The 144,179-nt window shown below is 31.8% G+C and overlaps 9 protein-coding genes and 1 long non-coding RNA gene across 13 annotated transcripts in view; 2 read left to right on the top strand and 8 right to left on the bottom strand.

Annotated features, from left to right (window-relative positions):
- The window catches only part of LOC114416554 (cyclic dof factor 3-like), a 3,211-nt gene extending 287 nt beyond the window's left edge, over positions 1 to 2,924 (bottom strand). Inside the window, exons 1-2 of the mRNA XM_028381459.1 lie at positions 2,456 to 2,924; positions 1 to 1,339 (exon numbers count right to left, since the gene is read on the bottom strand). The exon at positions 1 to 1,339 is cut by the window's left edge and continues 287 nt beyond it. Of these exons, the coding sequence (XP_028237260.1) occupies positions 140 to 1,339; positions 2,456 to 2,632 (1,377 nt within the window). The 5' untranslated portion in view covers positions 2,633 to 2,924 and the 3' untranslated portion in view covers positions 1 to 139. The remainder of the gene's footprint in view (positions 1,340 to 2,455) is intronic.
- A 32,067-nt stretch (positions 2,925 to 34,991) lies between these two features.
- On the top strand, positions 34,992 to 35,970 carry LOC114414047. 2 transcript variants are annotated; one of them, XR_003667103.1, is made up of 2 exons: positions 34,992 to 35,495; positions 35,630 to 35,970. It is a non-coding gene; the product is annotated as an uncharacterized LOC114414047 (long non-coding RNA). The 2 variants fall into 2 exon arrangements; XR_003667104.1 differs by having other exon boundaries at positions 34,993 to 35,467.
- Positions 35,971 to 56,694: 20,724 nt separating this feature from the next.
- On the bottom strand, positions 56,695 to 60,918 carry LOC114416552 (GDSL esterase/lipase At1g74460-like). Of its 2 annotated transcripts, XM_028381457.1 has the most exons (6): positions 60,580 to 60,918; positions 59,896 to 60,026; positions 59,349 to 59,588; positions 58,797 to 59,046; positions 57,905 to 58,163; positions 56,695 to 57,111 (listed from the first exon to the last, which is right to left on the bottom strand). In XM_028381457.1, exons 1-5 carry the CDS (start codon positions 60,815 to 60,817, stop codon positions 57,919 to 57,921), a joined length of 1,104 nt encoding a protein of 367 aa, XP_028237258.1. In that variant the 5' UTR covers positions 60,818 to 60,918; the 3' UTR covers positions 56,695 to 57,111; positions 57,905 to 57,918. The 2 variants fall into 2 exon arrangements, with proteins under 2 accessions (XP_028237258.1, XP_028237259.1); XM_028381458.1 differs by lacking the exon at positions 56,695 to 57,111 and having other exon boundaries at positions 57,722 to 58,163.
- A 9,034-nt stretch (positions 60,919 to 69,952) lies between these two features.
- On the bottom strand, positions 69,953 to 71,273 carry LOC114415887 (protein RKD1-like). Its single transcript, XM_028380747.1, has 4 exons — positions 71,170 to 71,273; positions 70,919 to 71,070; positions 70,494 to 70,813; positions 69,953 to 70,183 (listed from the first exon to the last, which is right to left on the bottom strand). Exons 1-4 carry the CDS (start codon positions 71,271 to 71,273, stop codon positions 69,953 to 69,955), a joined length of 807 nt encoding a protein of 268 aa, XP_028236548.1.
- Positions 71,274 to 73,779: 2,506 nt separating this feature from the next.
- Positions 73,780 to 75,535, bottom strand: LOC114416551 (protein EMBRYO DEFECTIVE 514-like). Its single transcript, XM_028381456.1, has 2 exons — positions 75,002 to 75,535; positions 73,780 to 74,319 (listed from the first exon to the last, which is right to left on the bottom strand). The coding sequence occupies exons 1-2, from the start codon at positions 75,401 to 75,403 to the stop codon at positions 73,960 to 73,962; spliced, it is 762 nt and encodes a 253-aa protein (XP_028237257.1). The 5' UTR covers positions 75,404 to 75,535; the 3' UTR covers positions 73,780 to 73,959.
- Positions 75,536 to 75,710: 175 nt separating this feature from the next.
- Positions 75,711 to 76,232, bottom strand: LOC114415885. Its single transcript, XM_028380744.1, has one exon. It carries the CDS (start codon positions 76,230 to 76,232, stop codon positions 75,711 to 75,713), a length of 522 nt encoding a protein of 173 aa, XP_028236545.1.
- A 21,537-nt stretch (positions 76,233 to 97,769) lies between these two features.
- LOC114416550 lies at positions 97,770 to 102,008 on the top strand. Of its 2 annotated transcripts, none has more exons than XM_028381454.1 (8): positions 97,770 to 97,979; positions 98,174 to 98,457; positions 98,965 to 99,036; positions 99,875 to 99,942; positions 100,386 to 100,542; positions 100,925 to 101,002; positions 101,084 to 101,163; positions 101,570 to 102,008. In XM_028381454.1, the coding sequence occupies exons 2-8, from the start codon at positions 98,179 to 98,181 to the stop codon at positions 101,661 to 101,663; spliced, it is 828 nt and encodes a 275-aa protein (XP_028237255.1). In that variant the 5' UTR covers positions 97,770 to 97,979; positions 98,174 to 98,178; the 3' UTR covers positions 101,664 to 102,008. The 2 variants fall into 2 exon arrangements, with proteins under 2 accessions (XP_028237255.1, XP_028237256.1); XM_028381455.1 differs by having other exon boundaries at positions 97,771 to 97,979; positions 101,084 to 101,173.
- Positions 102,009 to 107,693: 5,685 nt separating this feature from the next.
- Positions 107,694 to 111,269, bottom strand: LOC114416549 (probable arabinosyltransferase ARAD1). Its single transcript, XM_028381453.1, has 3 exons — positions 111,062 to 111,269; positions 109,510 to 110,866; positions 107,694 to 108,430 (listed from the first exon to the last, which is right to left on the bottom strand). Exons 2-3 carry the CDS (start codon positions 110,467 to 110,469, stop codon positions 107,909 to 107,911), a joined length of 1,482 nt encoding a protein of 493 aa, XP_028237254.1. The 5' UTR covers positions 110,470 to 110,866; positions 111,062 to 111,269; the 3' UTR covers positions 107,694 to 107,908.
- An 11,064-nt stretch (positions 111,270 to 122,333) lies between these two features.
- LOC114416548 (gibberellin-regulated protein 6-like) lies at positions 122,334 to 123,740 on the bottom strand. Its single transcript, XM_028381452.1, has 4 exons — positions 123,509 to 123,740; positions 123,332 to 123,367; positions 123,006 to 123,039; positions 122,334 to 122,819 (listed from the first exon to the last, which is right to left on the bottom strand). The coding sequence occupies exons 1-4, from the start codon at positions 123,575 to 123,577 to the stop codon at positions 122,638 to 122,640; spliced, it is 321 nt and encodes a 106-aa protein (XP_028237253.1). The 5' UTR covers positions 123,578 to 123,740; the 3' UTR covers positions 122,334 to 122,637.
- Positions 123,741 to 144,077: 20,337 nt separating this feature from the next.
- Positions 144,078 to 144,179, bottom strand: part of LOC114416547 (mini zinc finger protein 3-like) — a 969-nt gene continuing 867 nt past the window's right edge. The window contains exon 1 of the mRNA XM_028381451.1: positions 144,078 to 144,179. This exon is cut by the window's right edge and continues 867 nt beyond it. The gene's annotated coding sequence lies outside the window, so the exon portion shown is untranslated.

Below are 144,179 nucleotides of genomic sequence, written 5' to 3'. Positions count from 1 at the left end.
TTAGTTCATTTCACTTCCGAGACTACCAACCTTCACTTCATTCCAAACTCAATGAGGCTAATTCCAAAACACCCATTGCTGAAAGATGGTCACCGTCTCTTACAAAGAGTTGTTGTTGTTGTTGCTGCTATTGCTGAATTCAAGAGTTCTCATGAAAGTTAAGGGATCTAGACAAAGCCGCAGGGTTAGCTCTCAACACAGGAGAGGCTTCAACAACATGGTCTTTCTCTTCTTTCTTTGATTGGAATCCCTTGAACATGCCTCCACCAGTGACACACTCATTCTTGATGCCCAAAGTTGCCCATATAGAACTCTTTGCAGCCTCACTTGGGTCATCAATTCTCAGTGTTTTGGGGACCAAAACAGAACCGTTTCTCTGCCTTGAGGGTGGTTGTTCTTCTTGCAAATGGTATTGTTTTGTCGCGTCGTCATCGCGGGAGTGTTTTCCTAGTGTCGGAGAATTCGGAGACCTAGGAGTTGGAGCAGAAGAATGGTGTGAGTGTTGTGAGGGAAACCATGGAATGTTCCAAAATGCTGCAGGGTAGAATGACATTGGAAACCCTGGAGGGCACATAGCAGGTGCTCCTGAGGGAAAAGGATAAGGCCAAGGAAGAGTTGAAATGCATGGAACATGGTGGATGAAACCGTTGCTGTTAGGCACCACAATTGATTCTTGAGACGTGCTTTTCCCGTTTTCTTCATTGGAAACAGTAATTGAAGATGCACTTGAGCAATCATCACCGTTGTTGTTGTTGTTGTTGTTGTTGTTTCTTGAATTGTTGTTAAGAGTACCCTTTTTCTCTGCAGTGAGGTTAAGGACTGAGGCCATGGAATCACAAATTGGAGGGTCTAATTCTAATCCGAAGCTGAGGACTCTCCCATTTGGTTTCAAAAGATGATGAGTCCCGTTGGGGGCAGCATCAATTCTTGCTGCTTGAAGTGCTTCAGAGATTGTGATGTGGCGGTAGTGCGAAGCCGAGTTCTTGTTCTTTCTTCTCCCCGCTCCCACCGGCACGTTTCGCATGGTTCCTCCCGCAGTCCAGTACCTTTGGCACGCCTTGCAGAAATAGCGTGGTTGGTTGACGTTGTAGTTGTTGTAGTAGCAGAACTTTGTGTCCATGCTGTTGCAGCGCGGACATGGCAGAATTTTGTCCGGCTTCTTCAGTGTTTTGTTGTTGTTGTTGTTCTCTGACTTGTTGGTTTTTGACTTTGCAGATTCTTCGTCTATGGAAGGTGTGTTTGGGTTCTGAATACCCTCTGGGGTCTTCTTTGAGTCTGCAGCATTTGGAGGAGGATCAGCTTCTTTCGTTTTCTCACTAACTTTTTCAGCTCGGGGATCCTAATAATTTGACACAATGTTTTTCTTAATTAATTAAATGCAAACTTAGGAATAAGAAATTTGTAAGCCCAAATGGAATTATAACTCGAACCACAAGATCATGAAGAAGGTTGGAGAAAATTAAACACGCTCAGCTCCATTTTTTGAATTGAAAATTGTGTTGAGTGTATATGTTTCAATTGGGATGGTGAAAAGTATGTAACTTGAGCAAGTTCAATGAAATCGCAAACTAAAAGTAGTTTGACCCAGTTTCACGATATAAGCATTTATATTCTAGAACACAATATACCCAGAAGATGAAAAGGAACAATCCAAAGGGTTAAGAAAAGTCTAGATTCAGGATCTGAAGAAGCTAACTTGATAGATTATAAGTGAAAAACGTATTTTTTTCACCCTTAATAAAAGTCTAAAAAAGGAAATTGGAGCTTTGAACTCAGGTGGTAGAATACAAGCAGAAACATTTGACCTGAAGAATCAGTGTGTGACTGGCAGTGTTCACATAAATACAGTTCTTTAAGAAGGTTTATTCAACAATAAAAATTATTTGATGTAAAAATAAATACCCAGGTTCCTCAGGCGTATTGGAGTGAAATTCTTCAGTATATAGTTTAATCAATACTAAAATGAAAAAAAAAATCAACTGAAACTTAAAAATAGAAAATTGCAAGTAAAAACACTTCACTTCCCCTCCTAAACAAGGGAAGGAGGAACAAAACCTGAAATTTTGCAACTAAATACATAAATTATATTTATTTTTTAATCGACTCTGCTTCGAATACTCACTCTGTTTCTTGAGTGCCAGATCCCAGACACAGAAACCGAAAATTAAGCAACGCCCGACAAAATATTATAATCCTAAATTTCATAATCGGAAAAGATAGGAATTAGAAAGTACTAATTTTCAAAAAAATGGAAGAATAAAAAAAGTACACACACAGCCGTTTCACATTAGAAAACCAACCCGAATAAGAAAAAAAAAATTGACGCAAAAAAGAAATACATGAAAAAAATTTCAAAAGCAGGGAAATTTTGGCTCAACGAGGAAAACATAGAAGTTCAATAAAATGATAAAAAAAAAAAAAGAAGGCAAAACTATGTCTCCTTTAATCAAATTACCTTGTCTTTCTCATCTTCAGTCTCTGAGTCACCAAAGTCGTCTTCTTCGTCCTTGTCGACATCCATCGCCGGCGGCGAGTCAATTTCGCCGGCGGAAATGGCCGGAGGGTCGACTTCTCCGGCGAAGGCAATCTTCTGGCCGAAGAGCTTAATTGCTGGATCCTTATTCTCCTGCATTTTCTGGAGATCCAAAAGGGACACGACACAACAACAAAAAAGAACGCGCGAGATTAACGGTTTTTTGTTTATGCTAATGTTTATGGTTGTGGCGGCTGTGTCAGGTTGGTTGGTTCGTTACTTCCTCTGTTTAAGTGTTTGTGAGTTTCGGTTTTATTGAGGTTTGGGTTTTGATCTAAGTTGGCAATGGGAGGCACGACGACTTGGATTTTGATCCGTTTAAACCAGAGCAGGGTGCCACGTCACCAGGGGTTTCGATTCTTGGCCACAAGTTTTTGTGGCTTGCAATAGATTTTCTTTTAAAAGTGTTTGATTCTCTCTTCTCTGCGTTGTTGCACGCTCTTTCTGTGCACCCGACTCGCCGCCACGTCGGCGTGCTCGCAAGGGTACCACAATTTTGGCCTCCCTGGAGAGACGTTATTGGTTAGCTGTTGATAATATTGTCCAACCATATTACGCTACATGGACTTTCTTCCCTTAACAAATCAGGAAATTAATTAATAAATGAAAAATACTACTACTCTATGGCAACATTTAAACATGAGTATTTTTAATTGAGGAATTTGACACTCTATATTGACAATCTATTTTTAAAGTTCTGTTTATCATGGACTGAAATTTATAAAAAGTGGTGGATTTTTACTTCTAAGTCAAGAGAGAGTTATTAAATAAAAAAGTATGATTTATTAAAATAAGTGATTTTGAATTGACTTTATAGAGAAAATATTAAAAAAAATGTGTTGTTAAACCTTCAAACTTATGATTAACTGAAATTAATTGTTTCAACTTAACTAAAGTTTTTAAATTTGAGTACATAAGATATGTAATTGCGTTAAATATTTTAAAAAAATTATAATCAATAATAATTCTAACCAATTCTAATGAAAGATGCCTATGATCTAGAGAGAAAAAAAATGTTCATTCCTCTTTTTAGTTTTAATCAAATTGAGTCTTATTCTAAAATTTGGTAAAAAAAAATAATTAATGGTAATACTGAAGTTAAAACATGATGCCTCATGCAAACTAGCGAAATATCTCATTACTAGGTTGGTACTAGTAATTTAGAATTTGGTATGAATAGATTTATCATAGAAAGGGTTTCTTTTTCATATTATTAACTCATCATAGATTGTCTTATAAGAATGTTAACTTTTTTAATAATAATAAAATTTTAGATGATTTTTTTATTGAAAATGTAAAAAAATTACACTAAGAATGTATAAACGTTACATTTTTATTTTAGTAATGTGTGTTATCCTTTAATATTAATTTTTAAAATTAATTATTGAGAAAAAATTGTTTTAATTAAAAAGTGATGGTAAGAAAGTGATGATATTGCACTTAAACTTTATTCTTATAAATACAAACAGAAAAAAATTAACAAAGCAAAAAAGAAAATAGAAAAGGAAAAAAAAGTGATTGCGTGCTATTTCTTTTTCATTCCCGTTATTCTCTTTTGAGACTTTTTAGTTTCTCAGATAATATTTAAACCCAACAGAAGAAGAAAATAGTAGCATATTATGGTATTATGTATGCTGATTCAATCCAGACGATTAAATTAATAGGGTTGGCAGTTTGGAGGAAATCCAAATAACCAAAAAAGTGTTTAACACCCAATAAAAAAAAATTAAGAATTAAAGTAATAGGGTTGGCTATTTGTTGTTGTAAAGCCAATAAGCTGTCACTCTGTTAAGAAGGAATAATAATATTCTCTTATATTGGAAGAAGCGTAATCATATTTTGTGTCGTTCATTATTTTGCATGAAAATAAAATGTATTCTTGTAATAATTCACTTGGAAAAGAATATGTAGTTATGTATACAGAAAGTGCCAAATAAAAGAGTCTCAGCCTATGTCTCTTTGTCTAACTCCAACTTTTATTTGCCCATACCTAAATCCCTTTACTTTATTAACATAAGTAGGATATACCATCACTAGCTTACTTATCACTTTTTAATCTAATTTTTATGCAACGAAAAAGATAATAGCACCAACACAGAATAATTAGTATCCAAGCCTTCCTTTAATTTAAAATTTAAGAGTTGATGTCTAAAAGAACATAGTAACTATTTTATATATACCTGGTAACTAGTTGTAATTGTACATGAAAGTATTAGATCAATCCTAACTTTCTCGGTCGTGGCTCCCAACAAAATATGGCAATGATTCAATGCTCGCTAGAGGGTCACTTTTCAAATTTAGGGTCATTCTTAGAGTATGTTTACTGAAAAAAAAAAAAACTATTTTGGATTTTTTTTCATTTTTTTATTTGATGATATCACATAAGATATAAGAATTTTTTTCAATTTTACTTTATTAGTGAAATCCAATTTGAATTTTTTTTCAATTTTACTTTATTAGTGAAATCCAATTTAAATTCTTAGATTTTACCAGAAAAAAAAAACCTCTTTTTTATTTCAAATGACATAAAAAATAATATTTTTTGAATTTTTTTTTTTTTAGAATTCTTTTCCTAGAATCCTACCTCCAACATAAAGATTTCTTGAGCAAAAATAATGATAGATCGGATGAACATGGGTTCTTGAGCTCAAGAACTGAACTCAATAATCTTATTAAAGATGCTTCTACGTTTTATATAAAAATCTGGTATTTTTTTATAATTTTTTTTAATATTTTGTAAAATAAAGTTACTTTGTATTTGATTATTATAAGTTGTTTAAATGTATCAATATAAAAGGACTTTTATCTTAAAAATTATAATAAAAGACATTGAGAAGAGAAATACTATTTATACAATAATCCATACAACATTTCACACAATAATATTTTTTTATGTATATTTCTCTCATGTATGCACATTATTTATTGCGTGTCATAATAAGAAAAAAATACACAAAATGATGTATAAATATTTTGGTCATGGGTCAGAACCTAATTTCAATAGTATCTTGTGACTATGGTTGATCCAAGAGAATTTTGTATACGGTGAAAATTGAATATAAATTTTTCTATTAAATAAATTGTTCTCAGGTGTGAACTCAACGAGGATTTACACCGCTCTGCCAACCATTTGGATTCAAAATGTAAAAATTACCGTATGTGTAACACATCTCCATCAATAATTCATACAACATTTCATACAACAATATTTTTTTTGTGTGTATTCCTCTCCGGAACATCATTTGTTACATGTACGATACTTACAAATTTCAAATTTTAATAAAGCTATTTTTGTTTAAAAAATTACTTTGTGTCCTGTATATTATTTCCTTTCTCATTTATCAAAATAGATTATTCAAAAAAGCTATTCATATTGTATAACAAAAATCTTAACTTATCTCAAAATTGATTTTATTCACTGAAGAATTGATTTTGAAAAAGAAATGAAGAGACTAAACACAATAAATTACTACCAACAAATCATCGGTCTAACTATAATCATACTCGGTCTAAGAAAAAAATATGGTTAAGAGAAAAGATTAAATTATATTATTATCATTTTAGGAACCCAATTTATATTTGCATTCAGATGTAGAAGGAATTTTTAACTTCAAGATGTATATTTTAATCAAGTGGAGATTTTAAACTTTCCACCTATCTTAAAAATAAAACTTTTTCTATAAAATATAAAGTTAGTGAGATTTATAAAATTTGAATCGATGTCAAGAAAAGTAACTCTACAAAAAATTGTCATTTATTGACTAAAAATTTTGGTCTTAAGAAGAAGAACTTTGATCACAAAACATGCTAGCAACTGACATAGAGATGGAAACGTTGTCGCAATGTGCTTAAACAATAAGCAATTTAGTAACTAAATTACATGTTTGTTGCCATTTGCAACAGATGTACTCAATCAATAATTTTTAATGTATTTATCATTAATAAGGTGATTACCTCCAATAATGAGACCAAAATCACAATCAATTGTGATATATGACTATCTAAGGAAGAAGAGTTTGACTTTGGTGGATTCAACATAGATGAACCAATCACTTGAGTAAAAAGTAAGAGATCTAAAAAAAAATTTTGGAGAGAGACTAAATTCTCTCATGGAGGAAAGAGAAGAAGAAGCGAAACTCATAAATTTTAGTCAACTTTTAGAATATGATTTATTTTCATTTTTAATTGTATGTTGGACATATTTTTGGACTTATAATGGGTTGTGACCTTTTATGGTTATTTTTAAGTATTTTAATTATTAAGTTAGTTATTGGGCCTTGGGCCTAACATAGGGTTATTAGTAGGATTTATAAATAGACTCCTTGCACACTTTGTTAAGAGTTGTTGATGAAATTTCAAATTTGACACAGTTAAAAGAATGTCTCTCTTGGTTCTTGTGTGAAATCTTAGGTTCTTATTAAAGATTTTATTCTTTGTGGCGAATCATCCTCAACTCATCAATCTTCCAAGATTGTGGCGTTTTTCTTTCCATCTCCCTTTCTAATTCTGCTTTTTCCTTTTTATTTTCCCCAATTTCAAAGAGTCCCAAACAGGTTCCTCAGTTTGCTGAGGCTAAAAATTGGATCCACAAATTTGGAGCCAAATTTAGATAATTGAAGTTATCAGGATTTGAATTTGATTTTCAAATTTAGAATCAAAATTCTGTTAGAGTCTAGATTTGGTTTCAAATTTGAATTTTGTGAAAAAAAAATGCAGAGAAAAAACATAAAAAAAAGCAAAAAAATGTTAAAAAAAAAAGGTTTTGCATTCAGAGTTGTTTCCCTTGTAGTTTTCACCTACCTATATTTAAAAAAAAAAATTGTCTTGTTGGTTATTTACATCTAGTATAGTTCAATTCTAAGACAATTCTTTTTCTTGATTCTGGAGTCTTCTAGTTTGTTGTCTTCCTTGGCATTCCTTTTGTTATTTTTTTTTTGCTTGTCTTTAAATTCTTTAGTTTTGTCTTAGAGTATTTCTATTCTTGGCTTCTCGAGTTGAGTTTTGATTTGTGACATATTTCACATTGAATACTTCTTGATTTTGAACTTGAAGGTTCTGCTTAAGAATTGAAAAGGAGCAAGAGTGGTAAAAGGCAAGAGTGCATATTATAAAAAATGTTTAATTGCAAAAATAGTTCCCTTGTTTATCCCAACTCATTAAATCGGTCCCCTATATTTTAATTCACTATGAGAGTCCCCCCCCCCCCTTTCCCAAATTTTCTATTTGAGTCCTCATGGCTAAAATTGGACGTTGACTATTAATAAAAAACATTGATTGTCATGTGTCTGCCACGTGTCATTGTCTTATTGGTCGTTAATTTCTATTCACCATTTTACCGACCAATAAGATAATGACATGTGGTAGTCAACATTTCCCCTTAACCGTTAATGTCCAATCTTAGCCATGGAGACTCAAATAGTAAATTTGGAGAAAAAACAGGGGACTCTAATAGTGAATTAAAATATAGGGGGATCGATTTAGCGAGTTGGGATAAATAGGGGGACTATTTTTGTAATTAAACCTATAAAAAAAGCCCTTGAAAGAGTGATACACTAGTGAACTTGAGTGAAACACTAAGTTGAATGGTGATGTCCTATTCTGTTTATTACTTGTGCACTAACTTTACTTGTAGGTATAGCTTCTACAAGTGGAGATGCTACTCCAACATCTCCAAAAACAGCAAGGCTCATGACGGAGATGATTAAACTTGATGATCAAATGAGTAGAATGAGTTATGAAAACGAAGAAAAGATGGAGAGAATGAGAAAGGAGAATGATGAGAGTTTGGGAAAAATACACAGGAGTAGAGAAGCTTTAAGTGTGAGGATTGAAAATATAAAACGAAGAAGAAATGACATATAATCTAATTCTTCTTATGGAGAAGATGAGGGAGGAAGTAGGAATGAAAGGTATATGGAGAAAAGAAATCATAGAAGATATGGAGGTAGACAAAGAGAGGAAGGGATTGAGGGAGTGAAGGTGAAGATCCCTACTTTTAAAGGGACTTGTGATCTATAAGTGTATCTTAAGTGGGAGATGAAGGTTGAACAAGTTTTTGCTTGGTACAACTACAATGAAGAAAAAAAAATATCAAATTGGCATCCTTGGAGTTTGAGAGGTATGCCTTAGTGTGGTGGAATCAAGTGAGGAGTGATGTTGAGAGGATGAGAAGACCTTTGATTAATACTTGGCAAGACATGAATAGAGTTTTCAGAGAGAGATTGGTGTTGTCCTATTATGGGAGAGACCTTCACAGCAAGCTCCAAAGACTAATTCAATGAAATAGGAGTGTGGATGAGTATTACGAAGAGATGGAGATTTCCTTGATTAAGGCTCAAATTGAGGAGTCTCAAGAGGTCATCATGACAAGGTTTTTGCATGGTCTCAATAGGGAGATCCAAGACATTGTAGAGTTACACCATTATGTGTCTTTGGAGGATCTCATTCAATAAGCTATCAAGGTGGAGCGACAATTAAAGAAGAAGCAAATATACAAGAACTCCCCTTATGGTCTTCAACTTGGAAGGATAGGGAGACATTCAAGAAGAAAATAGGATCTTAATTCAAATCTCATGAAAAATGTGCCGCCCTTGGTAAAAATATGTCAAACCCTACTCTCACTTCTTCAAAAATGAGTTCTATTCTATTAAATGTTTTAATTGTTTGGGAAATGGTCATATTGTCTCCCAATGTCCTAACAAAAGGACTATGATTGTGTTGGATAATGAGGATATCACTAATGCATCTTCTTCTAGCTCTTCTAGTGAAAGTGGAAGTGAATGTGATGTACAACCCCTGGAAGGTGATCTTTTGATGGTTAGGAGGTTAATGAGGAGAGTGTGTAAGGATAGAGATGAAACTCAAAGGGAGAACATTTTTCATACTAGGTGCATGATCATGGGAAAAATATGTTCTTTGATTATTGATGGGGGTAGTTGCACTAATGTAGCTAGCCAAAGGTTGATTGAAAAGTTTGCTTTGAAATTTTCCTCTCACCTTAGGCCTTACAAACTGAAATAGTTGAGTGAGAATGAGGAGCTAGTTGTAGATAGACAAGTTTTGATGTGCTTCTTCATTGGAAAATATGTTGATAAGATACTGTTTAATGTATTTCCTATGGAGGTTGATCATCTCTTACTTGGAAGCCCTTGGCAGTATGATTGGGATGTTGTCCATAATGGTGTCACAAACAAATTTTCATTTGTACAAAAAGGGAAAAAGGTTACCCTCACACCTTTGTCTCCTAGTGAGGTTTATTAGGATCAAATGAAAATGAGAGTGAAAAGAGAACAAGCGAGAAAAGAAGAGAAAAAAAAATTGATGAAAAGAGAGAGCATGAAATGAGAGAAAAGAAAGAAAAGAGCGGAGATAAAAAAAGGAGTGAAACTATAAAAAAAGATAAAAATCATGAAGATAGAAAAATAAAGAGCTTGTTCATGAGAGAAAAAGAGGTGAAGAGAGTGATACTACCTATGTATTTACTAATGCTTCATGATTATTGTTTGTCTTCTATTTCTAGTTCTTTTCCTCTTGGTGTGGAAGAATTATTGAAGAAGTTTGGGGATGTCTTCCTCAAAGACCCCCCCCCCCCCCCTCATGGGTTGGCTCCTTTGAAAGGGATAAAGCACTAAATTGATCTTATGTTGGGAATTTTCATACCAAGTAGGCCAAGATATAGAAGTAATCCAGAAGAGACAAAAGAGAGCCACAAACAAGTGGAGAACTTGATGGAAAAAGGATGGGTGAGAGAAAGTTTGAGCCCATATGCTATGCCCATCATCCTGGTAAATCGAACTCTATCTCAACTTCTAAGGTGCTTGGTAGGTAAAGAATTTGAAAACTTGGGAGAAATGCCTACCCCATGTTGAATTTGCTTATAATAGGGTAGCAAACTCTACTACTTCTTATTCTCCTTTAGAAGTGGTTTACGATTTTGATTCATTGTCCCCTCTTAATTTGTTACTTTTGCCTAACACTTATGCTATGATGAATAAGGATGGGCTTTCTAAAGCCAATCTTTATAAGAGTTTGCATGAGAAGGTGAAAGCACAAATTGAGAAAAAGGTTGAAAAATATGCTAGATATTCTAATAAGGGGAGAAAAAAATGGTTTTCAAATCGGGTGATTGGGTTTGGATTCACTTGAGGAAGAATGGGTTTACTTCCAAAAGGAAATCTAAACTTCAAGAAAAGGAAGATGTTCCTTTTCAAGTTTTAGAAGGCATAAACTATATTGCATATAAAATTGATTTACCACTAGACTATTGTATTTTCGGCTTATTTTTGAACTTGTAATGGACTGCGACCTTTTGTTGTTATTTTTAAGTATTTTAATTATTAGATTAGTTATTGGGCCTTGGGCCTAATTTAGGGTTATTAGTAGGAGTTATAAATAGACTCCTTAAACACTTTGATGAAACCTTAGGTTCTTATCAAAGAATTCTATTCTTTGTGGCGAATCATTCTTAACTCATCAATATTCCAAGATTGTGACTTGTTCTTTCCATCTCCTTTTTTAATTCTGCTTTTTCCTTTTTATTTTCCCCAATTTCAGAGAGTCCCAAATAGGTTCCCCAGTTTTTTGATGCTAAAAAATGGATCCTCAAATTAGGGTTCCATCAAATTGTATGGTACGAAACTTGAGTCCCAGGAATGATTCTAATGTGGTATTTAAAAGGCCAGGTGGTGAGCTTGACACTCCAATGTTTGCAACTAGTCAAAATGGCTAGTTCATAGTGACATAAAAATTATTTCATACCGTTAGCTTGCTTTCTCTTAGACTTGGCTCCCTCGTATTTATGAACCCCCTAAAAAGACAAAACAAGATGGATTGTGGAACAAGCCACCAAGAATCTATAGGGACATAAACTACAATAGACTCAAGGCAACCAAACTTTAAGCTTTCCACAATCAGTTTACTTATAACTATTTTACTTATACCAAAATCACCAAATATTTTTCTAACTGGTTGGACTCACCTACATTATGGTGCACACTGTCAACTAGTTTCCTTGAAGCTTGATATTTTTGAGAAGCACTAGATGCATTCTTTGTATTTTTCCAATTTTCCTTGCTAGAAGTGGGTTTGCTATAGACGTATAGAAGGACTATGTCACTCTTTTATTTTTCTTTTCAGATTCTCTTGTCTAGCGAAAAAATTGGGAGTAAGATCATTCACATTCTATTTCTCAACAATGACATTATATAAAATTTTATTTATGTCAAATTAGAAAGTAGGTCATTCAAGGCATGATCGACAATGAATTTTTCATAAAGGTTGATTGGTGAGATTTTAGCTTGGTTTGGATGTGAACCTTCTTCATAGTGAACTCTCTCACATCCCCATTGTTGTCATATCTCATATTTGTAATTGTTTCATAAGACATCTAGACTTAGTGTTGTTAGATACTCGATACCTCTCTCATAATGCAATGCAAAACACTTTTTAGTTGTCCTATCTTTGTTAGACCACTTTTAAGATGTTTATAGATGATTCTCTTGACAATAATCAAACTCAACCTATTAAATCTCTTTCAGCTAGCCATAGGTTCCTTATCTTTAGGTGTGATCTCCACATTAATCATAGGCTTATCCTTTTGTAAAGTTAAATCAATATCAACAATTCTTAAAGAGAATTCAAGATATTCTTTCCATTTGCCATAGTTCGAGCTAGTCAAGATCTCAATAGAAACAAAAAAAATTATTCACAATAAAATTCACTATTAAGACAAAAAAAGGATACATTAGAACACATTAAAAGACAAGATATAGCTTGAAACAAAAAAAGTTATCATAGTGAGGTATAGCAACACCTTTGGGCAAAATGTACAAACCAAGGTCACAACCTAGATCAAAACCTCATATGGGTTAATCCATGATAAGTTTAGAAAATTGTATTTGTATCTTTTGGGTGGACAAATCCCTTAACCCATTGCATCCCTTGTAACTCCATCTATTCTTAACTCTTTTGGTAACACCATGAAAATAGCTAGTGTTTCAATCTCCTTGAGCAAACCATTGGACTCTAGACTTCACTTTCCAAAATTGTTCATGGAGCCTAAGATTGAAGATCTACTTGAGCTAAGTTTTCCTCCTCACATAAGGAGGAGTCAATGCTAGACAAATGCAAATCAATTTAAATCCTATTCAGGTTAACCAATCATCATTCACCCTGATATTAATGACCCAAAGACATCTTTGTTCCAAAATTTGAGAACTAATTCTAACCTTCTTAATAGTGTTGTTCCCAAAACCTGTTTTAGTAATTACACACTCAAAATATTTTTTGATTCAAAGTATTCAAACAACATTTTCATAAAGAATCACATTTCTAATATTTCTTATCAAAACAAAAATTATGTTAGTTTAAAATTAATTTAACCAATTAATTCTATAAAATTACGTTGATCTAAAGTTAATTTTATTTATGCATATCCAAATGCACATTCAATAACTTTGACATGTACTTCTCTTTAAAAGAAACTAATACAATAATAATTTTCACTATATATATATCATGATTTTTTCTCTAAATGACAACACTATTATTAGGGTGTGATATGATAAGAATTTATTAATCAACTGATACTAATATTGTATAGTAAAATTATATTAAAATATTTTTAAAAACAAAAAAAAAATTAATTTTAATATATTATTAATGTAAAATTTTTTACATGTTCAATTAATTAAAAATTACTAGACAATAGACAATAGCAACTTATGTACTGTTTTGGCTTTTGTTGTCCACACTTTTTGGTCCAGCCAATGCCTTCTATTTTTCTAATAAAATTCGTTTTGGCTCTTCAAAAAAATAATTAAAATTTTCCTTATATATAACTTTTAAAGAATTATTCTAAAAGTTAATAATTATATCTTTTTAATACCTGTATATTTGAATTAACTTCAGTATAATATATGAAATAATACATGAATAATTAACACATACACGCTTCCTCTTATTTAGCTTGTACAACTAGCAAACCATGTACATGGTCTACAAAGACCAGTTTGTTCAGCTTTTTGTTTAAAAAAATTTGTGTCTCCTTTCACCGAAACTTGTTTGTTATCAAAGTGCTGACTCTCATTAACTCATAGACATGTTGTGTTTTGCAAAGCAAAATGATTTTTCTCGGTAGGAAAAGAAAAAGAGGAAAAAGAAAGTTAGATAAAATACACGTAAGAAGATTAATGAAAAGCAAGCAAATAGGACCAAATAAGATTGACGTGACTATAAAAAAGGGACTAGATTAAACTAATGCTAATCTAAATCTAAAGGAGCAAAAAGGAAAAAGACTGATGTGCCTTTCTCTTCTTGCCAAATCAGCTCCATGATTTTTCAACTCATCCTTTTTTTTTTCTTTCTTAAATTTAATCACCTTATGAAAGCTCAACTGGGTTCGTGCCACGTGTCTATGATCATGACACATGGTGGCCATCCATGCATCTCTTGCTAACCGTGGGGTCGCTTTAACAAACCACATTCCATAAACGGACACGTGTCCCTCTTAGTGGAAAATTATAATATGAAGAAGAAAAAAAGTAATGGTACACGTAAGGAGAAGAAAAGGTGCTGGTAGTAGTTTTTAATTTATGCTAAGGTGAGAGAGAATTAAATTTAATTAAACTAAGTTAACACTAAAACGTCTAATTCAACAGTAACTTTTGCGATTAAAGTTGCTTTTGATAATGCTTGGGGCGGCTGTGTGGACGGTTGAGCCTCACTTAACACCATATTTAATATTATGAATCTGCCAAAACTTTGACGTGGATGGTCACATACAACTTTTAATATTAGTATATGTCATAAATTTAGTTAATTATAGATAATAATAATAAAAATACTAAAACACAACGTTCAAACTGTGCAACTTCATATGTGAGAATCCAATTCAATGCCTAGTATGATTCTGATTGTAAAGTTGGCTCATTCTTCCCTTTTTCGTTTTTTCTCATGCAGGAAAACCCCAAAAAGATATAGTTTAATATTACTACATATACACCTTGGAGGTGTAAATTTACCAATAAAAAGCAAATTACATATATACCTTCACCTTTATAGATTCAAAAGAAATGTATAAAAACAAATTCCAAAAGAAAAGGCAGAAAAAGTGTCACAGAGGGGAGTTTGACCATTACCTATTTATCTAGTAAATGTCGAATCCAATTCACTTTTGTCTATCGTCGTTAGAAATCATGCTAGTCGAATTAGCACCCCAATTTCTTGCCACTAATATTAAATTCCCCCCTTAGTTTAAGTGACCTAATAAAAAGAGTAAATCTTCTTTCTAAAATATATGATTGCAAGTGTTGGTACGCACATTAGTTCTTAACTTTACAAAATTCTTATTGTAGTTTTATAGGAAAAACATGATTTATATTAGTTAGTAGTATTTTTATAACTTCAGGTTTGACTTGTTATACACTAAAAGAAGATTAAAATGGTTAAGAGTTAATATTTATAATTTTATGGCTAAAATGAAGTTTACTCCTAATAAATAGGACATGTTTTGTTAGTTACCCTTTCTTAATAAAGGAGAGTCCTTTGGGAGTATCCAAGCTGTTTTATTTAACATATTTTGAAATATTTATACAGTGCAACGAAACAAATGATATTTGATGGAAATGACTGAACATTGCTTAGTGAACATGCATAATTATAGGGCCCTTGATACTCAAAGCTTACCATTTTTGGCCCATAAGGAGCAGGACCCTAAGAGTGCCATCTATTGAGCCCGCCTTCATTACTCATTGTAGGGTGTTGCTAGGTGCACCCTATGCCATTACTTGTGCACCCTGTAATTTAAGTGAAGTGGCAAAAATATCCTTCACTTAAATTTTAAAAACCAGCCTCCCTCGTGGTGCCCATACAATGCCGCAAACCAAGCTTCCTCCTCCTCCACCTCTCTATGTTCTCTGCCGCACTGCCACCATCCTCAGCTTCCATTGCTACCATTTAGGCTGTCTCCACCATCATTGTTCCGTTTCCACAGCCGTCAAGGTAAGTGTTTGACGTTTTATTTGGTTGGTTGTGTTGCATTTCAAATTCGTATAACGCATACGGATTTGATAATCTATATGAGTTATACGAATTAATTAATTCATATAATGCATACTGATTGACTAATCCGTATGAGTTATACGGATTGATTAATCCGCATAACTCATACGGATAATAATTAAGAAAAATAAAACATACAGATTAGGTAATTCATATGAGTTACACAGATTGATTAATATGTATAACTAATACAGATTACTCATACCGTATGAGTTATATGGATTAACCAATCAATATAACTCATAGGGATTACCTAATCCGTATATTTTATTTATTTTTTAATTTAATATATTACTTTAATTTTTTTAAATAGTTAATGTTTTTTATTTATAAATATATTATTTTGATTTTTTAAAATATTTATTTTTATTAATAATAAATATATTATTTTAAATTTTGTTTTTAAATAATTATTGTTTACTTTTTAATTACAAATAGATTAATTTGAAGTATGTTTTTAAATAGCTATTGTTTTTTAATTATAAATATATTATTATGATTTTTTTTTTGAAATAGCTGTTGTTTATTAATTATAAATATATTATTTAGAATTTTTTTATAAATAGTTAATATATTCTAATAAAAAATAGATTATTTTCATTTTTGTTTTTAAATAGTTATTTTTTTAATTTTAAATATATTTATAATTATTGTATATTGGTTTTTTTTGTAAAAAAATAGGCAAGGAGACATATTTTTTGTTATTTTATTTAATTAATTAATTATAGTGTTTTTTAAAGTTGGCTTTTAATAAAGAAGTTATTTTGATTACATAAAATTAATTAAAAATAGATTTTGAAAATATATATAAAAAATTATTTATGAATTATTAAATAATAATTGATTGAAGTATTATTTGAATTTTGACATAAATTTTTTTCTATGTTCAAATTTGCAGATTATGGTTAGAACTAGAGATTTGAGTTTTGCTTCAGACAGAGTTATAGGAAGAGCCCTGGGTAGAGAAGATAATCGTGATTCAGATGAAGCTCTCCAACGGCGAAGACCCACAACATTTGCACATAGGCAAAAGGAAGCTGTTGCTGAGGATGTTCATCACGTGGATGACACAGCTTAGGAGGTCTTCCAATAGCCTCAAGAAGCAGTTGTTGATGCCCAAGGTTTTCCAGGCGGGCCTCATGACACATTAGTTCTCACTGGCTATGTTGATCATGTTGCAGTCATTGTTTGGAATAGAGAGGTATTTATATTTTTCAATAAATTATATTTCAATAAGTATTTGTTATTATTGTTAAAATGATTTATTTTTTTAGGAACGTCTTGAATTGAAGCTATCCTCTCATGGAAGGAAGGCTCAGAAATTCGACAAGCCTGCTGCAGAGATTTAAGGCTTAGTTGCTATCACAAGATTAAGTCCTCTGATCGCATGTTCCTTGGACACTGACGATCAGAGACTTATATTTGCTTTTACAGAGAGGTGGCACAAGGTTCCCATTGAAGGGATGTCATTTTGACGCACCAACCACATTGTAATAAACATAAAAAGAATTCATTAGTGTATCTTTTAGCACAACACATATAACATATATAAATAATTACACTAAATTAGGGATTGTAGTAACCAACCTGGTTTTTCTTCCAAATAACATGCGTTGTCAACAATGTAGCCAAAATCCGGATAACAATGAGCTGCAACATGCATAGTGTGCCACGACAAAACACACTTATATCCTATTGATGCAATTACACATTGCAACAACAAAGCACTGTGCAACAACTTCGGTTCAGAAAAATATTGATAAACAAATATATATTACTGCTGAATTAAATGTCAATTGACCATAATTGTTTATACATTTAATCAATAAAAATGTCTAAGAGGGAAACAATATCATCCCATGTCATCTAAATTTGTCTAAATTCCATATTTTTAACTTGTACAAAATATGCTGCCCATTTCTTGTGAATTGTTGTCATGGTCTCACTGTCTAACACTGTTCCATCAGAAAACCACTACAAAATTTTATAAATATCAAATTAGTCACCTACATCAAACATTGAATTACAAATGATACCAAACTAACAATTAAAAGTTGTTATCATAAACATATCCCGTTCCATTCATTCTTCAAACCGCAATATCAAATATATTTACCATGTTGTACTTTGAAAGTTACACATGACACTAATTGGAAATACCTATTCATGAACTAATCACATACCTTTGGTTCAATCCACCAAGGTACAGGTTGATCAGCCTTACCTTCCAAAGTAATGGTTAATGTCTTCATTGCACTAGTTACGAAAATAACGCCATCGTATATAAGATAAAAATTATTTTGTAGTTAGGCTACAATTGGTATATGGTAGTTGAGTTATAATTTGAAAAATAACCTGTTAATTGCAACCTTGATGCTTAAATCAAACTTCTTTCACAAAGAACAAAACCAAACAACAATATTATGTGCCCTGAAGTAAAAAAAACTATAATTAGGTACTTATAATGCATATTTATTTTCACTGTGCATCATGAATTTCACTTACTGATTCAAGTAAGCTCCTAAGTACACTTGTCAATGTGATTCCGTGACGCAAGCTTTTACTCCATTCACCCACAAACCTATTTTCATCATTTGAAATTAATATTGTTAACCATAAAACATAATGAATATTAATTATGAGTTAATAAATAAGACACGTTGTAATTCAATTTACTTACATCATCCACAACTATAGTATAAATATGTTCAAATATTTGTCACATAATATTATTTTAGTTACATCTACATGTGTGATGAAAAAGCCATCTTTTGCATTAGGTATCCCAAATTTTGTCCCATCCCATGATAACTCAATTGGCTTTTGGTAAACATCATACAAGTTCTTAACCAATTCTCCCAATGGATCAACTCCATCCACTGCATTGCCCATTTCAACAGGTCCAACCAGTTTCAGCACACGCTTCTGTGAATCCTACATGGTTAATGAAAACAACAGTTAATGACCCTAATTTTATAACGTAACTTTTAACAATGTGAGTGAAATTAATACATTCAGAGGGAAAAGATACAACCTGATCAAATGCAGGTTTTACAAGATGTGACGGCCATCCCACGAATGTGCCAAGGGCCTGCCTCACAAACTGAATCTCTGACGTTGGAAAAGGGACTTGAGCGTCACCGTCGTAAACTATGAGAACACTCACCCTAACCACATCATCTGCATAAGGGACATTGTGTATGGTGGATGCACTATCATACACTTTTCCCAAGGCCACTAGCTGTGTAAATTGGTCACCAACTACGTACAACCCCATAGTTGCCACATGAACATTTGAAGGCTCTTTACCTAATGGGTTTGTATCAGCTTCAGCACAGCTCCCTTTGGTGCTCACACATGCAACTAATACTTGTATATCTGACGCCTCAAGGGGGGGGGGGGTGAGTGCTGTGATACAATTTGGGTTAACTTTATTTTTATTGCTTCTTTCAACTCTTGTTTAATTATCTTCAAACTTTGTTTGTTTTCCTCTTCTACTTTCCTCCTCCACGCTTCCTAAGGGTTCTTGTTTTCCTCTTCTACTTCTTTCCTTTAGTGTTCCTTGAGGTTATCGATGATGTCAGCCGATTTTTGTTGAGTGATTAATGCACACAAAGTGGTGCCATCCCGTGAAGCCTGTCCAAAGTACTAGCTGATTGTGACACCAGTCCTTGCGACACGTACTCCTAAAGAGCCTTGTGAGCAACACAACATGGATTTACATTTGAACATATGTTGTTAAAATATAATAAAATAAGGCTTCATGTTTATGAAGGCACATGAACTCACAATTTTGTCTGATATTACTTGTGCCGTTGTAGAGGTCATCTGGCCATATCACTTTGTGCAAGCCATCTTTCACTTTACATGTCTTGCAACAGGGGATGGAGGGTCCATGGTCGTTGATGAATTTTCAGTAAACTCAGGTTTCTGTTCTCTGTCTTCCTTTTCTCGTCTATCAATTTATTTTCAAGAAGATCATAACCCCCACGAGACAGTAAGTGGGGACAGTCATTGTATTTTTGAACTTCCTGTGCCTTTTTTCGTATTCCCTATGAAAAATTATTAACAATTAACACAAATTAGGTAATTAAAAAATCATACTTGAATCAAACCTGCCAATTAGGGGTTTGTCGGCTTTTTGCAAATTCGACCCAAGTAGCTGAATCAATACCATACTTAATAGAAGGATCATCTTTTTGTTGACCCTCATTGCAAGCATAAACATATTTTGTTGTGAGGGAAGACTTAAATTGCCTCCATCTAGTCGCGATCGTTGACATGACCTTCTTTTTGACATTGTCACCTTCAGGAATGTCAAACTTTCCCTCCAAATCAAAATTGTTATTTAACAGTTAGTGAATGATGATATTTTTAGGTTAATTAAAGAAAATCAAATACAAATGTGTACTTAAATGCACTTACCAAAATGTCATCCCATATTAGGTTCTTTAGAGATTCTGGGACAACATTCCAATTGGAGTGGATAATAGGAATTTTTTCTTACGCTACAACCCCCAAATAACTATGAAACTTTTCTTTATGGGGGCTTGATGCTCTCCCAATGGTAGGATTGACGTTAACCGTTGGTTGTGGCTAATCTAAGCTTCTAGACGTAGCCTCCTGAGGAATATCTAAATGTGGAGGCGACCTTGGGGGTGTTGCCATGACTCTATGCGAATAAAATAATTTCAGTTAGGACAAAGTTATATAAATTGAATATAAGTATCAAATTGTAAATATCTAAATAAAAAAATGTATTACAATTATTTAAATGTTATTTACATTACTTTGGTATAACATATTTACATAGAAATATTTTCCCATAAACCTTCATCATGATTGTTACGATTAGCATGTACATCATCCTCCTCATCTTCAGCATTTATGAAAGGCATTTGTTGGGAGAAAGCCAACATCTCACTGACATCAAGTGTTGAAGCATCGATATGGTGACCAATACAAGTTGTTCTCCCTTATAGAACCACTGACCATCTTGAGTCTCATGGATCTTTGACATAAAACACCTATTTGGCTTGTGCTACCATGATGAATGGGTCATCCTTGTAACCAACCTTTTGAAGGTCTACTAAAATAAATCCCATTTTGTCTTGACGCACTCCGATATTTCCATTGAACCACTGACACTTGAACACAAGCACTCTAAATTCACCATAATCAAGCTTCCAAATATCTTTAATTACTCCAAAGTAAGGCATGGACACTTGAATTGGGTTGTTATTCCATGCACTAGAAAAGGGATCCGAATGACCATGAACACTAACCCCACTATTTTGCACGCTACTTTTATCATCATGTGACTTTGTGTAGAAGGAATAGTTATTGATATCATATTCCTTCCAAGTTGGAACATTGAGATTTGGACCAACAACTAACAATCTTAATGTCTTCGAAGTACTGTCATCTGTGAAGATTGTTTTTGTAAACCAATTGAGGAAAGTTCTATTGTGCTCTTGCAACAACCTCATCATTCTCATTTTTGGGTGAGTATCTATCACATGCTGTTTGTGAGCATCTATGTACAGAATCACCTCTGATGTGTTGTTTAATACGTATAAATGAGCTTGTGACAGCTGTTGGCGATCCATGGTTACAACATTGAATCCTCGCATACCCTTACCTTCCCTTGTGCAGTCATGACGACTTTGAGGAACCCCAACTGGTGTAGTGGTTTGTATATAGCCGGAACAAAACTCAATAGCTTCTTTAACAACGTATCTTTCAACAATGCTTGCCGCTGGTCGATATTGATTCTTTGTATATCCTTTCAACACCTTCATGTAGCGCTCAATAGGATACATCCAATGTAAAAAAATGGGCCCACACAAACGAATCTCCCGTACAAGATGAACAATTAAGTGAATCATGATGTCAAAAAAATGATGGAGTTGTTGTATTAACACATGACAATCATGAGATTTCAAGCCAACCAATTTCAAATCATTAACTAACACAAGGCTCTTGATATTTGAATAGTATCCTTGTGGGACTTTTAGATTTTTGAGAGAATGACAAAAAAAAAAAAAATTCTCTTTTGTTGACATTGTGTGACATGCTGGGGACAAATATGTTTGGCGACCTTGTGATTGCGGATGCAACTGCTCTCGTATACCCACGTCAACCAAATCTTGGCAATATTTCAAACCATCCTTTGTCTTGCCTTTAATGTTAAGAAGGGTGCCAATTAAACTATCACACACATTTTTCTCGACATGCATAACATCCATACAATATCGTACATCTAGATCACACCAGTAAGGAAGATTAGAGAATATTGACCTTTTCTTCCAAATGTTCTTCTTATATGCATCCTTCTTTTGTTTCTTACCAAAGATAGTTACGATGTCTTTCACCCAATAATAAACTTCGTGTCCAACTAAGGGTTTTGGTGCACTTTCTATTTCATGGGTTCCAGTAAATGCTTTCTTCAATTGCCGATACAAGTGATAAGGTTTCTGAAATCTTCTGTGCCTTGTATAAATTGTCTTCTTTCCATGTTCATTTGGATGTAAAATGTATGTTTCTCACATATAGGACATGCATGGTGTCCTTTCACACTATATCCATTCAAATTCCCATAAGCTAGAAAGTCATTAATGGTGCAAAATATCATTGCACGTAACCTGAAGGTTTGTTGAAGATTCCCATCATACACATCAACCCCGTCTACCCATAATTTTCTCAAGTCTTCAATTAAGGGAGTAACATAGACATCAATATAATTTCCTGGCTGTCTTGGACCCGCTATCATCATACACAACATAATGTATTTTCACTTCATGCACAACCAAGGAGGAAGGTTGTAAGTCATTAGCAAAATAGACCATGAACTATGGCTGTTGCTCAAGTTACCAAAAGGATTCATTCAATCTGAAGAAAGACCAAGCCTTAGGTTTCTTGGATCCTCTCCAAATTCCGGATACAAGTGTTCAATTGTCTTCCATTGTGGAGAATTCGCGAGATGTCGGAGCAATCCATCAATTTTTCTGTCATCTGCATGCTATGTAAGGTTTTTTGTATCGTCTGCAATAGCAAACAATGTCTTAAACCTTGGTATTATTGGAAGATACCAACACACCATTGCTGGGCGACTGTTGTTTGTGCCTGCATCATCACTGCATTTGTCAATGTTCATTTTGTAGCGTGGTACCCCACATGTTGGGCACTTACGCAATTCTGCAAATTGATTTCTATACAGAATACAATCATTAGGGCACGCATGAATTTTTGTGTACTCCATACCCACAGGACATAATATCTTCTTTGCCTTGTAGTGACTATTCGATAACATGTTATCATTACGAAGCATATTTTTCATTAGCTCAAGCAACTCAGTGAAGCTTTTGTCACTCCACCCAAATCTAGCCTTTGAGTTTACCAAAGCTAGCACTTCCGATAACCGAGTGAAGGTTATGCATCCGAAATACAATGGCTTCTTAGAATCAGTTTATAATTTTTCATAATAAGGTGCATGAGCTTGCCGAAAATCCTTTTGTCCAAGATTAGATATCATGTCTTCTATACGATCTCTAGTTTGTACATCAGCCACCTCAGTGCGAGCGGTTGTTGACATGTGTGGCAATTCACCATGCCATATCCAAGTTGTATAAGTCGGACTGATCCTGTCACATATAAGATGTGATTTAATGTCATTCAATGATTGACGTCTCCCATTGACACATTTAACACATGGATATAAATATTTTACAGCTAATGATAGCGCATTTAGTTACACAAATTGCAAGAAGTCTTCAACCCCCTTCTGATAGTCGTCACTTATGTGTGGTGCTTTAATCCAACTTCAATTCATGTTTTGTGTTCTGTGATACTGGCTACATTATCCCGTATGCATGAAAATCTCACTTTTGCCATAAAAAGGTGTGGTCCTATCACATTCAGGAACTCCTTTTTTTACTTAATTCAAAAGTACAGGTTAAGTACGTTATGTTTAATTTGATGAAATTTCTACAGCATTTTGCAATGGTCTCCAAGTACACGAAATGAAAGCAGTGACATGAATTCACCACGATCAAGTATGCACCCGGAGAACAAAGCAATATGCCCTCAACCAAAATTTCATCTAATATAGCACAACATACTTAACCTATAACTATGAATTTATTAAAAAAATGAGAGTTCCCAAACTGTCCGAATGGATAATACAACGATTAATCCAAACTATCCGTATTAATCAGTGTATTGAATCTCAAAAGGAAAAATAAGGTTCACTCAGAATGTAGATAATTTTAATATTAAACAATATTCATATGTTCACAAAAATGTAATATCAACATAAGTTTCAGGATGAGATACATACCTCGAAAGATGCTTGTAACAATAAATATAAGTGCGGTGATTGCAACAAAAATTGTATGACTTTAAATTCCTATGCCAATTAAATAGTAGTACCTACAACCAATAACAGACGATATGGTTAGGTTAGAAAGTAAATCAGTCATTTATAATCTGTTGATGTTTTCAACCAAAAAATGAATATAGACAAAAGGATCGTCAATTATTTGTTGAATTGGAAAGCAACATGAAGGTCTTATGTAATGTTGTAAGATTGTGAATTTTTTGCTAATGGAATTTGTCGTAATGGTACATATTGTATGTTTTGTCATGACAACCAAGCACGTAGAAGCCCTGATAGAAGATTAAGAGATTATAGGTGGGCAAGCTTTCCTGCAGAAGATTATCATTTGCTGGATAGACTGAAATTGAGTGATTTAGTTAGTCCTAATAGAAGGCAAAGGGAAGATAGGTCGGGTTCTGATGGAAACAAGGCTGATGAAGATAAAGTTTGGGACAATCTAAAGAGGAATCACAAAATGGTTGTCTCTGATACAACAAAGCTGGTTGAGGACAAAAGTTAAAATGTAGTTGCTGCAGAGCAAGGATTCACTCCTTTGGGTAAAAGAACATTGCATGGTGAACGACCATTTTCAAGTGATAAGAACAAAATTGACAGTTGGATAGCAAGAAATAATGCTGCCAACATGCACGGTTCACAATCAGTAGGTACAAACATTTGGTTGGGTGTTGATGTAAAAATGTCTCTTGACTAGGATTTTAGGGTCACATATTCCAGTTGTATTCAAATTGTATGACATTATTTCATTGACAAGGAATATCTAAATATGACAAGCAAATGTACGGATTCATGCATAGACCTGAACTTTTCTACTATTGATGTTTGTTCTTGGACAACATTTTAATCATAATGCAGAGAGTTTTAATCCTTTGCATTCTTGAAGCTACCCAGTAGTTAGAGAAACTCAAGTATCAATTCCCATTCTACCTACAAAGGATGGAATTGTTGTAGCTGGTTGCCAAAACAGAAAGTATCTACTGAGAAAAATACACTACTGAACCAAATATCATGGATGCTGGCTTATCACAACTTAGTTCAAGATTGGTACGGAGAATACTTTTGTTAGGAGTAGTACTAATTTTGGTGGTCTGTATGTCTGAAAAAGAATTAGGCTTCATTTAAATTTTAGTTTGTAAACAAAAGTTTGGATGAAATTAATTTTGCAAAGTGAATTTGTAAAAAAAAAAAAACTCTTCTTTTACTTTCATTTCAACTAAGTTTCAAGTCGTAACAAAACTCAGTTTAAAATCAGACTCACCTCAAAACCAAACTAGATGTCTTTTCAAGTTTACTTCTTCAACATACTTTTTAGACTTAAAAATGACAATTAAACATGCACTCAATCTTCAACTTATAGTTGGGAGATATCCTAATGCAAGCAAAAGAAAATGATTAGTACAATTCTATATGTATTTCTTAATTGCACCAATCATTTATATTTTTACTAGGGATAAGTTAGACAACACCTTCTATGTGCCTTACAAGTTTCTCTTCCTATCTTTCAAAGAAAAGTTAAAAGCATGACTTTTGAAAAGTCAGAAGAAAATTACTTCTAGAGGCATTAGATATTTAACTATGGAAGAAGATTATAAAGTTCCATTGGTATCACAATCATACCATAGTCTAAATAAAAAATCATGAGACAAGGAAAAAAACATGCATGTCTTGAATCTTTAAAAGAATTTGAGTTATAAAAAATAGTTTTGATAAATTATAGAAGTTACAGATTGCTTAATATTGTAAACTAGGTATGGTTATTGGATAATTATTAACTAATTTTAGAATTATGGAAAAAAATTTCTTAATAACAAGAAAAATATAAAGCATCCATATTTACCTTGGATCTGTATAATTAAGATCATTTTCGCAAAACTATTGCAATCTAAAAAATAAACATGATCGTATATATAGTTGAAAGTACGTAACTATAGCAAAAGAAGTCACATATTGCAACTAGATAGGAATGGGACATGGATTTGTAATTTGTATAAACAAAATTCTAGCAAGGTGAGAAACTTGGATTGTTGATGAATTAGGTGGAGGCCTAACTATTTGTTTAAGAAACTGTGATTATATGTTGTAAGTTCGATACTAGCTTGATGGTAATAAATTAAATTACCAATTACATGACTAACGAGGAGAAGATTTTTAGATATTTAAGGTCACCTAACATTATCAAATTCAGAAATAGTTAACAATGAATTTGTTAATGTAGGTCAGTTGAAAGAAAAATATTAAAATTTCTTTCAGAAATTGACATAAGCCTGAAGGACCACTGAAACCCACAACATGTAGTGACTCACAACCCTCATTAAACGTGGGAAGTAGATTGCAAACTTGGGACAAAAATGTTGTTCTCATGCAATTCCAGAATTCATATTCACCCTTATCCTAAGACTAACACACGTATATATGCATGGTCCACAACCTTCACACTTAACTAGTAACCTTTCCAATGAAGAGATTTAAGTTCCTAGCAAAATTTATTGTATGGTCAGATCACATATATCAATTAATCTCCATCAGTATTCACGTACATGACATGTTGCTTAATATTTTAATTTACCCAATTACATAAAATTTGATCAAAATGTTAGACACGAATTTAAATTCACATAAGTTACTTAGAAGCTCTTCCAATGGAACATAAGTGTTGTTCAAGCGAGAGAAGACCTTTAGAGAACAATTTGAAAATCGTTTATACATGTCCACTCAAGTTGTGTTATGTTTGTTTCTCTGGTGTGTACGTAAAAGATCAATACTCGCTCGCTGTAGGAGATGGTTTTCTCCATCATATGGATGACTCCAAATCAATTTCACTAGACAGGCAAATCAGACAGTAGGTTGGCCCAATAATTTAAACACCAAGTTCAAACCCAATGGCTCTTCATCTTAATGTCCCCACGTGGCTAAAACTTGTGAATTTAGGGGTAACAATCCTCCAGCAACAGAGGATCTATATTTTGTAGCTACAAGAAGCTCTTTTATATGAACCTTATAGATGCTTGTAGGGGAGAATTTCTTGCTACATGTTTAACATCAAATACTAGTTCTCCTAGTTTTATCCAGTTGTTTCTGGACCAAAAAACAAATCCAATTGTTTGGAAGTATGATCTTAACAACTACTAACAAATAACTATTGACTTCAGATTGCAGTCGTTATCTTTGATAGTTACTACTCATGCTATTATGCTTTAGGATATTGTAACAAAGAGAAAAACTAATTTGTCCCAAGTCTATGACAATTTATTTTATTTCTTAAGCATACGTCTCTGTTTAACAGCTATGGATGCTCCAACGACAAAATATTTCAATCATCAACTTTCCTTTTCTTGTTTTTTTGCAAATGAGTTAATTATATTTTCTTAAAATATTGTTTGAATTCAAATATAAAAAAAATTCCCCGCAGATAATATAGATAATGAGAATTTTATTCACCTGGACTTTCAATTTATAAATTTTATTTTAAACTACTGAGTCTACTCTAGATATTCAACAACTACGTACAATTAATATTTGAATAAGAATTTGAAAGATGAAACGAAGGGATAGAATAAGAGTTGGAGATAACTATGACGAACTGAAAATCATCTCATTGTGATGTGCCCCTACAACACATAGTTTCACCTCTCTCTCTCTCTCTCTTCTTTGTTTGCTTATATTTGACAACCTAAGAAGGTCCTGAAGGTATCTATAGCAAAATGGGTTCTCCAAAAATGGATGAGAGTGAGACACGTAAGTTAGAGATGGAAAGAAAAGAGAGAGCTTCCATAGAAACTATTTTGAGATGTGCTGATTGGATTGATGTTGTGCTCGTGTTAATGGGTGCTGTGGGAGCAATAGGAGATGGCATGTCCACAAATGTTTTGTTGCTGTTTGCCAGCCGTATCATGAACAGCTAAGGTTACAATAATAACCTACAAAACTTACAAGGCTGAGGTTGAAAAGGTAAGTTAACGTTGAATCATTAAATTCTTAATTGTTCCACTTTTTAGGTTCTAATAACATCTCCAATGATTTTTATATAAACAATTCATCTCATGTTACTCCAATTTTAAGTAATTCATTCAAATTTTTTATGAGTAATTCTTTCTATTTTTAAATAACTCAAAATTATATGTGACATATTAAAATATTTTTTTTATAAGTAACCTATTAACCAATTCTCATGGTAGATGTATGCTGTAACAAACTACTACTAATAATATATTCATCTCATTTTTCATTTTATTTATTATTTACAGTGCAACTTATATTTTGTCTACTTGGGATTAGCAACAATGGTGGTGGCCTTCAAGGGTAATCCAAATTCAGACCCTCTTTTGCCTTACTTTTTTAGGACAAAGGTGTGAAACGTTTTAATAACAAACAAACCAACATTTAGCTATGGCATCTATCTAACTGTAGTAGGCATTACTCAGCAGTGCACCTAGCTAGGTTAGAGGCACCCTCAATTTTTACATGTTTATAAATTTGGTAGACATGTGTTGGTCATTATTGTATTATGAATGAAACCCTAAAAAGTAGAGTTTCATACAGAGAAATTTTGAATTACATTAACCCACAAAATATATTAATCATCTACATCATATCAATCAAATAACTTGTCAGTTTTGGCTTAGAATTTTGTCAAAGATTTGATCCTGAAAAAGAAGCCAAACCTATATAGATAAATAGGAACTTCTAAAAAATCAACACGTACTTCGGATACTAGCTAGCTTATTGATCAATAATTGATGCTTAATTGCAGAAGGGTATTGCTGGAGCAAGACAAGTGAAAGGCAGGCGCTAAGAATTCGTTACAAGTACTTGGAAGCTGTCCTAAGGAAAGAAGTAGGGTTTTTCGATTCACAAGAAGCAATTAAAGAAACAAAAATGAGTAAATGCAGGAGATCTACATGATGATCAAGTTGAAAGTGGGCCTAGGAAGACTACAATGGTTCGCTTTCATGTTGGGCTGGAGGAGTCCCCATTTGGAAAGAGAAGGAAATACATACTAATTAGGGCGCTTCTCTTGTTGATGCATATAATTTCCCGGAAGAGGTTGGTTTGTAAGCCTCATTACTACAACAAATCTCTTAAATAATGGAGGTTATTTTTTCATTTAGTGGAAGTTTTTACCCTCTGCAAAATAAATTACGGAGGTTTTAAAAAACCTCCGCAGTTATATTCGTCACAAGCAAGCGGTTTTTAAAAATTTATGGTATCGAGAATATTTTGCAGAGATTTTTTTGTAGAGATTTTAAACCTATGTTTACGGTGGAGGTTTTTTAAAGGAGCTGGTTTTAAACCTACGCTAACTGTGGAGGTTTATTGGAAGAGGTTTTTATACCTACACTAAATATAAAGGTTTTTTGTAGGAGGTTTTAAACCTATGCTAAATGCGAAGGTTTATTAAAAGAGGTTTTAAAACTATACTATGGAGAGGTTTTTTTTTTTTTTAAATCATGCTAGCAATAGATGTTTTACAATTGATTTTCTAATTCTCCTTATTTTCTTGTATATAATGATTTTGTATACTCATTTTAGTTTCATAATCTACATGTATTACAATTTTTCATTTTCTTATGATATCGATAAAAAAAATGTAATAAAAAAACTCATAATGAGGACGTAGAAATTATATTTCAATAACCAAAGTAATAGCATATAGTTCAAAGATTTATAATTCAAATTTCTATTGTAAATCAAAGTATGACATAAAATCCATAACAAAGTAATATTAGTCTTGTACTAAACTTTAAATCCAAAATACACTATAAGCAAACTAAGGGTTGCTAGCACCAGAAGATCCTCTTGCATCCAAAGGTGTATTAGGAACACTTGAAGCATCATTTGACTGAAATAAGAAAAGGAAAAACACTTAGTCACATATACTATATACAAGGGTGTATCACACATACTAAATCATAATGACCATCAATAAAAATAATCAATTCTAAACAATTGTTTTAATATTCTAAACTTATGCATGGTTATTACCTTGGTCATGTATGTTTACTTAAAGACCTAACTTGAGATAAAGAGTATTAAGAGCTAGCCAAAATGAATAAAATTCTACCTTAATATTGTTGATTAACTATAAAATCTACCTACAAAACTGTAAATTAATTAGCTTAATAAACACACATACCAATTACAAAATATATTTCCTTACTAATATGCGTGAATAAATTAATAAACTATAGACATATGTAAAAGAATTTTAAGAGTACATTGTGTATTATACTAATAAGTTTTAGGATACCTCACATATACATAATGATGTATGCATATTAATTACTTACATGTGTTTGATCAGGAGTGAAATAACTAGCCAATTCTTTAGGGATCCTTCCTTCCTTCATTATCATGTAGGCCTTAAAAGTTGATTCTAAATTGTTGTATTCATCTTGCCATTGGTTTGAAGATGGAAAGACAACACCAGATGAAGAAGAGCTCAGACTAGAAGCTCGAAGTCTTGTGTTCCTGAATGTACTAGAAGGAACAACTCCTAATCCCATGCATCGCACTCTCCCAGAGTGCTCTAACCCTAACACTCTACCAACAATATCAAGAGGAGAAACTTCAGATTCATCAACTATGCTTTGAGTCAATCCTACTTCAATTTGTTCCTGCAAACATGTAATAAAATGAAATATAAAAGTTTTAAGATTAAGCACAATCCTTGAAAACAATGTTACTAAAGAAAAACATACCGCTATAGTCTTTGCTGCTTCATTTACAAATGATCCATCTTTCCTTTTATGAGTTTCAATATATAATTGTCCGCGACTTGGTAGCTTTCCAGTTTCTAACAACTAAGATAAATAAAGAGTAAGTAAACATTGAACTTCTTTAATTAGTAAAAGTTAACATTTAGTGTCATTACCAACTCATTTCTTCTTCTAGGATTAGCTTTGGATCCACCAGTGTGTGGAATAACTTGCTTGCTTCAAATTTCTTTATTTCTCCTACAAAGTTCCTATATGCAAAGCAATTTCAAGTTTACAACTTGTAATAGTAATCATATAATTAGCTATAAAAACAATTCAATAATTAAAACAATCTAAATGTACCAATGTTGATGGTTTATGACGATAATGAACAAAACGAGCCCATTGATCTTTATCTATGTCTATCGGCACATTTTTTATGATTTCATCTCTTGTTTTGGTTGGATCGTTGAATTCATTCCATAAGTTTTGCCTATTTGCAGCCCATTTTCTTGTCACATCAAGTGTCAAACACACACACTTATTCACAATCAAATATCATGCCCACAATTTAACATCAATTTCACGACAATTTCTCATTGAGACATTAACTGATTCATCAAACATATATAATTCACTGTAATAATTATAAGGATAAAATGAAAATTGCGAAAACACCCCAAAACCCATTCCAATTGATATCTCTAAGGATCCCTACACATGTTCTTAGTAATCCCCAATTGTGAATAACTCATCCCTTACCTCTAAGCGGACTCACATGTCTTCCGACAGCGATAGCAGCATCTCTAGTGATTCTCTAAGATTCCTTCCGTTTTTTCCTCCGACTGCTCCGATAGAGTTCCCAAACGTCAGAGAAACGAAGTAGTGATCAAAGCCTCCATTTGGACTATCTTCATGCGATTCCTTTTTATCCCTCCACGAACTTTATCTCGGAAATACCAACGGTCAAAGTGTGCGAAATTGAATTTCTAACAATATATCCAAATTTCACGACAATCCAACGGTTAACGAAACCGGGATCATAATTTTACCAAGACAACTTTGGGTTTCTATGGGAAAGAAAAAGGTTACAATGCAAAAGATATTTCTCTCAGCTCAGACATGATATCAAAATTCCCAACGGTGAGAATTTGAGGAATTGGGTTGCAAACATGGTGTTTAAATTTCACGACTATCCAACGGTGAATGAGTCCGAGATCGTCATTTTTCTGAGACAGGTTTGGTGGCTTGCGGGAAAAAGAGAAAGTTTTGGAAGAAGAAGAGAGAAAAAACGAAATTGGTAGGCAGAGGAGGCTGAGAAGTTAGTCTGAAAACTGACCTAGCATGTTGCTATTTATAACTAGGGGTATTCACGATCTATTATTTACTTTATTTATTTATTTTTATTATTTTGTAAAAAAAAGAAACTCTATTTTATTCTCCATCAAATAAATAATAAAATACTCTTTTTATTTTCTCTCAAATCATTATTTTATTATAACTATTTTTCTTTATTTATTTAATTATAAAACATCATTATTCTCTAAAATTTTATTTACGAAAAAAAATGGGATGTTACATTACCTATTGAGAGTAGCAGGGAAGCACGTAGAGTGAAGGAAAACCGTGAGTTTCTTGACTTTTTTAGGAAGAGAAGCCGTAGTTGGAGAGGGAAGCCGTGAGTTTTTTCATGTTTTTAGGAGGGAAAGTCGTAGTTGGAGAGTCTGTGGGGGGTTTGGAGAGGGAAAGTCGTAGTTGGAGAGTCTGTGGGGGGTTTGGAGAGGGAAGTCGTAGAGTTGGAGAGGAAAATTGAGATTTTGTGATTTTTTTGAGAGAGAATTTTTTTTTGCCGGGAAAAAACATGATTTATTTTATTTTAAAGAGAAAAGAGTGGAAAAATAATATTTAATTAGCAGAGGTTATAAACCTCCACAAATTAAGCACAAAAAATTGTAGTTTTTAATAAATTAAGGAGGTTTCTAAAACCTCTGCAAAATAACCTCCATTATTTAACATTTTTTTTTTGTAGATTCTAAGTAAAAGATCAATGGTTATGCCTTTTTCCTTAAGCCATACTTTGAGCATGACATTAGAATATTTAGGCCTTATTTGACAAAAAAAACTAACCATTTTTATCATACAAAGTTGGTCATGAAATTGATCTAAATTCAAGAGATCGAGCATTCAGTGCTTCGAACCTCAAATGAGACTAGAGCTCTCTTATGAACTGAAATGCTAGATATGATCCTTCATTACATACTTTTGTGACTAGACTACATACTTTTGATGGTCGTACACAACGTCGGCGTACCACGAAGACCACAGACACTTTCATAAAATGAACTTACCTGACTGAGGATGGTCAAACATGACACCAGGGCAACACACAAGAGACAATTGTTCGACGATCGATGAGTGGATGAACGAAGCAACCAGCAGAAGTGAGCACACAAACGGGACGACAAAGTGGGGGATGAGGTGAACACAAGGTGTTTGAGCGAGAAACGCCCTAATAATTAGGGGAAACAAAAATGACATTTATGTAATTTGAGGGAACCAAAAAGACGACAGTTATTTAACCAAAACTGTCGCCATTTAAGTTTCCCATAATTACAAATGTCACCGTCATACATTCAAAGACGATTATGTAAAACCGTCTTAGGATGTACGTGTGAAAACAAAATTCATTCTCCCTTATTACAAAAAGGCCACCGTGTCACATTCTAAGGTGATTCCGCATAACCGTCTTTACAATTTACGTCGTAAAAAGATAATTTTTTAGTAGTGATCCTTACACATAATCAATAAAAAATTTACAACTAATAAATAAAATAAAATCAATCCAACCAGTAAAATAAAAAATTAAGATTTAAAATAAATACTCAAGTACCATGATTTTCTCTCTTATATTTTTCATTAACCCTATCTCTTTCCTTTTATTTCTCTATATATCAAAACCTCTATCATGTGTTTCTTTATTTTTAAATATTAGCACCATAATACTTTGCCTTCAAAGGAGACTATTTTTTTTTCTCTTTTACTTTTTGGTACAATACACACATATAAAATATATAAAAAAATCACATTAATATTATAATAAAAATAAAACCAATACATATGATTATTATACCTTATAAGATCTATAAATATATTTTAGTCAAAATAAAAAATCTATAAATATATGCAAATTCTTCTATTTAGTATTTATTCATAATTTCGTAAACTAAATAATTTTTTTCATATTAAGATAATAATTTTTTTGACAAAATAACTCTGTAATTAACGTATGGAATAAAATAGCTTTTAGCATAGACATTTCATTCCCCATCATAACTCATAAGGTGATTTTAAAAAGATGGTTAACATTTTTAACATGACAAAGTCACGTAAATCTTAAATATCACATTTTGTTTATTTATTTTTTTTAAATGTCAAATTTTATCAGACAAATTTCAAATTTATTATGTGATACAAATTTTGATATGGAAAGAAAAGGAAGGATAGTGAAGAGAAAATCGTGAATTTTAAAATGCTAGTTTCTTTATTTTATAGGTTGATTTTTATTTATTTAAAAGCTATAAATGTTTGATTGGTTGTATATAAGATTGACGTGTTGAGTTTGTGTGTCCACTCAAAAATTTCTCTTTACTTAATATTAGATTGTTTCAACTTTCAACTTAATTAACTTTTATGGTCTATAGGTCTCACTCGATTTCAACAAATTTATCTTTTGTAGAAAACAATACTTTGGTGTCTAAAAACATTGAAAATATTTTGTTTTAAAAAATTGTTTAGAATTTGACCAATCTTAATTTAAAGTTATATCATTTAAAAAAATGTTAAGATTGCAATAATTATTTTAGGATTAGTTAAGATTATAAGAATATTAAGATTTAATTTAACAAAAAAGATATCTGCAAATTATACAATGTATCAACTTAAATTTGTAAACAAAATCAAAAATAGATTTTAATAGTGATAAAAATCTTTTATTTTAAATTTTTTATCTCTTAAACATTATCTTATTTATATATTTATATTCTTGTTTGCTAACAGGTAGAATCGTTTATTGTTCACCCTTACTCGTTAAGCAAGGAAGGTGGAAAGGAATGTCATTTTCCCTTGTTCTCCAACCCTCCCTCGTGAGTTGGTGGAAAAATTATTAAAATTTCCGGTAATTATTAAAATTATTAAGATGTGGGGAACCCTTAAGTATGACGAACACTACTACAAAAAGCATATTCGACACAGTTCTTGAGATATTCCTTCACCGAGGTTAATTAATTTTCCGTGTGCACCATTGGGGCGTACATATAGACATGGGTGATGGGTCATTCTTAAATGGAGCACTTCATTGGTTAGTTTTCACCCATGATAATGATGATCCCAGAATTATTGCATTTAATGTGATGGAAAGGAATATATCAGAGATTTCACAGCCACCGCGTGAATTGAAATATCCACCACATTTGTGTCATTTTTCTAAGGGTAATGGGAGAATGTTTATGTCTCTGAAAGAATACAAAGTGCAATCATCTTGGACCAAATTATTATTATTTTTATACTAATATTGATCCATTCCATCACTTTATCCCAATATGCTTCACAGAAAAATGGTGAAATCTTGGGACATGTACAGACCTAGCGAGAATCAATGACAAAGGCGAGTTGCTTGAGCATCAAGAACTTGGGCTGCTCAGACGCAGTTATGGATTACTATGCTCTCTAGTTTGTATAGAGAGAGTTTGCTATCACTCCCCGTCGACTAAGTGAAGATTAACAATGGTAGTAGCTGAAAGAATTAATCATTTATGTAATGTTCTTTAATCCTTTAATTTCACCATTTTATATACTACTATTCAACATGCATGTACAATGAATGAATAAAATTTAATTGCAGCAGAACATACTAATATTTCTATTCTTGTTTTTTCTTTCTCTGACCAGATTTTATCTATGTGCATAACCTATGACTGAGACAAGAAAGTTTCTTAGTTAGAGACATTGATCTTCATATGGACTGCCTGAGATATGAAAATTATGAATACTCAATTATGGTCTTTCAGGAACTCGGGTTGTTGCATTTTATTCCTACTCTGCACTTACAACAGGGTTTTATGGTGGTGGATGGACAAAATTCTTGTATATAGTAATGAATAGAAAATCCAGACAAGAATCTTTTATATTATAGAACCAATTTCACTGGCAGGTCCAATTTCTTGTTTGTCATTGATTTGGCTGGCCTTGATGGAGTAGATGCATGTTTAATTTCTATTAAAAGTTCAAAATGTTCCTCATTTAGATGCTTCTTTCCTTCTCCAGAAGTTCACAAAAAGGCATTGCAAAAGCAAAAGATATATAGATATATAAAATAAATATATGATTAGATATCTAGATTTGATTTACAAAACACACCTCAATATTCATTGAGAAATATGAACATGCAGTCATAGAGATGGGGCAGAAACACTTCTTTTAAATAAGAAAGAAAGAAGAGGAATGACAGGTTGACCTCTTTCATTAATACTTAGCACGTAAACTTCAGATAAGCTAAAAGTCTACCGGAGTCTTTGTTGGTCAAACTTTTAGGTAAGTATTTTGTTGTTGTACTTTAGTTACTGTTTTTTTAGTTTATTTCCTATTGGGTTTTTTTTCCTCCCGTATTTTGTTTTCAGTCTACTGTGTTGGTCTTTGTTGGTAAGTTTATTGACCACGAGTATCTCGTTATTTGGTGCAAATAACTGCACACACAAATCATCCAATGTCTACTTTGCCATGTCACGTAAATAAGTTTTTACTTTTTTATGAAGTGCCTTCTCTTATCTTCAATAATGTCACTACTGGTAATGGTGATGACTGATGAAGTAGAATGGATATGCTTCTATTATCTTCAACCTTAAGTCCTTAACTATATTAAAGTAAACAGCAATACTTTTATTATATTGGCAAAAGTTAATCATAAAACACGCCAGAAGACATGTCTTAAAACATGGGTAATAGCTTGTTCTTTTTAAGAGGAAAATCTGTAACATAAAATATTTACCCAAGGATGCACTTCGAGCCAGAATAAATCTGGCAAGAAATATAAGCACACAACCACGATGGAAGGCAAGAATTTTATGCAATCATATTCCAACAAACTTAGTAAGAAAGCAGTCCAAAAATTAAATATGCAAATTTGGGTGAACACCAACAAACCTCCTGAAACAGTTATTACACTAAATTAATTGCATTTCAACATACAACTTGTGAATTTGAGGAAAAGAGGGAATGATAGGAGGAGTTACTGAGATTTTTAGTGAGGACATAACAAAGAAACTGGTCAGGAAACAGAAGTAGATATATAGCATGACAGTAATGCTCCACATGGCTGAATGACTATAGTGTATGCTTTAAGTGACATTGCTATTTGCTGTCATAATTATTTCCTTCCCCCCACCCCCTCTGCCTACTTAAAAGACAGACGGCAAAGGATGGAGATGAAAGATGATTCATTTTTCCTCCTCTTTCTTAGTTTGAGTGTTCTTGTTTCATTTTTGTGCTTTCTCTTTCAGTATGATTGAGTTCTTTATTTAGTTTTTGGGATATTGAGCATTGCCCTTGATACACTAGTGATTTCAAATTGATTTTTTTCCCCTTTTGTTAGTGTCTGAATTCATTTTGATTTGATTCTGATTGAGTTTATTCGTGTGAATTTACTAATCACTTGTTTGCACTTCTAAGATAACTAGGGAAGAACTGATAGGTAAACCTAGTTACTAAAACTATAGGAATCTAAACTTAAAATTTAAATCACGAAACTAATTTTAGATTTTATAGGAAAGACATATGAATTATTATGAAGTTTAATGGGCTTAATTGAACATAGCTACACGAAGTTTGGGACAATTCAATTAGGCACAATCTTTGGATCTTGAAAGGAAACCTAAACTAGATCAGAATAATTCACCCTAAAAAAAATTAATCTTAATAATTTGGATAATTAACTTAAATTCATTGGTTATCATTGTGGTAATCTGAATCTCAGAAACCGTTCTTGATAGTTGATGTCTCCCGATCTTTATTCTTGCAAATCTTAATTTGTAACCTTTAGTTTACTGAGAGCAAAAGCAAAGAAACATAAACTTTTGATTGATTTGCATTAGGTTATGAGAGGAGGAAAATCGAAAAACAAAAGTAATTTTTGATACTTTTTAATCATCATAAACTTTTTAATTTATGTTAAACATTTTACCAAAATTTCTTGGTGGTTCAACAACGATAGAAAATAAACTGTCAAAAAATAAATTAAAATAATAATAAAATTAATTTCACGTCATTTGATGGCAAACATTAGCGGCAATATTAACTATAAGTATTAATAGAAAATTAAGAAATCTTAATCCGTTAAACTTTTGTTTGAAGACTAAAAATAGAATCATAAAAAATTTAGAAACTAAAAACATTATTTATCCTTATTGTTATTAGAACAAAAATAAAAAAATAAAAATAATGAACTTTATATTACAAAGACTAAATTTTTTTTTTAATATTTTTATCATGAACATATCATGACTTCTTTTACTTTTTTTAACTTTTTATTTCCTTAAAATGTTATTTCCTTGCTTAGAGATTAAGAGGAGATATTCAATTAGGATTTTGAAAAATTTTAAAAGATTTTTTTTATCAAAAAAAATCTTGTGATATTTAACCATGATTTGTAAGCAAGATAAAAAAAATCTTATAATATTTAATTAAAACTTTTAAAGATTATTTTTTATAACAACAAATTCTGATAATATTTAATTGAGTTTTTTTTTAAAAAAAATCTTCTGATATTCAAAATCATAAAAATTTCAGTAGATTATTATTTAGAATGAATTTTGATAAATTTCATATATTCTTTTTTAGTAAAAATACCTATTAAACAATCTCAATCAAAATCATGTGATTTTTTCAACTTCATTTCTATTAGTTGTCATACTTTTCTTTTTCTCTGTCACATCACATTTTTTTTATGAACTCTCTCCTCACATATAATTCATTATGGTTTTGTTTTTTTGTAGCATAGTAATCATAGTAATCATGATGACAGGGATACATCAAGTTTGCTTGTCTGTAAGAGGAATACACATCATCTTGTATAAGTTCTCGATGTTAAGTCAGGCGAAAATGAATGAAAGAAGCTATAGGCTGCTTCTATGGCTTGGGCGTGACAGAGGAATTAATTGTTTATTAAAGATGGATGGAATTCTTTTAATTCTGAAATCTTTTTAAACCTTATTATATAAATTTATTAAAATTTGAATAAAAAATTAATCATAAAAATTTTCTAAAAATAACATGATAAGTCATAATATTTTTATAAAATCTTTTTAAATCAACAAAATATACGTTATACTAACATAATTTTTAAAATCACAATTAAATATAATATTAAAATCTTGATCCAGTAGTCGAGATAGAAGAGAAGTTTGGCAGATAAACAAATGTTTTATTTTTAAATCTTTCATCTATCAAAGATTATTCTTATTTATTCTATAAAAGATCAAATCTTGATTAAAATTTTCTATCAAATCTTAATTAAAATTTTCTTTTTTTTTTTCATATGAGTAGATGGAAAGAAATGTATTTTTTGTCTCTTTATTGGGTGTTTGTAAGTCTTGGGTTTTCTCTAGTCTCCTATCCCCAATCACACATTCTGAGATAGACCCGCATCCACCACCCACCAACTTCTCTTGAATTTCTCTAATGATTCTGTTTCCAAAGTTTATTCCATAAACATAGATGCACCACTTGGCGACGATTCCAGGTAGAACCAACTGTACCTCCATGAACATATAACAATTGTGGGTGGCCTGGCATTAGATATGACCCATGCTGCATGGTAGTGGGTTCAACGGTTGGAAGAAGTGTACCCTTAAAGTGTGATGGAGATCCATTGTTTCTCTACACTCGAGTGGACTAGATGGTCTGTGTCCACATGGTCATCCTACCGCACATGGTTCACTGTTGAATGAGGATCTTCATTGGTTGATTTTCTCATGCGATTGTACGATGGAGAATGACTATTTGTGTGTTGGGATGACTATTTGTGTGTTGGGGTCTATGTTGAAATTTTGGGACCCTCATGATTGTAAGCATTAGTGAGACTTAACGATAAATGGGAGATGGTTGAGTATTGAAGGAACACTTGTTCAATGATAAATACGAAATATTACATTCTACATGCAAAAGTAGACAAGATTTTTATTTCACCATTTTCTATACTACTATTCAACATGCAAAATCAAGTTGAGTTAGTTTGCATGAGTAGTATTTGTGAAAACCTTCTAACCCACACACGCATGTATATAATTGAATTGAAATTACGATTCTATCAAATCTTTTTATTTATTTTCTTTTTTATTTTTTAAGAAAAAAGAAAATTTTAATTATTAATAAATTATATATATATATATATATATATATATATATATAGATATTCTATATCTTTTATCTTAATTAATATTTGACTACTCCTTATAATATGTTATAGTTTTCTTTATTTTTAGAAACTTATCCATTCCTTTTTTAATGTGTCCGACAATCCGAAAGAATTCTGGGGGAGGGGTCATTTCGTTTTTGATCTAGAATAAATAGAGCTTCAAGAAATGAGAGAATTAAGAATACCCACGAGAAACACTAATCCAATCCATAATGATGTACCGGAAAATACAACATTTACTACTAATAAAAGGAATAAGAAATCAGAATTAATTAAAGTTTTTAAAACACATTTAAATAAAAACATTTTAAAATGGTAAAAGGCTCACATTCACTTCACTATTATCAAATAAAACTTGTCAGAAACATTTTTGGCTCAAAACATCATGTAATTAAACAAAACTCATGCCCCCAATGTCACATCCTATAAGAGCATTGTGTCTCGATGTCCTTCAACACAAGGTTTCTTAAAGCAATTCACCTAGTCATCTGTTTCCACGAACACAAAGTTCGAGATCATCACACGATCCAAACACAAACAACACACAAGGAGTGAGTTATCACATTCTTAACTAATAGAGAGAAACAAGACAACATGTAGATATACATATCATATAAACGAAATACAACTTACTTAAATATAGTTCACGTCATTCCATCACTTTGTCGCGTAACATCACATCACAACACAACATGTCTCATTCATTTTCGCATCATTGACGTACTTAAGGATCAAAACATAATATCACTTAATCAATCAATATCAACCAATACACAATCCTATATGCAATGTGGTACCATGTCAATGAAAAATCTCGTTGGGCGCCTAGGAATAGATGACAAGACAAACCACACACTAGTAAGTCAAGTCACTCTCACTAGGTAAAATCATAGAGAGACCAATTAGGGTAATGTTGTTTTGTTAGAATGCTCCAATCATGTGGGATTGACACAAGCTTAAAGGAGCACTCAAACCAAGTGTATTTACCCCCAAGACCTAGACTCCGAAGTGTACGTCAGGGTCTCTCCCTCCTAATTCAAGTCCAACCCAGAAAACATTTTAGCACACAAACTCTATCTAGACAAAACATATGACTCCACAATTATTCTCAAAATAATTTTATCTCGTTGCGCTTGTGATTAAACTCGCCAGGTCCCCATAATGGACTCCATAATTATTCTCAAAATAATTTTATCTCGTCGCGCTTGTGGTTAAACTCGTCGAGTCTCCACGGTAGTTCCCATCACAATATTCATTACGCATTAACTCGTCGTCCTTAAAGGGTCTTATAATCATGTAATTATATGATTCATAGCTCATAACTCAGTGCACACAACATCTTAATGCACATATATATTACAAGGATCAAAGTGGTGATAACACTTGGAGGTTCATAGACTCAATGAAAATCGCAATGAAAAATATGAGAAAAAAGTCTCACACCCAAAGTCCTTAAAAAAACTCCTTTTTATAGCCTCGCAATGAAAAATATGAGAAAAAAGTGTCACACCCAAAGTCCTTAAAAAAAACTCTTCGCATCATCTGGGTTTACTAAAGAACAAATAGTCGATTATATTCCCTTATAGTCAACTGTTTGTGAAAGCGAAAAACTTTTTCAAACCTAGATAGTCGATTAATATGTATTTAAGATAATTGATTATTTGCGAGTTATTCTCAATTCTACGAAAACAGAGGCTCGATCTAGTATACTATAGCAATCTTGATGTAGAATTGAAGTTTAATGATTTTAAAAGCTAAGCTATGAAGGTTTCAAATTTCTTAAGGCTAATTATCATGGATCAATGCAATACTAATCATTTTGAGCATGTTGATCTACATATCCTAGTCTAGGATACATGTATACATGATTTCACATACACAATCAAGCATTTTAGGCAATAACAAACATCCTAATCAAGACTTGTGTTTTATAATACAAGTCATCATCAATAATAAAAAAAAAAACTAGAAGTTACAAGTCTTCATAACTCTTCATGTTTACAATTTTCACTCTTTTCCTCTCACACCAAACAACATATTGATTTGATCTTTTCTACCCCTTCTATTTATATCTTTAATATTAAATAAGGATTAAATTTTTTTAGATCATTATGATATTGATGTGTAATATCCATCAATTTTATTAATAATTAATCTGGTGCTAGAGAATTAAGCTGTCCACTTTTAATGGAGCCTTCTTTTCAGTGACATTTTTTTCATCTAAAAACTTAAATATGAAACTTTCATTAAGAAAATTGAACTTAATATCATTCTCAAACCAACAACTTATTAATATAAGAGTTGAGTTCTATGAACATAAAATAAGAAAAATTAAAATAAAATAAACAATCAACACCACGGAATTAAGTTTAACACGCAAGTAAATAAGCATGACTGCATATGACTTTGATGTGTTTCTATCGTGACTTTATTTTATTTCATCTATTTTATGAAAAAAAAATTAGTAAATGATCAATTTCCACTTGACCTTCTTCTCAGTTCACTAAGAATTTCCCCGAAGTTGACTATTATCCTGCTTTCCAAAAGTAGGCAGACAAAAAGCCTTGAATTTAGTTTTGTACCTTGGCTTTGATGCTGTTTTTCTCTTTCCAAAAGCAAGTGTGAATTTGGGCAAAATCCACTTATTCTCGATTAATTACTATCTGCCAAGAGACCCACGAATTTCCCCGAAGTTGACTATGTTTACTTCCAAAGGGTATCGGTTTCTTGCATCTGCTATTAACTTTCTTTTAGCCAATAGAGACCATTTGAGTATTTGTCAAACGACAACTAGTTAAATCTCAATCCACAATGACAATGTTTATATTAGTATTATTTTTATATCCGTGGTATTAGGGTTGTAGCTTTTCTGCAATGACTTTGTAGAACATGTATCCTTTTAATGTCTGTTAAATTAAAAACAATTATTCACCATCCTAATCTATTTTATTGATATGAAAGACCCACCATTCGGTGGAACTATGCAGATAAAAAAAAGTCGGTGGAACTATAGTGAATAAAGTCAAACACGTCAACTTTCTACGTACGTCTTTTTTCAGGACAGCCCAAAGACAAGCACTTGGAATATCGGAAATTAATCAAATTATGTTATGCTAAGAGTCACCTGGAAACTTGGTTGAAACTTATGATATCTTTTGAGAAAATATTTTTTATTTCATTATTCAGTCTTATTAAGAATGATAAAAAATGCCATCATTTTATTAATATTTTTACTTTATTTCGTATTCTTAAAAATTGTATAAACTTAATAAAAATTAAAATCAGATGATTTTTTATATTTATTTAGTAATAACAAATCATATAACCATGCATAAAACATTTACATAAACCAAACAAGCTGCATGAAAGGTTTTAATATGAAAACGATTACTTAAAAACATGTGTTTTTAACTTGTTTTAGTAACTGATATGATTTAACCTTCAAAACCTTTATAATATTAAATCAACAAAGTTACTTTTTATGGGATTAAGGTACAATACCTAACTCTCATATATTGTACTAATGAATTTGTTACATAAAATAATAATCGTACGAGTTAGCTTTAAATATGCAAAATTATTTAAGCCATTTTTACATGTGACGTCTGTTAGTTACATATATAAAATTAGGCTTAATTATTATTTTATATCTTTAATTTATTTTTAAGTTCAATTTGGGGTTATTCTTAGCCAAATTTACTACTTTTCTGGGTTTTATAGTCCTTCTTTATTCATGCATTAATCACTTAAAGCCTTCATTCCCGCTATATATCCTTTTAAAAAACGTACTCTTAAAGTGGGTAAAAAATCATTTCAGCCCAATACTTATAAAATAGGTTTTGTTTTAAAAATCATATTTAAAAACTAAAAACCAACAACAGACAATCACACAAACGGGCCCTAATTTAATTAGACAAAAATTATTCAAAGAATGAATTAAAAATTGGAATGAAAGTAAGTGGATCAAAGTATGTTTTTGTCGGAAAAATTTTAAGAAAACGTTTACAAAACATAATTAAGATTGAGTTTAAAATTAAAAAATATATCATTTCTAAAGTTCTATATGTAAAAAAAAAAAATGCTTAGTGTGTATATATTTACACATATGTACGTACGCACGCATGTAATGTTATAAACTGTATCTGAATATTATTTCAGAAAAATAACACAAAATTAAATTGTATATAATTTCTAAAATTATAAATTTGTTTATAATAAATTATGTTAAATTATTTTTAATAAAAATACCTTATAAATATTTTGTTTAATCTTTCTCAACGTTATTATATATAAAATGCATAGATATTTATTTATCATCTAAAAATTATTATTCAAATTACCTAACTAATTTTGATACTTATTTCTTATATCTTTATTTTTTATTTAAATAAAATTTATCAAGTCAGATAGAATATAAAGATTTAATAAGACTAATATATTTTATTTAGGTAATAATATATTAATTTCTTTTTAGTTTAATGTATGGGTACTAAGAACTAAAAATTTTCTCTAAAAAAACTGAAAACTTGTACTATATAATGATATATGGATTATCAGGATTAATTAATTCAAAATTAGTCAATAACGACACAAGTACTTATAAATTTATCTTTATTTATATTTTAATATGAACTATATATAAAGTATTAATTCTCGCCTAAGAGTAAGGAAATTAAACTTGTCGAATAGCTTTCATTCTATCTCTGATTAGTGTGTTTGGAGTTTTATGATTATAGTTAGCTAAATTAATTGTCCTATATGCTAATGGAGAAAAGTATTGTTCCCACTCGCAATAACATGCATGACAACCGAACTTGAATATTCAAGTGTTGAATATGACTTCCACCACCTGTAACTAATGTGCAATTAATTAGCACCAGCTAGTCAGAGACAGAACAACCTATAAACACTCTTTACCCCCTCACACTGTACATGTTCTCATACTTAGGCCACACAACAGGGAGAGAAAAAAAAATAGAAACCACACAGCATGCAATAACCTAGAAAAAAGGAAAACACATGATCATTAAAAAAATTGCACTTGATATATAAAAAAGGTTGAATCTGATTTTGGTTCCTCCAAAATATGTGAAATTTAGAATTAGTTATTCCAAAAAAATTTCATATCTAGATAAAAAAGGAAAACATATGATCATTAAAAAAATTGCACTTGATATATAAAAAAGGTTGAATCTGATTTTGGTTCCTCAAAATATGTGAAATTTAGAATTAGTTCTTCCAAAAAAAAATCATCTCATTTCAGTCCTTCTAAAATTTTAACATCATTATGTTAATTTTGTTATTAAATCTGCTTATATGATAGACAGAGTTGAACACATTATGTCTGAGGCCTCTGTACAACAATTTGAAGAAAAAAAAAATGATAGAGAATGAAGATACACGTCCTCCACTCTGTACAACAATTTGAAAAAAAATGATAGAGAATGAAGATACACGTCCTCTGTACAACAATTTGAAAAAAAAAATGGCAGAGAATGAAGATACACGTTAAAATACTGAATGAACATGCTAAAATATTTACTAACAGAGTTAGCATGCATACTGCATGAACAGCAACATGTTAAAACTTTAGAATAACTAAAATAGGATGAAGTTTTTTGGAGGAATCAATTCTAAATTTCTCTTATTTTTTATGGACAAAAAGCATACTTTACCCTATAAAAAAATCTAGCCTTGCTTGTAAACACGGCGAAATCACTACCACATTTCGTGTCTTTTTTTTTTGCCTTATATTATACCTTACCTGTGGAATTATTATAGGTGCAAATGTGAAGTGCTGATTCTTTTATTTAGTTTCATGGATGTGTACCTATTTTTCCTGTTCCATCACTATTCACAATGGAATATAGGTTCATGGCTATATACACGTCCACTTAGCCTTGACTTGGAATATTAGTGTACCAGCTTGGGTTTTGTCACCGTGCCCCAACATTTTTGTGTCATATTCCACTTTCATTTTGTGTGCTCCATCTTTTTGTTGTCATTTTGACTTAAAATATATCTATAATTAATTTCATGTCCACCATGAAATATAATCCCGGCCCCCATATTACCTGATGAAAGCTTTCCAAAGAGTGGAAACGCGTTGATATTCCAAGAAATGATGGGTTGCTATCACCTTTTTTGAATTTGGCAATATCATTGCTCCCTCCATCATATATGCACTTTATTAGATACTAAAAAAAAGTATTCTAGAAAAAACTATAATCTACATGTATAAATTGAGAGCTAGCGTGAGTGAAGTAATTAACACAACCAAGAGCTTGTTTTTTAGAAGTCTATTACTATTACACAAGAATGAAGAGCTCTCTCTTTCACCTTCTATTCGTGATTCTTTTAGGACTCTCCCATTTTGCATGCCTTAAAGCAGTCCCAGTTACAAGTAAACTTTTCCTCCATATTTCCAATTTTATTCATGTAGAGATGTAGTACTTCTTTGTTCCTCATCTTCTTAATTGTTCTTTATAAACAGGAACTGAAAGCCTTATGCAAGAACCCAAAGTTCTTCATCATGCACTGGATAATATCCACAACCACAAGGTATGTCCAAATTTGATGCCCTATATATAAGACATCACTAAATAAGTTGATTGATTTAAAAGAAAATGATTAGCACTCACAACCACATTTATGACTGTAATTGCGGTTGCATCAGTCACATTAAGACACATGCATGATGTAATTCATGGTTCTAAATTGCGCGCGGTTTCATCACAATCCTTGACATTGCTAGAAATTGTAGGAAATGTGGCTGATGATGGCTCAAAAAACCTGTATATTGCAGCCATAGTTGCGGTTACAGATCTCAATTTAAAATCATACATTAATTGTATACTTCATATATAATTAAAGAAGCTTATGTTCCATATGTATATGAATACAGGTTATCACTGGGATAAAATGGCAGCAGGAGGAGCCAAGTTTTGCTGAGAGAATGGACTTGGAACTCCATGACTACCCACCATCTGCTGCTAATGGTCGTCACACTCCAAAACCACCATATCCATAATATGTGTACAAATGCTTCGTGTTTATTGTTATTACCCTATGAAGCATAATATAATATTATAATGTGGACGCAGTTATATTAGTAATTAACATATTGTCTGAGGATATATAACTTGTTTAAGTAGACATGATAAGTGGACTCCAGAAGCAATTATATATGGATGATGTGAAAGAGAAAAGACCAAGTAAACTGAATTCAAGTATTCAGTGTGATTAATGTGAAAACTTAGATCCTTGTTTTGTTAATTATTATAGTGCTTCTTACTTCAATCGACCAAAATAGTATATCAATGCTTTGTTTTTTTATCAGTAAATATTAATTATTAATTTATTAATTTTTATTAATAAAAAAATTTAAACTTACGATTTTTCTTTTTTTCTTTTTTCTTTTAACTAACAAGTGAACCTTATAAGTATTAATGCTCATTTGAGACTTGATGCAATTGTTGGTATCAGGGAGAAGCTTTCCTGTAATTAATAACAACGAAAACATTTTGGATCGTCGCAAACCCAAAATGGGGGAAGCCACTCAGGCACTTACTTTAGCTATAAATTATTCAGCATCCAACTGACCGAGATACAATTATCAATCCAATAATGTTTAATCTGAATTCAAAATCAAACACCCTTTTGCATTTATTATTTTAATATAAAAATTAATTTAAAGGACTAGTTGTAAGATTTAACTGTAAAAGAACTAGATCCTTGATTTAAAAAAATGAAATGTCAATGATAAATCTTATAATAATGCCTACATATTTTGTCCTTTCCCTGAGTTAATTTCTAATATATATTCATCTAATTTCTTTCACTATTCCACATTCTAACTATTTCTTAGTTATTGCTCTTGCATTTCTCTCAAAAAATTATTGCTCTTGCATCAAATTTTATATTTAAAACCTAGAAAACTAAAGATAATAATAACATACGCACATAGTCTCCCACTGTCATGATTAAGTTCTCGGTAAATTTCTAATTTTCACTCATCCAAAAAGCACAATCCCTATTACTTTTACTTAGTGTAAAAGTTAAGTTATTAGACAAAATTAAGACTTAATAGGAATTTATGTCTTCATCTTGTAACTGATGTTAGAACATTACAAACATTAATCAACATACATACATTATAATATAAGACACAATCCCTATTACTTTTACTTAGTGTAAAAGTTAAACTATATATTTGATAAAATTAAGAGTTAATAAGAATATTATCTTCATCTTGTAAGTGATTTTAGAAAATTACAAACATAACAATCAACATACATACATTATAAAAAATAATGAGTTTTGCTCCTATTTCCTTTTAAGTGACTATGTGATCACTAACTATTAATCTTGACCATATTTATGGTTGTACAACTCAAATTTATAATTTTTATTTCTTAAAATTACTGAACTCACTTATACGTAATTGATTTTAAAATAATGTTAGCAGTTTAATAAGAATTTGTATCACATATGCAATACAAGTAAAATTAAAAGAATATATGACACCAACTCATATATAAAAGTTTAAATTTTTTTGCAGGTCATAAACATCACCTTAATTATGTCAACAACTTTTTTATAAAAAAAAACCTTAATTATGTCAACGGCAAGCATAATCACAACTAAGAGCTGCAAATAAAGTTCTCGATTCCAAAACATGTCATTCTACTGGACAAAAAAATTTCACCTTTGTTATGTTGGTTACAATCTTCTACATTTTTTAAATAGTCGTTGAGTAAATAAAAGATAATATTAATACATGAAGTTGTCTATATGAGACGTAGATTACATGTGGCAATAAACCGACAAATAGGCTTTTGTTTTTTCTTGTTGTGCATGACAAATAGGTTTTATAGCCCTTCTTTTGCCGTAAAAAGATACGGAAATATAAAAATGAAAAACCATTTGTTGATCCACAGGATGTCGTTGCTTGGTGCATTCATAACTAATTTCGTAGGAAGTGAGTTCGGAATGAATCAACATTTTTTATTTTGCGTAATCATATCACTTGGCCACTGAAAAGCCTTGAGAAATATCTCGTGTAGTATATAATATTAATATGCTTTTGTGTTAAGTGGAGAAAGTGAAATATAAAGTGGTGGGAATAGACTTATGTTCACGGCTTTCCCTTTTTTCCAATGATATTATAATAAATATTCATTCTAGCACGTATGAACTAAGAAGCTAGTGGGGTTCTCATATTAAAGGAAATAGGATCAAAACTCGTTATTTCTGAATATATATATATATATATATATATATATATATATATATATATATATATATATATATATATATTGCATGAAAGTGTGGAGATATAAATTTAATAAACTCGAGAAAACAATTATGCATGTATAAAATTATGGGTCACGGACACAATGGTAACACCTGTTAGCCTGTAACAACAACTCTTCCAGTAATCAGATTCTAATTTAGATACTCGTGATCTCTTTTGTACTCAATACCATATAGGATTCATAATAATAAAACAGATACACATATCACAGTTGCTTATTGACGATTTATATAATTATCAAAACTAAAGTGCTGTGGATTTTAGTGCCAGAATAGTCTAAGCGTTATCTGAATCAAAAGCTAGCAAATAAGTTAATTTCCATGAAACATGGCATGTTTTGAAGAGTTAAGAACTTGCCAATGAGTGAACTCTTTGTCCATAATATAGATAGACGTGAGAGAAGTTTTAGTTATTATAAAAAGGCTAAATTGAAAATTTACCACCAAATAATATTTCTTAAGTTTATAAAAACATTGTCAAATAATATAATAATTCATAAACTCTATATAACTTATAAATATAAAAATAACTCAAATATATATAAAAATTTAAATAAAATATTTTTTAACTATTATTTGTATGAAGTATATCACTTGATAATCGTATAATTACATTTTGTGACATAAATACTGAAAGCGAGATAAAATTGTCACAAATTACAAACATAATTTAAATGTTTGTGATAGATTTTGCGACGGAAACCTTTGAGAGGAAAACAAATCCTTTACAAAAATCCTCGCAGAACATTAAAATATTTTCCAGTGACATGTAACACACAACGTTAAGAGGGAAAATTTCCACCAAAAATCCCTCACAAAAAAAATCTCTTTATTTAGTGATGGAGTTGTGACAAAAAATTCAGGAGTGGAAATTATTCATCACTAATTTTATCGTAAAGTAACATAAATAAGTATTTATCACAAAATTCTATTCTGTCACAACCCGGGCATCACTGAGAGAATATAGTCTGTCACAAAAGTTGCTTACTAAAATTAATTTTTCTTCTAGTGGATTGGTTGATATTCAATCACTGCAAAAAGGAATATATAAAGGAAACTAAGAAAAAATAGTTGTTAGTCTATCTCAAATATCAAAATGTCAAACCCTCCCATAATGTTGTTTATAATGATAGTCTAAATTCTAAAATGAATGATGTCTTTTCATTAAGTGTTTCTCTTTTTAACACATTGCTTTCCCTTCCAGGTCAAGTTTGACATGTCTAAATGTACTTCATACCAATAAACTGTGATAGTTAAAAGGGTGATGGAAGCTTACTTGATAAGCTTCTATGGAGGTTGAACCTTTGAGCTTCATTGAGGTCTTTCAATGGTGATTTTCAGCCACGAAGTTGCAGTGGAAGATAAAAGAGAAGAGGTAAGAGGAGCACCATCCATTAAGGAATAAGCCATGGAAAAAGAAGCTTCACCACCAAGAGAGTGTATTGGATACGAAACTTAGAGAGGAAGCTTCAACAGAGGAAGATAATGAGAGAGAGAGAGAGAAAGTGGTGTGGGAATAAAGGAAAGATAGGGAGAGAAGTTAAACTTTGAAGTGTGTCTCACAAGACTCTCATTCATCAAAGTTATAACAAGTGTTATACATGCTTCTATTTATAGCCTAGGTAGCTTCCTTGAGAAGCTAGTGTTATACCCCTCCAATAGATAAGCTCATCCCCATGCCAAAATACATGAAGGAAGAAAGCTTCCTTGGGAAGCAAGTGTTACACCCCTCCAATAGCTAAGTTCACCCCCATGGGAACACACACCCTCCCCTCCCCCCAAAAGTAATACATGAAAATACAAAAAAAAAAAAAGTCCCTACTATAAAGACTACTCAAAATGTCCTGAAATACAAGACTAAAACCTAATACTACTAGGGTACTTATAGGATAGGGTGCCCTTAATATGTAGTGTATCCTACAAATCTAAAATGGTCAAAATACAAGGCCCAAAAGAAGGAAAATTTATTCTAATATTTACAAAGAAAAGTAAACTCATGCTTATTTCATAGGCCCAAAATCTACCCTAAGGCTCATGAGAACCGTAGAGCCTTCTCCTGCATCTCTAACTCAATCTTCTTGGAGTCTTCTATCCAATGCCCTTAAGGGGTAGGATTGCATCATCCCCTCCTCCCCCTTGAAAAGGATTTGACCTCAAATCCAGAGGTTCTTGAAACTCTGGGCTTCTTCCCTCGACACCTGTAAAAAGAATAAAAACATATATATTAGTGGTGTTGGGTATGTTAGAGTAGGATAAGGTCTGAAAACCCCTTGCCTAGGCATCTTCCCATGAGGGAACAAGGTTCCTCACCAACTCAATGAGTGGTGCTACAAGTATAGAAAAATATGGGACTCCAAGAAGTTTATTAAGTCATGGAAGCCCCAAATTTGTTAAGTCATAGAAGCCCCAAATTTCCCTTATACTTGGTGGAATATGTCACTCAGGAATGACCTTTATTCTCTTAGGGTCTGCGGGAACCCCTTGATCACTATTTAAAAAATTAAGGAAAGTAATGTAATAAAACATACATTTTTCTATATTTTTATGTTGATTACTCCTACCAAAAGGTATGACAAGCCTAAGGTGTTCCATATGAGCACCTAGGTCTGTATTGAAACCAAAAATAAGAACAAACCTACCTAATGAGTCCCTACTCAACACATTCATTATACCACCTATCATAGGGATTTGGTGTCTCATAACACCTATTTTGGGCACCGACAAAGCACAAGGATTTAAGATCTTACGAACCAAACCCTTATCCAACAATTCCTTTATTTGAGGAATAACCTCAAGCTCAAGAGGTATGACAGTGCTAAGGGAGGTTTCCCTTGATAGGAGAAGGTAGAAGGATTGTTTAAGAAAGAGTGCTCTTTTGATATCACCTTTTGTTGTAAAATGATTTTCCTTCTTAACAATCTTCTTGGAGGAATCTTTTTCCTTTTTTTTCCTTCCCCTGGGCCTTTGAAGACAAGGCCTTACTATCCTTCATTTTCTTTTGTTTTTCTAGTTTTTCTTCCTCCTCCCTCTTAACATCTTTGGGCTTAGAAGGTGCAGCCCCTAAGATGCCTTGACCTTGGTCTTTCTTTGGATAAGAGTGAGAGCCATAAGGTTTTGAAGTAGGCTTCCATTTAAGTTGTTACTCTACCCTTATGCAAAGTTGAACTAGGTCATCTAGGTCCCTATATGGAAGGAATTTAACCTTGTCCCTCACTTCCATATTAAGTCCACTAAGGAACCAAACAATACTTGTGTTTTCCTCCTCCCTAAGCCCATCTTTCAAAAGAAGTAGTTCTGCTTGTTGCCTATACTTTTCAACACTCATACTCCCTTGTCTAAGCCTTTGGAGCTTGTCCATAAGCTCTTTTTCATAGTAGGAGAGGGTGTGCCTCTTCCTAAGGACACTTTTCAAGTCATTCAAATACTCTACTGGAGGATCCTCATGAATTATTCTATCCCTAACAAGGGAAGTCCACCAATAGAGGTCATACCTTTGGAAGCTAAGGGTAGCCAAAGGAACCTTTCTTTCCTCACTTTTATGATGGCAAGCAAAGAGTTGTTCAACCTTCATTTTCCAATCTAAATAAGCCTCTACATTGTCCTTCACATGGAAGTATGAGAGGTTAATGTTAGCCTCTTGAGACTTTCTTTCCTTTTCTCTCCTATGGGAGTGATGTCTAGGATGTGACCTATGTCTTCCTCTATAATAGTCACTAAGTTCTTCACTTAAGCTCTTGCAGGAGTCATGACTACTATAGGAGGCATGTTTTTCTTTTCTTAATTCTTTTAGTGTTTTCTTTTTTTCTTCTTCCCTTATATGTTCCCTCTCATCTTGACTTATTTCTACCCTATCTTTTCCTTTTTCTTTTCTTTCTAGTTTTTCTTTCCATAACCTGAGGGAACTCAACTCATTTAATATTCTAGATAGAATGTCCTTATGACTAGTACTCTCACCATTAACACTAGATGAATGACAACTCATGTTGGTTCCTAAGTTGTGGTTCTTTCTTGTTGGGGTTTGCAAAAGGTAAAAGCTAGGGTTCAAAAGAACTCAAGATAAGTGTGATAAGCAAGAAGAAAGTATTATGCAATAACAAGATAAACTAGGTGTGACTAGTAAAGTAAATAAGCTATGAAGGTAAGTAAGAAATTAAAGTGCAAGAAATGTAAATTAGGCAAATCCTAAGAGTGTTCGAATGACCACATTTAAGGTTCCCAACAAACACTCACTATCCTATAGGAAAATTTCCTAAAATTATTACACACAAATGGAAGTAGGGTGACCTATTGGAGGCTCCCAACTTACTTCCAATTGAAAGGTATTTTTGTTACAAAATCTAAAAGCAATGAAGGTAATCGTACAAGTGTCTAATTACAAGTAAATTGTCAATTACAAAAAAAAAGTTCTCAATTTTGGTGGTTGTTCTCTCTTTGGTGTTTCACTCAATTTGGAGTGTTTCTTAGTCCAATAGCTTTTAAGGTGGTTGGCCCCTTACTTCTTGACTCAATTCTTCAATGGAGGCACCAATCCTCTTTTCCAATTTCCTATATGGCAACTCACAAACAAGGAAACAAAGAGACAAGCAATAACCAAAGACCAAAAATGGAATGAAAGCTAAGCCAATAGAGTTTTAACAAGGAAAATTTTCAAGGATTATTCAACAATTAAAGCAATAAAAAAGACATAAAAGCAAGCTAAGACTCAAAGAGAAACCTAGAATGACTCTAGAGTAGAGTAAAAAAAAGACTCAAGAAACCTCTAGTTTTGACACTTGTTTTCACACTACTTTTCAATTGAAATTTCAAAACTAAGATTTTTCTAAAATAAGTACTAGTTATAAAACAAATTTTGAGTCAAAACAACAAGCACACTTCCCTTTCACTTTTTTTTTATTTCTCCTGGACACTAATTTTTCTACCAACTTGTATGATTTTTCTTTTTTTTTTCCTTTTATACAAATCACTTGGTTCCTTTTTTTCTAATTTTTTTCCAGATGCCTAGAAAATTGAGTAAAAATTTTAGCTCAAAATTAGCAGTGACCCATTCCCAGTAATTTTTACAAGTTTGCATGTTCAAGCTGCCAACACCAACAATTTTCAGACTTTGAATTTTTTAAGCATGGTATATTGATTGCCTTAGTCTTACTTTCAACTTTCCTATGTATATTAAACTCACTAGGCTTGTTTAACACAGTTTTAGGAGTTCAACATTCACTTAAGATCAAAATTTCAACCAACAATTAAATCACCAAAACTCAAATTTACAATAAACATAGTCATAAGGAAACCTAAAAGTTCAAGAAAAGGTTCACAATCAAATACTCTCTAAGAATTATTCATGAACATGTTAAGGACTAATTAACATGCAAGATTTGACTCAACTCAAATAATAAGCTAAAAAAATTCATTCACTCATGAACAAATGAGTTAGACAAAGAAACAAGAAAATAAAATTCAGCACAACATAAAGAATCTTATGTGACAAGTTTCATGACTAGACATGACTTCTATGACAAAACTACAATGAGTGAACATGTCACTCTAGATTTTTGAGTTTTTCTTCTACTTTAATGTTTTTGTAAGAATTTTATGGATTAGGTTTCAGCCACAAAAATAGCAAGAAAAAACTCAAAGGAACCTATACTCAACACAATTCATGGTTCAAGAACAAGAACAAGAAATTTGACCCATATAAAATCAAATCTAGCTTCTATAGCAAGTTTAATCGGTGGAAATTCTAAAGAATCATGTTAACAACATTTAACACAAGACATGTGAGGAAATACATGGAGAAAAAAAATGAAGAAACACAATGAAGGAAAAGGTAAAGCTGAAAATTAATGGAGGTTTAAGGAGCACCTACTTAAAGCTCTTGTGCTTTGATACCACTTAATGGAAGCTTGCTTGAGAAGCTTCTACGGAGGCTGGATCTTTGAGTTTCAATAATGTCCTTCAATGGTGATTTTCATCCATGGAGTTGCAACGGAAGATAAAGGAGAAGAGGTGAAAGGAGACGTCATCCATTAGAGAATAAGCCATGGAAGAAGAAGTTTCACCACCAAGAGAGTGTCTTGGATAAGCTTAGAGAGGAAGCTTCAATGGAGGAAGAGAATGAGAGAGAGAAAAAGTGGTGTGGGAATGAAGGAAAGATAAGGAGAGAAGTTGAACTTTGAAGTGTGTCTCACAAGACTCTCATTCATCAAAGTTACCACAAGTGTTACACATGATTCTATTTATAGCCTAGGTAGCTTCCTTGAGAAGCTAGTGTTACACCCCTCCAATAGCTAAGCTCACCCTCATGCCAAAATACATGAAGGAAGAAAGCTTCCTTGAGAAAAGTGTTACATCCCTCCAATAGTTGAGCTCACCCCCATGGGAACACACAATCGTCCAATAGCTAAGCTCACCCCCCCCCCCCCCAAATACATTAAAATACAAAAAAAGTCCTTACTACAAAGACTATTCAAAATGCCCTAAAATACAAGGCTAAAATCATATACTACTAGGGTACCCTTAACTTGTAAGGTAGGGTGTTGTTAATTTGTAGGGTACTCTACAAACCTAAATGGCCAAAATACAAGGCCCAAAAGAAGGAAAACCTATTCTAATATTTACAAAGAAAAGTGGACTCATACTTAGCCCATGGGCCCAAAATCTACCCTAAGGCTCATGAGAATCCTAGGACATTCTCCTGCATCTCTAGTCCAATCTTCTTGGAGTCTTCTATCCAATGCCCTTGAGGGGTAGGATTGCATCAAAGGCAGTGCTTGAAATGAATGTTTAAAATACTATTTTGTTTAATACATTGATAAAACACATGAAACAAAATGAAAATATCTATTATGTTTAAAATACAATAAAAAATAAAGAAATTTAAAATTGTTACTCGAATATGTTCTTGAATTATGTGAAAATTTATATATATTTACACTGACATTAATTTCTACTATCAACTCTTTTATGAGTGAAACCTCATTAAAAAAAATCCATTTTAGTACTTTGGTGTATGTAGAGAAGAGAAAATGATGGATAGGAATAATGCTAGGGTTCCTTCTAAATAGAAACCATTAATACTACTTTTTAGGAATTGATTTGATCATATGTTATTTGTTTCCAATTTTTTTCACTTTACCTTATTTTGATTTAACTTACATTTATATTATTTATATATTCTTGGTGCTAGTAAAAGATATAATAATATTTCACGAAAAAAATTATTTCATTAAAGTAAATTCTATTTTTTAATTATAGATTAAGCAATTCATAATACACACAAATGCATTATAGATTGAACAATCCATAAATGTATTACCGATTAAGTAATCCATAACACATTTGTATGTATTATAGATTGGACAATTCGTAATACACACCACTTTTTGTTTTGGCACCATTCTTGACCTAATTAACTATCTCTTTGAGCTCCTCAAACTCAAGTTGACGATCAACCACCTCATGCTCTTCAACCATGGCTGCCATGCTGTCGGCATCGTTCTCCACGAAGTTAAGGACATTGTACAAAACAACCTTGAGTCATGTGTCCCTGTCGTGTGTGTTGAGACCATGCTCACTTCCTTTTACACTCCTACTGAGTCCAACGTTGATGCTTTAATAGGACACACTCTGTTCGGTGATGGTGCCGCCCACGCTGAAGAGGAAGGCAGAGAGAAGAAGAGACTGAGCTAAGATGGGGACTTTACAAATTTTGGAAGTGTGCCAAGCAAAAAATAGAGTATATTAAGTAATTGCCTACATGCTTAACAATATGTAAAGAGCTATCTTTGCATTAGCTTGGGTTGGGCCTTGGGCCCTTTCGTTGTTGTTTGCTTTTCTTCAAACATCCAAAAAAAGTTAACTATGTGATTTATTTTATCTTAGACTTTCATTTAGTCTTTGTCTAAGTCGTGTTGGATAGAACAAATTATTTAATCAGATAAAATTCTTTTATCACTTATTTTTTATATACAAAATTAGAATTCAAAATCTTACAAGAAAAATCAAATTCCATTTTACTTACTATTTTAGTCTCAAATATTAAAAAAAAATCGTATATTTTATTCTCAGATATAAATAAATTTCAAATAATTTTACTATATTTAATAAGATCATCTCCAAATGATCCATTTTCATTCTTTATTTTAAGTTACAATAAAAGATAATTTTGAAAGAAAAAATATTTTTTAAGTGAGATTAACAAAATTAAATGATGCTTATAAATATTATTTTTTTTGGGTTTACTATATGATTGTATATTCATATAGAAAATATAAAAAATAAAAATAAAATCTGTGTTACTTGCTTTGCAAGAAATTATGTATGAGGGATCATGAAGACAAGCTCCAATTGCATCAATAAATTAGTGTAACCGACTTGTAATTAAAGAGAACTAACTTTGATTACAAATTTAACAAAAGCAATTTAAGAGCATTTAGTAATAAAACCTTCACATGCACGATTAATCGTCTGAAGATGGAGCAAGAGCGGGTGATGGTGAAGGAGGTTTTGTTTGATCAACACGCACAAACCCAAATTTCTTGATGAGTTCATTGGCAATTAGCTCATTAGCTCTGTCTGAAGGATGGTACTCATCCCAAAAAACGTACTTGCTTCTATCTTTGCACAGTTTTGATGCAGGTATACATGTAAGAGCTGGCCGAATATTCCCAAAGGAGCAACAGGGTGAATCAGAGTTTTGGAACCCTACATTAAAATTGTGATTGCAATGGAAATAATTCTTAGTACACGAGCTAAGGACTTTTCAATTTTGGAACCCTACTACTAGTTAGTGTATAATGTTTATAATTTTAATATATCTTTTAAATTTTTTAGTTAGGTCCTTAAATTAAAAAAATTGTAATTAAATCATTGATCTTCTACCATTTTTGTAATTGGATGCTTAGAAATAATAAAACCGTCACAAATTGTTGTTTTTTTAGCGATTTCAAGCTATGATAATTCATAAACTAACTTCAAGGACTTAATTACAAAAATTGTAGATCAAAATGCATTAAACCATTTTTATATTAACAATTTAATTCTTGTAGCTAGATTGAAGTTATATCAATGAACATAACTTAATGCTATTTTCATTTGTTAGTAAATAACTTTTTTTTTTTTTGTATTGCTATAATTTCTAGATTTTGCATACTTTAACTCATTTCTTTTCCTTAGACTTTTAGTTTCTTTTTTTCCTAGGTTAGAGACTATGAGCATTTTTTAACCTATCGGATTAGAGACTAATCCTGCTCGGTTGAATATTTATAATTATTGCTGATGGTTTAAGTTTCAGATAATGGCCCATGTATTATCAGGTGTATATACTTAATTACTTACCATATTTGTTCGGGTTGGTAATCACATCATTAACAACGTCATATGCATCTCCAAATCTGTAGCTTGAATTGGGAAGTTGCTTTCCCAAGTCAACAAGTAACTTGTTTGTAGCCTTATTAAAGCTAATAGCCAGATTATTTGTTCTACTTTGACATTCCCCAGATGTACTAAGCACCCTTTGAAGTGGAATGCAGCCCATTGGGCCCAGCCCAAACACCATCAACTGCCTTGCTCCTAGACCATGCAGTAGCTAAATAGTAAAAAGCCATAATTAAAAATATAGTTAGAAGCTAAAATGGAAAAAGAAAGAAAAAAGTGTTAATAGCATGTTCTTACATGCTCCTTTCGACACACTTTTTTTGTCAAAATTTATTGAAAACTATAAAATTATGAGTGAGATTTATTAAATAAAGAGTGAGACTAGTAATTTTATGATTTTCAATGAATTTCACTTGATAATAGAAAATGTATTAAAAGAAATATGCCAGAGAGAACGCGTTTATAGCGTTTTAAAAAGAAAATGATTGTATTAGAGTGGATTAATAAATAGACCTTTAATTGTTCTCCTAGAGTTCCTATCAAGTAATCCATGAAGGTTTGATCATTATATGTCCATGAATCACTGTAAACAGGCATCAAGTAGTTGTTGATGAAGTCATTGCTGCCTAAAGCAACAACATAATGAGCTCCCTGGAAAAACTTCTCTGCCTCCTCTTTCCCAATTCTGCTTCTAATCAGTTCTTGTGTCCCCTGAAACAGCTCCATTTGCTTGTAGAGAGAAAACCTTTGAATCTGCAAGAGGAATGGCTTTTCAATCAAAATATATGTATAAACTATAAAGGATTTAGCTCCTCTAGAGTAAAATAAAGTTTAAGTGAGTAATCTCAGCTCTTGATGAGAAAATCAATTGTTAAGATTCTAATATATGCATGTAATATCAATAGTTAATTTTCTCATGAATGATTGAAACTATGTACTTTACTCTCTAATGTAAATTGTTTACTTTAGAGCATTTGATTCATATATTAGTGCCTTGTCATGCCTATATACTAAATAGCTATATGAGAAATAGCATTGAAGTTTACACTTTGCAACTTACAAAATAACTGCCTGTTTCATTCAAGATGCCTCCACCCCCAGAAGCATAATTCACTCCATTTTCCAATATAACATCTTCAGATAAAGATGGGTCAAGGAATGCTGGAGGCCTAGGAAGGCCCATATTATCACCTGAACATGTGAATATAACTCTGATTACAGAGTGAAACAATAGAAAAATGCTTCTTTTTTTTTTTTCTCTAAGTAACAGAATAATCTCTTATTTCACATATATTCACAGATTGCTCAACCCAGTATCAAAAACCTTTGACAAACCACAACTAAATAGACACTATAATTAAAAGAAGAAAAAAAGGAGCCATTTTTCCTCATTTGGCTAAAATGAAAAGAAAGTAGAAACAAGCAGTCATATATGGGCTTCCAGAAAATTCAGCAACCCACACGCTGATATAAATTGAGTTAAATTCTTGTGTACTCACTAGCAGCAAATTATCTGCATGTTATATAAAAACTGTAGTAACATCCCATTTTAGTCCAAAGTTGTAAACATTCATCACAACAATTAGTCCTTGACTTTTCTTCACTCTCTAACTTCATAAAACACTATTCACTTTAGTACAATGAAAAGACAAACATGAATGACATTTTGTAAAAGTAGTGAAAAAAGTAAAATTTCTGGGACTAATTTGGGGTTTAACCATAAAAGTGAAAGATTTACAATTACCTATTATACCAGCAACCGTGCGACCATTTGAGAACCTGCCATTAGGGAGTCCATTGCCCAAATCAATACCATACCAAGGTAAACTTGCCTGAGCAAGGCTCTTAGAAAGGTAATTGTTATTTCCAACATCAGAGAGAGAGTCTCCAAAAATGAACTGCACAACCTTGCATTGGCACCCTTCAAGCCCAACTCCAAAAATGGCGGCTATTATAACAAATAGCACCAAATGGAACTTCATATTTTTCTAGCAAGTGGTAATCTCCTCAAGTAATGTTACTATAACTTAAACCTCTTGGCTCTAAGAGAAAGGGTCTAATAATAAGGATTTAAGCACATTGCTTAGTTTTATTTATAATAGCTATGAATTTGTGAAATGTGGAATGGTGAGACTATGCTACGTTTGGTACTTGGTAGCATTGTTAACTGAGGGAAGTAGATTGTTTGATAAAACTACTATTACTGATTCAAACCTACTGCAACTACCCTTACTGATAAACCTACTATTACTGGTACTTGGTACTTAGTTTTTCTTTTTGTTATTTGGGGAGTTTAAGCATATTGGAGAATGATGAATGGCCCAATAAGGTGATTTGTAATAACTTGAAATCCATTCTAGTGAATCGCTATGGTAAGTACACCTAACTCTGCCATTGCTTGCTGAAATTGTATGTCACCCATCTCGTTAATTACTCTGCATGTTTTTATCGCTAAAACTAAAAGGCTATGCATAAGTGGAATCCTATTAGTTTATATATTGTTAAAAGTCTTAAATATGAATTTAGTGTATTTAAGTTCACGTTCTTTTTTATTTTTGATACTTATAAGTTTTTTGTTTATTTTTAGTTCCTATAAATCTGTGTTTTTTAATTTTAGTTCATGTAATTTTAATCTCTTGTTTAATTTTTTTTTTGTTTTTAGATTTGTAAGTTTGTACTTTTTGAGAAATCAAAATTAAAAAAATATAAATTTATAAAAACTAAAAATAAAATAAAAACTTATCGAAATCAAAATTAAAAAAGTACAAACTTATAGACTAAAAATAAATAAAATTTTTACAAAAGACTTAAAAAATGCGAAATTACATTGTTTACATTCATATTTAAGCCAAATTAAAATTACTATATATTTTTAATTAATTTAACAATCGACATATATTTATATGACATCAACCGTCAAACTTAATAATATGACACATATAATAACATTTTATTACAAGTAAATTATATCAATCTAACCATTAATTCATGTAATATTATTGTGATGATGATGTATATAACTTTTTTTCAAGATTTAGACATTTGTAGATATGAATAAACTATAATAACTATTTGTGTATATTTTAAATAACATATTATATGTTAAAATAAAATAAGATGATGAAATATCAATTATTATTTTAATTTGAAATTTTCTGGTGTACTGCTAGTCTGGTACAACTTGTACCAGTTTCTTGGCTACCTTTAATAAAAATTATTTGCCTGGTTCAAAAAAATATATTTTTTAATTTGAAATTATTAAACTTGATATTTTATGAGAACTTTAAATTCAACAATTAGATTTATTGATGAAATTTGCTTTTAATAGAAGTTATTAGAAGCTTTATTTTAGGAAGGATGACATATGATATTATTCAATCGTGTCCCATTTGTATTTGTATTTTTTAGAACAAACAGATTGCAAGAGTTAAGATTCAACTAGTTCTAATAGTTTATTAAAAAAAAGTAATACAATGGTCTAGCTATGGCACAATATTTTCTTTTTTGTTATATAATGACGATATAATGTAACATCTACACCCTCTACTTTAACATACATATAAATAAATAAAACATATAAAAATACAGACAAACAAATTCACGTAAGTAAAAGATTCATATTCACTTCATTATTATCAAATAAAATTTATTAAAAGTATCGACTCAGAACAAGACCGTCAAAGTTTACAAAGGAAATTTTGTTAAATCGGTGAGGTAAAATAAAATAAAATAACATTATGCAATTAGAATAAAAATTCATCCCCAATGTCACATCCTATCAAAGCATTGTGTCTCAGCGTCCTCTAACACGAGGTTCTTTAAAGTTATCCACCTAGTCATCTGCTCCCACAAATACAAAGTTCGAGATCATCACAGAATCCAAACACAAATAGCACACAGGAAGTGAGTTATCACATTTCTAAAAAAACAAATAAACAAAAATGTGATCAAAATAAATTATGGAAGTATTTATAACATAGCTCAACTTAATACAATCCAGGTCACTTCACCACTTTATCATTTAAAATTCATTTTACAATCACTAATTACATTACACATGAATCACACACTTGGGTTAAGACGTAATAATACTCATCAATTTCATAATAGACAATTAGCAAGCGTTATGCAACAATTATACTAAGACTCAAGCCTATATGTAATGTGGTACCGTGTCAGTGAAAAACCACTCTGGGACGCTTAGGAGTACATAACAAGACACACCTAAGCTGGATGATGTCAAGTAATGGACGAAACTGGAGGACATAAAGCACGTTTACAGGAACATGCAACTTAAGTCCAAGATTAACAACAAAACACATATCTTCTCCTGCTGAGTTTCAAGGAAAGTTTATTCCTTTTTACTATCTTATTTGATCCATATACGCATTAATGTGCCATTCTTTCTTCTCAAAATCTATTGAGTTACTACTATTGCTAGATTGCTAGATATAGGGAAGTAGTGCCACATGTTGCAGGTTTATATATTGTATTATTAAATAATTAGAACCAATTGTGACACCAATAACTTGTTATATTTTGCGCCTAAATTGTTACCTTCAAACAATAACAAAATGTTGCAGAATACTTTGTGAAGTGAAAGATCAAATGGAAAATTTTGCACAAGCAAGGAAAAATAGAAAACACTTTTTGCAAGAAAGAAGAAAACCTTCTCACACTCAAAATCAGCAACTATCAAATGGTAAGGCTGATTACAAACCCCCAATGCAGGTGTACATATGCTGATAATTACAAATTGAAATATATCTTCTATCATTGTAGAAAAACATAAGGGTATATCAATGTCTCAACCAGACTTTATCTATGACAGTCCTACACTGCATACACAATACACACCGTTGGCAAACATCACTTCATCATGGAATCATTCTGATCAATGTTATACTGACGAATTTGAAATTCGTCTGAGACACACTGCCAATGTACGTAGCATCCAGGCTTCTACAATCCAGACGAATCAATTGTACAAGTTAGGGAAAGAAAATTTAATTTCATCAAACTTGAATTCACCATCAACTTCTACATCAAATACACCGGCAGTTGTTGCTCCAATTACTTCAACCAGTACATTTCAACATATGCATCCTGGGAAATATACAATACAAAAATCAAAACTAATAGCTCAGATTTTAGATGATAATGATGAGGAAACCAATATAAACCAGACAGACATTGATGCAGGTAAAGTGTGGTTATTGTTATTACATACAAAATGAATACATGGTTGTCAACTATAATTACGTAATGTCAACCTGATAACTTACATTTTAACTTTCACAAATTCTTGCATTGTAGAATATTCATTTGGCAGCCCAACAACAACAGATGATGATGCTGATAGTGACCATGATTGCAATGAACATACAACATATGATTATGAAAATACCGGTATTGACCTTGAAATTCCAACTTACTTTTTCCTGTCTTTCCATTTCTGTTGAACATGTGGACCATCTAAACTTGTTAATTCATCTTTAGGTGTAACTTACAATGATATTGGAGATCCAGTTTGGAAATGCATCCACTGTAAAGCTATAATATGGTATGATGAGAGGATTAACAAAGACAAGCAGTCCAAAAACCCAAGGTTTGCATTATGTTGTGGTGATGGCAAAATAGAGCTTCCTCTACTAGAAGATCCTCCACAACCAATGAGACAACTACTTTCTGACAGCAACAGTACACAATCTAAGCACTTCCAGGCCAATATTCGTTCATATAATCTAATGTTTGCATTCACATCACCTGGTACCAAAGTTGACACAAGATATAATACCGGCAAAGGTCCTCCTACATTCCACAACATGGTCAAGGGCATCATCTTATTGGAAGCCTCCTACCTATGCCTAATAACTCACCCAAGTTTGTACAGCTATATATTTATGATACTGAGAACGAAGTTAAAAACAGGCTTGCCTAAAACCCATAAGTTTTTAAGTTTCAATAAATTACATGTTATATTACATTTTTTAGAAACTCTTGATAATAATATATATTTACAGCACTTTTTAATGCACCTTGAAAAATACTCAGGAACAAAGATATTCTTGATGAAGATATTATTATTGGAATAAAAAACATGCTAGATAAGCACAATCGGTATACACAAAAGTTCAGAATGGCAAGAGACAAAGTACAATCTTCACTTGTTTGTGACCTCAAACTAAAACTCATAAGTGATAAGCAATCAGATGGAAGATTATATAACTTGCCAAATACGATTGAAGTTGTTGCTTTGATTGTTGGTGAGGAGCATACAGGTAATAAAAGAGATATTATCATTGAAAGGCAATCAGGAAGCCTCAAAAGAATTAATGAACTACATCCTACATATTTGCTTTTGCAATATCCCCTACTGTACCCAAAAGGTGAAGATGACTATAGACCAAATATTCTTCATAAGGCTCATCCGAATAGCCATGTAGCAAAGAGGAAGAAAGTTACCATGCGTGAATATTTTTGTTTCAGAATGCAATCTAGGGACAATAAAGCTCAAACAATTATGCATTCAAGGAGATTGTTTCAACAATGGATAGTTGATGGCTACACTATGATTGAGTCTCAAGCACTCAACTATGTTAGACAACATCAACAGGAACTTAGAGTTGACAAGTACATCAATTTGAATGTTTGTAATAATGGTCCTGAAACACATGGCAATGACAAAGGAAAGAGAATTATACTACCGAGCTCCTTTGTTGGTAGTCGTAGGTATATGGAACAACTATATTTTGATGGTATGGCAATTTGTGGCCATATAGGATTTCCAGACATGTTCTTGACATTAACATGTAATCCGGCATGGCCAGAAATTCAACGAAGAGTTAGAAAATGCAATCTAAGACTTGATGATTGCCCTGATGTTGTGTCATGAATATTCAAAATCTAGCTCACTCATTTGATGAATGGTCTCAAAAGTGGACATGTGTTTGGCACCATTCTTTGATGTAAGTAATTACCAGCTCTACCGATCAATTACTACTCTTAATTTACAATTATACTTTTAAATACATTAATATTCATGGTCCTTATTATTTCATTGGATTCCAGTTGTTTACACTATTGAGTGGCAAAAAAGAGGGTTGCCTCATGCTCATATTTTAATATTTCTACATCCTTCAAACAAGTATCTGAATCCAAAAGACATTGATAACATCATTTTTGCTGAGATCCCAAATAAGGACACACATCCAGAGTTATATGAATTAGTCAGCAAGCATATGATTCATGGTCTATGTGGATTGCCAAACAAGAGAGCACCATGTATGCTTGATGGAAAGTGTATTAGATTTTTCCCTAAGAAGATCCAACAAGCAACAATTGTTGACAATGATGGTTTTCTAGTTTATAAGCGAAGAAACAATGGACATATGGTTGAAAAGAATGGTATTGAACTTGATAATCAATTTGTTGTGTCATACAGTCCACATCTCCTACTTAAATATAGAGCACACCTAAATGTGAAATGGTGCAACCAGAGTACATCAATCAAATATATGTTTAAGTACATTAACAAAGGATCCAATCGGATTACAGCCGCAATTGTTAATTTGCAAAATGAGGATTGTACACAAATTGAAGTTCATGATGAAATTAAACACTATCTTAATTGTAGGTATGTCTCAGTCATTTGATGATTTAATTCATCATATATCTATACATAAATCAGCACTTCCTATCTATAGACATTTATTATAATCTTCTAAAATGTCACATAATATCTATATATCTTTTGCTATTAATTTGACCAGGTATGTATCACCACCAGAGGCATGCTGGAAGATATTTGCATTCCCAATGCATGCACGTGCACCAGAGTTGAACGTCTGTATTTCCAACTTGAAAATCAACAAGTTGTTTACTGGAAAGATACTGAACAAATTGGTTCAGTACTATCTAAAAAAACAGTCAAAGAATCCATGTTTACAGCTTGGATGGATTCTAACCAAAGATATCCTCAGGGTCGAGATCTTACTTATGTCCAATATTTGTCCATATTCGTGTATGTTGCACGCCGAAGATGCTGGCAACCAAGAAAACAAGGATATACAATTGGCAGGCTCATATGGATACCCACTTCAACTGGAGATTTTTTCTACCTGAGAATGATGTTATCTTCTGCTAAAGGGCCCCAATCTTACAAAGACATTAGAACAGTAGAAAATATGGTGTATGGTACATTCAGAGAAGCATGCTTTGCAAAAGGTTTTCTAGGAAATGATCAAGAATTTATTGGTGCTCTACGAGAAGCTAACACATGGGGATTTGCACACTTTCTTAGAAAGTTATTTGTCAAGTTGTTATTTATGAATACCATGGATAGACCACAATATGTGTGGGAACAAACATGGCAATGAATGGCAGATGATATTGTATTTAATCATACAAGACAAGGTAATATTTAACAACCTCAATAATTGCATATCATGAAATATCAAATTTAACATCTCAGAGGTTTACAAATATAACACTATTTATACGTATATACATATCATTCATAACAAAATAATGACATGCTAAGTAAATATTCTTTCTATTGTTCATAAGCATTCATCTATCTGTAAAAGAATTGATGCATCTTTGTTTGAGTGAAATTGAAAATCTGCTACAAGGCAATAGGAAAAGTCTACGAGATTTTCCTTCAATGCCATACCCAATAGGATACGCTGCTAACACCCATGGAAATAAGCTCATCTTCAATGAAATCTCTTATGATAAGGAATTATTGCATGCTGAATTCAACAAATACTATCACTCACTAACAAGTGTGCATAACATATTATAGTTATTCTTAAGTGGTATTCATTATCACCAATCCATATTACTAATTCACGTTGGATAAATTACTAATTACATATGAGCATGGTGCTATTTTTTATAACATTATGCGTGTTGTTGCAACTCAATCAGGTGGAGTTTATTTTCTGTATGGATATGGTGGCACTAGGAAGACATTTATCTGAAAAAATTTATCATCTGCTATACGGTCTAATGGATGAATTGTTTTAACAGTAGCTTTAAGTGGGATTGCATCATTACTATTGCCCTGAGGAAGAACAACACATTCTAAGTTTGTCATACCAATGCCTGCAACACAGAATTCAACATGCAATATTCATCAAGGGAGTGACCTGGCTGAATTGCTAAATATTACCAAACTAATAATTTGGGATGAAGCTCCAATGTGTCACAAGTTTAGTTTTGAAGCATGATAAAAGCTTAAACGACATCATGCACAATGATAAACCTTTTGGAGGAAAGGTCATTGTTTTTTGTGGTGATTTCCATCAAATACTACCAGTTGTGCCAAGAGGTAGTCACTCTGATATCGTGCATGCAAGTCTAAATGCATCATACATATGAGATCATTGTCAAATTTTTAAATTGACAAAGAACATGCATTTGTAAACCAATGTTGTCGATACCAGTAGTAATGACCTCAAACAATTTTCTAATTGGCTACTAGACATAGGTGATGGCAAACTTGGAGAACCTAACGATGGTTATGGTGAAATCATCATTCCTGATGAGTTTCTTATCAAGGACTTTAATGATCCTATCCAGTCAATTATTGAGTCAACATATCCTAACTTATTACAAAACTATACCAACGGGGATTTCTTGCAGCAAAGAGTTATTCTAGCTTCTACAAAAGATGTTGTTGATAGTATAAATGATTATGTCATGTCTTTGATATCCACTGACGAGAAAGAGTATTGTAGTGTTGATAGTGTTGATAAATCTGATGAATTACTCAATCCTACTTTTGGAGTTCTAACACCTGAATTTCTGAACTCATTGAAAACATCAGGAATACCTAATCACAAGTTAAAAATCAAGGTTGACACTCCCATAATACGCAGATGGGTTATGCAATGAAACTAGACTTATTGTCACAAGACTTAGTGCACATGTGGTTGAAGCAGAGATTATTACTAGCCCCAATATAGGACATAATACATACATACCAAGAATAGATATGTCTCCATCTAATTCCCCATGGTCATTCAAATTAATTAGAAGATAATTTTCATTCATGATTTTATTTGCAATGACTATTAACAAGTCTCAAGGACAGTCTTTGACACATGTTGGGTTGTACCAGTATTTTCTCATGACCAACTATATGTAGCACTTTCACGAGTGCAAAGTACAAAAGGACTGTGTATACTTATTCATGATAAAGAAGACACTCCAAAAAAATACTAAGACAATGTATACTTCCCAAATTCTTATTGCTAGATATGCATTATCATTATTGGCATTCATTTTGTAGAGACTTTTAAAACCTCAATGCTCGGACAAATGTTATTGATAAGACCACAATTTGACATCTCAATTGTAAACACTTTTAAAACATTTGTATATATACTTTCTAAAATAAATTTTGACCCACAGTCAATCATGATAAAAATTGAAAAAATAGAAGCAGCTATTTGTTGCTTTCACTTTAACATGATTTTGGAATTGATTTCAGTAACATTAAAAGTTAATCCAAACACACTACACACACTAATTCATATTACAGCTGTGATTTCAGTAACAAACCACAATTTAAAATTAATTCCACTATCCTTCCAAAGAATTTAAGCACAAATTTATTCCTTCTCTTCAAAATAAGCCCCCAAGAGAATATTGTGAGACAGCGAAAAATTATAGATTTAAAAATTATATGTTATGTAAAACAACCAATTATCAAATTATAGATTTTTAGTGTGAAACCGCGAAAAATCATCATTCATTTTTTTTTTTATGAATTGCCCTACACCGGATCTTTTGAAAGGATAAAGAATTTCAATAACGTTTAACTAAAAATTCCTGTCAGTTCCCCATCATAGTTAGTAGGTATAGAAAATATGCTCCGAAAGATGACAGTAACCTATCCATTGGCTAAAATGATATTAAAAAAAGGGACAAAATTAAATGAACACTACGAATAGTCACAACATACGTATATATGCATATATAATTTGATTGAACCATAATAATAATATATAACATTGTATATTAAAAGTAGAGTGAGGATAAAGATAGTCGATGTCTAGTTTATATATATGCTTCAATTTCATGATAGATTTATTCACCCGTAGCTTGTGTCAATACTTGTTGGATAGACCACTAAGAGAAGACTCAGGTTCAATGAACCTCATGCCCACGAGTTTCCTCTTCTTGTAGTTAGCCTTAAAACAAGCTTGTCTAAGCCTTCTTGTATTATCCTCAAGTTCCAAATCCGGCATTTCCTCCACCTTCCTTTTTTCTCTCTTCAACATCTCAATGGCAGCCCTTAATTTTTCATCATTTTCATGCCCCTCGGCCTCTCCTTGCTCCTACACCCAATTCATAATAATAACAATAGTAATAAAAGAACTTAAACTTTAAAATCAACAAGAAGTTGAAACTATCTTCTAAATATGACACAATCATGACTTCAAGTAATTTCGATCACAATATCAAGACTTTTGGAGCCTCTATGACAGCAATTGTACTGATCGGCAACTTTCCACAACAATAACAAAGAACACGACGACAAAATTGCGATCAAGACCACAATTTAAAACCTTGGACACAATGTTTATATATATATATATATATATATATATATATATATATTCACACAACAAAATAATCAGAACTTACTTGTATATTCTTTATAAGGGTTTGCAGACTCATCAGCTTCCTATGTGGCCACCTCTGAATTCCTAACTCCCTACACCTTTTCTTCAAGTGTGTGAGGCCCACATTGAGCTCTCTTGCTGCTTTTGATATTGGCATGTAAAAGTATTGAGAAACAGTTGTTCTTGACAACATTTTCGCACTGCTACTAATTTTCTCTTCTCTGCATTTCTTAGCATTCAAATCCTCCTTCATTTCACTTACACTTTCTCCATCATTGCATGATAAAAACACAGGTTTATGATCAGAACCATCGATTTCGTTCCAATCAGAAAAGTCATAGTCTGCAATAGAAATTTATAAGGAACATTATCAAAACAAGGACAATGGATATACAGTATTATCAAGACTTGAAATGATGACACATATATATACTGATAATTGATAACCTTGTATGCTTAGTGAGGTTGGTTCAATGGGAAGAGTAGTTTCATACAAAATGTCATGAGGATAATAAAACTTCATAAAAGGGATAGCATCAAGATAGCTATCTTGCAAAGGAAATTCATGTGGCCAATGATACCCATCAGCGGCACTACCCCTGCAGGAATTAAACGTAATATTATAACATGTCAATTTTTTCATAAACTGGAATGTGTAGAGATTAGAGAAATTATGGGGACACAGGAGATTGTTTTACCAGCCGCAATAATCATATGAAGAAAATTGGCACGTAGGTGCAAATGGATAATAGTCATCAATATCATAATTGGACTTCCAAAACGTTAGTTGCTGATTCTCCATGTCCAAGTTGACAGCATAGTACACTATGAAATGAGCACAGAGAATTTGACACTATATATTCGAAATAAGTAATTTCATGATGATCATGATGAGGATGAATCAATGAAATTAATGAGGTACAGTAATTAACTTTTGGAGAATGTGCGCGCCGCATGATTTAACGTTTAACGTGTGCGCTACTATCATGAGTTACAAGATGAATTCAATTACCTAGATATACCTTGATATTAATATTCTATATTATTCTACATAATGTGCAGCTATTATGCACATTGGTTCGATTTCAATTTTCATCTTTATGAACCAATTAGAAATGAACAATGTTTACAATAAATTAAAATTAGTACCACTAATTTTTAAGATGCATTAAATGTTAGTATTAATTTCATTCGTAACTCTCGGTAACAATAACTGTTTTCGGCCCACGTTTTATCTCTTTCTGGGAGAGAGAGAAAGAGATGATGAGAATGAATAATTAGTGGCTAATACAGGAGTAGTATATGATTGTAACTCTAATCCAATGAGAGATGAGGTTCTTCAACCCTTTTTTTTTTTTACATGAGGTTCTTCAACCTAAACCTAACCTCATAGTAATATTGAACTCAAAAGGTGATCCTACATATCAGTTATGATCAATTCATAGTTAACTTCATGTCCAATATGACTGAGAAATGAGAACGACTGATATAAGTATGTTCATCAGGGAGTAATAATAACCATTTTTATATGGGTTTTTTTCTTGATTTAATTTTTAAACTAAAAATAACAAAATTTGACTAAAAACCTCTATATATTAAGCATCCAACAATGTAATTATATACGGTTTCATTAACTATTGCCTTACGGAGTTACGGTTAATGATTAAAAAAATTAATAAATAAATTATCTTAATAAAAAATTAGTATAAAAATGCATTGATAATATTAAATGTTAAACTTTACAATAATAAATTTTTAGTTTTTATTATGGCAAATATTAATGAATATTTAAGGGTAGGGGTTAAAAACTCTAAAAGATTTTTTTATTACAAGGTATTATTATAAAACGTAATTTTAAATCAATGTTTCTATTTATTAATTTCTTTATCATCATCCTTACCAGTTAACAAAACTCTTTAGTTATCTAACATTTTTTCTTAAGATAAATAATTAACAAAACCCAATTACAGTAAAACGTTCAGACTGCATGTAATTAAATATTACTACCATTTGGGAAAAGCATTTTGAAGGCTACTTGTTCCTTTTTCTTCCGAATATACTGTAGTAATTCCTTATTTCCTACGGTTAATTAATTTTCTGCGTTTACTTCCAACTGAAGGCTCCGTTTAATTTCAACTTATGAAGGCCAAGGAAATGGACTAGAACTTTATTTCCACGCTGATGTGTAACGTAACGGCCACAGCGATCAAATTCTCCAATCACTGATATGTAACGTAACAGTTTTTACTTTTATTTTGAAGTTTTTATTTTATATTTTCACTTTTTATACTTAAAAATAATATTTTAGTTTTAAAAAAAACTAAGACTAACGTAATCTAAATCATTGTTCACAATTAAGTCGTGAGAAACATAATTTAGTCCACTAATGTGAATCAACTTATCAAGAAAATATTTAATGGAGACAAAAAATAATTTTTTTCATTAGTATCAAAGAAAATAATATATTATATCTTTGCAAAAGAAAAATATTATATATTTTTACAAAATATAAAATTTAAGATTAAAAAAATTCAAATTACTTATATAAAGCTTTTAAAAATTACAATTGAATGAAAGTGTGTGTTCCTCTTTAACTTTATGTATGTGTTTAATATTATAAGAAAAAATAATTAAAAAAATAAATGCTAAAATTAGTATATTTTTTATCTTTTAGTTATAACTTTCTATATTCATCAAAAAAATTATTTGAGAACAACACCTATTTTTTATGGGGACAAAATTTTTTTCCTATCGAATACATACATAAAAAAAAATTTATGAGCACAATTATCCCCACAATCCATAACCTGCATCTGTCCCTAACAGATAGCATCTGATTGGATTTGCCGAAACCAATGACATAACACAAACAAAATTCTAAAGATCAGTTGAAGACCCACCTCATTTTTTATCTCCATGAGCCAAATGGACTTGGACTAAAACATAAAAATTGCTAAAATTGACCTTAGTCCTACTCACCCAATTTGGATCACAAAGGTATACATCTAAAAAAACTTTGATGTATATTCGCAATAGTATAATCATTTAACTAAATTTCGTTTCAAGCCAAGCTAATGAACCATGTTCATAAACTAGCATAATTGATTTATTTTCATGGTATCATTTTGATATTTGGTTCATATGATTCAAACATGCAAACTCGAACAAACAATTCACAAACTTGATTCGACCCAAGTTCAATCTATCAAAAAACAGGTCATGTTCAACCCGAGTCAAATTTTAAAATTATTATTTTTTTACAAGTCAAACCAAACTACACATATTATAGTTCAGTTCGTTTTGATTCATTTCCAGCCATAATAAAAAATATGCAATTATATGGCCCAAAAAGCTTCATAACTTATAAAAAAACTGTAACAACAAAACTTGAAATGTAAATCAGCAGGAAACACGAAATAAGCAGGACAAGTATACAAAAAACATTTTAGATATCAGAATAAAACTCAGACCAGCAGCAACTATTGTATTTAATGTCTCCACTTTCCTCCTCTCCCATGACCACCACGTCCACCACCTCCTCGTCCACCCCTCCCCCCTCTGCCACCCTTTCCTCCTCCATAATGCTTTCCTCCTCCACCACCACCACCACCCAATGCCTTGTTCGCATCAAATTTCAAATGCATCTCTTCCGGCAAGGGAAGAATGTGATCCACACACTTCCTGAAGCTAAAATCATCAGCAGAGTCATCCTCCCTGATGAGGAAAAAGCACCTGCTTTTGAAGGTAGGATGCTTGCGGACTTGGAAAGCCCGAACCCCTCCACCAATCTTTTTATCTGGCTCTGCATGGCCGTTCTTAAGCAACTCCAACAACATCAGATGTTCATACTGCCACACAAAACAACTTAATATTGATTCACATTTCACAGTAACAAGTAAATTCTAGTTGCAGCTATTGCAACATCAAAACAGAATCACAGATTACAGAGATATGAGAACAGCATACTAACACAGAACCATGTCAAATACCAATTTAAACATTTAGTAAAAATTTTGGCAATGAATTTTTTCATACAGTTTAATACTTCAATAGGGACATGCAAATATTCAGTGAAAGTGTGTTATCAATAAAACACTATGGTGGCAATGGAAAGTGATTCAAAACACTATGGTGGCAATGGAAAGTGATTCAAAAACCCACGAATTGAAGCAACTAATTCTAATGTAGTTATGAAAACTTTTGCAAGGAAACTACATAAATTGATATTTGATATAATATGTAGATAAATTGCACCTAAGATGGCAACAATTGTTCTGCTCACAACAAGAAGGCACCAAAGTTATATACTTTTAATATGAAATCATAATCATAGAAAATCAAATACCAATCAACCCACATGAGATAGGGGGTTTATGAAATCACAATCATAGAAAATCAAATATCAATCAGTCCACGTTAGATAAGGGCAATTCAATTAATATCATGCTTGGCACTCAAATGACAAAAATGCACCTTGCTAGTTGCTATCAAAAAAACGGAAGAAAAAAGAAAAGGGGTTATTGGGGATACCTTGTTAACATTGAGATATTGAGGCCAGGTATGGAGAAAGTTGTAGAAGTAATGAAACATCTCCGAGGAAGAACCGAAGCTCTTGAATCCCAAGTTCACGGAACCACTTGCTTCCTTCTCTTCCTCTTCTTTTTCTGCTTCCTTTTCTTCTTTTTCATCGCGCTTCTCCAGCCGCTGTTCCTCTACGGACTGTTCCTTTTCCTCGGCCACCTTCTGCTTCTTCAAAACGTCGTCGTCGTCGCCCAGGGGCTCCTCTTCCTCCCTGGCGCGCTTCTGGTTCGGCTCGGCGCCGTTGTCGCCGGCCTCGATGTTCTCGACGTCCATGTCCACGGCGGCGGCGGCGGCGGCGGCGGCGACGACGGTGTTGGGATCGACGACTTTCGGTGCTGCTTCTTCTGCCATGGAGGGTTTTGTGAAAATTCTAAAACCCTAGATTGTGATAGCGAGCGGGAAGTTACTATTGATTAGAGAGGAGAGGATAATGAGCGAATGACACTATGGACTCTGTTTTAATATTCCACTCAAGAGTTTAGAGGTTTCGGTTTTAGGCCTTAGAGGTAATCTGGCCCGTTAAATACTACAGTAGTTATGTTTCTCTCTTTAAAGTTGGATTTGAATTTTTATTTTTTTTTGAAATAATCAAATTGATTAAAACAAAAAACAATGAGAACAAGGCGATCGCGCGGATCCAGCCCAACAACTCAAAACACTAAGAAATCAGAAGCCTAGCAATATATTCTCTCATCTTTTTATGAGTCCAACTTCTATAAACTATACTATCCATAATCTTTTTTCCTATGTGTGTATTATTGACTATACCCCTAAAACTCACTTCATTCCTATATTTCCAAAGCTCATACACAGTCTCGGTTAATGCAGTTTTGAGTAAAGTTGCTCTATGCCCCTTTCCTTTACCCTGCGCCATCGCCCAGCTAAGCTCCTCAATCCACTTCTTTGGCTGGTGGTTAATCTTTTGCCATTCCAAAATCTGAATCCAAACATCCTTCATTTCAGCACATTCAAACAGGAGGTGGTCAATTGTTTCAAGATGATCACAGAAGTTACATTTGGTATCACTAAGTAGCCCAAATTTCATCATTCTAACCTTAGTGGCAAGTCTGCCATGACAGGCAGTCCAGAAAACAAACTTTGCACGGGGTCTAGCCAGGTTGGAGAAAAATAATTTCCTCCAAGGAACTCTACTGGAAACATCCTGCAATTCATTGTACATTATCTTCGACACAAATCTATCCTTTTGCAACAAAGTACTCCAGCTAGTAAGAGATTGAATCTTTTGTCTCTGCTTCAGAATACCTTTTAAAATCCAAGAGCAAGAATCTTTTATTCCCATTGACATCACGTCGCCATTTTTCATATAATAACAATTATCCACTTAATCCATAGACTGTCCTTCTTACTGCACACATTCCAAAGAAGCTTCATCATGGTTACTGCATTCCAGATTTCCAGATTAATCAAGTTAAGACCTCCTTGATTCTTTGGGGTACAAACCTGCTTCCAAGAGATGGGGGATTTCCTAGAGATAGTAGTTCCACCAGTCCAGAGAAATGATCGACAGATGGCATTGATTTTTTGAATCACTTTCTTAGGGAATGGGAAACAAGTCATCCAATAGTTAGTTATAGCATAGGTGGTGCTCCGAATGAGTTGAAGCCTACCTGCATAACTAAGTAACTTGGCGCTCCAATGAGTAATTCTAGCAACAATTTTATCGATTAAGCTCATATAATGGTTAACCGATAATTTTTTCCCCGTGAGAGGGACACCAAGGTATCTGAATGGGAGAGATCCCTCCTGAAATGCAGTGATGTGTTTAATCTCCTCTTTTATGCAACTTTCCACTGCACCAAAATACACTTTGCACTTGGAAGGGTTTATCACAAGGCCAGTAGATTTAGAAAAATTCATGAAAGCCTGCATAAGTAGATCAACAGAAATCTTATCCCCTCTAGTAAACATTAGAACGTCATCTGCAAAACTGAGGCTAATGATGTTTAACTTCTCGCACTTAGCATGAAAGTTAAAGTCGGGGGTATATCTTAACTCTTGGAGGGATCTGTGCAGATATTCCATGACAATGACAAACAGTAAAGGAGAAAGTGGATCTCCCTGTCGCAGGCCTCTCTTCGCTTTCAGACTATGCGTATACTCTCCATTCACCACGAACTTGTAAGTTACTGTGGTAACCGTCTTCATCACCCAATTAATGAATTGTCTAGGAATGCCTACCTCTCTCATGATGAGCTCTAAAGCCTTCCAGTCAACTGTATCATACGCTTTTTGGATATCTAACTGAAGCATACACCGCGGCGTACCTCCTTTACGCTCGTACCCCTGGATTAACTCGTACACAAGCAGGATTTGGTCATGGATTTTCTGGCCCGGAACAAACGCCGCATGACTCTGATGGACAATACTCTTTATGACTCTACTCAGCCTGGTAGTTAACACTTTAGAGATTACCTTGTATATCGTTGTGCAGCACGAAATCGGTCTATAGTCACGAGCATACTTTGCCTCCTGGTTTTTGGGGATAAGGATAACCAAGCTAGTGTGGATGGGCTCATACATCTTTCCTTTTTCAAAGAACTCCCTAATAACATCTGTAAAATCACTTTTAATGATGCTCCAGGCATCCTTGAAGAATTTTGCCCCGTAGCCATCAATCCCGGGCGCCTTAAGATCCCCTATGCTCTTGAGCGCTTTGTCAATCTCCTCATCAGTAATTCTACCAATAAGATACTTCCTTTGGTCAAAATTCAGCTGGCAGCCTTTTCTCATTATATTGATATCCACACTATCCAAATTAGGCTCCTCTCTCCCCATAAGATCCCCATAGAACCGCATAATTTCATCCTCAATCTCTTTTTGAGTGGTAACAAAATTCCCATCATTCATGTACAGCTTCTTGATGGACATTTGGTTGTACTTGGCTTTAAGAGAGGCGTGGAAATAGGCATTGTTGCCATCCCCAAGCCTAAGCCAACGAATTTTGGCTCTCTGCTGCAACATCTGTTCTTCCATCTCAGTCCACTTAATGACTGCTTCAGTGCAGTCCTTGGTTCTGTCTATTTTGTCTTTGTTTAGTCTGTCTAGAGTTAGCTCCATCTGAGCATGAGTGAGCTTTTCTCTAGCCTCCTGCAACTTAACTTTAATGCCAATCAAAGGTTTGCTCAAATTGTTAATCACAGGTTGAAGCTTCTTGAGTTTATGCCATAACATTTTCATAGGCAGCCCTCCCCTTCTAGCAGAATTCCAGCTGTTAGCTACAGTTTCAGTGAAGTTATCCATGCCACTCACACAATTCGCATACTTAAATCTGGCCTTCCTCTTAACAGGAACACTGTCATCTCTCAGACAAAGCATGGCATGGTCTGAGATCCCCGGTGTCATGTTAGTAAGGCTGAGATTCAAGTTCTTGCTAAACCACTCCGTATTACCAAGGATTCTGTAAATCCTAGAATAGATAATGTTCTCACTTTGCTTATTACTCCAGGTGTAGTAATCCCCTTTACTATCCATTTCAGCAAGCCCAGTGTTGTCCATCATGGTACGCAAATCTTTGTACTCTTTCTCACACACCATTTTGCCCCCTACCCTGTCATTAGTTTTAAGGACATTGTTGAAGTCCCCAATTAAGCACCAGGGGCCCTGCTGAGTTTTGTTTATAGCTTCAAGGTCATGCCATAAATCTCTGCGCTGCTCAAGATAGTTGAAACCATATATAGCAGTCAACCACTGCATAAAGTTACCAGTTGCATCATACACCTTACAGTGGATTAATTGAGCCGTGCATTTGACCTCCTGGATATCCACTATGTTGTCATCCCAATATACCCATATCCTACCATTATTATGCTTCACATAGTTATCAAGGTATTTACCTTTGAGCTTCAGTTTATCTCTAACATTACCAGCCTTGTTATTCTTCACTCTAGTTTCTAACATAACTACAATATGAGGCTTCAATAAAAAGAGGCGGGAGCTAACCTCTCTAATTTTGCTAGCCTTATTTAACCCCCTTAAATTCCAGGATATTATCATGTGTTATCAACAGGCCCTAGATGATCATTCCCAATCTCTAAGGCACCAAATCCATTCTCACAATGCACTTCTCTCACAAGGTGGTTGTTTCTCTTTTTCCCTGTGCCCCTTTTGTTAACATCATTCCACTCACCTCTGTGACTAGCTTCAGGGATCTCACACTCTTTGATAGTAGTTTCCGTTGTTGTCTTGGGCTCATCAGCTTCAACTGACTTTATACTCCATTGTTTCCTTTGCCCCTGTTTTGTGTTAACTGAATTGGTGCACCTGTGGCCAATCTTTTGACATCTTTCACAAAACAACGGTTTCCATTCGTACTCGATTTTCTGTTGTCTCCTCTGCCCTTTTTTGTTAATGGTGATGACATCAACCATTTTTTGGGTTATATCCACTTCCACAAGAATGCGAGCATAGCTGACTCTAAGCTTGTTCGCTGTGCATTCATCCGTAAACATTGGTTTTCCTATCATGCTTCCTATCTTCTCAAGGCTTTTCTTCCCCCAAAATTGAATTGGCAGCTGCGGAAGTTTGATCCAGATGGGGAGAGTGCGCATCATGTCCTTCTCCATGGAGAAGTCTTCTTTCCACTCGATTAAGAACATAGTCATGCGTTGGATCGCGTATGGCCCTCTTTTCAGCACCTCTTCCTTGTCCTTCATAAGCTTTGAACCGAAGGATGAAATAGCCTTCATCATTGTAATACACCTCCGGTAGCTGAATAAAATTCCAGAACTTAATCATAAAATTTTTCACTGCATTCATGCTCAACTCACCTCCTATCACATACATTATCAGAGCCGATTCCCAGTATTTGAGTTCCTCCTCCACGTCTTCATCTTCAATTTCTACCTCATAACCTCCATCTACCTTTTTCGGGGCCACGTAACTGAGCTGCATTCCATTCTCCATGACCCTATTTCCGCTTATGATATCAGTCCAGAGCTTAGGCACCTCGTTGTGCTCAGTTTCCTTCATTTTCTTCGCTTCTCCGTCTTCCACATCAATTAGGGTTTCCCTTGGGATCTCGTCATCATTCTTCTCCTCTGATGCCTCTTCTCCCTTCGATGGCGTTTCACCATTGTCAGATCTTGGTGACGTACCCTCACGATTCTTCGGCGACGCAAACACCTTCTTCTTTGGCGGCCGTCCCCGTCCCCGTGTCATCGCAATCGTTGGATTTGAATTATTATAATCAGATTTGATTACTTATATTATTTATTTTAAAGTTCATATTTTATTATTAATAATAATTATGTATTTATAATTAGAAATTTTTAGATGGCATTTTACATAATATAAATAATATTTTTTATTGATATTGATCTCAAGAATATTTAACTGAATATAATCTTGTTTGAGTTAAATAAAATCATTCTTGAATGACAAAATTCCTAATGTGATCATGGTTACATATCTAAAACTCACTCAAACGAGATCACCCATTAAATTATAACAATCTTGTATCAACCTGCTTGAAGGTACATAATATAAATATTTATACGGATATTATTTATGAGAAAAAAATGATGCATAAAAGTTTTATGTAATTATTTAATCATAATATGATAAATTTATTAACTCTTAAAATAATTATATTAAAATAATTTAAATAATGATTTGTGATTGGATGATGGTATAAAATTATTTTATACCATCATACATAGGCATTAAACTCATTATTTATTTTAAAATATAGGATAAATATTCAAATTTGTTCCAGAAAATCTATTTCGTTAACATATCCATCCCTGAAAGATGGAAAATTATTTTTTGATCATGCGTAAAAAGATCAACATATTAGTTAATAGACTAATTTGTCAATTGGATAGCTAACTCAATAAAACTAATTTTTTGATCAAAATATCAATGGATCAATTTGTTATTTTTAAAATTTATTTCCTCTTTTCTTCCCTTGTGCTCTTCCTTTCGTTTTCTTTCTTTTGGATCATCATCGGGGACGTAAAAAAATATTTCCAGTGACCCTTTCCTCTCTTTCTCTCCTTATTTTTCTTTTTCCTGAAATATTTTTTTACGGGACTATTGTCAAGTGAAATAACCTTTTTTGTTGGACCATTGCATCTAATTGCATAGCCGCTATAAGCATCCAATTTTCTATATAAACCTTGTTGAGTACGTTGTGGTGGAAGCTATTTGCACTTAAAAATTGTGTAAAAAGAGGTTGTGTTTTGTTTTTATTTTTATTGTTTGTTTTTATTTTCTGAAAATTGATTTTATTTTTAAAAGATTAGAATTTAAAAAATATGTTTAGTTTGACTTTTTATTTTTCTTTTAAAAATAAAAATACTAAAAATATGTTTTTAAAAGAAAATATATTTTTAGATTTGTTTAAAATTGTATTCTTTGTCACCATATTTTCATTTTATTCAAAATGAAGTTCGTGATTTCAACTGAAAACACTTAAAATAAAATTTTATTGTTTTGAATTTTTGATTCGTTTAAAAAAATATTTTTATTGAGAATGTTTTTAAAAATTCAATCCAAACACCCCTAAAGTTTGTGCAAGAAGAAACCAGAGAAGTCATTGTGCACTCCTAAGTGAAATTGTGTTTGACTAAAAAAAGAGGTAGAATGAAAATAAATGTTTTCTAATAGCTCCCTCCCATTAACCACAAAACAAAATGGAATCAATGTTTCCTGTGAGCAATGCAATTGGTTAAAGCAAATAGCGGAGCTGTCTTTTGGGGATCAAACCCAAACAATTGTTCTTTCACATCCTGCATCAATTTACCAGCAAATTTCGTAGACTTATGTATCCCCAAAAGCTTAGGGTAAGTGACCTTATCAGCCACCAAATCCTTCCCGTCGTCTTCCCCAATTCCTCAAAGCCCTTAGAAGCAGTGTGTCGCTGGCAAGGATGTGGTGGTCCTAGCTAAACACCCTGTGGTTGGTCGACTTTCCGCAGCAGAGGTTGTTGTTTATTTTTTTATTTGTCAATATTAATTGTTTTTACTGCATTGGTAAATATTAGTTATTAGTTGTTATTTTTTTTTTATTTGGGGGCCATTATTTACATTAAGTTTGATCATATATCTTATTTAATTAATGTGAAGATTGATATAATATGTTTTTTAGGGATATAATATTTTAATAAAATAGGTATATTCGAATTTGTCTCATACTATTTTCTCGTATTTAAGTTAAAAAAACAATCTTATTAATTTTTGTATAAGGCATATTTTACAAAAGAGAAAATGACGATGAAATGATCTGTTAGGATTTTTAGTGAGCTCTTAAATGAATTGCAAGATCGGCTACGACGAAGCACGAAAAAGATAAAGAAGAATGTGGATTCTTAAGACACAATCTGATAGAACCCGAATCAAGAAATTAAGAAGAGAAAAACAGAGCTGGTTTATTATTATTGATAGATAAAGAAATAAGAGAAACAATATAACCCAGGTAATTCAAGGAACCTGGAGCTCCTAAACAATTTTCGAATATTTTTCCCACTGCCCTCGAAACATTATCTCCTATATATAGTTTCTTCCTCCTTCCTCACTCCTAAATAATTAGAGTTATTGATAAATATCCTAATTAGATCTTAAGATAAAGATAATGATGTCCAGAATTCACTAATATCAGAAATGATAATCAACTTCTAAAAGAAAAGATAAAGGTAAAGATAATAATATTTTAAAATTTCTTGAAAAAATAAGCCCTCAAGGTTGGATTGCAAGTTGAAACTCTGATACAAGTTTGAAACTAATCTTCTGTTTATGTTGACATATGAAGTATCGACATTGGACACGACACGGACACGTAAATATCTATAATGCTTAAAATATAAAACGTAGTATGGGTGTTATGTTGATGTGGAACACTGACACGAACGCGTGTCGGACACCGAACACCAAAAACCGGCTCGCATTTTTACTGTTTCTATTATTTGTCGAAGCCTCATAGATTGCACTTTTTGTATCACTCCACTTTGGGATAAAGGTGCTCCATTCCCTTGCTGGTTTATCATTGGAATAGTTTTGATGTGAATTTGTTTACTTCCTCACTTGATATCCTCCGACCTTTGAGATAAATTATTGGGTTCATAGAATTTTAATTCTACACCAATTTCCTCTCTTAACCTATTCATGATCCATCAAATGCTCTTTACCTATGCCCTTAAATACCCCAACGTACGGACACAAACTCATCGCCTGCATTTTTTTCTTCTCCATGACAGAAATATCTTTCCAGTTTATGAACTCAATCATAGGATGTTCGAGATCAATTCATTTTGGACTATATTTATATCGTGATTTGATTTATATATTTTTTATGTAAATTATGAGAAATATAAGCGCGCTTGTGTTTCCGTATTTTTATTTTTTTATATAAATAGTAAGTATATTATATATTATAAATATATCTTATCATACACTAACTAACCTGTATTAAATTAAAATTAGAATTATTCAAAAAAATTTATCTCAATAATTCTTTTTAATTCTATCATAATTTTAAGTTTTTAACAAATAATTAACATTTTATTGTTGAAATTCAGACAAAACAATTAACTTGTATAAGAAAATTACAAATTTATAATATAAGAATCAAATTTTATACTCAATAATTTGATCATTCCTTCAGAAATTTAATATTTTCTTAACTTTCTTAAACTTTTTTACATGACTAAAATACTTTTTTTAAAAGCTTTTTGAAAAACTTGATTGCAATATTTGTCATTCGAATCTATTAATTAATTAGTTACGATTTTAAGTTTATTAATTACTTACAATTAAAATTATACTTTATAATATGTTTTTACTTTTTCATCCATACTTATAATAATATTTAATTTAACACAAACATCAACAGAATTTAATTACATTAAAAAATAGATAATTTGAAAAATAATAAAATTTAGGGTATAAAATATCATTTATCTTTATCATAACAAAAACTTAATTCAAATGTTGCTTTTACTGCTTACGTAAATTCTAATTCTTGTAATTTGAAGGAATTTTTTTTCTACATATTTTTTGTGCTAAATAAGACTTGAAAGTCAATTAAAAAGGATTTTTAAAGATAAATGAATTTATAAGATATAACCAATTGAATAAAAGTAATATTTAAAAGTACATAATTAATATTTTAGTTGAATTTAAATTTTAATAAGAAAAATTTTATTCGTTCTAAGACTTCAATTTAATTTTTTAATTTGATTTAATGTTTTTAAATTCTATTTTGGATTGTTTCTATAAAGGCATATATGTTAAGTAGAAGGTACAATTATGTTTAACAAACCTTTTGCCTTTTTTCTCTCAAAAAAAAAATCTTTATTTTTCTTTTCTCTTTCTGGCACCCCACCCACATCAGAGAATTTTAGTGACTCAAAAGTGAGACCCTCACTAGGATTACTCTTTTTTTGTCTAAATCTTAAAATCTCTTTCTCACTTTGCAAAAATGCATAACTCAAATTGTGTTCTTCTTCCTTTCTTATTTTCATTTGACAACAATGTAAAATAAAACATAATGAAACTTATTTCATCCAGTATATTGTTCAAGAGTTTCTTTTAAAGGACACACATATCAATAAATTTATAATGCAATCTAAAATATGTGTAAAAAAAATTGCCAAAAAACATTGACACAACTTGGAATAATAAAAAAAATGAAGGAGAAAAGAAATTAAAAAAAAAGTAGTCACACATGCATTTTCATTACTCAAGTCGTTGAGCAAATGGTTATCTAAATGGTTATCTAAAACAACTTCTTGAGGTGTTGAACGCTAACCTTAAACCTTCCAGGTTGATGATAACTTCATCAGTAAATGTTATACTCAAATTTTAAATATAAATATATGATTAATTGATATACAATTGCTACATGTTTGGGATTCAATTCATGTGTAATTATGTATATGACCTCTAAAAGTAAACATTCCTTACTTGAAGTTCTATCTTATGCTATTTATGAACCTGGTATGATGCAAAATATGTGATTAGAAGAATAAAAACAAAAATCAGCTAAAAAAAATCATCGTACCATCCTGCCAACACAACACAAAAACACATCATTATACCTAGAAATTGATCAACAAAATTTGGAAATAAAATCCATTTCCGTGTCTGGAAATTACAATGATAAAAAAATAACTTGAGTGAAAAAATTTCAGATAGGAACTTACCTTGCATTAAGAAAATTCCAATGACAAGAAAATTATTGATATATACCCAAGCTAAGAATTACAACACCAATAGCATAACCAAACAAACCCACACAAACAAATAAGATGCAAAAAAAGATGGGTAGTAAAACTTGAGGCTTTGAAAAGAGTCAATTGATAATCTCCAAGTCTTTCTTCCACAATTGCATCTTGTTCATTGCTATATCTTTCCTACAAAATCCAAGTAAAAATACTCACAATAAAGTAAATCAATAAAATTAAAAACTCAACAAAAAATAGATAGAATACCCGTGCTGATGACAACGGCAGTCTCCAATCACGTATACCACAAGAAATTAATTTATGTTAGACCAGTTGAATTAAAGGGAACTAAGATTAGAGAGATGTGTATGAGTTACTTGGGATGAAAACCTGTAAAACCACAAATACATGACTGGATTAGTGAGAAGAGAAAGAAGGTATGTTAAACCATAAAAGAGATGCAAAGCGAGGAAGTCATGTATAACAATAGTTAAAAACATGTTATTGGCTTTTGATTTGAGCGTTAAAAAATTGATGCCCCACGTACAAAGGCGAACCGGTCTTGACTAAATTTAAGACCCAATCTAGTTAAATTTAATCAGTTTGATTTTTACAATTTTTTTAAATCCAACCCAATTCAACTCATTCATGAATGGTTTGTTCGATTCGGACCTAGGGATTATCCATTTAAATTTTATCATTTTTTTCTCAGAACTACTATTTTTATATCATGATTCTTTCAAATATTTAATACAATTAACACAATATTATTATCAAATGTCTGAAAGTAGTAAAATTGATTCATTTAGCACCATCAACATAATCTTGTAAAATAGACTAATACAAATTAAAATAAAATATTTTTCAACAAGATTTACTATAATAGTTTGAAAGATAATTATTTCTTATAAACTAATTTCTTACAACCATATTTGCTACAATCACATTTGTTGCAACTAAATTTACTGAAACAATGAACAAAATATGATCCATTAATATTATAAACATGGTAGAAAAAATAAATATAAAAAAATGTGAAAAAATAATAATGTACCTAAAAATAATATTTTAAGAAGTTCCAACACTAGTAGTCCCAACACTTGGATTTCCAATACTAGTAGTATTTAAAGTCAAACCAAATAACTCTAACAATTTAAACACAACCCTATTAGCACAAAAACTAATTGATATTTTATATAAATATAAAAAAATGAAATAAGAGATTACACACATGATTCAATCTTTTCCACTTCATTTATTTCAACTTGCAAGTCATTAACATTTTGCTTAATAGATCTAAGTCAATTTTGGACACAAATAAGAGCTTCAACAGTAGTAAGACTCAAGGAACTACGAAATGAATCTATAATTCTACCCCCTATTCTAAATACAGACTCAGATGATACAGTAGATACAAGAATAACCAATATATCTCTAGTCATACATGAAAGATTATAATATTTGAATGCTTTCAATTTCCACCAATTCAAAATATCAAATTCAGTGTGGTCATCTTCAACATCATCCTCTAAATACATATCTAGCTCATTTTTTTGCACCTCACCCCTGTTTTTTCTTCATTTTCATTCTAAATTCATCATCCTGATCATCACCCTTATCACCTTTGTCATTATTATGTTGTGAGGCCATGTTTGAAGCCAATGTACTAGAATTGGTTGAATTGCCACTAGAATGAGAAATGAGATGCTATAATAATATTGCTAAATCAGTTTGTGAATGAGGTCTTTCAATTTTTTCATCATGTCCATGCTCTTCTCAACACCATACATATGGTTAAAACAAAATTGAATGTACTCACATTTATAACGAGGATTAAGAAAAACAACAACAAGCAAAAGATAGTTAATTCCATCACTTTTCCAATATTTGTTAAACTTTAACTGCATATTTGTTGTCATCCTTTATATCACTAAGTCATCACTATGCCTCCACTTTTTTAGTGATTTTTGAATACTAACCAACTTCTTAAAAAAGTGTTACCAGTAACATGGAATGACCTAGAAAAAGAAAGAGTTGCATCATAGAAAGTCTTCAAAAAGCTAATAAAAACACGAGCACGTTGTCAATCAATCTTTTTAGGACATCCTTCCCCTTCACTAGATATGAGATTTAACACATATGCAGTCTCAACATACTCATAGCGATAAAATGCATGCTCATATTTTTCAGCAACATCTAGAGCATCAAATAAGTAGAGTGCCATCTAGTTGATACATCAAGTATTAACATGGTTTTAGTGGATACACTTACTTCTTCATCACACCTATCAAAACTTGCAAATCTACTTGAAGAAGACTTCACAAACTTACATACAACTCTTATTTTTCTAATGGATAGGTCAATTTCTTTCAATCCATTACTAACAATTAAATTCAAAATATGAGCAGAACATCGCATATGCATGAACTCTTCATTCAACAAAGTATGCCCATTCCAAACACTCAATGCTCTAGCTAAATATGAAATAGTCAAGTTATTAGCACTTGCATTATCCACTATTACACAACAAACTTTGGAAATCCCCCATTCTTTTAAACAATTCTTTAAGGTTATCCCTATGGTTTCACCTTTGTGGTTAGAAATCAAACAAAATTTCAATATTTTTTTATTCAACTTTCATCCTTCATCAATGTAATGAGTTGTCACACACATGTAATTCATATTTTGAATTGACGTCCAAGTATCAGTAGTAAGTGAAACCATTTGTTTATTTGTGTACAACACATGCTTCAACTTCTCCTTTTCATCATTAAACACATGCATGCAATATCTAGCAATAGTGACACGAGAAGGAATTTTAAATTTAGGTTGAGCATCTTCCATGAACTTCCTAACCCTTTCATTTTCAACAACTTAAAGGCATGTTCATCAATAATTATCATCTTTGCAAGTGCTATTAGAGTCTATTCTTGATTAAAATCAACAAGTTTCATACTAACTTTATTAAAGTCACTCTCACTTCCAAAATTGTCTTTTGCTTTTTATCAACTTGCCTGTGGGTTTTTCTTATAACAATTTCTTCTCAAGTTATAGGCTCCATAGATAGAACTAGACGTTGCATATGATGCATTACAGTACTTACAATAAGGCCTACCATCTTCGTTCTTAATCAAATGTTTCCAAACATTAAAAGGGGGTCTAACAGCCTTTCTTTTTTTACCTCTGCTTGTGCAGATTCAAGTTGTTGTCCTTGCCCTTGCTGTGGTGCAGTTTCATGTCCTTGTGGTTGTTATGGAGCTTTTGCCCCTTGTTGTGATGAACTTTGAGTGTGACATAAAAAGAGTGCTAATTGGTGGAATTAGAAATGAATCATGAACACCCCTTGTACCACTTTTATTTTCCAATTGTCTCATTTTCAAATTCTAAAGATCCTATCCACAATAGAAAAAAATAGAAGTAAGAGAAAGTAACATGGACCTATGGTGATATTAGGAAGAAAATGAACAGTAGAAGCAACTTAAATTAACAACTCTTGACCAGCACTTGAAATATTGATGATAATACTTTTTTATTTCAAAAAATTAAACATGTAATAATTTACAAAATTGTAGTAAATTTTCAATAGAGTAATCAAAAGACAAAAGACTCAACTACCTAGTACCTACTTTCTAAAAATTATTAGCAAATGATATAACTCAGCAGAGTATATATACCTTTGTAAAAACTAAACTTTACTATGCATACATTTTTCACCAATCCTACGGGTTAATCCCGAGTCTCTAAATGGAACAAGGTTTCACAATTAAAGCATATATCACAAAAGATTAAAAAAAAATCACACAAGAAAGGACTTCATGGTTAATACTTAGTTACAATGAAAGCAAGATTAGTCGAGAATCATGAGTAATGTCAATTTACTTGATTCTTCTCTATTCCATCCCTTTTTAACCACGAAGCTTGTGGGGTTTTTCATTTTTCCATTAATTGAACTCTATCAAAACTTGCTCAAATAATTATATGAAGACAACAATGTTTATCAATACTACGAAATTAGTATTTGTGACACGCACAACACACAATAAAAAAATAAGTGGTATATAGAAAGAGTTATTAATTATGTTGGTTGGTGAAGAAAATTCGAGAGTCAAAAGTGAATGTACAAAAGCATGAAATATGATTTGTTGTGAAGTGAAGGGATTGTTATCCTGAAGCATGAAACCCTAAAGCGCATGACACAACACAACACAACAAAGCGTGGGTTGGCAAATTTCCCCATTTGGGGTACTTTTAAAAACTTATTCCCCATATGGGGTCATTTTTAAAGTTTTTCCGTGAGGGGCTGTTTTGTACGTAAATTGCATGGGGTCACAAAGCAAACCGCCAGTGAAACTGGCGAGTTTGTTGTCCGTGAAGGAATCGCCACTGGGAATGGCGATTTGGCCTTGCATGGGGAACCGCCAGTCAAACTGGCAAGTTCCAACAGCTAGGCGCAAGCGTAGGGGAGGTCAGGTCAGGGTGCAGGACACAGCGAAGCAGGAGTGGTGCAGCAGGGAGGCAGCAGTGGTGCAGAGGTAAGTCGTCAATCGTGTTGGCATTTTGCTATGAGAGAGAGGACTCGCCAGTGGTACTGGTGAGTCGCTTTATGAAAAATTTCACGTTATAAAAGAAGCTTCAACACTCCTCCATAGCTGCCCTTCGTTGCTTTCTTCTTCTTCCTAAGTTCCTCCTTGCAGTTTTGCTTTCTTCTTGTTCCTCCTAAGCGCTTTGTGTTCTTGGTAAGTATTTTTTAATGGTAACTTTAAATATTTGTTCTATTATATATATATATATATATATATATATATATATATATATATATATGTTAACTTAATTTTAATTGATATATGAAAATTATTTACATTAAGTTTGTTTATCCTCTTTGTAGGACATTGCCCTTCTTCTTCCAACTATGTGGTTTCTCTCTTCTTGGTAAGTGTTTCTTAACTTGATACCTGTAATTATTTTTCTGTATTATATATATATGTTAAGTTAATTTTAGTTGATATATTAATATTATTTAGGTTATGTTTTTTAAGTTATATGTTATTAGTTTTAGTTTTAGTTTTAGTTAATTTGATAATATTATTTTCTTTAAATTTTGTAAAATACTATGGTATTATTTGTTTTATATGTACATGCTACGTTTGAATTTTAAGTAGTACGTTAAAATATTAATATTATTTGTGTTATATTCATGTTATAAAATTTAGTTGGTATATTATTATTTGCTATACGGTGCGTTAGTTTTAGTTGATTTATTAATATGATTTTATTGAGATTTTTAAAATTTGTATGTTATTATTTGTGTTATATATATGTTTATGTTAACTTTAGTTGTTATGTTATTATTATTTGGTTTAGATTTTTTAGGTTTGTATGGTATTATTTATGTTATATATATGGTATGTTAGGTTTAGTTAGAATGTTAATATTATTTAGTTTAGCTATTTTAAGTTTTTATTGAAATATATGACATGTTATTAATGTTATATATATACATTGTTTAAATTTTTGTTTCTATAGTAATTTTTTTATTTATTTTAATTTATTTGAATAATATATGTTATTTAATTTTAATTTTATTAATTGGAAAAAAAATTTGGTCATTTATTTAAATTTATGTATGTATTTTAATTTTTAATTTTGTTATTTGTAGAGTATTTTAGTTAGTAATTTAAGTTTTGCATCTATTTTAATTTAGTTGTATAATATATGTTATTTAATTTAAATTTTATTAAATGGAAAAAAAAATTAGGTCATTTATTTAAATTTATGTATGTATTTTAATTTTTAATTTTGTTATTTGTAGAGTATTTTAGTTAGTAATTTAAGTTTTGCATCTATTTTAATTTAGTTTTATAATATATGTTATTTAATTTAAATTTTATTAAATGGAAAAAAAATTAGGTCAATTATTTAAATTTTATTTCGATGTGTGAACAAGCTTGTTCTTGATTTTTTCTAAGTTCTTTAACAAGCTTTGAACAATATACTTGTCCTTCATTTAACTGTCTTTGGGTTTAGCAGCCACGATCAACAAAGTACTTTCGACACTTATTGTATGTTGATTTGGCCAACACTGTTATGGGTATGCTGCGACAATCCTTCAAAACTTTATTGATACATTCTGAGAGATTGGTTGTCATGTGGCCATATCGACGTCTTTCTCTATCATAAGTCATCGTCCATTTTTCCTTTGAAATGCAATCAATCCATGTTGCTATGGTTGGACTCAGTTGACAAAATTTTTCTAAATTTTGATAAAAATGTGCTTGCAAGGAGTGTAGGCTGCATAAAATTAGTTATGAACAACAATTTTAAGTATATGTGCAACTTAAATTAACGTGACAATCAAATATGAAATCTTACCCAATTTCTTTAACATTTCTTTTTGTTTGGCATTATTGAATTTGCAATTGAAATTGTTTGCTATGTGTCGGACACAGTAAACATGATAACCGTGGGGAGGTTGCCAACCAAGTGCTTCATTAGCCACAACAGACTTTATACTCGCGTGACGATTAGATATGAGACAAATACCATTTTTATTTGTGACGTGTTCACGCAAGTGTGCCAAAAACCATGATCACGCTGTCAACGTCTCACCTTCGACCACGACGAATGCTAAAGGAAGGACACCACCATTTCCATCTTATGATGTGGCCATTAAGAGGGTCCCACGGTATTTGCCATACAAATGTGTGACGTCAACTTGTATGATTGGCTTACCATACTTGAAAGCCTCTTTACATTAACCAAAAGTTCAAAACACTTTATGAAATTGACGGTGTTCGCGACTAACCGTATTCCCAATAATAAAATCATCATGTAGTATTTGAAAATATGATCCAGGAGAATGATTTTGCATGTGTGTTAGCCACAACGACAGTTTCACATATGACTCTTCCCAATCGCCATATTCTATTGCAATGGATTTTTGTTTCGCCAACCAAGCTTTTTTGTACGACACCTTGTACGCAAATTCATTGTTAATCCTTTCTTGAATCAAAGAAACTTTTATTGATGGATCTTCTCTGATCATGCCTGTCAATAGAATAACAAAATTTAAATGACTTGTAGCAATTAAATCTGAATCAAGCTTCTCGTGATCTTGTGTCATGGTCATATTGAGACATGTGTGTGGTCCACCCCATTGTGTGACTTTCCAAGAATCAGTTTTTTTAGATAAAATTGTCCTCATATAGAAAGGTCAAGGACACTCTGCGCTTTTATTCAAGCAACAAATGACATACTTGTTCCATTTGCTTTCAACCACTTTGAAACTTTGATTCACCTTCATAACATATTGTTTGACTGCATTCTTGACCGCATCTTTACTATCAAAATCCATGTCAATATATAATTCTTGGCCAACATTAAAACTCGATGGCATCTCCAAACCACAAATGTCCTCCTCATCAGGATGACTCCAGTTGATATTATTATAATGCAAAACATCATTCCAAAATGGATTTTGAATTCCTTGTACACCTAATAGTCCAAAAAAATAAATTCAAATCATACTTATTTAGCATTAAATACAATTGTTTTGAAATGATAAATGTATTCACCTATTTTTTTAGAGGAAATTATACCTTTTGCTGGGTGAACAATTCTTACTGGTTGAATCATGTCGGTGACTTCATCGTCTGTATCAGATATACTGTCAATACTATCATCTTCGTCTAAAGACTCTTCCACGTATGAATTAGACACAAGATAATCATCATCATCGTCACCATGTAAATTGCTCACATTTCTTGGCGGTTGCGCCTCATTATTAGATAAATTATTTCCACATGATGTAAGTGAATTTGCAGAATGAAACATAGAACCACCAGCCACATCCTTTTTTACGTACAATTCCAGAACTGACATTTGATATTGTTGTTGAAAACTTTCGAGCATGGTTTCAACATCTTCGTCATCACAAATTTGTAACGCAACATATTTTTCAGACACTAAAAATCTACAACTAATAGCACAAATAATTTCATTATTTTCTAACTTTACCTTATCTCCAATTTTTTTCTTCAAAGCATTGAAACTAATTCCACGTTTAATCTGAATCGCTTTTTTACTGCCTTCAAATATTACATCATCATTCTCTTCATATACCCTACCATTGAAATATAATATTGTTATAACCGACGAAAAGTCCCTTTACTAGAACTTGACATTAAAATTTTATTCTATACAAAAACTATTAACTTTAAATAAATATAATGGTAGACACTTAAAAAACATAAACGATTCCAACGTAGTAATTTTAAAGGCAAAATAAACCATAACCAAAGTTAGTATTATAAATAATTAATCTTAACAATAATAACTTCTAAATAAATAAACATAATTACAAAATTACTACAAATACATTAAAATAAAAATGATGCCAGAAACTTAAAAGTATAAATTTAAAAACGCAGAACTAAACAACACTTTAAAAGTACACATATTAATTACATAGTACACACTTCATATTGAAATTTTAAATACCATTCAAGTTCAACGCTCATAAATTTTTAACACACACCAACAAACCATTAACATCAACCTAATCTAATTAAAAAAAAAATTACTACAACCTCATATTAAAAAAAATTCCACACTCAAAATACTTCAAATAAATATGATGCTACAAAAAGCATCAACACCAACCTAATCTTATTAAAAATATACTAAAAAGTTGAAATTCAAAATAAAATTTTTGGACTCAAAATATTTTCTTCAAATAAAGATGATGGTACAAATTTCTTTTATTTTAGACATACACCAACAACCATATGAAATATAAAGCTAATTTAATTAAAAAATTATTCAAAACTTCACATTAAAAAAAAATTACTTGACTGGAAATTTTGATGCTACAAATTATTTGACTGCAAATTTCGAATTTGACAAATTTAAACCTGAACTACCAAATTTGGAAAGCTTATGACTCAACAAATGTAAACGTGAAGAAGGAAATTTTGAGCTCAGAACTTTTGAAAATATTGGAAATTTTCAACACACACTGAAGCAAGATGAGGGACGTATATAAAGACACTAAATCGCCAATGCTGCTGGCATCTCCCATGTGCCTAACTCGCAAATACCAATGGCAACTCCAGTTTAGGCTAACTCGCCTATAGCCGTGGCAATTTCCCTTTAGCTGCTTGCGCTTGCCATCTCTAAAAAGCCTAAAAAGCTTGAGCCTACCTCCTGTGCTGTGGAACTCGCCAGTTTGACTAGTGGTTCCCCATGCATGGCCAAATCGCCATTCCCAGTGGCGATTCCTTCACGGACAGCAAACTCGCCAGTTTCACTGGCGGTTTGCTTTGTGACCCCATGCAATTTATGTACAAAACAACCCCCTCGTGGAAAAACTTTAAAAATGACCCCATCTAGGGAATAAGTTTCTAAAAGTGTCCCAAAGGGGGCAATTTGCTGCATGGGTTCTCCGGTCAGTTTAGGTTTGGATGATTTTTATAACTATTCAAACATTAGGTTAAATTCAAATTTTAGCCCTATATAAGAAAAAAAAAGAGTTTTTGATTTTATCCCAACACGAGAAAATCTTTTAAAATTAATTCTTGTTATATATATAAAAAATAAGATAATAATTAGACCAATTTTATGAGTTATTTTTTAACAAAAATATTTATTTAAAAAAAATCTTCAACTAAAGTTTTTTATGAATTTTTCTTATCTCTTTTAACCTATCCTTTCCGTTTTTTTAAATTTTAATCTCAATATTTATTTTTAAAAAAATTGTCAATTGTTAAAATTAATCTTATATCACTAAGTTATTTATCATAAGTTTTAATTATATAAAAAAATTTATCACGTGTTTTTGGCTTCTTGCGGTGACGAGATGAATTTATCCCCCACCTTATTAAATGATTATTATTTTATTTAAAGCACTAAAGGAAATAATGCATTACCACACATTCCTTGATTGTCAAATTATTTTTTAGTTTATATATATATATATATATATATATATATAAAATAAAATTTATATTTTAATTACAGATTCACGAATCGGTTCAACGGGTCAACGGTTCTATAAATCTAAACTCATAACCCGACTCGTACAAAAACAATTTTGATCGGTTTGATTTTGTCCAAAATATATAAATAACTCAATCCAAACTGTTTAGATCAGCTCGGGTTCATAATTGACCCATACATATGAACACCCCTACAATTAATGGATAAAATGAAAATTTTGAAGGTATTGCAGTTGCTTTTGTTTTTCAGGGTTTTATAGATATTATTATATTTTCCGGATAAATATATTGTTATTGATGCATTGATTAACGAACTCAAAAAATTAAAAAGGGAAAAGCGAGATAGGAGGATATTACATTAGATCGTGGGTTACTGAATTGAAATTTTAAACCTTTTTATGTTTATATTATTTTTCCATTTTATCCTTTAACTAAGTACACAACTTTATTTATCAATATAAGTTAATATAAGTTTTGAAGGATAAAATAATCTAAAAAAAGTGAAGAGGCAGTTACTTAAGGATGTATTCCCTTCATTTATTTTTATAGATTATAAATTATAAATTATTATTAGCATAACCACACGCATGACATGCACATTTCTATTGTGTTAAATTGGATATAAATTAATGACAGAAAACACATGCATTGTTGTATATTTGTTTTATTGTTTGGAAAAATATTTTTTATATTTCATTTAAAAAAACATATTTCAGGTTTTTTAGAATAAAAATAAAATTAAAGGAAATAGCGGGATAATTTGGAATTTTAAAATAAAAAAGAAATGATAATATTTAAGTAATACTAATTTATTTTAAAAAACTAAGAAAATAATGGGATAGTATCAAATCTTAAATTTTAAAAAAAATATATTTTTTCTAAATTACAATAGTTAGTTTATGATGTTGATCCTTAAAAGGGTGAAAAAAAATCTACTTTATTCAATCAAAGTCGCTAACAAATATGAATCTCATAATATTTATTTTGAAAAAAAAATTATATATAGTTGTTAGTTTTTTAAAATTAAAATAAAAAATTAGACTGTATAAAAAAGCCAATAGAAAATTGGAGTAGTTTAAATTTAAAAATTAAAAAAATAGTGATTTCTTTTTAAAGAAACTAAGATGAGAATAGCGGGGTAGTTTGAAATTTTAAATTAAAAAAAATATTTTTTAAAATAACAATAGTTTAGTTTATGTTGGTTTTTTTAAAATATTTCATGAAGTGTTAGTTTTTTTAAGGTAAGATGAGAATAGTGGGATACGTTACGTTGTTTATTAATTAATATTATGTTTATTATTATTTTTATTTTAATTTATGTTTGTTTTTTTGTGTTTTTAAGTATTTATTATAATGTTATGCTTGCAACGATAATAGATGAGAAAGATAAGGATTAAAATATATTTTACTTTTAAATGAAATGAAAAGTGGGGTATGATAAATTAGTCCAACGGAAACATACTAACATTTTGATAAAAAAAAATTATTGACATTTTGGTACAATGAAAAATTAATAACATTTTGATCTAATGATAACTTATTGATATTTTAGTCAAATGGAAACAAATTAACATTTTTGTCCAAAAAAAAATATTGACTGACATTTTAGTCCAATAACAACTTAGTGACATTTTGGTCCGATGAAAACGTATTGACATTTTTGTCCAAAAAAATTAGTATCATTTTGTTCCAATTGACAATTATTGACATTTTGGTCAAATGGTAATTTATTGACATTTTGGTTCAGTGATAACTTATTGATATTCTGGTTCAATTTATTCAGCAGTCATGTTGACAATCATTTTTGTGACATTTTCGTCTCTTACGAAGGCTCTTTCATTAACGGTGAACGAAAGTTAATGAATAGATGAATTTGTCGTATTTTTTTTTTACTTCCGGGGATTACAATTTGAATTTTTATTTTTCTGATATGAATTTGTCAACGCTTTACACATTTAAATATAAAAGTGACTATTTACTCTAATATTATTAAGTCTAGTAAGAAATTAGTCAAATTACAAGGTCACATACATGCGAAAACTAATTAACTGAAACATATGGATAAATTAAATGTGATCTGATTTAATTCATAATTAATTAATACAATACGATATAATTAATTAATAATATATTTAATTAAATAAGACACCATCTAATGAAATAATTAATTACATCATACTAAAGTAATTATCTATAAATCTTATTAGATAATTATCTATAGATTTAAATCAAATAAAGTTTAATTACAAAATTATTTATATTAAATAAGATTCAATAAATATAAAATTTAATTAAAATTTAGATAAAATCCCCCATATATATATATATATATATGAAAGAGGTGAAAATGACACATTATAATTTCCTTATTCATTATTTAAATAAGTTTTTCAATTAATTTTAAATGATTTGAAAATATAACCAAAATGAAGTGCCCATAGAGCAGTGCCGGCAGCAAGGCAAGGCATGTCAGTATCGGTGACAAAGCACTGACAAGTCACCGACCATGGGCATTATATTATGCCCCTTCTCTTGTCAATACGACACATCAATGAAATTTGGGTATCTTTCTATCTACGTTTCACTCATTACAACAAATCCCACATTTTCACCATTAATCAATAAATACTAATTATATTTCTTCCTCATCAACTCCGTTCTCTCGTTCTCACTCTCTCTCTTTCCCTCGCCATCGCTTTTCTTACTCCACCACTTCGCCACTACACTTTTCTCACCACTACCCATTAATTTTCAGGTAATTTATTCATTCATTCTTTATATAAACCAAGAAAAATTCCCAATTTTTCCATCAATCTCATTCTCATTTCTCCGTTTATTTATCACTGTTTCTCCTAATTCTGATTTAGCTCTAGCTTTTTTTGGGGTTGAAATATTAAGTTAGTTAATTAATTAATTACTGAGTGCATGCAATTGGTTCTTTTGATTCAGGAACAATGGGGGAGCACGTGGTTTTATCTGTTCTTGACTCTCTTATAGCACCTGCAACTTTGCAACCACAACATGATGGTGATGGTGATGCTTTAGGTTCACTCATTGAGGGTGCTACTCATGTTAATGATGTTGGGGAATGTGATACACTTGAAGAAGAAGAAGAAGAAGAAGAAGATAAAGAAGAAGAAGACCTTATCAAAATGGTGGAATGTCGCATTTGCCAGGAGGATGATACCCTTCAAAATTTGGACATACCCTGTGCTTGCAGTGGAACTTTGAAGGTATTCTTATACTAAACTTTCCAATTTGAGCAATGAGGAGACTAAGCAATGAAATTGAGGTTTTTTTGGATTGTTGCTTTCTGTATACATTCTTAGTAAGCAATAAGGACAATGGATTGTTGCTTTCAATGGGAGAATGAGTTATGCTAGCTAGCAGTGAAATTCTTTGGGATAAAAGTACTAGCATGATGTTTGTAATAAGAGGGTTTCCTTTTTCTTCAATCAATGGTTCAGATTTCAGAGGCTTGACTTTTGTAGCAGTTATTGTGTGTATAAGAAATTGTGGGACTGCAGATTGATGTATTTCCACGTGAGATAGTTTGAATTGCTATAGTAGTACAGTTATATACTTTTCTCATATCTAATAACAGGTTTTTCTATAAAATATTTTGGATTTTTTATTGTTGGTCACTTGACTATTATTACTTGATCTCCCGGTTCACTCTCGTCATTGTAAACTCTGCCCAATTTGACAATTGCAATAATAGGGGTTTCTTTTTATACCAGTTTGCTCATACGAAATGTGTTCAAATATGGTGCTACGAGAAGGGTGATACAATTTGTGAGATCTGCAATCAGGTGGCTTGTTGAACTCTTTACATTAATATGATATATCTTGTGTTAAAAAGCATTTATATTGTAATTGACATGTATCTTAGTTGAATTTTAGGCATTGTATATTTTAAGGAGTTTTGTGTTGATTTTCTTGTGGCTGTGTATGGAGTAGGGGTATGTGGGATACACCCAGAATATTGATAATTTTGCATATAGATTATATAATGTAACTATTGTAGGAAACATTGTGGGAAAGCCCTGATAGACTCTACATTAATAGTTAATTAGAGTATCTATTTGCAACTTTTAATTCTGCCCTGTTGATGATTTGTTTTGGGAATGAGTGCCTGCCTAACATTGAGGCATGTATAAAAATGCCAGTGCATTTTTTTTCCTTCCTAGATGCTTGGTGTGCAGTTGCCAAGATTATGTGTGTACGATAAATTTAAGGCTTAGGAAACCCTAAAAAATCAGCTTGGAAGGTGAGAACTGTCCAAGCCTTATAAGAACTACTAAGGTTATATCTCTATGTAATGTGCCCCCTCACCCAACACAATGAAGGTGCTGGAGGCTGCATTAAGGTGGGCTAGGGGGGTGGCCACTGGCCACAAATAAGATGGGTTTCACACAGAATTAATTTTATGGAGAATCTCAACATAGGAAAAGGAGAATGCCCTGAAAGAGCAAAAAAAGACCCGGCAATAATAGATGGCTGTAAGTAATGAGGTGAAAGAGAAATGAATGGCTTTTAAGTACCAGAAGCTGATAAGTTGGAAAACAATTACGAAGTCATAGATATTGCATTTAGTAGTTGCTCACATTAAGTTATAGTTTTTCACTGAAAAATTTACTTGACTTACAGCCATTCAAACCTGGTTATACTGCAAATTCACCTGTCTGCCATCCTGGAGATACTTCAATTGATATCAGGTAATTACACCTTTTGGCTGTTGACTTGATGTCTTTCAGATGTTTTATTCTTTTTAACATACACAGGAGTTTATGTGCATGTGTTCATTCATATGTAGATATGGTGGCAATTTGCTTGCTCGTATTTGTTTTACTTTTAGACTTCATTATGTTAAGTGAGACTAAATTTAAGAGATCTCTGATGAAAACAATGGAGAATTTGTTCGGGGGTTAGGTGGGTTTAAACTTATTTATTGGTATCTTCCCTTTTATGCTAGTCAATATTCATTTCCTTTTTATGTACTTTATACACCTGCAATATTATGAATACCCCTTGACCATGCCAAGCAATCATTATCTGACCTGTGAACTGTAGATCTATGATTGAACTATGATATTGTGTCTTCCTATATGTAACTGCTTTTTGTTCTATGATTTAATATATGCTTATGCATATTGCACAGTGATGACTGGGCAACCACTAGGAATCCTTTAGATTTGCACAATGCTCGACTTTTGGCTATTGCAGCTGTGGACTACCAAGTTCCAGAGACTGAGCACGAAGATTATGTCAATGCTGGCACTGGTGGAACCACATTGTGGCACTCTGTTGGTCTAATTGTAAGTCTTTTTAATTAGTTCTTGAAGTTCAATAGTATGGTTTTCAGATGTTTTATATTAGGCATGGGAATTTAATATTCTTGGATTTTTTCTTTTCTATTATCCACCGGACTACTGCACCTTTTCTGGTTGTTGTCCTTCAGATCTATTTATGTTAAGGTATATGTGGTACCTACCCATGTATTTTTGTTGGGTCTTGGGTGTATGATTGCAATATTAATTTTCTTATGATGGCTTTTCTGGGATGTAGTGTCTGATGCAGTGCTTTTAGGTATGCTGTTAATTCTTGGGAAATAAGTCCCAATATTTGTAAATCTTATGTATTAAATCTTTTTCATGGTCAGTTTCCTTAGTATGTTTGGGTCTGTCCCAAAATTTGCAGTTAATGGCTCTTTTACTTCTGAGGCATGCTGCTCCCCTCTTCAATGCTGATGTGGAGAAAGCTATAGCATATTTTTATGTAAGTTGTAATCAATGTGATTAGTCATGATGTATTTTATATTGCTGACTGATGGATTACATAATACTTAATGTTTTCCAGTTTTTCTTTCTTGGCGCGGCTGCTGTTATCCTTCCATGCTATCTTGTGGCCTGGATAATTCGCATAATACAGCATCAAAGGCAAAGACAAGTTACTACCCTGTGCTTATTCTAATATTGAAGTATTTGTATTATTTTCATTTCCATTTTTCCGTTTTTCATATTTTGATTAATCATATGATGCTGTTTGGTAAGCCATTTAAGATTTAACTGAGGGTACTAATAGGAATTCCAACAACATATGGTGCACATGGCATGGTTCTCTTATCACTGGTGAAAAACAATGAATGCTGAACTATTTTGCTCGTCTATAGTCTCTACTAGAAACCTTGAAAGTTGATAGTAATTGCAGACTAAGTTTTAGAGATGGGAAATGTTTATGTCTGGATTCTCTTCTCAAGATGTGCTTATTTTAGTACATCTTTGCTTTCTGCTATATATTCTTTTTATTGAGAACTAACAGGATCATATATTTATTTTGGATCAGCAATCAGCTGAAGAACTTGCATTTATGCTACAGGCAGAGGAACAATAAGGTTAGCAGTTTGCAGTATCACCAGGACCTGTTTTTCACTGATTAATTCCCAAAAGTATTGTGCAATGCCATCCCTAACACAAGGGCCTTAGAAATTGTAGTTGGCTGATCAGTGGTGCAGCAGAATAAGATCTGATGGATCTGCTTCTGGTTCTCCATTTGTATCTTTCTCTGGTTACATTTATATTCCCACTCTCTCTCCCTCTTTCTCTCTTCTGTAAATAGGTATATTACATACTTTATCTCATCAGCCCAAATACAGCTTTTGCTGTTGCTAATTGTGAAATTGATGTTAAGTGAAGGTGTTCTTCACCTATGAAAATATTTGCATAAAAATTACATTTTATTTGATATCCTTAATATATTCTGAAAATAGAATAAATTCACCTAACATGTTGCTCTGCATTTAAAACCACTTGTTTCTATAGTTTGAATCTGCAGACTACTTAAACTCTATTTGCTGGCTTGTCAATCAACTTCCTGACAAGACTAAGGCCCATTTTGGCTAAACTTGTTCAGAAATATTTATGGGAGAAAAAAATTAAGATAATAAAATATATTCCTCTCATAAGTTAAAATTAGTTTATCTAACTTTTTTTAGAAGTTCATAATAACTTCTCAAAACGTTGAGATGCATAAATTATTTTTAACTTGTAGGAAAATTTTGATTCATTTGATATTGTCTTCTTCTATAAGAGCTTATTGAAAAATTTGTCAATGTTGTCTCAAAGTGGAGTATTATGTGTATCATAAAAGATTATGATAGTTATGCATAAGTAAATATCGGGCATTTTTTGGGTATCTTTTCTGATTTTGGTTTTCGGTACCTGTCATTTGTAACAGTTGTCTAATGAAAACCGTTGTAATTAGTAATTGGTTATACCATTACTGATTTTTCATGTACCAATTTGAGTTTGCTGTGTGTGTGTGTGCGGGGGCGTGCGTGTGTGTCTTTTTTTATTCTTGGTTGGTGAAACTAGTGAGAGGAGGATACAATAAACTGATAAAGTGCAGGCACAGCCCACTCAGTGAGATTTTATCCAAAACAATAATCTCCAAAAGTTATGGCTCTTGGTTTTCTTCCTTCTTTTTTTTTTCAATGTGCTTGGGAATAAATGTTTATGTGGTCTTGGATCATGATGTGGCTGTTGTCTTCAATATTCATCAATCGTTACATTATACATAATCGAGTTTTTCAGGTTACAAGAGAATTAATAAAATTTGATAATGTGTCACATAAAAATTGATCAAGATTATGGGGATCCTTGATTATGTAGTAATTTTTCACTCCCTAATATGATTTAGTGGCTCCTTCATAAAGATATTAGTCATGGCACATTTTACTCAACATCATAGGATAAGATAACTATAAAAATATAGGTTTTCCTATGTAACATGAAAGTTTACTGTTAAGAGATATGCACATGTGACATGCCGTTTTAAGCTTTTAATATATATGTGATAAGCTATAATCATTTGGTCCAAACTATTATGGTTCAGAAACTATATTATCATTGATGAATCTTGAAAGCTGTATTCGCGGAGGAAGGATTGTTTTTGAAAGCAACAGTTCATTCATTTCTTTTACTTTTTTTTTCCATGAGAAAACGGTCAGATAATTCTTTTACTTTAATACAGCTCTAAAGTGGTCAGAAAGAATATCTTAGTTGTTAGCTATGCTCTTCAATTCACCTCCGTAAATTTCTTTCCTCTTTCATGGTTATACTTCATTAAGCATATGAAGTAACTTATTCACTGGAACCACATAAATTTATAAATTAGAAAAGAAAAAAGGGGGAGAGATAGAGAATACAACTAGGAAGAAGATTGTTTAATTGCGGTCCTCATGGATAAGTGAGAAAAATAAAGGGGAACATAAAGACTGGATTTAGAAGCTAAAAAAATGTGTTCTTTTAAAACTTTGAATGGAGGGAGTGGGTCACAATGGTGATCTTTTAAAGCAAACTTATTCTTAAAGTAGATAAATATAAGGATGCATTCATTCTTAAATTTTAGGGAAATGTTTTTTTTAATCATATTGTTAAAGCAAAGTATCCATAAGTTTTTCTTATGATTAATTTTTACTGAAAAATTTGACTGAATATTTTTAATAGGATATTTCTCTTAAACATGATTTTTTTTTATCTACAAAATTCGAACTTAAAACTTTAGTTAAGGAGATCAAATTTAATTTCATTCAAAACAATTAGTTGGTTTGTGAAATGTTTTTAAGTGTGTAAATATATCCTTACACAAATTCAATATGAAATACTACTTGTTATTGTTATGCGTTTTTTTTAAATAAATATAATAAAAAATAAAAAATGAAAGAGAAATTGGCAGAAATCAATAGTGGTTGTGCTTTAGAGATGCTGAACATTTCGTTGAATAATTTTTTGTAGCACTGAAAATTTCTGTACTTAAATGTTTTAGAGATCAGTTCACTTCGGTAGAAGTGTTTTGAATCTAGGCAATACAAATAGAGGGAAGAAAAGCATAAAGGAAATCCACTGAGCACTATAAACCAAGACTAGGATTTTATTGCATGGAGTGAAGAGCTTGGAATTCTAAAGACTGTTAGCTTAAAGAAAGTTGTTGAACATGAAAGCCTGTTATTGGTTGGTTTGTTTTTTCTGGAGTGGCTGCTATTCCCTACCTTCCAAAATTCTCTACTTTTAATGGCTTTCTTGTCTCTGTTGCATTAGCATTCTAAATGAGTCACTTACTCCTACATTTTATCTTGGTTGCCATGTCACCATTCTAGTTTGGGTGACAACACCTCTTACATAAGTAAACTTGATATTTAACAAAAAAAAAATGATAAACTTGATACTATAAATGCTTATTGGTTCGTTGGTCTTGTTTTCTAGTTTTGGATTCTTTCATTAGCGTCCTTTTATTTTATATTTTGTGTTTGAGTGTGTTTTTCTAAAATTAATTTTATAATTGATTTTGATTCTCATTAAAATTAAGATAAAGTGAAAATTTTTATATTTAAATGTTTACTGTAAAAACACATTAGTAGTTAAAGTCGTATAAAACTTCTGATTCAACACAAAAATTATAAAAATAAATAAATTAAAAAAAATTCAGGACCTAAAATCAATTTTTTAACATGAAATTAAATATGTGAACATTTACCTAAATCTAGGTTAGTCGATATTTTTAACGTGACTTTGGATGATTTGATTTAAAATCATACATGCACTAAATTAACTGCACCTTTTAGAGCATATTTAAATTAATCTTAATTATTGATTTGAAATTAGAGTGTGTTTAAATTTAAATTAATCTTAATTATGTTATGGATGCGGATTTTTTTTTTTGTTGGCAATAAGCCCAAGCGTGCCTTTAGAGCATTTCTAGTGGGTGAAATTTAAGTTATCTTATGTTAATTGATCTCCATTATACCACATTATAATTAAGTAACTTGTATATATTTTGTTCTAATGGTATAATTTTAAGTAACTTTTAAATTATCCTTAAATTATCCCTTTAAATTATCTTTAAATGACAGAAAATATTTTTTTTACTCATAAACAACTGGTGCTTATGCAAGCAACCGAAACTTAATTTTAAACAACAACAACCTAATATGACATGTAGATAATTTTCAATGATAAAAAAAAGCAACAATGTCTAAAAATAAGCAACCAAAGTTGGAGATACTCTTAGAGTATATTAAGCAAAAGTTATTTAAGGTTCTTACACTTAAGAATTACTACTTTCGAGCTTAAATATAAGTCTTTTTTGATTAATTTACACCTATTAAAAAGATAGTTAATTTAGTTAATAACATTAAATTTATTAATAATTTGTTTTATATTTTCAAAATTACTCTTAAAAATTATTAGGATTTATCATTTCACTCTTTTCACTTAATTATTTTTTTATGTGTGTTAGTCATCTTTTTTAATCCTCTAAAGAAAGATAATGAATTTATCTTATTAATTTATAACATTTATGTAATGTAATTAAGGATATTTTTGTTGAAAAATAATTAGTAGAAAAGACAAAATGCGAATCTTATAAAAATAGGCAATAAACATAAAAGAGTCTAATGTATATGGACAAAGGTAATACATTAGTTTTTATACAGTTTCCTCATTGAAGCTATTGACATGACAACTCTTCCATAAGGACCGCTGCCTATATAAGTAATGAAACTTTGAGATAATTATAAGACCCATTTTAAGATGTTAGGATTGCACTGTTAAAGAGAAAACTTGTTATAGTTCTTAAATTTCATATAGCATTATACGACCCACCAAAAATTAGTTAAACAATTATACTATGGTTGCACTGCACTGTGGTGGTACTCTCACAGTCTCACTAGTAAAAGAAAAATCGTTTCTTTCGGAGAGGGGTTGTTTTGGATCACAATCACTTTTTATGATTCCATTGCCTCTTCATCCAGGTATATAATTTAGAGGGTTTAGTTTTTTCATGGGACACCTCAGAAAAAAAGAAACAGTTCTCCCAATAAAATAAACTCAGAAGGCTGCTGATTCAACTAAACTAAGCAATATGCAGAGAATCATTCCTCTCATTGGCATATATGTTATGTCATGTCTTCAGGATATGGACATGTCAGCAAGGGAAAAGATGACATGGCAAACTAATAAAGAGTTTGAAGACACACAAGGTTCGGTCTTTGTTTGGTGAAAAAAGACCTACAAATGATAGGGATGTAGGGAAACTGAATGAAAAGATACTTGGCTTCCCAAGGATATGTTGTTCCAATCAACTTTTTATTCAAACCTGTCACTGTCAGTCTTCTAAATCAGCCTTATATATTTGCTTCTATAGCATTTGCTTATGATTGGGGTGAATCTAAAACTTCCCTACATGTTCTAGGCTTCTTATGCCTTTTGCTTTTAGACTTCCAAATCCCACAGAAGATAGATAAACTGCAGCATTATTCTTGTTGCAGCTATGAGCAACAAGAAATAGGAGACAAAGACATAACAGTTTCAAACACACCAACACCTTCTCTTCTTTGCTTCAAACTGAGAAAGCTTTTATTTTTTCCCCCTCCAAATTGTCCATAGCAATAGACATGATGAGTTTCTTGACTTTGAGAGGGTTCTTTGTTTTACTTTGTGTTGGGATGTTAGCTTCTCAACCATGCATGGTTTCTGGCCTGAGAAGCAAAGATCTTGCTCAGAGATGGGATCACAAGCAATCACCACTTGCTCGAATAGCTCGTGTGGTAAAGGGTGTTGCAATAGAGGATTTGCAATCACAACTGGAGTTGGCACCTGCACCTTCAATGACAACATTTGATCCTAATCAATCAAACAAAAGGACTGTTCGAAAAGGGTCAGACCCAATTCACAATAGATGTTAACAACTTAACATGCTGTGGCTATTTCCTTTTTGCTATGCTTCTGAGAGATGATGACAAGTGAGCTACCTAATGAGAAGATTGTTCTTTGCTTCGGTTACAGTTTCTTAATGAGGTTGGTCGGTTTCGATGTTTCTTTTTCCCCCCAATTTGTTTTTTTTTTTTTAGTTTTGTTGAGTCTATCTGTCAGGTGATGAATTGCTGCTGAAACATTGTGTAAAGAAAATCATAGATATTGAAGAATAGCTAGATAGTTTCAAGATATTGTTAGCTATCAAATACAGAATATAGTGGATTTCTCTCTCTCACTTTCACGCCCTCTCTACATCTATATATATACAAATGACTTGCTCTAGTACACTAATACCATTACGGTTTGAAATGCTTCTTTCTAGTTTCTACCTCAAGCACTCAGGTTCGACACATGTATCCAAAAGTACACTAATACCGATTTTCTGGGGAAAACAGATTACCAATGATTTGTGATTATAATTTAATTACAATATAATCATTGGAAGAATTTCACACAGTGAACTAATAAAAACTTATCATTAATATGACTTTTAATTATTATAAAAATAACAATTTGCAATTATACAACAATTGATGATTTTTGCATTTGAAGAAACATCGATTAGTGATTGAATAATAGCATAAACAACTTTTAAACTATTAGTATATATTAAATTCTTTTTTCTTTTAGTTTTTCCTAAGATTCATATGCCAAGAAGAGGACAAATAATGATGTATGATTTGACTTTAAAATAAAATCAACAAGATGTGTTATTCAGCAAAAAAAAAAAAAAAGAAGAAAGAAACCAATGAAGAGAATGAGAAGCATGCTAGTGGCAAACAAATGAGACTAGGTTTGTGTCTTCCACTAGCATGTTGAACTTGACTGTGACCAAGGTCAACAGATTCTAATGTGACAGAATCTCAGCATTTCAGTTACTCTTAACACGAAGCTGAGATCTCTGGTATCTGTTCTTCCTGTGCAAATTGAACCTTATTGAAGATATCTTACGTTCAACTTGCTGCCATATCATATTCACTGCATCCCCAGGTTGGGATGGATATTGATACTCAAAGTGATGTGTAATCTGCTTCAATCTTTCCCACATCTTGCTCCACTCCTTCTGCGTGATTGACCGAAGGAGATTCAGCAGGTAGCCTTTCTTCATAGAGTCAGAGGCACGGACAAATATGGAAAAGTCTGAGTAGTCTAAGACATCTTCAAAGGGTAGCTCAATTTCATCACTTATGATCACAGGAACACAGTGGCTTACTATGGCATCAAAGAGGCGATTCGACGATGGGGTATCCCCTGCAATGTTGAGGCAGAATTTTGACATGGCCATGCCCTGGCTTGCCTGATTAATCCCATTTCCTCCTATGCTCCCAAATGTGAAATGCACATCTTTTTCATCTTTAAGGAGGTAGTACAGTTCTTGGCGAATGGCTCCTCCCTAGAGTTTTAACATGATAATTTAATCAAAATGAAGAAAGACTCATCTGGCACAACTAGATTTAATACAATAAAGTTGACAAGGGAAGTAGTAATGATGGAAAGATGGCAGAAACTATGTCATTGGAATGATTCTCAAAGCAATCTTAGCAGGATGTGTATTAGGATTCCAAAGAATTGATCCTAAATCATGTGCCCGATATAAGTTCATAGATGTCAAAAGAAAAGAAAATAAAATCAATAAAAATTGTTTTTGAAAACAACAACCAATGTGCTTTCTTATAGTTGTATCAGAATTGAAGGCTTATATACAAGTGATGACGGACCTACTACATTTTCTGATAAAACTTCCATGTGATTATATATTCAACTAATGCATTATTGTCAGCTTAGTGACACTGCTATTTAAATCTTGATTTCCTTTTGAAGTTCAATAAAAATATGATCTACGGTTGACATCTTGACAGAGGTGCAGTTAGTGCCAAAGAACATGGAGTTGAAGTATTTTTAAAAATAAATAAATAAATTTAATACCAAGGACAAGAATGACATGCAGCTTGTTGCTAAAAGAGGCAGGGTGACAGTAGAATATCTGTCATGTGTTGGTTGTCTATGTTCATATCAAATTAGTTACAAGAAGGTGTCAGGGTGAAGGTAAGTTCCTGGGATCAAATCTTACCTTCAAAAAGGCCCAGGCACCTGAGGTGTAGTGTGTGTGTGCACGCATGTGCGCTCTTAAGATGACATGAGTGAGTTATCTACTGGTGGAAATCTGAAGGGTTTCTGAGATCTACTAAGCCAAAAAATATAAAAATGTTACAACCGGGAAGTTGTTAATTCTGATTTCAATTCATTAACAAGTTAAGAAGGTAAAGCACCTTGACATAACCCCAATACTCAATACAATGGAACACAAACATTTTGCTAATCTTAAATGAGCATAATCAATAATTACTTTAGTCATCAACAAAGTTACCACCAAAAAACAGAATGGAATAATACTAATAGTCAATGTGGGAATTTTTTCATAATAAGATAGTAATGCATTAAACAGATAACATGAGTGTAGTAGAAACTCACATCTTTCCTGTATATTGCTCCCTGGAAATACACCAGTGTGGTACGTTTTTCAAATGAAGCTGATTTGGCTTTTGGTATGGTGCTTACTAGATGCCTGTAGGGGGCTATTATATCTTTCTTGATATTTGCTAATTCAGTAGGATACCTTCCAAAATCAGCAAGTACAAGCATAGCAGCACCCAACTTTCTTCTAGCATCCAACAAGCTGTTAGGATGGTGGGCTACAATTAGATGATCCTTCCCTCCTGAACGTTTCCATTCTTTCTGGCCCATTAAGAACTGTACCAATCTGTCTTGCAACATTTTGTTAAGGCTAACTTTTTCCTCTCCATTAAGCTTGGAATGCCTATTGTAACTCAGAGATGAAAAAAATGGAACAAAAATAACATCTGCTTGACTTGAATCCTGCACTCTAATTGCAGTGCAAGGCTGGCCAACTTTTGATGACAGAAGATCAAGGGTGAGCCAGTATTCCATGCTGTGCTGCAAGTTCAGACCACCCGGATAGCGCGGGATACGTTTGGGGTTATTCACCTCAGGCCATGTTTGATTCACACTTCTCTTCCAACCCAATAACCCGAAGTGAAATTCAGGAGGCAAGTCATACATGAATACTTTCAATAGTGGTCGAGTTGGGTAGGATACCATATTCATTTGCTGTCCTACAGAAGTTGTTTTCTGGCTTGAATTAGAAGTTTGACAGTCAGATTCTCTGGGATTTTGTGATTGAAATTTTAAATCCCCAGAAGGGTAGGGAGGGTGTAAAACTTGTTCTCTCTTCAAATTGGGCATGAAGTAAAGCGACGCGTTATTGACAAGAATAAGTTCTAACACTGATCTAGGTATCAAAGAATGACTGCTAAACTGGAGCAGGAAAATGGAAGACAGGATCAAAAGGAACAGAGAAATTATCATCATGCAAAATATAAACCTTGAGTGAACCATGATCTTCTCTGACATTGTTGAAGATCAAACAAGGTCCAATGAAGCAACCTCCTACCAAACACAGCAAATGGAACAAAACACCAAATGAAAATAGACAGAGCAGCTCAAGCGATTTCCACAAACACACAAAGCAAAAACCTTGATGGGGGTTATGGTTTTAACAATTAGCCCTCTTCAATCTGCATCGAAAGCTTAAATCCCTCAAGCACAGAAAACCATACCCACCAATTAATGTCTTCTCAACCTTCTACAGTGTTGGAGAAGATCTTCAACAGTTCTCAAATGCAATGACTTGCCACATACAAAGCAATGGGAAAATCCCAATTTCTTATAGAACACACTGATGAGATATAGCATCAACCATCAACCAAGAATTCCTTCGAAATCCAACCTTTGCTGAGACAAAAGAAACCTAAAAACAAATAAACACCCCCCCCCCCCCCCCCCAAAAAAAAAAGAGTTCTCCGCTTCAGCATTCAGCATTCCTAAAAACAATCTTAGGATATAAAATCATAAGAAACCCAAGAAAACTGAAGAGGAATTGCCATCTGGGTAGACATGAATTATTTGAAAAAGTGGAGTTGTTGGGTTGAGAAAGAATGGGTACCTGAGATTGAGGTTGATGCACCACTTCACTTCATCACTGTGCCGTGTCTTCGCATTCAGACAGCAGAGTTGAAAAAGGAAGAAACTTTCTTAGCAAAGCTTTATGTTTTGTTTAGCGGTGCACGCCCAACGTGTGCGAATTGCTAAATGCGAGTTTCATCACACTCATTTATTCTTCTTCCATTCTCAACCTTTCTTGCGGAATTCAAATACCCATCAAATAAATGTATAGAACTATTAGTAAGTAGTTCTTAATTTCATTTTTTTTAAGCAAAAAATATTTGTATTCTCATTTATGGCTGTTCATAATGAGAAATTAAAGGAAGTAGAGAACACTTTTCTGTCTGTTTCTGACTTAGTTATCACATAACACCTTCAACATAATTTGAGTTTAATTTCTCTGTATTGATAGTATAAAAAATTACACTATTAATTAATTAGAATTATTATTAATATAAAATTTAGTAAATTTATCATTTGGTTAATAGCATAATTTTTTTATTATTGTTGGTATATACATCTTTTTTTGACTTGAAAATTTAAGTGACTTAGATTCAAGAACTTATTGCATTCAATGTAGGTTTTAAGACTCAAATAAAACTTATAAAGATACTTTCAAATTAATTATACTAACAAGATTCTTACATTGATAATAAGAATTAAACCATTTGTTGATATCCATATAGAAGAACTAATCCACGTTGCCAACTATGGGACCATTGTCCCCACTAAATAATTTTTTTACTTGAATATTTTAAATTATTATTTTTGTTTCATGAAAAATTAGGTATTATTCTCATAAATATATATTTTTTAAATAAGAGAATGTAAAAATAAAAGAGAAAATAAATTGACATTAATTTTATCCATTTTATCTTGTTAAATTTGTAAAAGTTTAGATATTTTGATTTTTTATTATAAAATTGTGTATTTTACAAAAACTTATAATATTTTTTTGTCAAAGTGAAAATACAACAGACTATTTCTTTACCCCCAATAAGAAATTATTTGCATCTGTCACTATCAGTACATACAATTTTTTACACTAGTTAGGTTTTATGCCACCAATTAGGGAATTATTAAGTTTAAAATTTGAAGGATTAGGGTGTCTCATTGCGTCAAATAATTTTTGGCGAAAAGTCAAAATCTTGATTTGCACAAAGGATTGTGGAAAATAATCTTACCATGAAGAAACAATGGATTGACTAGAGATGGTTGGCTTTTTTTATCACGATTTTGATAGTTTTGTACTATTTCACTGGGATATTTCTAGGTGCTATTAGGAATATGAATATAAATTTCCACCTAAAAATAGAGAAATTAAATGTAACTAGAAAAAAGGCTTTGAATAGATGCTCTAAATAATAACCTATGGTTTTTATTGCTATTGGTTCATGCAGTAAATGAACAAAACAACTGTAAAGTAAGCGCATGAGAAGGGAAAGAACCTTAGTCTTTTAACTTTATGCACCGACTTATCTATATTTTTAGAACGTATAATAAAGTATGCTGCATGCTTTATTGTGGATATATGCATCATTTTGACATTTTCTCTATTTTTGGTAGGTCAGAAAATAGAAAATACTATGAAATTAAGGAATACCATGAACTCCTAATCCTATTCTATTTTGTTTCGCATAATTCCATACAATATCTCGAGGATAAAATAAACTGATGGACCACTTCCTTTTACTTAATTATCTTCTGCCACTAATTATTTATATTTTCGTATGCATCACAAAACAAAGCACATTATTAGGGAACTTTTTTCGGCCAAACACAGGATGATAAGGTTTCACGTGTCTACCGACACCATGTCAAGAAACTTTTCTTTACTGAAGTTTCTTATCTTATATTTTCTGGGCCAGGAAAATTGAAATGACAACTTAATCACGTTGTCTAATTTACCTATTGGGCAGAAGAACGTCATAATAATAACAAAATTTAGATTCGCTTAGTTCGTAAGAAAGAGTGGTCTCAATAAATAATGGTAATAACGATGTGTCACTCCTTTTTAAGGTCTCTTATATTTGTAAGAAGCCAATAATATATGTTCACTCTTCTTTTTCTTTGTTGGGTTACTCGCTCTTTCGGCTTGCCCATGCAAAACAATTGGGCCTAGAAACTGATAGCGGAAGTAAATAGTTGCTATTCTCATCCCAAAATTGTTACTCCCACCCCATACTTTTTAAAAATTACATGTAAAGACACTCCTACCCCTAACAGATTTCCCTAACCCCCTCCTTCGTTGCCTTCTCACACTCTGCAACCCCACTTCTTCTAACCTCCTCTCATTGCTCCTTCCATTTTCGAGCCCAATTGTGTCTAGTTGTTTCATTTTCAAGCCCCTTACCTCTTATCATTCTCATTGTTGTGTACATTCAAAAAGATGTTTTGTTTTGTTCCAATGGAAAAATGATTCCATTTTGTAAAATCTATAATAGAATCACATTTCCATTAAAGTTGAATAAGAAAACTATTGTAGAATCGTACTTATGTTTTGTCATTTGCATATACATAACGAAAGTATGTTTTCCAGTGAATATCTCAATTGAGACACAATAGAAACATATTTTCATTATACATTGGTAAAAAGGGTATATTAGGAATAAAAAATTAAACACATGGACTGAGAATAACAATCTAGAGATGAGAAAAGCAATTATGCAGTTCAATTTTTTCAATGTATAGTCCATTAAAAGAAAAGACTTTTTGAAGAAAAAAAAAACTCTTCAGCAAAGCCATTTATATATCTATAAATCTACATATCTATATATACTGGGTTTTACTAATGTACATACTCTTTTTTTTTAATATGAGTATTCTAACCAGTTATAACTAGATAATATCTTAAAATACACAATTATATATATATATATATATATATATATATATATACTATTAAACAAAGTCTTCCTTCCATGCATGTCACTTTAAAAAAAATATTAATCGCTCCTAAAGTTTTGTGAAATTACACAAATATCTTCTATTTTTTTAACCATTATAATAGTCTTCCTTACAGGGGTTAGTGTAATGAATAATAATGTGTTAGTATAATATTTTCAAGCATTAAGCGGATGTTAATGTAACATATAGAGTGTCAATGAAATGTTTTCAAATATAAAGTGGTAAAAAGTAGCCCATGACATGATGCCGTCCATATTTGAGACTTGTCCACTTTGAGCATTACCTATTCACTAGGCATGGTTGAGGACGAATATGTCGTTTCTCATCCCCGTTCTTGCTCTACTCAACAACATTGTTCTCGTCCAATATTCCCAATGGAGATAAAATTTTGTACTCATCTTCATTCTTGTTTGAGCTCGCCATGTCCCCATCTTTGCCTACCAAAAATTGTTACTACATTATAACAATATATTTATACATTTTTTTCTCTAATTTCAATTCTAAAACCTATTTTAGAGGTCATTACATTGAATAAAGTTATCATAATACAATGATTCATAACATAAATTCAACATAATAAAAAAAGTTGTCAATTTTTATAAAAAGATTAAATAAATAAGGAAATTATAATAAGTATATATTTCGGGGATGAGGATAGATACATGGATGAGGCATGTAGTTATATACTCATACCTATTTTAAAAGTTAGGTAATATCTATATCTAATCAAAGTAGATATTTTCTATCAAAACCAGGGCAAATTTAGGAGGATACCCGCATGCATGGAGGTTCTTGCAATCCCTAATCACCACTTTTGTCAACATTCTTTGACTCCATAGAATAAAAATATATTTTTGAAATTTGAGGGATTAAAGTATTTTTTTTCTCAATCTGGAAGACTAAAAAAGAATTTATCCAAGATCAAATAGATTTTTTTGTTCTCATATGTTTTTCCTTTCACTTAAATATATTTTTTTATTAGTCAATTGTAAGTTGTTAGTTTTATTAGTGGGAGATTCGAACTCACAATCTCTTCCTTCCTTCATTCTGGTGTTTTTTTTATTCACTACTAAATCACTCTTATAACTTCTACAAAATATAATTTTTTAAAAGGTCATTTTAAAAAATAATTATACTAGGACCAAATCTAAAAAATAATATATTATAAAGACTAAAAAAATATTTAATTTTTTTTCTTTTTAGGTTTAAATTCTTTTTTAGTCATTAAGATTTACTATTTTTTTTTCGTCCTTAAAAAATTACTTTTTATTTTTAGTCAATACACAAATTATGTTTATTTTATTTTTAGTTCTTAAAACACTTGAAATAACACTTTGAACAATAAAAAATCATTTTTTAAAATGCTATAAGAACGGAAACTAAAACAAATAAAATTTGAAAAAAAATATAAAAAAATTACAAGGAAAAAAAATTAAATTATGAAAAGTAAAAAAATATTAATTTTTTTATATATTTTGTACGTCCCATGTGTAATTTTTGTAAGTATCATTGATCCAAATGTCAGATTCTATACTGAAATACATGCAAGCCACTGGATTATTGAAGGTTTTTTTATATATATTTATTTTTCATATCTTATATTCTTATTTTGTTTATCTTTACAATTTATGAAATTTTGATTTATTTTATGCATGAATATATTCTGGAAAAATTTTATTCTATGCATATATATATATATATATATATATATATATATATATATATATATATATATATATGAAATCAAATGCATAATATTATGTTTCAATTATGAAATTATATATGAAAATTTTATTCACCATTGTATTATATCTTGATCTTGAAATTCATAATATGATTTATTCTCATATGATTAAGTTTTATGTCTAAGTGATCTTTATAATTTTGATTAATTATGGATTAGCCACAACATCTATAATTTGATTAATATTATATATTAAGTTGTTTAAAGATCGTATAAGGAATTAGACATAATATTGTGATTAATTATACTTTATATAATGAGTTTTATCCCCCAAGAATTTTTATTATATTTGTATAATTAATTGGAATAAAATGACATTATTTTCATGGTTTACTCACAGGGATCACGAGGTATGTATAATTTGTCAATTTTATCATAAAGTAAATATTTGCGATAGAAAATTAAATTATTTTCACGTTGTACCCGTAAAGCATGAATTTGAGTATGTAATTTGATTATTCTATCATAAAGTCTAATTGTTTCTTATCGAATTAAAAATTTAGCCCACAAACAATTTTTATGTCACAAGCTTCAATTTTTTGGTATGTTTACAATGGTAAAACATACAATTAAGATTAATATGTCTCAAATTTTGACATATGCCTTTGGATTTTGCAGTTTCTCAAGCTGTTAGTTTTTCTGATATTCAATGTAATGTTCCTGAACTCAAAGGAGATAATTATAAGATATGGAAGGAGAGAATTCTTCTTCAATTGAGGTGGATGGACATATACTAAGTTATAAGGAAAGACAAACTACCTACAATCACTGATGAAAGTAGCCCAATTGTGGTTGTGCTATATGAGCGGTGGGACCGATCCAACCGGCTTAACGTGATATTCATTAAGACCAAAATCTCGGTCGGGATTCGTGGTTCTGTCGACCAACATGATAAGGTTCAAGACTTGCTTAAGGCCATTGATGACCAGTTCATCACTTCAGATAAGGCTTTAACAAACACCCTGATCATAAAGTTCTCATTTCTCCGGCTCACCAGTGTGAAAGGAGTGTGTGAGTACATAATGCAAATGCAAGATATTTCGGCTTAGCTTAAAAAACTAGAGGTTGATATGTCTGAGTCCTTCATGGTGCACTTCATTTTGAACACCCTTCTGCAGGAATATGGGTCGTTTAAGATTTCCTACAACACACATAAGGACAAATGGTCTATCAATGATTAATGACCATGTGTGTTTAGGAAGAAGAAAGGCTTTTAATGGAGATCGGTGAGAGTGCATTGCTAACAACTACTTGTGGGAAGAACAAAGCAGCTAAGTCTCAAGCTAATCAGAAAGGGAATGGTAAAATACCACCTCTAGCTAATATTAAGAAGGTGTCAAAGTGTTTCTTTTGTAAGAAGAAATGACACATGAAGAAGAATTGCCCCAGATTCCAGAAATGGCTTGAGAAGAAAAGTAAATCAATCTCATTAGTATGTTATGAATCTAATATGACTAGTGTCAATATTAACACCTGGTGGATTGATTCTGGATCTGCTATCCATATTGAAAATTCTTTACAGGGTATGCAAAACCTAAGGAAACTAGTGGGAAGTGAGCAAAACATCTTATTAGGCAATAAGCTAGGCTCACTTGTGGTGGCTATTGGAACTTACATTTTAACTTTAAGTAGTGACTTTATTTTGAAATTAGAAAGGACCTTTTATGTGTCAAGTTTTTCTCGAAACTTGATTTCTATTTCCAGACTCATACCTTTTGGATATTCCTTTAATTTTAAAGACACATCGTTTAAGTTATTTTATAATTTTGAATGTGTTAAGAATGATATCTTGTCTGATGGTCTTTATCTTCTTGGTTTACAAAATTATGCCACATATAGTTCAATGATTGTTCAAACTAGTATTAAAAGGTGTAATATTAATGGGAATTCATCTATGTTATGGCACCAAAGATTAGGACATATCTCCATTGAGATGATTAAAAGGTTAGTGAAAAATGGGGTACTCAACACTCTAGATTTTGTTGATTTTAAGACTTGTGTGGACTACATTAAGGGTAAGCAGACCAACATGTCTAAGAAAGGTGCTAATAGGAGTTCAAACGTATTAGAAATAATTCATACTGATATTTGTTGTCCAGATATGGATGCACGTGGTCAAAAATATTTTATCACCTTTATAGATGATTATTCACGATATATGAATGTTTATTTGCTTCATAAAAACTAAAGTTGAGAACCAATGTGACAAGCAAATAAAAATAGTGAGATCAAATAGAGGTAGAGAATATTATGGCATATATGCTGAGAATGGACAAGCACCTAGTCCTTTTGCAAAGTTTCTTCAAGAACATGAGATTGTTGCCCAGTACATTATGTCTGGTTCTCCAAATCAAAATGGTATGACAGAAAGAAGGAACCGAACATTATTGGACATGGTACGAAGTACGTTTAGCAACTCCAATCTTTGTAAATCCTTGTGGGCTGAAGCACTAAAGACGACTGTGTATATATTAAACCGTGTTTCAACCAAAGTTGTCCCAAAGACACCATTTGAGTTGTTTAAAGGTTGGAAATTGAGTTTGAAACATATGCGTGTTTGGGGTTGTCCGTCTGAGGTGAGAATATATAACCCACAAGAGAAGAAACTTGACCCGAGGACTATTAGTTGGTATTTCATTGTAAATGTCGAAAGGTCTAAAGGTTATAGGTTTTATTGTCCATATCATATTACTAGGATTGTGGAATCAAGAAATACCAAGTTTCTTGAAAATGATTTGATCAGTGGGAGTGATCAATTGAGAGACTTAGGTTCTGAAATTGATTATATAGAGTCTCAACCTTCCACATCAAGTGAAAGATTGGTTGTAATTCATACCCCTTAAGTTCAAAGGGATGATGAAAAACACATGACTGGCATTCCACAAGCTGTTGTTGATAATCCAGTATATCAAGTTGATCATCAAATTCCTGAAAATGATGAATAACCAGCTGAACAACATGATCCCTAAGAAAATGTTGATGCAACATTAAGGAGGTCTACTAGAGTAATAAAATCATCTATTCCTAGTGATTATACTGTATATTTGCAAGAATCTAACTATAATATTGGAGCTGAAAATGGTTTGAAACTTTTGATCAAGCCATAAGTTGTAAAGAGTCAAATTTATGGTATGATTCCATAAAAGATGAAATGAATTCCATGTAGAGTAACAGAGTTTGGAACCTTGTAGAGTTACCTAATGGGGCAAAGGCCATTGACTATAAATGAGTCGTTAAGACCAAAAGGGATTCATTAGGCAACATTGAGAGATACAAGGCAAGACTCGTTGCTAAAGAATTTACTCAAATAGAAGGAATCGACTACACATATACTTTTTCTCCTATATCTAAGAAAGATTCTCTTCATACTATCTTGGTATTAGTTGCTCATTTTGACCTCGAGTTGCAACAAATGGATGTGAAAATAGTCTTTCTTAATGGTGATTTAGAGGAGGAGATTTATATGAAACAATTTGAAGGTTTCTCCTCTAGTAGTGGTGAACATTTGGTTTGCAAGCTTAATAAATCTATATATGGTTTAAAATAAGCCTCCCGTCAGTGGTACCTTAAGTTTCATGGGATAATTTCTTCATTTGGTTTTGATGAAAACCCCATGGATCAATGCATATATCACAAGGTCAATGGGAGTAAAATATGTTTTCTTGTTTTATATGTAGATGATATTTTACTTGCAGCCAATGATCTGGGTTTGCTATATGAGGTGAAACAGTTTCTTTCTAAGAATTTTGACATGAAGGATATGAGTGATGCATCTTATGTCATCGACATTAAGATACATAGAGATAGACCTCGAGGTATTTTAGGTCTATCACAGGAAACCTATACTAACAAAATTTTAAAGAGATTTCGAATGAAAGATTGTTCACCAAGTGTTGCTCCCATTGTGAAGGGTGATAGGTTTAATTTGAACAAATGCCCAAAGAATGACTTTGAGAGGGAACAAATGAAAACATTTCTTAGGCTTCAGTTGTTAGAAGCCTCATGTATGCTCAAGTGTGCATAAGGCCTGACATTGCTTTTACAGTTGGAATGCTAGGAAGATATCAAAGTTATCCAGGTATTGACCACTGGAGAGCTGCAAAGAAAATGATGAGGTACCTTCAGGGGACCAAAGATTACATGCTTATGTATAGACAAACAAACAATCTAAACGTGATTGGTTATTCAGACTCAGACTTTGCTGGCTGTGTTGATTCTCGCAAATCAACATCTGGGTACATTTTCATGATGGCTGGTGGAGTTATTTTGTGGATGAGTGTTAAGCAGACTTTGACTGCTACTTCTATCATGGAAGCTGAGTTTGTTTCTTGTTTTAAAGCTACGTCACATGGTGTATGGCTTAAGAGTTTCATTTTTGTGCTGAAGATAGTTGATACTGTTTTAAGGCCTTTGAGAATTTTCTGCGATAACTTAGTTGTTATCTTTATGGCTAAGAATAACAAAAGTGAAAGTCAAAGTAAGCACATCAACATTAAGTACTTAGCCATTAGAGAAAGAGTAAAAGAAAATAAAGTGATCATTGAGCATATAAACACTGAGTTGATGATCGTTTATCCTTTGACTAAGGGCATGCCACAGTTTAAATTCAAGGATCATGTAGAAAGGATGAGACTTGATTCCACTTTATGATTGTATACATACAAGTTAGAGTTGAAAATTTTATATTGTGATATTTTCTCATATTCATGTGCACATTGATTTATTTGAGAAAAAAATATGTTTTGGACCAAGAATAAATGTTAACTCATTGGCAAGTGTACCAATTTATCACAAGTAGTAAAGTTTAAAATGGAAGTCTGAGTGTCAAGTCTACAGGGACTTTGTTTATACTTGAATTGATATATACCCAATTTGCAAGCAAGAGATAAGGAATTGCAATAGAGATAAGAAGAAGGAAAAAATTTGAAATTAAAAAGGAAAGAGCAATAAAATAAACAAGATTTAATGCAAAAGATAACTTCAGAATTTAAATATGTTGGGACCTAGCATGCCTAACTATCCTTGATGCAATATTAATATTTTTCTCTATTAAATGTTTTCCCAATTTCCACCCACATTTACTAATATACTTAACCCTGATCCTTCACGATGAAGAACTTAATTTATCTATTATCTCTTCTAAATCCCTTTGCAAAGATTGAATAGTAAATCACATGAAATATGGAGATGTATTCCGAGACAAAACAAAGTCACTCTATCCCTAACAATGAATTATTTAGATGTCATTTCTCAGTTCTTTAAAAATTATCATTTCTCAATGTATAACCCCTAAAACTAATGCATGGATGAGCAGACCATACAATAAAGATAAAGAGTAGAAGAGAAGCAATAGAAATAGAAATTGCATTTAATAGACATTAAAGGGTGTTGGCTGTTAGGTTCCCAATAAAGGGGCTTATCCTCTCATGGCCATGAGAGACTTTACACTTCAGGGGCTAATGTGGATGGAAGAAGGGGTTGGATGACTAGAAGAAAATAAGAGAGGAATGGAAAGAGAAGAGAGTTTCCCTTATGAGATAGGTTCAAGCTTTGGATAGCTTCAATAGAGAGCTCTGAGACTCAATGTGTCTTTTCCTTTGGCTTCCTTCTCCTTTTATAAGTCCAAGGTAGCTTACTTTTCATGCAAACTTCGCGCTAAACACGCATCTTCTGGGCTTAGGGAGGTGGTCACGCACTTAGCGCTGAATGTCGCATTAAGCGCACCTTTGGACTTCTTCGTGGGCCTTCTTTGCGCTAAGCCTGAACTTGCCTGCTAAGCCTAACCTGTGCGCTAAGCGAGCTGTTCAATTCTTCCAACTTTTCTTCAAGGTTTTTTCTTCCAGTTTTTGCATCAATTTTCCTCTAAAACACTTGAAATCTTCTTCTTTTGAATTCTGCTAATAAAAAATTACAAAGATATTAATTTATTTATTATTTCATTAAAAATAATAGTAAAATAAAGAAATTGCAATCATTCTTAGCCAAAACTGACTATCAAATTAACATAAATTTCACAGTTATCAATAAATATTGAGTTTATTCATTAAGTTTTATTACCACTTTGAGTATAGTGCTTGAGAAATTGAGCATATTATAATACATGAATGATATTACTCGTTATAAGAGGAACTATAACTATGATTCGTATATTCATTTCTTAAGAAGATTGAGCATTGACTTATTTTAATTAATGAGTCAAAACGTTTGGACCAAGTAAGAGAATGTAATAATTTGGTCTGTACATTTTGAAAAATAAAATGCTCCATCAGTTTTGGAATTCAGAAGCCAAATATTGAATGACTACTAATAGGTGGTAATGACTACTAATGAGTGGTAATGACTATTAAATGCATTCTTGATGGTAGAATGCCTATATATAATACATGTATTTGGTCTCTGACTCACCTCTTCTAATTTCATCTGATACACCATCTACATATACAGGAATAAAGTGAGAGCTTGGAAGAACCAAAATAAGGCAACTTTTTCATGGTAGAAGGTACATTTTTATTTTTTTATTTTTTCGCATTTTGTTAATGAACCGTGTTTCGTTTTGTAATTTGTAACATCACAGGTTAAAAAATTTACTCTAACATTCGTAATAATACTGATGAGACAAAAATTATAAAATAACTTCATTATATATAATACTCCAAATTCACTATATATAATACTCCAAAAAGAACAATGACAAAGATGATTGACTAATCAGGAGAACACCCCTCTCATATTTGTTTAGGAAAGGGAATAACATATAGGTTTTTTCATTAAATTAATAATTGAATTAATTTCATGATAGAGAACAAGATGGTATACCCTATTGTAGTAGGTGATACCTAAACATATAGCAATGGCCATATATAGTTTATAGTTCCACTTTGAGTAATATAAAATTGTAGGTGAAATCATGTTTATAATTTCAATTTTCAAGGGCATTTGGGTCCTCCACGCTTGTTCTTCCAGTTGTTGTAGCAGGGGCACACAGACTTGTTGCCATAGTAGCCAGGAGGAACACAAAGGCACACTTTGCAGCATTCTTGGCAGAAAAACATGCACGGCTTGTGGTACTGTGTCTGGCTACATCTTCTTGTGCATTCAGAAGGGCACTCTGATATATCAAACCAAATTCAGAATTGTTAATCATTAGATCACACTTAATTAATTCACATAATAGAAAGCAAATGAACTGGAAATATTAGATCATTTGGTAAATCTGAAGCAACTCTAGATTCATGAAGCATGGTAAACAAATAATACAACTAAGTGTGCAAAAAAATGGAGTATGATTACTCACGTGAGGTCTTTAGACTCCCAGGTCCATAACTCCTCTGCAAATTAATGGAAAAAAATTAATAATCAAGATATGAATTTTAAGTCTCGCAAAAGGCCCACTAATCAAGATAAATTGTTATGTGGTCTCGGACTACATGTAGTTTGACTAATTTCTACCTGACATGTTATTAACACTTTCTTTTAAATTAAAAGTAAAAGTGTAGTTACGTGTCATGGAGAGATTAGCCAGATCATATGATTTCAGACTATACAATAATTTTTCAACAATTAGGAGACCAAAAGGGAGGTGGAAAATGCTCAAAATTAACAAAGAGAAGAGATACTCACTCCATCCAAGTGATAGGCAGAATCTGTTGCCATAACCTGAAACCATATAGTAAAAATTTAATTTAAAGCAAAATTCATAGTTAGAGCATATAGCATAAAAAAATGGTACGTACATGCAACATGTTAGTGAATAATAATGAGTTATAGTATTTTTTTAGAAGGGACAAATTAACTAACTTGAGTTGTGATCATGGAAATGCCAAGGAATGCCAGAAGCAGAACACATACAAGCTTAGCCATGGCCATTGCACTTACACAAAAGGGTCGGTCCAAGACCTAATTGTGGAGAAAGAGAGGAAAAAATACGACACACTAAAAGAGTGTGGGGAAAGTGGTTTGAGGGGCCTTTGTTTTAAGAGAACCTAAATTGGTTTGGTAAGTTTGGTTTGATTCAGATGAAGCGGTTGGATGGGCTATAAATAGATGCGGTTAGCTTTTAACTATGAAACCAGCAGCAGATTGGATAATAGAAGTTTTGGATTCCCCACTGTGTATTATTTATTATAAATAGTAGTATTGTATTTATTATGTGTACCGGTTTTTCATGATAACGTGAGCTTCTTGTACCTTTGATTGCTATCTATGCTAGTACCATCTTATCCCAATTTTTTGCACCATTCAATTATCTTATTTTATTTACTAGCTGTTGATGCTGCTGTATACAAAATATTTATTCTTGACAAATACAATGCATAACTCTTAAAATATTGAGAGAGAAAATAAATGTATCTGTGAAATCATTGTATGGGGAAAGCAATGTGATGCTATAATAAAAATTTTAACAATATAAAAGTATATATAGATTTCGTACGCGTGAAGTAGTATTATTTTTCTAAAGAAAAAAGTATATATTCATGAAAAGAATAAAAGTATATATAATATTTAATTTCATTTCAACTTGCCAACTTAAAAGAATATATCAATCAATCTACTAATCAACAATGACAGAAAGGGAAGCATTAATGTCAATCGAGTCATAATTCATTTTCTCCCCTCTACTTGAATTAATCGTTAATTTGAATTAATTAATAAATTATACTACAATGTAAATCATTGTATCTTTGTATATCATATATAATACTTTTCCCATGTTGTATTTGTGATCTTAACCTCTTTTTGCATAGCTTTCTATAATGCAAGTTACATATAATAAATAATCTTCACTCTTTCTACTCATCTAAAAAATTAATAAAGAGTATCTATTGATTTTTTTAGTTTTTAGTTTTTTAAATCAAATTTCTAAATTATTAAAATTAACATGATATTTAAAGTTATTTTGGATAAGATCACCCAAAGTGATGATACTAATAACAAAAATCATAATTCTAAAAAATAAAGTCAGTATGAAAATATACATATTAATTTAAAAATTCAAAACATAGCTTAAAAGTAAAAAGTTAGAGGATAATTTTATTTATAAAAAAAAAGCTACTTTTGCTGTGAAGGAATCAACACAACTACATCGTTCATGATTTGGAAATCATTTAGAAGTGGCATGGGAAACCAACCGTATCTGTGGTGCAAGAAACAAAAGACATTTATTATTACTACTGTGGTTGTTTGTTGTTGAAGAGGGAATTTGCAATGAGATCGAAAAATGCATGCATGTGATGTGAGAGAAGCTAATAGAAAAGATTAGTGAGAAAATAAGGAGGAGAGATTAGTAATTTTGAGAGGGGTGCAAATGGAGGCCTATCACATGGGTAGGGTGGTTAAGAGTGGGGTCACAAAGGGAGTGAGGGCTATATAATTGAAAAGGAAAGAAGGGTAAGCCATGTGCATGAGTGCATTCGCACATGACTCAAAAGATAAGCCAAAAAAAAGGACAGCAATGCGCACGATACGCTGTCACCCCTCAATTTCCGATGTCAATCACTTGGAAGTTGGAGGAACATGCGGAAGGAAGGACTTAAGGCATTCACATTCACCTCATCTTTCTCTTTTGGGCTTTTTGCAATACACACTCATACTAGCTAGTGGGGTGGCCCTTCTAAGTTACAACATCTTTTTTTTTTCAGCCCATGCTATTGAAGCTATTGTTTAGTTTTTGTTTTTCTCACTTTCTTTTTACATCTACAACAACAAAGTCTTATTCCCACTAAGTGTCACTTATTTTCTTAAAAAGTTCTTAAAAGAAATTAGGTTTTGTTATATATGACATTACAAAATGAGGGTACAACCATGGCACAATGGTAAAGTTGTGTCGAGGTGATCAGTTGGTCGTGAATTTAAATCCAAAAACTATCTTTTTACATATGTAAGGGTAAGGTTGTATACAATTACCCTCCACATTGTATAGTGAGGAGCAAGTTTACAAGACCTAACCCAAAAGTATTTAAGTGAGAAAGTGCAATATGTCCTTTTAGGCTGGTCTCCGAGGTTCTTATCCTTGAGGCATCCATCCCTCATCTCGTATCGGTAATCCAAGCCTTTAACTCTCCACTAATTGCCATGATTGATATTGTGTAATTCCCGGGTTGCTGTTATCACTTGAGGTTAGGGCATTGCGGGTGAGTCAATGCTCGATAGCCAATCATCAAGGACCATGAAGAGGACTCGTGTGATGATTAGTAGTCTACCGATGAGGTAAACAGTCCCTCAACCTTGAGTACATAAACACAAAGTGGCTTGAACTTGGAGGTCAATCATCTAGTGACCGACGAGGTACAATTATATATGACTATACAATACAAATTAAATTAGTTTTTGTCATGTATTTTGACACAATTTTATTAATTAGTACACAACAAAATTAGGTTTTATTGTGTATCTTGCCATATAGGAAGTTAATTTTTTGATAAATCGGTGACATGCAATATATAAATATAAACATAATATTGTTGGAGTAGAATAGAGGTGTGAAAACTCATATAGAAAATACAATGAACAAGAGCAATACTTATAAAAAGAAAGTAAAATGATGCTGGAGAGTGGGAGAGGAGTTGAGAAGGTTAGAATATAAATTCCTTCAAACAAAAAATAACTAGGAAAGGGGGTTGAATGATGAAAAGGGTGACAATATTTTTAGGCCTTGTTTTATGGGCCTTGTTCTATTTGTTTGATATAACATCTTTTAGACCAATATATGTTTAGGAATCTTTGTCCGCAGCGACGTCACTCACCCACCCACCCTCTTAATTCTTTTATACAACCAAGTTTACCATTGCTAATAATATATTTATATTTCTGTCAAAAAGCAATATATTAATATTAGAATTGAGAGTTTAATTTTCAATATTTTATCTTTCTTTCTATTAAAATCATCACATCATATATTGTATATTATTATATCTATTATGTTTACTATTACTATTAGCCTGTTATTATAATATCACGCACACGGACACGTGATATAATATTATATCGTCATAATGTAATAATTATATTCATTATAATACTATTCAATAATATAATAATAAAGAATTTGTTGACGTACATCCATTTTTTCCCCGAAAGAGTACACTAACAAATACAATTAATCTTAAAATATATTCAAGTTACACTTGCTAATATATTCTTAAAAAATAAGTAAATATATATTAAAAAAAATACTTATTGGGTTTGCTAAGATACACTTTTACTTAATTTTTAGAAAAAATATATTGAAAAATTATAACTATCTCAAAATATATTTGGGTGTAGGCGCCTAAAATATTGCTTCTAAAAGAAATAAGTGTGTAGATAGCAAATTCCAACAATAAATAATATTAATAATTTTTATATTTATGAAAATACATATTTAAGATTAACCAAAAAAACATTTAAGGCTATTTTTATTATTATTTGTATGTGTATTGGACTCGAATTCAATCGTTTATGTGCATTGTTAATTATCAATTTAGGGGTGGGTAAATGAGTTCAGGTCCATGGATTAGCCCACGAGTAACACATCAATTTTTTTAAACGGTTCATGGTTATGTCATATTTTTTGGTCCGTCCCGCTTAACCCGCGGACTATGCGAGTTTGGCACGTGGGGTCCATGGGTTGCCCGCATTAAGATTTTATTACTTCAAATATGAAATCATTTGTTGTTGGAGATGTTTAAGTTTCATATTTTAGATTTATTGCTCGAATTTTCTTTTGTTAAAACATTATTTATTTTATTGATGTAATTGACTAATTGTTAAGATTTTATTTACATTTGTATTGAACTTAATTTGATTGTATTGTATTTTTATTGAAATTGAAATTCTTTTAAAACTAGACCCACGGACCGGTCCGTTTGACCCGCGGGGTCCGCAGGACGGGGGTGGACCAATTTATTTGGTCCGTGTAAGAATGCGGGACGAGCTGGTCCGGTCCACTGCCAATGCGGGCGGGCCTTACGCGAGGCGGGCTGACTTACTTACCCACCCTTAATTATCATAGGGACCAAGGCTGTATAATTTTTTCATTATTGTCAACACACATTATTATTGAAAGATAATCGAACAACCTATTTTGTTGTTCATGTTAATTACTCATTTGTGTAATTTTTTATTTATTTTTTTCATCAAATTAAAAGATCCTTTAAGGCATTTTTTTTTGTTTTATTGTCTGTTTCTGTGATTTTTTTTATTAATTTGATTCTTTTTTCTGTAAATTTTTTCACTCATTTACAACATATTTTTAACCATTTTTCTACTTATCCGTATTGTTTTTTCTTATTATTTTAATGATTCTTTGTTTTTATTTTTGAAAAATCTACTTTTTGACATAATATCAAAGTCTATCCTAAATGGATCCTTATGTTTATTGTTGGTTAAAGTTGAAAATCGACATGATACTGGATAAATCTGAAGTCGTGTATAACACTTTCAGATTGAATCAAATTTCGGGGTTCAACCAAAATTGTTCAATCGGATAAAATCAGAAGATTATAATTCAAGAGTTTTGTTTTGGTCTTGTATGTTTTGTCACATAGTTATGCTTTCTGAACCAAAATGATTATTTATGATCAAAGAAAAGGTGGTTTTTGGCGGTTGATGAAAGTTATTTCTTTTTAAAAATTGCCGTTGATGGAAGTTTTAGTAACTTCCATATAACTTTCAACCGTTGATGGAAGTTTTAGTAACTTCCATGTAACTTCCAACCTTTGCCTAAACCGAACATCTCGTTATTACATTAAAACAAGCGTGCACTCTTATTTTAACATAATAAAGAAATCAATTACACTAAAATGTCCAACAAACCTCCCCTATTTTAGTGTAATTACCGATCAAATCACCAAAGTCATAACATACAACAAACTACTGCATAGATGAAATATCGTGACGATTGAATTTCATCTTAGCAAATTACACGTTTCAAATATTCGAATATCAGGGTGTCACTAAGGATTGAACCCTTTCTATTCATAATGAATACATAAAGATAATTTGCACAATAGTTTATAACATTACTCTTGCTCGACACTAGTTTTACTAGCCTATGTCCCTATCCTTCATAAGCATATCAAAGCCAAGTCCCAGCTTCTTGAAGCGGATAAACTTCATGCTTATATAGGTAGTCCTTTTCTTTCTTGCACCTGCAAATGCAATTTTTCAAAAGAACCATTGAGAAGTTATACTTCAACCTCCTTAACTTGCAGAACCGAACACATACCTTTTGGGATACTTTCGATGATGTGTTCCAATCTCTACATGTTAAGCTTTCCACATTGAATTCAGCACCTAATGTCATATTAGATGGAAATTGGGTATCTTAACATAAGAGATTTCAGATGGACTTTAATCCTAATCCCACAGCCGACCTTTTCACGAGATCTCTACTTAACCCTTTGGTTAAATGATCGGCCAAATTATGCTGAGTTCTCACAGCCCTACATCCCCAAATTTTGAGATAACTCAAATTTGGTGTCTTTTTGTGCCAAAGTTCATATGGGGTAACCTTATTCCTTTTGTTAGGAATTCGGTTCAACAAGTAACAGGCTGCCAACATAGCCTCACCCCAAAATCCTTCACTTAAACCTGAATAGGATAACATGGAATTCACCATTTCTTTCAAGGTTCTATTCTTCCTTTCGGCTACACCATTCTGTTGTGGTGTATAGGGAGCTGTAGTTTGATGTATTATTCCAGTAGATTGAAAATAAACTGGATCATAATACTCACCTCCCCTATCCGTACGAAGAGTTTTGATTAGCCCATTTTGATGAAGTTCTACCTCTTTCTTATAAATTTTAAATTTATCAAGAGCTTCATCTTTTGTATTTAATAAATATACATAACAAAACCTTGATGCATCATCAATAAAAGTAACAAGATATTTTTTATGACCTAATGATGGAGTAGCATGCAAATCACACAAATCACTATGAATAAGGTCTAAGACTTTAGTCTCACTTTTAACATCCTTAAAAGGTTTCCTAGTGATCTTGGTCAACATGCAAGTTTTGCATTTTCCAATGTTCATATCAAAAGGAGGAATCATACTTGTTTTTGACATATCTTTTAATCTTTTGTAATGAACATGTCCTAATCTAGCATGCCAAATTTCTAATTTTGTCATATTAGTTATAGAACTACACGAGGCCATACAAACAGATTCATGAACAAAAGGAACATCAATGTTTAATTTAAACATTCCATTACAACGATAACCAAATCCAACAAACGAGCCATGTCTTGACAAGATGTACTTGTCACTTTCAAGTACTTGCTTGAAACCACAATTATTTAAAACCATACCAGACAATAAGTTCTTACGAATACCAGGTACAAATAAGACATTATCCAAATACAAACTTTTTCCGGAAGTAAAAACTAAATTCACACAACCTAATCCTAGGATTGGTTTAGTTGCAACATTACCCATCTTCACAATAGAGCCATCATCGATTGGTCTAAATTCCTTGAACCAACGACGATCTTTGCACACATGTCTTGTTGCTCCCGAATCAAACCACCAAGCAACATCATCATCCTACACATAGAATGCATCAGATATTAGTGATACATAATTTGAATTCGTATTCGAATTAAAATTATTCACTACAATCTGACCTTGTTGCTTTTCAGGATCATTAGACCCACTTGGACCAGCCTTGTTCTTTCCTTTGAACACCTGGCAATCCCTCTTTAAATGACCAGGTTTCCCACACTTCCAACATGACAATTTTGTCTGTTTGTTTGGACCTTTGTTCTTATTTCCTTGAAATTTTCGTTTGTTACCTTTAGCATTGTAATTTTGCTTAACTGTTCCACTTTCCTCTACCATATTAACGGAAGAGGAACCTGCTACGTTTTTATCATTGACTTTGTCAATTTCCTGAGCCCTCAGCGACTCCTCAATCATGAAATGACTACTGAGTTGAACCAAAGTCAACTCTTCCTTCTTATGTTTGAAGGTATGCTTGAAGTCTTTCCAAGAAGAAGGCAGTTTATCAATTATAGATGAAACTGCAATTGATTCATCCATTTTCAAATCATGTTGAGTAAACTGACCCAAAATCCGCAGCAGTTCATTATATTGTTCCATAACAGGCCTCGAATCAATCATTTTGTAATTAAAGAAATTACTAACTAAGAATTTGTTACTTGAGGCATCTTGTGCCATATACTTGGATTCAAGAGAGTCCCATAATTCCTTAGCAGACTCAACATTTTGATAAATATCAAAGAGAGAGTCAGACATACCGTTCAGAATGTGTCCACGACAAATGTAATCTTCATTCTCCCATTTCAAACGCTTCCTTGTTTGATCCAGAGTTTCGCCTTCCATATACACCGGCATCGGTGTACTCAGCACATACACCACATTCAATGTTGTAAAGAGAAAGTGTATCTTCTTCTGCCATCTTCTAAAATCCTGCCCTTCAAACTTGTCCAACTTCGCAAACTTGTTTGTCATCTTCGAACTATCGTTCGTCATCTCGAAAGATTTGATTCAATCTTTTGTTGGTTAAAGTTGAAAATCGAGATGATACTGGATAAATCTGAAGTCGTGTATAACACTTTCAGATTGAATCAAATTTCGGGGTTCAACCAAAATTGTTCAATCGGATAAAATCAGAAGATTATAATTCAAGAGTTTTGTTTTGGTCTTGTATGTTTTGTCACATAGTTATGCTTTCTGAACCAGAATGATTATTTATGATCAAAGAAAAGGTGGTTTTTGGCGGTTGATGGAAGTTATTTCTTTTTAAAAATTGCCGTTGATGAAAGTTTTAGTAACTTCCATGTAACTTCCAACCGTTGATGGAAGTTTTAGTAACTTCCATGTAACTTCCAACCTTTGCCTAAACCGAACATCTCGTTATTACATTAAAATAAGCGTGCACTCTTATTTTAACATAATAAAGAGATCAATTACACTAAAATGTCCAACATTTATCACACTCTAGGCAGGTAGCCTTGAGCCTGAGGGGAGATGTGGTCACACCTAGATAGAAGGGTGCGTTGAAAGTCTCACGTGGCGGATTGCCATAAGGAAAATGAGGTATGTTTGAAGTTCCACATCAAATAAAAATAATGTCGAGATAAACTATATAAGTGAGGAGTAATTCTCACTTCATAAGCTGATTTTGTAGAGTTGAGTTAAGCTTATGAAAAACTCACTTTCTGTGGTCACACCTAGATAGAGGGGTGTGTTGAAAGTTATTGGAATAACTTTTTCTTGGCCATTGAAATGTGTAATAACTCATTTGAATGCGTTTTTTTTTTTTTGGCTAAATTTTTCGCTCGTTTACAATATTTTTTCTCACTTATTTTGAATACGAGACCACGTACATAGATTTTGTTTTAATAATTTAGTACACGCATATGAAATGTAGTCCAGGATTGAAGTTATGTGCACTTTTTTTCCAATAAAAGGTTTTGTGCATTTAGTTCATGCAGGATTGAAGTTATGTGCACTTTTTTTCCAATAAAAGGTTTTGTGCATTTAGTTCATGCTATTTGTTTAGAATTTTCACACACACACACATATATATATATATATATATATATATATATATATATATATATATATATATATATATAATATTAGATAACTGTTGAACAATACTAATAATAACAATTTTGGTAATGATAATAATGTTAGAGAGAACACAAAAATTTAGACAGAATGGGAATTATATATGTTTTTTTAAAAGGATAGTGTATTTATAGGTACAAAGAGCGGTTACAAATAATTAAATAACATTAAGGATAAATATCAATAGTAATGAAATAGAAATTAGAATTAGAGTTAGAGTTCTATTTCAGCAACCTTTATTGATATTTGATTATTATAGAAATTACTTAGAATTCTATTTCTGATTAAAGATTAATACTAAAAATATCTTCGAAATTCTATTTAAGTTTTGCCTAACACTTAAATTAATTATTCATATGATGTATAACTTTTCCTAATACCAAAAGGATTGGATTTAGTTGAAGCGGCTAGCTAGTCTCCACAACCAATCCCAACTTTAAATCTCGACTACAAGAGGTGCCCACAACTAGTACTGGCCATGCCATGAACAAAATTACCGCAACGTGTTAGTACAAAAAAAGTTTCAAGGTCTTTCTACTTATAGGTTTTTAGATTACTATCTAATATTTTTTTTAACAAGTATCTGAAAAAAATTTTAATTTATTTTACTATTTATTGTTAGTCATCTTTTGTTAAGTGATGACGTGGTAGACAGAGTGTCATATCACATGCCTTGTCATAGATATTTTATTGTCACATCACCACCTTCAATGACAGACAGGATAATAACGTGTCACTGATGGATGTGATGATGTGATACTTTGTTTGATACATCATCACTTAACGAAATGAGACTAACGACAAACAATAAGTTGAAACATAAAAATTTTATGGGTAGTTATTTGAAAAAAAAATGAATTTTTAAGTAATAATCTCAAAATAATCTATTTTTCAAGTATAAAAAACTTAATTAAGTTAATATAAAAACAATTTTTTAGTTAACAAATGATGAAGAGAAGTTCTATTAAAATAAATAATTTAATTTCAGATAAAATGATAAATGATAAATTTTATTTTTTTATTGAAAATAAAAAATGATAATTATAAATTTAAATTATGTTTAAAAGCAAATCTTATAAGTCAAAAAGAAAAAATCGTTTCTTAAATACTTTTATTTGATCAAATATTTGTAAATTTATCAAAAACCTAAAAATAAATTAAAATAACTTGATGAACATATATGTAATTTGCTTATATATAAACTTAAGAAACTTTATCTTATTTATTTTTTAAAGATAATTCTTCATTCAAAATAAGAAATGCATTTAATTAATAAAATATTTTTTTATTGATAGGAATAAAAAAACACTATTTGGAATTTACAATAGCTCGCCTATTAATTTATCATGTTTAATCAATTGAACTAGATTAATAAGATAGTACTAAAGATAAAATTAAAGAGTATAAATGCATATATTTAATATCTGGATAAAGCTAAAAGAGAACCAAGAAGATCAAATGTTTAGATATATATTTTGGGTCTAGAGAATAGTAAAGGAAGAGTGAGGAAAGATATAACATGTTACATGTGTACATTGATCATAGACCGCAAAACACCAATTATATATAATTTAAATAAGTATTTCATACATGAAAAATAGGTCATTTTTATATTACTACCTAAAAATTCATTTTTTGTCAAATACCTACCTAATTTTTTTTTATGTTTCAACTTACCATTTGTCATTAATCCCCTTCCATTAAGTGATGATGTAACACTCCGTCTGCCACATCATCACTTAACAGAAAGTGATTAATGACAGGTAGTAAAATGAAACTAAATTCTTTTCAGGTACTTGGTTGAAAAAAAAATAAATGTTAGGTAGTATTCTAAAAACGGTCTATATTTCAGATATAAAAAATTTAATAAAACCTTTTTTTTTTCAATGATTCTCGTGCTTAAAAACTTTGGATTCAAATTTTGTCTTTAATTATTTTAATACTAAAAAAGGAATGTCCCCCCCGCCCCCAACTAGGTTGGAATTACTCCTCTCCCCTTAACCTAAAAAAAATAGCTAAGGCACACTCATCCGATTAATTAAAAAAAAAAAGAGATACAAACCATGGGCAAAAGCTAACCCTGCAACAAAAATCAACAACTAACCTTTGAACCTGAAAAAAAAAAAAGGCAAGTTCTATCTATTTCTATATAAATCAGGGAAAACAAAATCAAGAGGAGATTGAGTCCCACCAACCAAAAAAGGAACAATGGACTCCAAAGTTAGCAAGTTTATCAGCATAGGAATTTCCTTATCCAAAGATGTGGGAGATATGAAAATGCATCTTAGAAGTGAGGTATAGACAATTTTTCCATCTGTTGACAAGGTTCCAAGGGACCAAACTTGTACATTTAAAAGCTTCGATGACAGAAAAGGAATCACACACCAACCAAAAGGAATACCAACCTTTAGAGTGAGCTAGTTCAATGGTAGACATGGAAGTCACTATGATAACTGCGAAATTTGAATTAATTTGATAGTTAATTTTGGTTAAGAATGATTGTAATTTCTTTACTTTACTTTTGTTTTTAATGAAACAATAAAGAAATTAATATCTTTACAGTTTTTTATTAGCAGAATTCAAAAGAAGAAGATTTCAAGTACTTTAGAGAAAAATTAAGGTAAAAACTGGAAGAAAAAGTCTTGAAGAAAAGTTGGAAGAATTGGACAGTTCGCTTAACGCACGATACTAGCCCAACTTGTGTGCTTGCTTAACGAACAACTCATGCTTAGCGCAAAAAAGGCCCACGAGAAAGCCTAAGGTCACTTAGCGCGAACACTGTGCTAAGCGCGTGGTTAAACCGCCATTCTCGCTAAGCTCAGGAGTGTGCGCTTAGCGCAAAGTCAACGTGAAAAGTAATCTACCTTAGGCTTATAAAAGGAGTATGAAGCAGAAGGGAAAGACACACCGAGTCTCATAACTCTCTAGTGAAGAAATCCAAAGCGTGAGCACCTCTAATAGGGGATACCCTCCTTCTCTAGCCATTCCTCCTTTATTTTCTTTTAGTCATCCAATCATTTCTTCCATCCACATTAGCCCCTGAAGTGTAAAGCCTCTCATGACTATGAGAGACTAAACCCCCTTTGTTGGGAGCCTGACAGAACAAACTCTTGTAATGTAACTCTTTTTCATTATCTATTTAATGCAATCTTGTTTTTATTATTCTTCTTTGTGTTTTTCTATTTATTATGGCCTGATCTTCCATATAATGTTTAGAGGGTAATGCATTGAAAAATGGTTATTTTCTAAAGAACTGAGGAAGGGTATCTAAGTAAATTCATTGTTAGAAATAGATTGATATTTGTTTTGTCCAATTTATGCATCTCTAATTTTAGTGTGATTTATTATTTTTATCTTTGCAAATAAATTTGGGAGAAAAGAATAAATAAATTAGGCTTTTCGTGTGGAAAACTAAAGATAGAGTGTCTTAGTAGATGTGGGTAGAAATATGAATTTCATTAGATAGGAAAAATCATTAACATTGCATTACAAGTAGTTTTAGCATGTTAGGTCCCAACATTATCATATTTTGAATTCATCTTTCTGCATTTAAATCATTGTTTATTTTCCTTGTTATTTCTTTCTTTTTCCCTTACTCCAATTTTCACACTTACAATCCCATATATCTTCTATTTCTCCTAATTGTTTAATAATTGAGTTTGCATAACTTTAAGTAGAACCAAAGTTCCTGTGGATTCGACACTCGGACTTTCGAGTCTTTTACTACTTAAAATGAATTGGTACACTTGCCAACGAGTTAAACATTAGCTCAGCTTGAAAGGAAGTGGAAATTAAAGGCCAAGGGGAGAAGCAGAATCCCCAAGAAAATCTCAACTGAAGTTACAAAGAAGACCTCCAATCGCAGAGAGGCCTAGATTACCCTTGAAGGAACCATTGAAGTTGCATGGGAGGAGTTCAGTTAACTTTAATAATGGTTAGGATTTTAGAAGATTGCACCGTGAATGAGAAGGCCTTCAGAATGGTAAATTCAGAGATGAAGGAAAACATGGTGTCTCTAGACAGATTTCCCGACAAAGAGACACCCCCAAAAATCAAGGTGAGCACAATGCTAGCACCATGGTTTTGTTCCTAAGCTTTTCTTGATTTCTCTCAAACCAAAGACCCCTTAAAGATGACCTGTAATATCCCTGCTTTTCAACTTCTCGACGGCTCTCACACTACGACACTTCACACGATGACACTTCACTTAACATTCTTGTTGGTCAAAACTCTCCAATGGTTAGAATCCTCCATAGGTAGTCCTTTCTGAGACCTATAAAATCAGCTATGTCTACCTCTAAGATCAATGATTGACTGTATAAACCAACAAAATGTTTTTCAGCGTGTTTTGCCCTCACTCACATTTTCTCGGAAACTTCCCACAAGGTCACTTATGTCATAACTACTCCAAGCCAAGCAGCTTAACTATGAATTTCTAAAGCGATGGGTTACCAAAAAGTAGATGCATGTTGTTGCTATCTGTAGTACTAATTAATTCCTTTAAGTCATCCTTAGTCGTACAGTTCCATACCTGCACAATCTTTGGATCCCACTCATTCTAGTGTGATTTGATTGGGGTGTTACATGACCACTTCAGTTTGCAAGACAAAAAGAAATAATGTCCAGTAAGGAAAAGATAGACAAGTCAACTTGGATCAAAGTAGGAAACAAAGACCAAAGCTTCATGGCAAAGGGGCAACTCCAAAAGAGATGACTGGAAGTCTCCAAACCAAAATAGTAGTACAACATCTTTTCTGCAAATTTTCATCAATGGGGATCCTGTTGTGCAAAAGTCTCTTGAGAAGAAAAGATTTTGAAGGGGGAACAACAACACTCTAACTTTTCCCCTAACTAAGCCGAGGAGAAACTGGATTAAGGTGTTGAAAAGCTAATTTGGAAGACAATATACCATCAGAAGCATCCTCCCAAACCAAATGGTCTTTGACAGGCTTAAGAGGGATGATTATATTATAAATTTTAGAAGTAATTAACGAATACTTGCCAACCATGGAAGAAATGAGGTACCATTTATCTTTAATTATTTGTTTCTTGACTAATACTTTTTACCTAAGTGAATGCCAACATCGTAATGATTGTGATTTAAATTTAATAATAGTTATTAGAATTCTTTGTTGGTAAACATAAACGAATCGAACTTGTATTAATCTAAGGGAATGATGATAATTTTTCCCATTATGTCGAATTCTTTTTGTTTGTCATCGTTGCTTTCCATTGTTCTCTATGCTAAAGGGAGTGGGTACTTGCAAAGAGACTCTGACTCTCAAATTGATCAGATATCATCATCTCACTATAATAAATGAAGGTAACAAATGAAAGTATACAATTTTGTTATCTCAAAAATCTAACCTTTTATATACACATATTTCTCGACCTTGGAGTCCATAGCCCATACCTTAATCTTAAAGTAGTGTTAATCCTTCATTACCTAATGGTATTATGTTAGTATAGAGATTACATAACTAAAAGCTAACTCAACTATTTATCCATTAGGCCTTGTGTTCAATTAGAACTTTGGTCATTTTCTAGGGGTCATCGGCCTAAATAGGGGTACAAAACCCCCCTAGATCAATATTGTGTAACAAGTTTTTGACTTCCTAATTTTTTATGTCAAAAAACCATTTGTTTCAAATTTTGATCCTACTTAATTAAAATGGAGGAGTTATAATGTTGGTTTGGTGATTGAAGAGAGAAGGAATATGAGCGAGAAATTATGAGTTTGAATCTTTCACTAATAATTAATATTTGCTAATAAAAATAACTTAATTTTAATGGATCCATCTAAAAAGAAAATATTTTTTTATCAATAAATATTAATTATTAATTTATTAATTTTTGTTAATAAGAAAATTTGAATCGTAATCCATTCCTCCGGCCTCCCTTCACCCTTTATCATCATATCAATCTTATGTCTCTAAGAGAAAAATAATTTATTTTGGGTCTCATTGCAAGTGTTGGCTAGTACGTATCCTTACTCTTAGCGATGTATCATTGTATTTGCATCTTGCCTCAGAAGGATCTCATCAATTTTTCCTTACAATCACGCACTCAGATACATAAATTGTACCTGCACGACATGATAAAATGAAAATAAAATAAAAATAAGTTTTTCTCTCATGCATTATATTGAATTGTGTTAGGGGGAGAATTAGGAGAAGTGTTATTTGGAGGACAGCGGTGGTTCTGTTTTTCTCTTGTCGCAATGCAAACATGACATACTCATCAGCACCGACGTGTATTTCACGCGTTGCCTATTGAATCCAATTAACCATCAAATTATGATATAACACTTTCTGTACTTGTTGCCCTTTTGAGCACACCCATGTGACGTAGCTAGAGATCAGGTCATGTGAGTTGTGACAAAATGCCCTAGAGAGAACGGAACCAATTAAGCAAGATAGCTAGCTAGCTAGTAGTACTAAATTAACCAGCATGTAAATTAATATAGGGTTTAAATAACAATTTGTATAACAAATTTTACAATAAAAAAAAAGAGAGAAGAGAGAAAAAAGAATAAGATGTAATGAATGAAGTGATAGAAAGAAAAAAAAAGTGTTATTATATAAATTGCTGTACAAATAACACAACTCTTAATATAATGAACCAACCCAACATGTGTATTTTATGTGAAAGCATCAAACAAAACTTGATGTAGCTTTCCTTTTATCGTGGAAATAAATTTGATTTTTTTTATCATACCGTGTACTTGACCAAACACGTCTAATCAAAGTATTACTTTCGTCCTATTTCTTTTGAAGTTAAATGCTTTTTTAGAGTAAGCTAAAGGTTATTAATAGGAAATATTAATTAGACTAAATCAAAGTACTACTAGACCAAACATGTCTTTTAATATTGTACATAAATTAAGAAATATTTAATAAAATTAAAAATTATTATATTTAATTAGATTAAAATGTTCTTATTTAATATATTGATTTTTAATACTTACACCACTAGTAATATTATTAAATACAAATATATATGAGAAAATAATATTGATTAAACTTTGAAATGCTAAAAGATTAATTGTTTTGGAGAAAAAAAATAGGAAAAGCTAAAACCTAAAAATAAAATAAAATGAAATGAAGATAGTACTTTGAACGAAATGGTTTCAATTAACTTAAAATATTCAATGATATATACTCTTATTTTTCAACCTTATACATTTACTCACTTTTGAAAAAAATTAATATATTGGTTATGTGAATGTTTATGTTTATTCATTTGACAGATGAATGTTTATCTCTATGTATCATGATTATAATTTGATTTACAACCATCATTCATATACAGTTTTATATGAGTTTTGTTTATAGAAATCGTGATAAGCTAGTCAAAACTTTAAGAAACTAATTTACTCAAAAACTACTAGCAACAAATTAGATGTTATTAAGCAAACTTATTAAATAAATTAAAAAAAATTGGTAAAATTAATTGTTGAACAAACTAATAAATATTAAATAATACATATCCATATATTTTATATATGAAATCTATTTTTTATAGAATAAATATATTTTAAAGAAATTTTAATTTTAAATATTTTATTTAATTTCAAATTTTATCATTTTCTAAATATCACATTTTATTAAAATGATAAATAAATGGTGTAAAAAAATAAAATAATATCGTAATGTTAAAAATAATAATAATAGGATAATAGTAATTAAAGTATATATTTAGGATCATTTTGAATACATTTTCTAATTTTATGTATTCCTAATTAAACACCTACAAGATCATTTTCAATGCATTTACAATTATAATATTTCATGTAAGTTACTTTATTTTATATATATATATATATATATATATATATATATATATATATATATATATATCAAACAAACTTATATATTAGTAAAAGTAAAATAAATTATGCATGTAGATAGAGAGACAAATAGAGAGAAGGCGGGAATTATGTACTAATTTAACTATTGTGAATGATAAAAATAACCTTAAGTGAATGGTGAGATTAAGGGGATAAAATAGAGAAACATTTTAGTAACACTTTAGTCTTTTAACATGACACAACGCATGTTGTTTATGTTCCACATGTGAATGTGCCTTGTCAATAACAATTATCTATTAACGTTAACTCAAAATGATGATAGGTTAATAATAATCTTAAATTGTTGTAACATTTACATGTTTGGGGACTAAATTAGTGATTTTCATTTTTTAAGCATGACTTTAATACTGAGTGGATCTTTCATGGACCAAATACGTCATTTACCTAATTTTAAAAGTGTTAATCTCTATTCTCCACTCCTCATTTGTTTAGGGTTAGTTGAATGATAAGTGATACATAAAATAAATTTTAAAGAAAAAGTTATTACTTTAAATAAAAGTTATATGTTAAACTTTTTTCCATCATATATGTGGTCTTTTTGTTAATATATGAGATATTTTTTAATTTATAAAAATTATGAACAAATATCTTTTTTATTGGTAGACTTAAAGTTGAGCTTCAATTGCTTTATTTTTAGGTCAGCATTTTATTTTAATTTAACCATAATAACAAGTAACTTATCTTTAACGATTGGAGAGCAATTTTTTTTTAAAATTACTCTGAGAATATATCGGCAAGAGTTATTATGTTAGAATTAGTATCAATAAAATTGATTTCTTCAATAGTTTATATATATATATATATATATATATATATATATATATATATATATAAAGCAGAGTGTATCATATTATCGATAGTAAAAGTGTAATATTGAGTCCAAAGTTGCTAACTTTATTCAGCCACCTAGAGCTATATAGCTATATATCTAGAAATATATTTATTCGTACTATCACACCGTTGGTAATGGTTAGGTTGGGTAAGCGACAAGCGGTTGTTTCCTGAGTTCTTTCTAATATCTGTCATCCTTTTCTGTTAGGCCTCTATCTTCAAAGAGAAATATAAATGATTAAACAAATTTATTGGCTCCAAATAGTCCAAAAACAAGAGTCACTTCAGCGTAGGCCCTATTAGATATGATTAATATATAACTTATACATATCGTTTTTTTATATATTTTATACACTAATATTTTTCGCATACTTTTCTTTCTCTTCTCTTCCTATCACTTGTGTGTAAAAATTATTGTATAATAGTTCAGTATGAATACAAATATACAATTACTCATTATATATACATTCTCAACATCCAAAAGATCGAAGTCCCTCTCGAGGCACTTATATATATAAGACGTTTTTTCCTCCTTCAAAACATACACTCAGCAAGCTTCCTTCCATACGTCAAGGTTGCTTTACATGGTATAATAACATAAAAGGAATTCAAAGTCCCATCACCATCATTAGTAGTGCTTGATTTTGCATGAGATTGTTAGTGGTAATAATAAAAGTTCTTTCTGAAAGCTACCAATTTTAATTTTCAACGGACCGGTTAAATCCATTTTAAGTTTTTGTAAAGAAAGTTTTTGGTTACCATATTATTTCATTAAGTTTGTTATATTAATTGAAGGGTTGCTTTGAAAATCTAAGCATAACTCACAATTTCGAAGAATCCAGTAGTAGTGTATGATCAAAGTTCAAGTCTCATTATTTTTTAAAGCTAGTAGCAAGATCATGCTAAATTGCTAATGACTTGGGCAAGTGAAATTTTTTTTAAAAAAAATAAAGAAGCTACGACTGACTCAATCACTTTTGGTTGCCATTATTTCATCCCTCTTGATATTATAGAAATAGCCGAGGTGGTAGAGATTGACTCAAAGGAATTTTTATGCTTTTCATGAGCTTGCATTGTAGAATATTAGCCAAATTAACAGAAAGGGAGAATGAGCAAGACAAAGAAGGACATGCACTCTTATCCACCCCGACAAAGCATAGACACATTTTAAGGCCAACCATCTATCTATACCTAATTAGGGGCTCACATGCATGATTAAACCTTATTCTTTTGCACACTTGACGATCCCCAACAATACCTTTAGTTGTTTTTCACCTTACGATATGCTTGTGTGAGTGATTGGTTGTGTCTGTCATATATTTAATTGGCTATCCAAATTGGGCGTTTTTTTTTTTTATAAATCGAAACATTGATGGCCCTCTAAAAGTATTCTCCATGAATCCCTAACTGAAAAAGAAACAATATTAGGCACCACATTGAGTGGGTTTTATTGGTCTTTATTAAATTTTCTATTTAGGCAATAGGCATTTGATTCAACTATAATAATGGCACGCACCTGGAAACTTGATGCAACAAATCAATGCCTTTTGCCTTTTGAGATAATTCCCATGCTTGGTATTATATATAATTTCAATAATTTATCCAACATGATTATTTTTTTAAATAGGGTCCAGATAAAATTTATAAATAAGTCAAAAAGAAAAAAAATTAAGAATGTTTTCATACTGACATGACAATCTAGATTCTCATTATACCAATTATTGATAAATTATATTTTTTATTTTGATATTAATAAAATTTCCTACATATTACTAATACTTGTTACAAAAACAATAAAATAAGCATTCCAGAACTCAAGGGAAAAATAGATTTGCTAATTTACACTTATATCAAGGTGATAATTAAGTCTGCTCAAAGACAAGATACCAACATATTCTTCGTTCACCTCGAACAATAATAAACAACTGAAGAGCCCATACATCACAGGGCAAAAGAGAGGAGTTGTGCAGTTGCCACCACTTCCAACTATTAAAGCTACTTGGATTTTGTTGTATTTTTCTACCTTTATTGAAACAATTCCCGTTTGGTGTGTGAGAAATTCCACTGACTGCCCAAAAGAGAAGTGGTCATCTCCTCCACAACAACACTAATTACCTTTAATCAGCTTTAATTAATATATCAACAATATATAAAAAAAAATATTAAGGCATATCCTTAACATGATTGAATACAAGTGGGCCTTAAGGAATTATATAATATTTCAAACACTAAATGATTGGGAGAAAGATAATTTATTTTCATGACGTAAACATAACCTGTTTTTTCTTGCCTTGAAGGCATGACAAGGAGGAATATATAGTTATATACACAGTTCATATCTCTTGGCTTTCTCAGCAGTATATAACTTCCACTGAAATAAAATGTTTCTGTATAATTTATTAGGCTCAGTTTGAGTAAATTATAGATTCTGCTGAGAAAGCCAAGAGATATGAACTGTGTATATAACTATATATTCCTCCTTGTCATGCCTTCAAGGCAAGAAAAAACAGGTTATGTTTACGTCATGAAACAGGGCGCGTTGAGAAGTTATCTAACATTTTAATTAAACTATACAGAAACATTTTATTTCAGTGGAAGTTATATACTGCTGTCAATCTATGTGTATACAAAGATTGATCAACTTTGATGTTATATACAGCTAGCATGATTGTATATATATGTAATTAACCCCAGCAACTTTGATTGTATATATCAAACTATACAGTTATCATGGTAAATATACAAATCAGAAACAAAATTGGACAGCTCATTAACTGCAATACATAGCAGAAGGATTTAATTCCCAAATCAAAACATATTATCATTATTAAGATCCATATTATAAATATGAGGAATCATATGGCTTTAGGTTAAGTTTCTATATGGTAATTAATAATGTAATATACCAGTGAAAACAATATATCTCTTCAAATTCTCAGTTCCTCAATCATCATCAGATTGATTAATAGATTAATTGCTCACTCACCATTTCGCCTTAATCGTCTGAGATTCATAACCTTCCTTACAGGAAATTATGTTACAAGGATTAAGAAAATGACAAAAAGAGGAAGAAGAAAAAGAATGGAAGCTAGGGGGAAAAGAATAATATATAGAAAGCCTGGAATCTGGATACATATAACATTCCAAAACACCTGGAGCTTAATTAAAATTTTCTTTTACAAGAATAATTC

Source organism: Glycine soja, chromosome 6 (assembly GCF_004193775.1).
Source record: "Glycine soja cultivar W05 chromosome 6, ASM419377v2, whole genome shotgun sequence".
In the NCBI taxonomy this organism is placed as follows: Eukaryota; Viridiplantae; Streptophyta; class Magnoliopsida; order Fabales; family Fabaceae; genus Glycine; species Glycine soja.
Note: the sequence above shows the minus strand (reverse complement) of the source record. Positions and strands in the feature narration are given on the sequence as shown.

Excerpts from the sequence above, each read along its gene's own strand:
- LOC114416550 (XM_028381454.1), top strand. The coding sequence starts at position 98,179 with ATGGGGGAGCACGTGGTTTTATCTGTTCTTGACTCTCTTATAGCACCT. Across the intron at positions 101,003-101,083 it reads AAGCTATAGCATATTTTTAT|TTTTTCTTTCTTGGCGCGGC; the intron begins GTAAGTTGTAAT and ends AATGTTTTCCAG. Across the intron at positions 101,164-101,569 it reads CGCATAATACAGCATCAAAG|CAATCAGCTGAAGAACTTGC; the intron begins GCAAAGACAAGT and ends ATTTTGGATCAG.
- LOC114416551 (XM_028381456.1), bottom strand. The coding sequence starts at position 75,403 with ATGGCAGAAGAAGCAGCACCGAAAGTCGTCGATCCCAACACCGTCGTC. Across the intron at positions 74,320-75,001 it reads AATATCTCAATGTTAACAAG|TATGAACATCTGATGTTGTT; the intron begins GTATCCCCAATA and ends TTTGTGTGGCAG.
- LOC114415887 (XM_028380747.1), bottom strand. The coding sequence starts at position 71,273 with ATGGAGAATCAGCAACTAACGTTTTGGAAGTCCAATTATGATATTGAT. Across the intron at positions 70,814-70,918 it reads AACCTCACTAAGCATACAAG|ACTATGACTTTTCTGATTGG; the intron begins GTTATCAATTAT and ends TTTCTATTGCAG. Across the intron at positions 70,184-70,493 it reads CCCTTATAAAGAATATACAA|GAGCAAGGAGAGGCCGAGGG; the intron begins GTAAGTTCTGAT and ends AATTGGGTGTAG.
- LOC114415885 (XM_028380744.1), bottom strand. The coding sequence starts at position 76,232 with ATGTACAATGAATTGCAGGATGTTTCCAGTAGAGTTCCTTGGAGGAAA.
- LOC114416548 (XM_028381452.1), bottom strand. The coding sequence starts at position 123,577 with ATGGCCATGGCTAAGCTTGTATGTGTTCTGCTTCTGGCATTCCTTGGC. Across the intron at positions 123,368-123,508 it reads TTTCCATGATCACAACTCAA|GTTATGGCAACAGATTCTGC; the intron begins GTTAGTTAATTT and ends ATATGGTTTCAG. Across the intron at positions 122,820-123,005 it reads TGGGAGTCTAAAGACCTCAC|AGTGCCCTTCTGAATGCACA; the intron begins GTGAGTAATCAT and ends TTGATATATCAG.
- LOC114416549 (XM_028381453.1), bottom strand. The coding sequence starts at position 110,469 with ATGTCAGAGAAGATCATGGTTCACTCAAGGTTTATATTTTGCATGATG. Across the intron at positions 108,431-109,509 it reads GAGCAATATACAGGAAAGAT|GGAGGAGCCATTCGCCAAGA; the intron begins GTGAGTTTCTAC and ends TTAAAACTCTAG.
- LOC114416552 (XM_028381457.1), bottom strand. The coding sequence starts at position 60,817 with ATGAAGTTCCATTTGGTGCTATTTGTTATAATAGCCGCCATTTTTGGA. Across the intron at positions 60,027-60,579 it reads CACGGTTGCTGGTATAATAG|GTGATAATATGGGCCTTCCT; the intron begins GTAATTGTAAAT and ends TCACATGTTCAG. Across the intron at positions 59,589-59,895 it reads ATGAAACAGGCAGTTATTTT|ATTCAAAGGTTTTCTCTCTA; the intron begins GTAAGTTGCAAA and ends TTCCTCTTGCAG.